Genomic DNA, 133,171 nt, shown 5'->3' on the forward strand with positions numbered 1-133,171 from the left:
TCAGTGCACAGTAGCTGTACTTAAGCCCAGCATGCAAGATCTTTCTTCTCATCCACTGTAAGGTACAGGAAATCCATAGCTCCAGTGCCCACCCCCACCCCATGTGCAGGATAGCAGTGAAAACTGGCACCACTTTGAGAGGCAGAGAAGTTTTCTCTTGAGGCTTTTGGGGTCTTTCAGGGACCCAGGACACTGAGGTAAGGACAGCCTGAAAGAGAACAGGCCCATTCCCTGTTATATGCTGCAGTGAGCAGCAGTGGTGGTTATCAGTCAAGCTGAGGACTACTCCAGTGATTCTTGTGCCTACTGGAGTCCCATTTTATGAAGTAAAATCACCACCAAATGTAAGGTACATCTCCCTTGTACCTGAGTACATCTCAAGTATTCCTGGCCATGTCCATAGTTTGTGACCCATTATCCATTTTCCATTCAAGGATGACACAAAGGTAAGGGACCCAAGCCAGCTTTGCAGAGGTAGAAGCTTTTCAGTCTCTAGAGGAAGGGGTACCAAGTCTTAACCTCTGCAACTGCTGGGCACAAAGATCTTGTGATGACCTTGAGGTTGTTCTGTCATCACAATACTGGGTGTGTCCAAAACCACCTTGATGGGCAGGGGAAGAAGGGTCCAAACAGGACTTGGCTGCAAGTTTGTAGCAAAGTGAATTTAGAACTTTCTGGATGGCCTTGCTGGACCTGCAGTGTCATAGCACCTGGGAGCTCACTGGAAATGTGCAGTCTCAGGCTCCACAGCAGAGCTCTTTAATCAGAATCTGAATTTTAACAAGATCTCCAAGTAATCCCTACGCACATTGATTCCCACCACGTCCCACCGAGGCTAAGGATAATAAAGTAATTAATCATCTCTCAATCAGGAAACTCGTTAATCAATGTTTCTTCCACAAAACAATTTGAAGAGCCTTTCAAGTAAACAAAATCCATTTTCTGATCATTACTTTATCATCCCACTTAAAAATTTTAATCAATCCTGCCTGTCACTCCTTTTCAGAACTTTCCTTCAGCCCAAGATATCAAGTTTCTGCACTGAGTTGATATAATTTCTGCAAAAAAGGAAAGAGAGATGCTGCTTGATTAGTCTCTGAATCAGCCCTCAATGCACTACTTCCATTTAGGCCTTTTGAAATATCAAATTGGAACCAGATGGAGAACCATTTGATCACTGGGTCAGGTCAGGCTCTGGTAAGACACTCTTTGTTACAGAAGAAAGTGCCCTGCAAGGGTTAAATCCCTTTCTGAACAGGAACAGGCAAGGATTTGGTGTGAAAATCAGGGCAGGCTTTTCTTTGGATGGCTTGCTTGGCTGTCTGCTGGCCTTAGGGATCTCTTGTGGGCCCAAGCAAGTACAGAAGGCACCAAACCCATCCATGCAAAAGGCCCTGACTGGGACAGGAGGGACTCGGCATGAGGGCAGTCATCCACTAATCACTGATTCAAGCCACACTTTGGGAACATCTAAATACTTTGGATATACAGATAGAGTCAGTCCTTGGAGAATGCAAACAACCACACAAAACATAAGCTAAGAGTAGCATTGTGTTTAGATATTCTGCCCCAGTTTTATCAGTACACCTAATATTAAACTCTCTTTGAAGTGTTTTATGTATCTAATCAGCATCTAATAACAAGTATGCAAAAATAAACAAGGTTATATACACTATGACAGCCATATAGTAAATATAATGAAAAGATTATTAAATTCACAATAGCATACAGAATTTATAATAAACATAATAAATGTAATCGTGATTCAGGATCCATAAAATTATAAAAATTTGGGGAATGTATAAGCTATTAATGAATAGAGAAGAATCCTTGATGAGAAGACTCAGTAATATAAATATGTTAATTTTCTCCTATTAAATCTTTAACACAATTTTCAATAATATTGTAATGGTAAATGGTTGCCAGGGACACCAGGGAATTTAGGGAGGTAGTGAACTTGACCTATGTCTTGATTGTAGGAACTATATAACTGCACACATATGATAGAATTCATTCAACTATATTCTTTGGAGGTGAACATTATTTTATACCTCAACAAACCTTACTTTAAAAAGAACTGCAGTGGCATTTTGGAAGAGCTCAACAAAAAGATTCTGAAATTAATCTGGAAAAACAAATGCATTAAAAAAAGTTATGGAAAAGATATGGGAAGAAAAAAAAGTGAAACTTAAGGGCAAGAAGAAAGAACTTGCCTTATCAATATTGTTGTATGTTACTAAGCCTTACTATTGTTTTTAAACTATAGTACTTAGCATTTAGCAGGAGGAACAAATTAGACATAACAGTATGAAAACAGATCCATGTTATAAAAAATTTCAGTTTATTTGTCTTTGGCATTGGGGGTTGAACCCAGGGGTGCTCTATCACTGAGCTACATCCTCGGCCCTTTTAATTTTTTGAGACAGGATCTTGCTAAGTTGCTGAGGCTGGCCTCAAACTTTCAATTCTCCTGCTTCAGCCTCCTGAGTTGCTGGGATGATAGAAGTATGCTACCATGCCCAGCTCCTGTGCATCCAGTTTTAGATCAGATCTATATTATTACAATACTCTTCTTCCCCATTCTTTCTCTGGAAGTTCTGAATGAGCCTCTGTTTCTTTCAACCATAAAATTCAGACTGAAATAGTGGGGAAAACTTTTGTAAAACCGGACATTAAAAGCAGAGTAAGTCTTTGCTAGGCTTGATCAAAATCATATATAACAAGGAATTCCTGGCCCCAAGATAGGATTATTTACAGACCTATACGTAAATAAAAGATGAATCCCCTAATAAAAAGCCAAGCAAAGGACATAAATAGGCAGCTAACAAAAGAAAAATATCAGGTAGATAATAGCCATATGGAAAAATAATTAGCAAATTCAAACAGTGCAATTTTTGTCTCGGGTTCCCTAAAAAGAATGATTCACCCTTTAAGGATGAAGGTGAGTAGAAACAGGCCTTCACACAGAATTGGTAGATAAAGTGTGGCTGCCACTCTAGATGGAATTGATCAATATAGAGCAAGCCTACTATACCATTTTTATGCATTTATCCAGGGGGATAAGACATAAAAATGCACAGAGACTTGTTTGCCGCAACATTTCTGTAATATAGAAAATGGGCATAGCATATAATGCAGAACAACTAGATGCCCAGCAACAGCAGATAAGCAGGTACATTCACAAATGGAGTACCATGAGACTACTGAAAAGGAGATGCTGGTTTAATATTTAATTATTTGGAAAGCTATTCAGTATACTCTTTCAGTGAATAAGTAAACTGCAGAAGTTTGATCCCACTTTTTTGTATAAACCCACATTAACAGTGGTTAACAATGGCAACATGCTCATGAATGTTATTTTCTTATTTTTGAGTATTTTCTAAACCTGCCTAAATAAACATACACTCTTTCATAATAAAGAGCCACTAGAGGGAAAATTAGTTTATCCCTGTGTTGACTTAAATCAAGTGTTAGTTGCTTTCTACAAAACAGTGCGAAGCAGGATTATGAAGCTGCAGCCAGGCTTGAGTCATGTGTGCTATGATCCACTGTGTCTGCAGGGTTAAGAGGAGCACCTGTGGCTACCTCGATCTAGTCCTCTCCAGCCATGAAACCGAGATGCTGGAGTTTCTTGTTGCCCTGGGTCCTTGGTTGCTTTTGATTGCACAGAAGCAGCATGTGGAAATCAAGCTCCTCACTCACAGTCTGAGGGAGGATAGGAAGGAAATGTCTTTGGTGACATGCTCCTGTGGACATCTATCCTGGAGAATGTCAGACATGGGGACAGGTAAGTCAGTTGCCTTCCCCACCCACCTTCAACACAGGCGTAGGCCTTGAGGATAAGGACAATGCTTCTGCCCAACTGTCTCGCTCTTGTGCCTCAGATTATAGAATCAGAAGATAGTAGAGCTGAAGAGGACTTAAGAGGTCTTTCAGTTAATGATTCCCCTCCTAGTCCTAAAAGACGCCATCCAGGCTCCATGTCCCGGTTAGAGCCGTGGGACAACGCAGACTCCATGCTCAGAGCAAGGAAACCAAGGTCTTCCCAGAGCCACTGACCTGGGCCAACTGTCTCCACTGAGTCATAGATTCCCCATCAATTAAATGAGGATAATTCCACCTGCTCTGCCTATCCCCTAGGATTGTTGCAAGGCTCAGAAGAGATCAGGAACAAATGGGGAAAATATTGGCAATATACCGGAGAGATTACTAAAATCTTTGACATATTAAAGTTCTTAAAATAGAAAAATATTAAAATCTTAAGAGAAAAAAAACAAAGGATATGAAGACTATTCATGGAAGAACCACAGTTGAACAGCAAATAGGAGCTTCAACCTCCTTACTCTTAATAGAAAAAAAAAAAACAAATGAAAATATCAGTAAATTATACTTTTACCTATAAAACTGGCAAAAATTAGAGTGGAGATACCCAGAATTAGAAAGAAGTAGGGAAATAAACTTTTTCACAGCTTGAGGGAGGAGGGTAGAAGGGGAGGCAGGGATATTAGAAATGGATACAATCTTTCAGGAGATGAATATGGCTATACATATGCACCCAAAGCATTAGGTCCACTGATCCTGCTCCACTCTGAGAGGAAAAAGACAATAATACAAAATAAAAAAGGTAAGAAAAACCCTGTAAATTGGAACTATTAGGAAAAGAAAAACCCAGAAAGTCATTTTGAGGACAAGTGGAGGAAATCTGAACATTGATTAAATATTAGAGAGTACTCATAAAGTTTTTGTTAATTTTCTCAAGTGTGAAATGACATTGTAGTTATGTAGGTGACTGTCCTTGCTTATAGAAATTTCATATTGAAATATTTAGAGAGAGAGAGAATAACTTCTACAGCAATCTAAAATGATTAGGAGGAGGAGGAGGAAGAGGATGGAGGAGATAAGTAGAAAGGGAGTGAGCGAGGGAGAGAGGGACAGAAGGTATATATACAGACAAAGGAAACAGGCCAATGAGGGAAGGGTCAATATAGGTTCTATAGGTTTGAAAATGTTTAAATAAAAAGTTGAGGGGAAATATGGTCACTTTAAGGAAACTGAATTGCTTCCAGATTTTTCTCAGTAGTTTGATAAACAGTCAACACTGCTTTGTCCCTTCTCTTCCCTGTCTCCCAAGCCTGTTCTAAATTCAGGATGTGGGGGAACACCTCATGCTTCATCTTAGGGGATGGGAGGAGATTCGGGTCTTCAATCATCTTCTGTGTACCTGTCGTCTGGTCTCTCATTTCTGCTGAGCAGTAGCCTTGTCTCCACATGTGCTCACCCTGTGCTGATGTCCATTCTCCAGGCTCTGTAGCCTCCAGATTCAGGTAGGTCAGCCCTCACCTGAAAAATAGGTCCCTGCAATGTGCTCAGGCTTACGCCCGGACAATGGGAGCCAAGTGGTAAATGTAACAGACATCCATTGTAAATTGTGCAATTAATGGATAAATTCTTTAACTTTGTTCTTTGTACTACACAGGGAAAATACAGTTCAGAGTAACGCCATGGGGCATGCAGCCTCCCTCCCCCTGGCACAAAAGTGCCACTTTTGTTTACACACATATCTGCATAAAAGCAAAATTGAAGTTTTTCACTGCTTTCCACAAGAAATCCAACTGCACTGAGCGATCTGTGGTTTGTGTGTGTATTTTATTAAAGATGGGAGGTGAAGGGAAGAGCAGACCTCAACCCTCTCCATCTTACCCACCCACTTCTTCCAAATTCTGATACCGCCGTTTACCAGTGACGAGTTCTGCTCCTTCTAATGTTGAAGATTGAACACTAGAGAAGCACGCCAAGGCAAGCATATTAAGCAGGTTTTATTTAAAGGTAATAATACAGACTTCTCCCGGCAGGAAGAAGGGGGCCATGGCTGATGTTCTAAAAGTCCCCAGAAGTGAGCGCACCCTACATCTTTTATAGGTTAAAGTCTCTTTTGTTCTCCGGTTTTCTCCCCCCCATCTCTCTCTCTTTCCTGCCTACGTGACTAGGCCTGGTTTTGCATTAAGCGAGAAGCCATGGGCAGGGGGAGGGCCAAGGTGATTCAGGCAGGCAAGGGCCCAGGGGGCATTAATTAGCAGCTCCTTGCTTACAGTCCTTGATAAAGGCAGGTAAATTTGGTAATCAATGGGCTCTGGAGCTCCTTGACATTCCATTCTTCCAGGGGCAGTCTCCAACTTCCAAAGGCAGATAGATGGCTTCATGGCTTCATTTCCTCGAATTGACCCGATTTCCTATTTCTACACTAACTACCTGTCCTTAATTCTGGCTTCAATTCCAGTCATGACCTCTGTTCAGGTGTTGAAAACGAAATTGCCTCCCCTTGGTTATGAAGAGTAGCTTTCTCAGCAGCCAGGCCTGGTGGTACTTGTCTGTAATCCCAGCATCTGGGGAGTCTGAGGCAAGAGGATCACAAGTTCAAAGCCAGCCTCAGCAACTTATTGAGGCCCTAAGTAACTCAGTGAGACTCTGTCTCTAAATGAAATACAAAAAAAGGCCAGGGATATGGCTCAGCAGTTAAGCACCTATGGATTCATTTCCTACTACCAAAAAAAAAAAAAAAAAAAAAAAACCCAAAAAACAAAAAAACGGAGTACCTTTCTCAGTATCTGAAGTCCGGATATAAGTGCATCCTGGGCTAGATTCTGGCCCAGGTAGGGTTCTGTGGCATTCCCCCATAAGCCAACGCTGAGACAGACTCACATCAAATCCACAACCTGTCCCATAACACCGTCTTCATTCCATGGCACTCTGATCCCACACCCAACCTGTCTATCACACACACTTGAGGTAGAGCTGTAAGTGCCACTGTCATGCCCTCCAAGCAGCAAATGCCAACAGGCGCTTTAGGTTGTTACCTCTCCACTGCTGTGACCCTCCTGTGCCACATCATTTATCAATTTGTCCATAACCTCGAAGTTCACTATGGGCCTGACTTCACATTCTCCCTAACATCAAATACCAAGAGTTATCACTTCCTGTGGCCTACTGCTATGATTAGGGTAGGCTTTGAGCGTGTCTCCCAAAGGCTTATGTGCTGGAAGCTTGGTCCCTGCGGTAGTGGTATTTGGAGGTGGTGGAACCTTTAAGAGGCAGGGCCTAGTGAAAACGGATGAGGTCACTGGGGCATTATCCCTAGGAAGAGATTAATGTAGTTCCCACAAAAGCAAGTTATAAAAGAACTTGTGTGGAATAGTTTCTAATTACATATGGAATAATCCAGCATTACGGCTAATAAGTCTGTTGAGAAAAATTCCCAATTTCTTAGTAGTTCTTTTTTGTGCTTTAAATGCACCTTACTGAGGATGTATAGGCACAGGGCTTTTCAAAAATGACAAAAATTAAGTCTGAGTGTGGTTATGTTATTAATTTGGTATATATTGGGTTTGTTAAGATTCTGTTTTATTAAATTTCAGAATTTGCTTTTTTCTTTTTTATTTATTTTCAAATCTATAAGCCATTTTTGTAGTTCAAACATCAAAATGTATAAGAAGGCGTATAGCCCTGAGTTTCAATTCACCCCTTCTAGGTAAGTATTTTCATTCATTTCTAGTTTTTCCTTCCTATGTTTCTTTTTGCAAAAAGTAGCAAATAAATATAAATATTCTTATGTCTCCTTTGTTATACAAAAGGTCATGCTCCAGGCTAGTGATGTAGCTCAGTGGCTAACATGAGCAAGGCCATGGATCTGATCCCCAGAACAGAAAAAACAAGCCAACGTAGGTGCCCTTCAATAGATGAATGGATAATGTGGTATGCATACACAACGGAATATTACTCAGTTTTAAAGAAGAATGAAATCATGGCAGTTGCTGGTAAATGGATGGAGTTGTAGAATATCATGCTAAGCAAGAAATGAGTCAAACTCCAAAACCAAAGGCCAAATGTTTTCTCTGATATGCGCATGCTAATTCACAATGGGTGGGGTGAGGGGATAGGGAAGAATATAGTTACTTTAAATTAGGTAGAGGGGAGTGAAGGGAGAGAAAGGGGCATAGGGGTAGGAAGGATAGTAGAGTGAAACAGACATTATTACCTCATGTCCATATATGACTGCATGACCAATGTGATCCTACAATATGTACAATCAGAAAAATGAGAAATTACCCTCCATTTATGTATGATTAATCAAGATGTATAAATACATTCTACTGTCATGTATGACTAATTAGAACAAATAAATTCCATAAGCATTGTTCTGGAGCTTTATTTTTTTCACTTACAGTATATTCTGGAAGTTACTCCATATCAGTTCATAGAGATCCTTCTAATTCTGCTTTATGGCTGCATAGCATTCCATCATGTGGATACAGACTACTCAGTCAACCTCCTATTGATAAACACCTGGGCTATTTCTTTATAGTATTAGAAATAGTGCCACAATAAATAACCTGTGATTGCAACGTTTTAGTATTTGTGGAAGTATATCTTAGGAGTAGATTTCCATAAGTGGTTTTGCTGAGTCAAAGGGAACTTGCAAATATAATTTTGCTAGTATTTTCTAAATTCTCCTCCATTCCAATTGTACAATTTTTCTACTCACCAGAAAAGTATTAGTACTTTTACCAACATAATATGTTGTCTAGCATTTGAATTTTCTTCAATCTAATTAGTAAAGAATATATTTTAATATGCATTTCTCTTTTTAAAAGGTGAGCATTTTTGATGTTTAAAGGTTATCTGTATCTATATCTTTTTCTACAAATTGTTCTGTCATTTGTTTCCAAGTTTTTTTGTTTTTTGATTATTGGGAGTTTTTGGTTCTTTTGCAATGTGCATTTTAAATATTTTCTTCCATCTTGGCATTTTTCCCTTTGACTCTGCTAATTTTTTGCTATAAATATTTCTTAATTGTTATGATGCTGAATTTATTAATTTTTTTTCAGCCCTCACCCACCCTGCAAGGGAAGACCCTGGGCCCTCTCTTCTGGCCAAACCTCTGGCTCTAGGGGAGCGCTAAACTCAACTCTCCCCACCTCTCAGGGAAAACTGGGATGGTGGGACAGATCCCTAAAGCTCTACCCTCCACCCACCCCTTGCAAGAACTTGACCTCTGGGAAAGCGTCTGCCCCCACTCTACTCCTACCCCAGACTGCACTAGGGAAGGGTGGTCAAGCCCCAAATCTCCCGTCTCTGAAGGTACAATGTGCACTTATTTTTATTCTTTTGCTCATCCTACTCTTGTTAACTGCTAGAGACTGACAGGCAGGAGATGGCTGGGATAGACAGAGGAGCAGAGGACGTTAGGTCTTCAGGAGGAGGTCGTCTGTGATGTTTGGGGATCCACATCTAAGAAAGGGTGGCTCTCAACCTGAGTTTGCCTATTAAATGATAACAATTTGGGACCCTGATGACCCCAAGAAAGATAGAGGGTAGAGAGAAGAAAGAGGGGCAGTAGTGTGGGTTTATCCCAGGGAACAGAAGGACGGGTCTCAAGGAGAATGTGGCAGGGTGGAGATGCGAAGAGTCCCCTTTTCTCTCCCTGACAAATAGGGGACAGACAAGTGGAGTCCCCACCATCCACTCCACCAGAGACACCTACAGCAGCCCTCCCAGAATTTATCTGTTTTTTATTTTGCTGTTCTGACTGTTGAGTCATGGGAATGTGCCCCAGTTTTCCATAGTACTTGCTTCATTTCTTTACATTAGAATTTGAAATCAACTTTCTAGCTCCAGGGAGAAAAATGTTGCTATTTTTCCTGGGAATGCTTGAATTTCTATATTAACTTGGGGATAATTAGCATTGTTAAGCTGTTGAAATCACCCTATCCAAGAGCAAGGAACATTCATTCTTGTGTCTCAGCAATACTTTCAGGTTTTGCACATAACTTGTTGAGTTTATTCTGAAGTATTTTATCCTGTGACTTTGATTGGAACAATTGATCTTCCAATTGATTATGCAAATCTTTTTCTTTTTAAACAGCTCCCCAGGTGATTCTAATATGTATCTGGGTTTGAAAAACACCGCTTTGAATGAAAAGTCCGTATCAGCCTTCAAATTAAAGGTTATGGTTTAAGTGATAATTGACCCCTGGCCCTTCAAACCTGCCACCTTTTTTCCAGGTTCACTATGGTCATAGTGCCATTTGTTCTCCATTCCATCCCTTTGGTAATTGTGGTCTTGATCTCTGATCTTTCTCTTCCATGCCCCGCATTTAGCCAATGAACTAAGTTATCTTCTTCCTTCTCCATGACATTGTTCAGACTCATCGTTACTTTTAATTCCTACTTCCAAATCCCCTGGCAAGGCCCCGGGCCATGCCTGTCTCTTTGCTACCTCCTTTCCCTTGGAATCCCTGTCTTCTCCTGTGCCACTCAAAGCATTCTTCCCTGCTTCCGTCATGTTGCTTCATACTTCCAACCACATGAGCCCATCAATCATCTGAGTCTAATGAGGACTTGCGACCATAGCTGCCAATAATTAGGCATGGGAGTGACCCTCTCTTTGCCAGTTGAATGTCTCAAACCTGATTGGCACTCTGCTCCTTAGTCCTCTACTTACATTTCCCAAGGTGTGCAAAATTGAGTCCTTACCTGGTCACTCTTCAGCCTCACTTTCCAGTTTGAGGGTTAATGTTTTCAAGAAGTTTGCTCTGATTCACCTTGCAAACTTCCCAGCTAATATCATAATTCCCAAACCATCCATCCCATGATCTCTTCTCATATAGTTAATGAAATGGTTCATACCATGGCTTTGACATCAAACAGAACTGCATTATACTACTAGCTGCATGTCCTAAGCAAGTGTCTTTTCCTGCCTTTGGCCTTGGTTCCCTCTTCTGTAACACAGTTCATCACAGTACCTCCCTCCCCTCCCTCACAGAGTTTATATAAGCGTCTGATGAACTAATGTTCACAAAATCCTTAGAGCAGTGCCTGGCAGAGATTTTTAAATGCTAGCAATTTTTTTCCTGCATTACTAGGGAGTTCTTACAACAGGCTACATAACTCTCTTGAAGGCAGACATGATAACTTGTTTTAATTTTATTGACATTTTCCATGCTCTATCTTTTGAAACTGTTAGTTAACAAATTCTTAGAATAGGTACTTCATAGACCAGGTACTTCATAGACCAGGTACATATTTCAAATGTTTCAAAAAGAGTAAACGGTAAAAAGCCAAAAGGAAATCTCCCTCTCCTCTATGCTCTCTCAGCCACCTGGTTCCCTTCCTAGGGAAAGGAAACTTTTGAGAGATCAATAAATGCTTGTTTCCTGTGGACTTGGCTTTTTCTGGACTTCAGCTTACTGAGTCCCTTTGTTTCCTCACTCCCTGAAAGTAGCCACCCTCTGTCTTTGCCCTGCTGCTCCTCTTACCAAAAGCCTTCTTTTGACCGCATTTTCTCATATCACCGTAGTCCTCTCTCATCCATGTGGGACACATTCCAAGACCCCAGTGGATGCCTGAAGTCACGGAGAGGCCCAGACCCCAGCTACACTGTTTCCCTGCACATACATACCTGTGATAAAGTTTAATTTATACATGAGGCACAGGAAGAGACTCACAGCAATAACAAATAAGATAGAACGACTATAACAATATACTACAATAAAAATTAAAACACTTCTTCAAGGTCTGGTTCTAATGCGTCTTCACCAAGGTTCCTGAAGCCTTCATCTGTCTTGTCCAGCTAGAAATCACTTCTCCCTTATTCAAATGCTAGAGCATATGCACCTTTTGGTGCCACTCATCATTTTTGACCTTGTACTACACACTTAATTTGGGTAAATGTCTTATTCTCCTCTCATCCCTGGAGACAGAGACCTGCTCGAAGGCAGGAATCAGCTGTCTACACCTGTAACTCCTTGAGGTGTTCTTCACCTGGCACATAAGAAGTACTTAGTTTAATGCTTATGTTATTAAAAAATAAAATAAACAGTATGGAAGGAATGTTCTAGACCAAAAACTAGAGAGTCATGACAAACCAAGTATAATACCTAAAACCAAATTCAATTATAATGGGGAGGAAGGAACTCAGCTGTGCATTTGTTGGAAGAACTTGAGAAATTTGAGTATGGGCTATGTAAGAAGTGATACAGAACTATTTTCAATTTGATTAAGTAAGAATATGACATTGTAGAGACTATCCTTATTCCTAGGAGATACACAACGAAGTATTTAAGGGTGAAGTTTCACAATGTCTGCTCCTTACTCACAATTGCTATAGCCAGAGAAGACAAACAAGAGAGTAAGAGCAAGAGGAGAGTGAGATGGAGGGGCAGAAGGAGAAAAGGGAGAGAGGTAGAAGGCAAATTGGCCAAGTGGTAACAGTTGTTCCATTTAGATTTGAGTGTATGTTTATCATGCTTTGTATTTATCTGTGTATTTGAGTTTTCATAGTAGAAATTTAGGGAGAAACGCCTATTGTTGAATTGAATAAAAAGAGTACTAATGGCCTCTCCCTCTTGGAACTTCTTTATGGGGCTCTGAATATTGGTTCAGGACCCCTACCTATCACCTCAGTGCCAGGGAAGAATCTTGGCTCAGAATAAGTGAGTTCCTCATTTCCAGTGACACCTAATCCCTCTCACAGTGGGACCCGGAGAAGCATTTGATCCAGAAGGTATGTGCTCACTGATGCTGACTTCATGCCCTGGCAGAGAGCGGTCCTGGGAATGCTGCTGCGTGGCTGGGAGCCCCAGTGTCCATGCTGTGGAACCGGACATCAAATAGGGAGGAAGCTGCCGGGCATGGCAAAGGGGGAGCCATTCGGTGCTCCCCGAGCAGGCCTGCATTCTTGAAACACAAGACATTTTTTGCAGCTCATGGGGATAAATGCAGCCCTCTGCTCTGACTGGGGGATTAGCTCCGGCTATGTGATGGCTCAAAGAACAAGGGCTCCTTCTGTTCCTAAAAGCCAGCTAATAATATACCAATAGGTCATCTGTCCCCTTTTATCAAAGGGAGAATTCCACACCAGGAGAGTGTCCAGTTTACTCCTGAAGTTTCTTCTTGAAATAGCAGGAAGTTCTCTTCTTCAAGATTTTCTCTTTGGATAGACATCTTTAAAAAAGTTAGAATAAAAAAGTATGTCTATCTCTTAACCTCACCACATGGCAATAGAAACATATTCAGTATAATCTATTCTGGGTTATCACAAATAGAGTCACTCATATTGGGATGTAATACCTTCAGGAAGAAAAGGGAACTTAGATTTTTCAAATATCAATGTGCCAAATCTCAGGTGGGTCCTTGATTTTAATATCCTACTAAACACACATAACTAGATATATCCTCCCCATTTCACAGATGAGGAAACTGAGGGGGGCAGTGCCCATCTCATGGTTTGGCAGTCACGGAGGGGGAGTCACAACCGGGCCAGCAGACTCTAAGTCCTCCATTTTTTCTACCACAACCTACAGCCACTGCCACCGTGGTTGTTCTCCCGTTCCTACAGATGATTTCCCAAATGAACAGATCTTTGATTCTTGACTTCAAGTTTTCATATTGTTTTTTTTATACTGCAGTTGTCTTCCCTCCTGTCTTCCTCAGGATTTCTTCCATACAGCTGAGTCCCATTCCTGATGCTTCTCTTTGTGTCCTCCAGAAGCTTCCTCCCACTCCCCACCCTCCATTTTCTCACACACAAAAGCGTTTCACAAATGAGCCCCTAAGATCTTTCAGCTGAACATTCTGTTCTATGTCTCTGCCATGTTTTCTCCTAGTTTCACTTACATCTGCTTGCCGAGGATAGAGAAGTTTGATAAGGAGAAGGAAGAAAGGATGGGTAATTTTGGAAAAGCTGGGGTGGAGTCACCAGCCTTTAGAGTTTGGACTTGGTTCAGTAACAAGACATGTGTGCTCTCTTACAAGAAACTCAGAAGTACAGTATATTTCTTAGACTCCTTGAGTTTGGATGTAGTGAAATAGATAGAGAGGTACACTGGTGAACACAAAGGAAAAAGCAAAATTAGCCTATATTTCATGTCCATAAAGTCCTGCCCAACAAATCTGGGTGTTAAAGAAGGAACTGCAGGCCCCCAACCCCCGAGGGCCCCCTGACCTGCCTTGAGTCAGTCACTGCCCAAGATATAGACAGGGGCCCTTGCACTGGCCGCATGGGACTTGTTAAGACTGCTGCTCTCCTAGGTGACATCTACTTGTCTCACAGCTGTCCTGACCAGGGTTCCCATGAAGGCAGCCAATCAATAGCATGATGACTAGGGTGGATGTGTCCCTGGAAAGGCAGGACAGAGCTCAGGAGACAGCTTCCTTTCAGGACATGGATGAACACTTCAGAAGTGACAGTGCTACAAGAGGCACGGGTATTAGAGATAAAATTGGAGGAAGAGTGGTGGGTGAGATGAGGCCCGCCCTTATCACTCCCTTGGTGACCACTCACCTTGCCTGGCATTTGCTGAACAGACATTTGGTAACCATGCACTTCTTTGATCTGAAATTGCCTAAATCTTGAAAAGGAGTCCATATGACTCATCATTTACAATATGCTCTTCTCAGAAGAAAGCTGGAATCTTCCATTTCCTTTGTGTCTTCTTGAAGTGCTCTGGATAGGGCCCCAGAACACAGAGGGTGTTTAATAAATGTCCTGCTTACCCTTCCCCACACTCATTTCTTTGAGAACCCTGTACATCTGAACTGGGTAGGGAAGTCTTTTTTCTCAAGTGGGACATTTCTCTTTAGAACAGACAACCATGGGATGTTCACCTAGCACCCTCCAAAAGATTCAATAAATAAAAAGTAGAGTGGGGATGGAGACAAGCTTCAAATATATCCTTGTTCTTCTCTTAAGGCTTGATTTTTCCAATCCTGATTTAGAAATGACCACATTGTTAGACAACCTCCCAGCTCCCCCTTCTCTGCAGGCCACCAACTTCCCCCACTACCCCCCATCTAGGCTGGCAGCTGGTCTTTGCTACTTGGTAATATATCTTAGTAACAACGGGCCCTTAAGCAGCTGTCGCTGTGAATATTGGCTGGTGGCATAGTTCCCTGTCATTAATTTACTTGTTGGTCCTACTAGTGCTTAAGAAAGGATTTAGTTAATAATGATACTAATGAGACAGGCAGTTACACAGAGAAAATGAAGAGGAGAGAGAAGAGGGAGAGGAGGAGGGATTATTATTATTATCTATTATTTATTATTATTATTATTATTATTATTATTATTATTATTATTCCTGGCCTAAGTTTTACAATCACACACCCTCCACACCCTGTGTAGTGACAAAAGTCTCCATGAAAACTCCAAGAGGATTTCAACTTTTTCATCCTCCATTATATTTGTTTTTACATATGATGAGATTCCTAAGTAAACTGCCTGGCTGCATGTCCCCTGTTCCCATGAGATGGGGGCTCCCACTGACTTCACAGGGAGGTGCCACCTGAGAAATGGAGCTAGGGGGCCCTCCCCAAAGAGGCTGCTCCATTGCATCCAGCGGGGAAGCATCAACCCCAAGTTTAGAGAAAGGCATCTCAAACTCCCAACTTTCTACAGTTGGAAAATGGTCACAGATCCTGCTCATTTCTATATATACCTTTCCCTTGGCAAGACCAAAAATACGTGTGGAAGGAGCTGGTTCTCAGCTTGTGGCGTCGGTCATTCTCTTTCCAAATATAGAGAAAGAATGAGCCGAGGGGGTTAGCGGTGGCCTATAAAAGCCCAGGGGAGCAGCCGCCCCTCTGTGGCTCCTCTCTCGTGGGCGTGGGTGGAGGTAAGTCCCAACACTCCTCTTTTACTCCTCCTCTCTGTCCCTGCTCCTTGGAGGACACTAACCTGGTCCGTTGCTCTGTGCTGTGGCCCAGCCTGGCTTTCGTAAGGTGGCCTCTCACTTCTCCTCCTCAGGTGTTTTCACAGAATTATTTAGATGTGGAGTGAGGTCTCCCTGGGCCCGAGTGCCCAGTCATGCTCTGCCTCCAACACCCCACTGAAGTCGGGGCTCTGTTCTCCTCCCACTCTTCCCTGTCCTCCTCAGGAGCCTTCTTGGGCAGGATCCCATTGGACACCTGAGAGCCTGTCCACGGGCTGACGTTCTCCTCTTGCCTCTCTGATAGATGGACTGGACAAGTGGGGCTCCCCTACCTGGGTTGTACACAAGGGTGTCGCTTCCCTGAGGACCACACTGGCTACCATCACCAGGTGTAAATTAGCCAATTGCAGAGATTTCTCCCATTTGCAGATAATAAGAAAGCCTGGTACTACAAACATTTTGTCAGGGGCTCTGTCCTGTTTCCTGATTTTAAATGGAAGACACTGCAGACTGAAGAAGGTGCCAGAGTGAACTGAGAGGAGCCAGATTGCTGGAGAGTTGGGGGCTTTCCTTCATTGATGGTCTCCCTGTGGGTCATCCCCATCCACTCCTCCAGCTTGCCTCTGGTTTAAGCCTTTTTAAAAAAAAAAATTCCTTGCCCTTTATGATTAGTAGTAAACTCTCATCAAGAGCAGATTCAAAATAGAACCATACCAGACAGTCCCAGCTGTCCCTAAGCTCCTCTGTGTGTGCCGTTGCAGGTCGATAGTTCCACGGCTGCTGCTGCCTTCCGCTGTTCTCCCGCAGGTGTGACTCTCAGGTGAGAATCAGCCATGTCCTTTGGCTACTGAAAGTTTCCGGGTAGTTCCAGGTTACCCATCACTCTCTCCTCCCACTGGCCCTCTGGAGCTAGTCAGGGAAGGTGAGGAGTGGAGTTGGGAAAGGTGGCAGCGCTGAGGCCTTCCACACAGGGGCCGTAAGCAGAGGCTCACTTCTATTCTTAGCCACTGAAGGAGGCGCACACTGTCTTTGAAGAATGCCTTTGTTTCTTCATGGTGTTTATTTTTAAATGTTCCCTCGGCCACACCTGGGTGTTGCAGAAGAAGAAAATGAGGTCTAGAGAGTAGTGCTCATCTCTATGGCCTGTTCAGCAAATTGAGAGAACCAAGTAGTTTGGATTAAATAGGCTCTGTGCCCTTTATGCCCAGTAACTACTCAATAAATATGTGCCAATTTGATTTTCCTAAAATCCTTTGAGTAGAGTTCCACTAGACACGAAGACAGCCTTGTTCCTGGGGCCTCACATTTGAGGGCTCCTATGGTCAAAGGGTGGCAGGACGGATGCTGGGTCAGGTGGGGAGCTGCTTGGTGCCTGGTCCCGGAGGCAGCTGAGCCATGGGTGGGTTTGCCTTGCAGCTGACACCATGAGTAGTGACACTGAGATGGAAGTGTTCGGCATAGCCGCTCCTTTTCTTCGGAAGTCAGAAAAGGAGAGGATTGAGGCTCAGAACCAGCCCTTTGATGCCAAAACCTACTGCTTTGTGGTCGATTCAAAGCTAGAATATGCCAAAGGGAAAATTAAGAGTACCCAAGATGGGAAAGTCACTGTGGAAACTGATGACAACCGGGTAAGACTCTCCACTCCCTCTGTGGGCACCTGACCCTTGTTTCTTGTGGTTGCCTTGTATATATATGCCTTCATCCTACCTCCAGTCACTTCCAGATGAGGCTTTGGCCCTGATATGCCTCACAGGAAATGGATTTAGACTTTGTAGGTGTCCTCAGAGAAAGCAGAGAGAGTGCTGGCCTTGCAGGGTGGGAGAAGAATCTGGTTGTGCTTGATTAAAGAAATTAACTTTCAGGTGCTTTTATCAATGTTCACAGCACTCTGGTCCAGGGGGGATCAGCTCCATGTGTCTTTAGGGCGTGGAGTTGGGAGTCCAACACTAGGAGGAGTGTTTTTAGAATATTCTCCTTTGGTAGTCTAGGTTTCTCTCTAATTTTGCAATGGCCATCTAACAGAGGAAGTAAGGAAAATGCATAAGGAACCCTAGTGGATCATAAGTTCAATGCAAAACAGCAGCCTCCTGTATCAGAAATGATGAGCATTGTGGTTCACTATATTCTGTTCCAAGCCATTGTGGGAATGCTGGGAGAAATTCTGGATTTGGACTTTCTCTTTTCTGGATTCTTAAACAGAAGAATCTGCAAATGTTCCAAGAAAAGCCAAAGAGTAAGAAACAGAGCTAGAAGAAGGCGGGAGGGAGGGAAGGAGAGAGAGAGAGACATGGAGGGAGAAAAAAAGATTAAGAGAGGAAAATAAAACCTGAGAGACAAGTAAAGGCAATGATGTCATTGAGTTGGGATGAAGGAAAAGGGCATTAAAATTTGACTTCTAGTGCTACCAACCATTGAAGTCCCCAGAAGGTGGCTCTCTACATAATTCAGATAAAGGAGCTAAGAATGGGCTTATAAAATGGAGGATCAGAGCTAGATTTCATGAATGATAATCTAGGACCATGTAAAAAGCCCTGTGCAAGGAGGATGATGGTCCTGAGTGGCGTGGATGAATTCCTGCTCGGAGGCAGGGAACAGGCAGGTTTCCACTTGCACTATCTGGAGACACAACCAGGAAAAGTGGCCATTTTCAGAGGAGGTTACACAAAGAAGGGAGGTGGGGGCAGGATGGGGAGAGAAAGACAGCTCCCACCAAGAGTGCCTGAGGCTCTGCACCCCTGAAGCCTGAGGGCCTTGGGGAAGAGAAGAGTGCAGAGGCCCCGCACTGCCCGGAACCACCGCATCTACCTTGTGGTACACTTTACCTGGCTTGTAATCCTGTGTCTGCAGAAAGGGCCAGGAGAGGTGAGGTGGGGGGTCTTCCATGAGCATGTGCAGGGAGGGTGGTAAAGGGGGTGAGCTGTGGGGTTTGGGGGCTGGACAGCTGCCTTCAGAGCGCTCCGAATCTTGGCTAACTCAGAAGCCACCGACTTGGGGATCAGATGCGACCTCTTTCTTTCTCTTCTGTCCCTGCCTCAGGACTGCCCGTGGACTGCCATTTTCTGAGTGGGTAGGCAAAACCCTATCAGTTGCTGGAGCTAGATTTCTGAGTAGTCAGCACTTCAAAGCTGAAAAGGTTCCTGATGGCTCCCACTCCTGCTCCCATTCCCCACACCTGCACACAGATCCTCTTTTCTCATTTCTGTCATTGTTCCCTCCCTCTGGGCTCACCAAAGAGGAAAAGGACAAAGTCCCCAAGTAACAGAAACAAAGCATATTCTACCATCACCATCATAAGCCGCCCGGTAACCTGGTCCTCCCTTGCTGTCAGCCAGGTGTTCTCCAATGTCCACCCTGCTTTCATAAATAAAATGGGTGATAGACACCTACAGCGGCAACCCACAGAGAACGAGAGTTAAGCCTCGGGACTCTTCCCCTTTCAGACCCTGGTGGTGAAACCAGAGGACGTGTATGCCATGAACCCCCCCAAGTTTGACAAGATCGAGGACATGGCCATGCTCACGCACCTGAATGAGCCTGCAGTGCTGTACAACCTCAAGGACCGCTACACATCCTGGATGATCTATGTCGGTGGTGATGGGTGCCGTGGCTTTCCTGGGACATCTGACATGGGGGGAGGCGGGGAGGTGAAGACGTTTGTGTGGGTGATGAGGTTTTGAACGATTTGTGTTTGACCTGCTGTTGAGGGGAAATTAAAAAAAAAAAAAAAAGGAGGAAGAGAAAAAATGAGAAAGCAAGAGATGAAGGGTGTAGGAAGAAGAGGGGTTGTTGAAGGAAAGTGGGAGGAGGACAGAAGAGCTGGGAGAGCAGGAAAGATGAGGCCAAGGTGGGGTTGTCATTGTCACTTAATGCATGTGGGAGGTCCAGCCACCCTCCTCCCTGAGACTCAGTTGCCTCATCTGTAAGTAGAAACCATACCTTCCCTCCTTAACGAGTTTGTCAGAAAGAAACACAAATAATAAAGGCAAAAGTTTTTTATATATACATACACACATGAGTACATACAGTATATGGTTTTCCCCCACAGACCTACTCAGGCCTCTTCTGTGTCACTGTCAACCCCTACAAACGGCTGCCGGTGTACAACCCAGAGGTGGTGAATGGCTACCGAGGCAAAAAGCGCCAGGAGGCCCCGCCCCACATCTTCTCCATCTCTGACAACGCCTATCAGTTCATGCTGACTGGTGAGCACCTGGGAAGGAGCACAAGTGGTGACCAGACTCAGGGCAGCAGTCCCTGCGTGCTGGACCTGCCCCCGCCTGGTGTCCAGCATAGGGAAGGGAGGGGAGGATCCCGAAGAAACCAGACTATTTAGAGCCTTGTGGACCAGGACAAGTTTGCCTTTAATGCAAGAACTGGTTAATGTAAGGAAAGAAACAAACAAAGGAAATAAAGAGAGAGATAAGAGAAGCCACTTAATAGTGATACAGGTTTATTCCAGACAAACCTGCGGAGGGGAGTCCTGGCAGAGGCTGGAACCACGTACAGCCTAGCGAAGTTATAGGGGAGTGAAGGGGTGGGGGAATTTTTGCAGTTTGGTCACCACTAGGGAGTTATCATGGAAGGGTTCTCGTGGTCATCGTCATCATCATTCTTTGTGCTAGTCACTCTTCCATGTCAAACAGGATGTTTCTCTAGATTTCTGCTCCAGGCAACAATTCTCATTACAGGATATTGTCTGGGGTTTAGGTTAGGCTGATGTTTGTTCTGGGTCAGAGTGACCATGGGGTGACAATTGTTCTAAGGTGATGGATGGCATTGCCTAAATCAAGCTCTCCCTAACTTAAACCACATGAAACTGACATTTTTGTGGGCTAAGACCAAAGATCGACAATTTCCTATGGTTTAACCTGCTGAGAAGCCAATGGTTTTAAGCAGTCTCTTTCTCAAGAAGGATGCTCTTCAAATTCTCCCCTAGGATTAGAAAGAAAGAAAAAGAGAAGGAAAGAAAGAAAGAGAGAGGAAGGAAGGAAGGAAGGAAGGAAGCAAGGAAGGAAGGAAGGAAGGAAGGAAGGAAGGGAGGGAGGGAGGGAGGGAGGGAAAGAGAAAGGACTAAAGGAGAAGAAATTATACGATTTAACTGCTTGATAGAATGGAATTAGGGAGCTCTTTTTTATATTGCCATCAACTCTAATTTATTTTTCCTTTGGCAGATCGTGAAAACCAGTCCATTCTGATCACGTAAGTATCCAAGGAACAGAGTGGTTTCATAGTTGTGGCCAAAGGTGTTATTTGCTTCATTCAGTTCATTAAAAAGTGTTTGGAGCAAAGTCTATGGTGAACAAATAGGTTTGGGATGGGCAAGAAAGCATGCATAAGACCTCAGAAAATGGGAATTATCTATCTTTGAGTCAACTAAGCGAGTGACAATGAAGTCTCCTGCCTGGAGCTGTCTCTCCAAGTGGTCGCACACGTTTGTTTGATGGGTGTGATGTGGTTCAGGCTGTCCAGATGGGTGACATCTATTTATACTAACAGGACTTATTTCTTCTTCTTTTTTTCTTTCTCTGTCTTTTGGTCGCTCTGAATAGCGGAGAATCCGGGGCAGGGAAGACTGTGAACACCAAGCGTGTCATCCAGTACTTTGCAACAATTGCAGCTACTGGAGACCTTGCCAAGAAGAAGGACTCCACAATGAAAGTATGAAGGGGAGACAGGCTTGTTCAGTTTCTACTTCTGACCTCTGTCTTAACTTCAGAATTAGGAGGTCAAGCGTCATCACATTTCCTTCTGCAAGCAAAGGAGGGCAGGCTAAAGTGTAAAATCTTGAAGGACAGCTGGTCATCTTAGACAACACAGTGTGTTAGATCTCACAGGACCAGATCCTGTGATTTCTTGGGAAACAAGGCTCTAAGGCTTAATGAAGAAGGATGAAATTGGGGGTAGCTCAGGATGCCTGTCCTTTTGTGGTAGAATCAGGCAGTAACTGGAAAGAGCAGTAGACCATACTTGCCTTTGAACCCAAATGTGTAGCCATAGTATGAAATGAATACAGATGACCTAACTGAATTGGAGAATCAAGTGTTAGTAATGTCCAAGCAAAAGACCCAGCTCATGCCAAATATGATGGAAAGACAAAAGTGTTTTGAGAAGGGCATGCTGCTGATTTGGTTGGTCCTCAAATTGGTAAGTCAGAGAGGGAGGGACAGGCCTCACCAGAGCTGCCAGGCAGGAGAGACAGAGCTGGTGAACAGTTTTTACTGTCATTTTGTGGCTTAAAAAGAAAATCTTCTTTCTTCCCTTGGTTTCTTGCATCAGGGGACTCTGGAAGATCAAATCATCAGTGCCAACCCGCTGCTGGAGGCCTTTGGGAATGCCAAGACTGTGAGGAATGACAACTCCTCCCGCTTTGTAAGACAGTTGGTTGCAATTGAATCTTATTTGCAGACTACAAGACAGGAAAGATGCGTGTCCTGGGAAGTTTAGAGACCAGTGGAGAGCAAAAATGAGAGAATTAAACAAATAAGATACTTTCATATGAAGTTCAATAAACAGGGCATGTGACAGAATAACTAGGGGTCAGGTGTGCTTTAGATGGGGTTGGTAGGTAAAGTCTCATTGAGGGGCAGTTCTTGGGCACATGAACCAAGATCTGCAGGGATGAAAAGGAGCCAGGCTTGAAAGTCACCAGGAAGAGTAAGGACAAAGGGAAGAGCAAGCACACATCCCTAAGGTGGTGAAGGGCTTGGTACTAAAGGGACCTAAAGAGGATCTGTGAGGTAAGTGGGCAGGTTGTCTAAGACAGGAAAGAGGGAGGAAGAGACCTGGTCATGGAGGAGGATACAAGCCACAAGAAGTCATCTGGATTTTATTCCCAGTACAATAGAAAGCTCCTGAAGGATCCTGTAAAGCAGAATAGTGATGTGGTTTGATGCACATGCTGAAAAACTTAGTCTAGTTGCTTTGCTGTCTAGACACATCCAATGGGTGGGGAAGCACAGACAATGAGGAACAGGAGCAAAGGAGGCACACCACACTGGAAAAAGAAGAAGGGAGAAGTGGGAGGATATATTTAAGTTCAAACGACAGAGGGAAGGGCTCCCATTCACACTGCCCCAGAAACCAGGAGGAGTCCTTAGAGCTGTAGTAAGAGCAGGTCTCTCTTTCCCCCCTGTGCAGGGAAAGTTCATCCGAATCCATTTTGGTACCACTGGGAAGCTGGCCTCAGCAGATATTGAAACTTGTAAGTAGATCCCCTGGGATCAGATAAGGTCTCAGCAATTGGGGAGCAATTTGGAAGCCAGGGCTTTGTTTGTGTTCCAGATCTGCTGGAAAAATCAAGAGTCACCTTCCAGCTGAAGGCTGAGAGAAGCTACCATATCTTCTACCAGATTCTTTCCAACAAGAAGCCTGAGCTCATAGGTGAGGAAGTCACTGGCCAGGTTGGTCTTTCATGCACCAGGGGTTGTGAATCTCTACATCCAATGGAGGACATTTATTTTAGGCCCAGGATGTGGCTGTTTGGGCAATGACGTGTCAATTTGAAATATATAATCAGGTGGTCAGTAACAAGATTAAATCAGTATTGAATTCAGCCCTGGCTTATAAAAACCTTCTGAATAACAAAGCATTTAATTGCCCTTGAGCGCCCCCTTGTGTTCTGGCACAGAAACCAACCTCTCATCAAATGCTGTGAGGCCCATGCATCACATGAACAAGCCAGCCTGTGGAGAGTCACCCTGTTTTTGGTTCAGTACCTAACAGAGGCATCTGTGCACACTGTCTTCTCTGCTCTCTGGCTGTTTGCTCATCCTTCTGGTCAGCAGCTTTTCAACAGATTTTTAAAAGCCTATGATTATACCAAACAACCTGTGCTTCCGGCAGGCAGGATGGGCTCCTGTCTTGATCTACATTCAGCCAGTTTTCCCTATTAGCTTTCCCTAACCTACACTGACATGCACCGATCATATTTGAAGCAAGAAAATTTAAATATTCTCTCTAGGGGTTGTTTGTTTGTTTTTGTCATGCTGGGAATGGAAACCCAAAGCCTCAGGCATGCTAGGTAAGTGCTCTACCACTGAGCTGCATCCTAGGGTTCTTAATCTACATTGCATGGGAGACTGCAAAGTCTCCCCTGGACTATGTTTTTAGTCATAGCTTCTGTATTGTGAAGCTTTCTTGAGGGTACTAACTCTAGATTTAATTTGGCTCCAGCAGTTAAAGTTCCAGGCCAGGATGCAAGAGCTCAAATCCACAAGGGGATGTTTTCCTTGAATCTCCTCAAACTAATTGTCATTTCAGAGCTGCTGCTCATTACCACCAACCCTTATGACTACCCATTCATCAGCCAAGGGGAAATCCTGGTGGCCAGTATCGATGATGCCGAGGAGCTGTTGGCTACAGATGTAAGTGGGATGGATGAAAAGATGTGGGGTATTCCTCCTCCATCTCTGGGGCAATGGATTGACAGGCTCTTCTTTCCATGTCAGAGTGCCATTGACATCCTGGGCTTCACCCCAGAAGAGAAATCTGGACTCTACAAGCTGACAGGGGCTGTGATGCACTATGGGAATATGAAGTTCAAGCAGAAGCAGCGAGAGGAGCAGGCAGAGCCAGACGGCACAGAAGGTACAAAACCCCACAGCAGGCCATAGGTCAGAGCTGGGAGGTTGTTTACCATTTGATGTTTCTCTTGAAAGCAGTTTATACTTCTGCTATCTAGAGGGGTACAAGACCCTTTTCTGGGCCTCAGATGCCTATAAGCACAATCACCTTCCACCTTGCCGAATCACTAGAATGGTCCTGTTTCAGATGCAATGAGAAGTAACCAGGGCTTTCTGAAACCTAAGTCTGCCTTTTCAGAAAATTCCCATCATATTCTCTAAGTGACTTCCCCACATAAGCAGCTGAATGATATGGAATGTAAGGTACACTAAGATGAACTAAGTCAAGATTTGAACCACTGAATGATTTTCAGAGTCTTTCCTACCTTGATGAACAGCATCTTTCTTTTCTTACCAGTGGCTGACAAAACAGCCTACTTGATGGGCCTGAACTCCTCAGATCTCCTGAAAGCCTTGTGCTTCCCCAGAGTGAAAGTTGGGAATGAGTATGTCACCAAAGGTCAAACTGTGGATCAGGTAAGGTTCTGGCTCAAGGCCAGGAAGGGATCGAAGTCCCTGATGGTCACTCTCTTCCTACTCATCAGCTGATGTTTCCCCCATAGGTTCACCATGCTGTGAACGCCCTTTCCAAATCGGTTTATGAGAAGTTGTTCTTGTGGATGGTCACTCGCATTAACCAGCAACTGGACACCAAACTCCCAAGACAACACTTCATTGGTGTTTTGGACATTGCAGGCTTTGAAATCTTTGAGGTATGTATGATTTATACTCATCCTTTGTATGGGGAACTTATTTTTCATAATCCTAAAGGGACGCTATCAAATGATCATTTTGTAGAAAAGTTAGATAAAGTGGATCAGGTAAAAGGACCATGTTGGGAAAGTCTGTATTATTCTGAGAAGTGAAGACTTCTGTAAAGTGGAATTTTAAAGGACATTGCCAAATGGCTAAAAGAAAAAAATGCTATTAGTGACTTAAGGAGAACCAGAAAGAGAAAGAGACAATTCGATAGTAGTAAGTCAATCATGTAATATTTTGTATAATTGTTCTACTGACTCTATGCATAAAAGCCAGAGATAGTCATCACTGTGTGTATGCTGAACTTGTGGCATAGCTGAGGAAAAAAACAAGTCAATTAGGTGCACAGAAGAGTGACCACAAAACAAAGTGCACAAGAGATGCCCAGACTATGGGAACTCAGGAGAAGGAGAAACATCTTCTGGTTTTAAGTTTGGAGAAGTCAGACTCGATGGAGCAGATATGGTCAGAGCCTGGAAGAATGTGACTGCTCAGAAAGTGAATGAATTGGGGAAGGTCCGAGGCAGTGAGCAGGGATGCCAATGGGTCTTTGATTTTGAAAGTGTCTGACTGTTCACGTGAATGTTATATTTTGGTGTCAGTATAACAGCCTGGAGCAGCTGTGCATCAACTTCACCAACGAGAAACTGCAACAGTTTTTCAACCACCACATGTTCGTGCTGGAGCAGGAGGAGTACAAGAAGGAAGGCATCGAGTGGACCTTCATTGACTTTGGGATGGACCTGGCCGCCTGCATTGAGCTCATTGAGAAGGTATCCTCCTCTGTCCACTTGGTCCCTTCTGCCTGTGTACTCTGCTTTTCACATTCACCCAGATGACCTTTTACCTCATCTTCAATCCAGCCTATGGGCATCTTCTCCATCCTGGAAGAGGAGTGCATGTTCCCCAAGGCAACAGACACCTCCTTCAAGAACAAGCTGTATGACCAGCACCTGGGCAAGTCCAGCAACTTCCAGAAGCCCAAGGTAGTCAAAGGCAAGACTGAGGCCCACTTCTCATTGATCCACTATGCAGGCACTGTGGACTACAGTGTCTCAGGCTGGCTGGAGAAGAACAAAGACCCCCTGAATGAGACCGTGGTTGGGCTGTACCAGAAGTCCTCCAACAGGCTCCTGGCACACCTCTATGCCACTTTCGCTACTGCAGATGGTAAGAGACTCCAGATACAAGGACAGTTTTGTCCTCACATGATCTTCCCTTTGTCCCAGAGAACCCAATAGACTTTGTAGGTCCAACAGCACCTGCCCTCTTGTTTCTTTCAGCTGATAGTGGGAAGAAGAAAGTTGCAAAGAAAAAAGGTTCTTCCTTCCAAACTGTCTCTGCACTTTTCAGGGTATGAAAAATACAAATTTATTTGCTTGTAGTTCATTTAAGTTATATAAAAATGAGAAATGGAGAGATTCTAACCTGATTTATTTGAGAATAGTAATGTTGTCTGAAACTGATCACTGAGGTTGAGTGACAATATGATAACATATAAATAAAGGCCAATAAATGTGGGACCAGAATTCCTCTCTCTCTCTCTTTCTCTCGTTTTTTTTTTTGAAGGACAAGTTTTATTATGTTTTTGTGGGACCAGAATTTCATTGTCAATTGTATTGCATTAGGCTGGATTGGCTGGTTAGGGAGGAGAGTTCCCAGCATCAACTCTGGCAACTCACCTTCAGGACACCAGCAACAGCAGCTCATGCTATGGGAGAAGCATGACACAGCTCTAAAGTTGATTTCAGAAACTGTTTTATACTTTGACTCACTGGGAGGTAAAAGACTGACAAATTGAGTTTCTCTTATCTGAATACTTGGGATCAGAAGTGTTTCAGATTTCAGACAGGTAGGTTTCTTGGGGATGGGACCCAATTCTCAATATAGAATTCATTTATGTTCCATATATACTTTACGAACGTAGCCTAAAGATAACTTTATATAATGTTTGTAGTGCACCTGCATTTTGCCCGTGACCCATCACATGAGGTCAGGTGTCATGTCAGCACTCATAAAGTTTCAGATTTTGGAGCATTTTAAATTTCAGACTTTCAGATTAGGGATGTTCAACCTGTGAATCAGTTATTTGCCTATACTTCCAGCCATAGGACCAATAAAGGAAAGAGTTCATTTTACTATTTTTTGGAATTCATGATAAATTTAAAACACCTAACTTATTTTTCATTGCAACATATCTGTGTCTTTGTAAAAACCTTCAGTGGGTTGTTAAATTTATCTTTCTCTTTTAGGAAAACCTGAACAAGCTGATGTCAAATTTAAGAACTACTCACCCTCACTTTGTGCGCTGTATAATTCCCAATGAAACCAAGACCCCAGGTGAGGCACCCGATGGCTTTCTAGAGGGCGCTCAGTTTGTAGGAAATTCTGTGTGAAGCTGATGTGTTTTGCTTCTGCTCTCAGGCGCAATGGAACACAGCCTTGTCCTCCACCAGCTGCGATGTAACGGAGTGCTGGAAGGCATCCGCATCTGCAGGAAAGGATTCCCAAATAGGATTCTCTATGGGGATTTTAAACAAAGGTGTGCAATAAAAATGTTCTATGTGCTCCTTGATGAGATATACAAAGAATGGAATTTGAGGTCAATATTGGCATGAAAAAAACATTTCAAAACATTTGTAGGATTTCATATAAAATAATAACCTCCCACTCAGTCAAGGTAAACATACTTGTTTCTTCCATGTTTTTCTCTGGAACTGATCTGATACACAGCATGGCAGAAAAAGCTAAAGCCTAGGAGTCCCAGGGTCTAGATTCAGACTATCAGTTAGCAGTGTGACTATGATCCAGTTTTTTCAGCTCTTGGGAACTTGGTCTTCTTGCCCACAGGAAGAGAGACCTAAAGTGACTGGTCTCCAGGGTTTTTATCTTTGTCAACAGCCTATAATTAGTTCTGTGTCTACAATGGCAGATATCGAGTGCTGAATGCCAGTGCAATCCCAGAGGGCCAGTTCATTGACAGCAAGAAAGCTTGCGAAAAACTCTTGGCATCCATTGATATTGACCACACACAGTACAAATTTGGACATACCAAGGTAATGCTTCAATTCCAAAAGATGTTGACCTTTTTGTCTTGTTAACTTCTTCAGACAACTGACTCATGTCAGTCTTCTCCCCTATAAGGTGTTCTTCAAGGCTGGCTTACTGGGAACCCTGGAAGAGATGCGGGATGACCGCCTGGCCAAACTGATCACCAGGACACAAGCTGTGTGCAGAGGGTTTCTCATGCGTGTGGAATTCCAGAAGATGGTGCAAAGGAGGTAGAGCAGGGTCTTTGTACAAATGTGCACTCTTTGGGGAAAAGGGGAGTCTCCTTTAGGAATAAACAATGTTGTGTTTTTAGGGAGTCCATCTTCTGCATCCAATACAACATTCGCTCCTTCATGAACGTCAAGCACTGGCCTTGGATGAAACTCTTCTTCAAGATCAAGCCCCTCCTCAAGAGTGCGGAGACTGAGAAGGAGATGGCCACCATGAAGGAAGAGTTTCAGAAAACCAAAGATGAACTTGCCAAGTCAGAGGCAAAAAGGAAGGAGCTAGAAGAAAAGCTGGTGACTCTGGTACAAGAGAAGAATGACCTGCAGCTCCAAGTACAAGCTGTATGTGTTTTAGAAATCTTTTCTTTCTTTCATTTTTAAAAATCTCCTTCTAGATTTGTTTATGTATTTAGGAAAGCTGGATTCTTTGTGGGATTTTTAACAATTTTTGGTTGGGATAGTCTATAAAGAATTTCATATGGAACAAAACACTGGAACATCACACATCTTATCTCATTAAAGGGAACTGCGATTCTTTTTTTTTTTTTAAAGGAAAGTGAAAATTTGTTGGATGCTGAGGAAAGATGTGATCAGCTGATCAAAGCCAAATTCCAGCTTGAGGCTAAGATCAAGGAGGTGACTGAGAGAGCTGAGGATGAGGAGGAAATCAATGCTGAGCTGACCGCTAAGAAGAGGAAACTGGAGGATGAGTGCTCAGAACTGAAGAAAGACATTGATGACCTTGAGCTGACACTGGCCAAGGTTGAAAAGGAGAAGCATGCCACGGAGAACAAGGTACTCTTCTTGTGGGTCTTTCTTGTTTGATGCCGTCATTGCAATCTGCACTTTCTCTCTTCTTTTAATTATTTGTGGCTTCCTCTTAGGTTAAAAACCTTACTGAGGAACTGGCTGGGTTGGATGAAACAATTGCAAAATTAACCAGAGAGAAGAAGGCCCTCCAAGAGGCCCACCAGCAGACCCTGGATGACCTGCAGGCAGAGGAGGACAAAGTCAATTCTTTGAGCAAAATCAAGAGCAAGCTGGAACAGCAAGTGGATGATGTAAGTAAACAATGTTAATCAGGATTAGTAGACCTTTCAGGGTTGAAAGCACACAGGGGTCCTCTTGCGAAGCCTTTGTTCCTAAAAGGAAATGGTGCCTTTTTCAGCTGGAAAGTTCCCTAGAGCAAGAAAAGAAGCTTCGAGTAGACCTGGAGAGGAACAAAAGGAAGCTGGAGGGAGACTTGAAGCTTGCCCAAGAGTCTATATTAGATCTGGAGAATGATAAGCAACAGTTGGATGAAAGGCTCAAGAAGTAGGTCCTAAAAGCACTGGTTTCAATTTTGTAAGTTACTGGGGATTCTGTCTTCATGCCATGTACACTTCCTTCCCCAGGAAAGATTTTGAATATAGTCAACTACAAAGTAAAGTGGAAGATGAACAGACTCTGGGCCTCCAGTTCCAGAAGAAAATCAAAGAATTACAGGTGGGAGGCTTTGGATTTCTCTTTCATGTGTGGTGTCCCTCACTCAGTGTGCAGGGGCTGTCTACTCTAAGCCATTTAGAACAAATGGGCAGGACAATGGGGCTGCCTGTCTCACAGATTCTTTTCTTGTCAGGCTGACTCCACAGTGATTAACAGTGATTCCCATACTTTGCAATCAATTCAGTTAAAGTAATCGGACCAACATTCAGTTGAATAAAAAATATCCTGGGTTGGTCACTGCAGGGATAATGACCATGATAGTAAAGGAAAAAGTCATTTGAAAGGAAATTTAGCAATATTCCTATTTCTCTGGGGGAAAATTCATAAACGGGTTTGTCTGATAGAAATGGGAACTAACATGTTCTTTTATTGTTATTAACATGTATTAAAATGTACACATGAAACGGTTTCAATGTGGTATTTCAATACATGCATACAGCATGCACTGATCAAATTCAGCCTGCCTTTATACGACCCCCAATCCTTCCCAACTTCTAGTAATCACTATTCCACATTCAGGTAGTTTTTTTTTTTTTTTTTAACATGCACATATGAGGACATAAGATACTTGTTTTTCTGTGCCTGGCTTATTTCACTAAACATGATGTCCTCCAGTTCTATCTTTTTTTTACTGCAAATGATAGAATTTCATTCTTTTTATGGCTGAACAAAATTCCATTGTGTGTATGTACTACCTTCTCTTTATTCATTCATCCGTGGATGGGCACTCAGGTTAATTTCGTATCTTAGCTGCTGTGAATAGTGACATTGTGAGTCACCCTGAGGGAACTGCCTGCCCGTGGAGTGAATGGACTGCTCTTTACAGGCTCGCATAGAGGAGCTGGAAGAAGAAATTGAGGCGGAGAGAGCGACCCGCGCCAAGACGGAGAAACAGCGCAGCGACTACGCCCGGGAGCTGGAGGAGCTGAGCGAGCGGCTGGAGGAGGCGGGCGGCGTCACCTCCACCCAGATTGAGCTGAACAAGAAGCGGGAGGCGGAGTTTCTGAAGCTGCGCAGGGACCTGGAGGAGGCCACCCTCCAGCACGAAGCCATGGTGGCCACGTTGAGGAAGAAACACGCGGACAGCGCGGCCGAACTAGGGGAGCAGATAGACAACCTGCAGCGGGTCAAGCAGAAGCTGGAGAAGGAGAAGAGCGAGTTCAAGCTCGAGATCGACGACCTCTCCAGCAGCGTGGAGAGCGTGTCCAAGTCTAAGGTCTTGGATGGGGTGGGGCGGGGCGGAGCCCAGCTTTCCATAGGGAGACACCATTGCACCAGTGACCCTTCATACCCGACCACTGCCCGACTTCTCTCCCTTTCCCAATCCTTCAGGCCAATCTGGAAAAGATCTGTCGAACTCTGGAGGATCAGTTAAGCGAGGCCAGGGGCAAGAATGAGGAGATTCAGAGGAGCTTGAGCGAGCTGACCACACAGAAGTCTCGGCTTCAGACTGAGGCAGGTGAGCAATGTGAGGAAACCGAAAGGGCTAAAACGCACCAGCGCCTGGAAGGGGCAGTGCGTGTGTCTGAGGGAGAGTCTAGGAAAGCACACTTCCAAGAAAGAAATAACCAAAATAACCTACAAAAGGGACTGTCCACAGTATCCTGACGGAAGAGAATATTGAGTTTAGTAAAACCAGAGAGAATAAGAAGGGACTCAAAATATCCCCTCGTTTAAGCTCTGTCACATTTAATATATCATCTTGCTTCAGATGAAATCTCATTTGCAGAAATAGGACTAGAAACTGACTCATGGCCTTTCTACTTCTTGATGCACATCATGTACATTGGAATGTTTTAGAGAATAAAGAGTGAAGCAGGTCCAACTGTGCAGGGTCTTGGTGTGTAATAAAAATATAAAGGAACATTGTTTGGGGCTTTTACATAGAAAACGTGGCTCCACCCAGAACTGGTCTCTCATCAACGATGAATCCATCTTTCGCTGCATCCATAGCCAAGACAATGAAAACAAGAAGTGTAGCTAGTTGTCACTTCTGTAATAACCTTGGGGGTTCACCTCTGGAGTCATAAATTCCCACCCTTTTTTCTCTGACTTCTGTATAAGCACATAAACCTGAACTTACCATATTCACCCAAAAATTTAACTTCACATTACTAGAGATATAAATCCAAAGTATTTCTCTTAATAACCAGCAAACAGCTGGAAATACCAGCCAATGGGGAGGTTCGATGGGAGTTGTTAAGAACTGCTGGTAATGCTTCAATTTATAATTGTTCTTTTTAGGTTTTCTCACTAGAAACCACTCGTAGCTCCAGTAGTTTACAATGATATCTTGTCAGGTTGTGCTTTCCATTTCTTCTTCAAGAAGAGCCCACATCTTATCATTTATTCTTTCCCCAGATCTTAGTACAGTGCCTTATACACAGTAGAAACTTGGTGAATGAATGAATGAAATGAAAGTATTTCCTTCTGGACATAGGTGAGCTGAGTCGTCAATTGGAAGAAAAGGAAAGCATAGTGTCCCAACTTTCCAGAAGCAAGCAAGCATTTACTCAACAAATAGAAGAGCTCAAGAGGCAGTTGGAAGAAGAGAGCAAGGTACCTTCTCTGAAGGTTTAATTTTCATATACTACCTGCAAATAAAGCAAAACAAAACAAACAAAAATGCAACTTTATTCCATAGGTAATGTTAGCAGTAACATACCTAGATTGTATGACGCACATAGGATTAAGTCAGTCGACTGAGGGCTCTTTCTTAACTCCCACAGGCCAAGAATGCTCTGGCCCACGCCCTGCAGTCCTCCCGCCATGACTGTGACCTGCTGCGGGAACAGTATGAGGAGGAGCAGGAAGGCAAAGCCGAACTGCAGAGGGCGCTGTCCAAGGCCAACAGTGAGGTTGCCCAGTGGAGGACCAAGTATGAGACGGATGCCATCCAGCGCACAGAGGAGCTGGAGGAGGCCAAGTATGCCACCCTCTGCCTTTAGAAGAACTAGAAACCTTAAGTGATCATAGGACTTTAGAACTACTCAGGGATAAATTTGATGAATTTGTTTTTGTTACTAGATGTTTCCCTGTTGCACATACCTTTAAATATAGGGCTGTGCCATTAGAGGAACTTACTGTTAGCACATTTCATTAAGACAAACAACTTTGATCTTAGTTAGAGACAAGACAGATTATTGACCACAGATTTCGAGCAGACGGGGAATTCTCCTGGGCTTATGAAAGCACAAGGGTGTTTGAATCACTTAGATTAGTGATTCCAACTTGATGAACAGTGATGTTCAAGAAGATTGAAACTTAAATAGCATCTGCTTCTCTTTCATATTCTGTAAGGAAAAAACTTGCTCAGCGCCTTCAAGATTCTGAGGAACAGGTTGAGGCAGTGAATGCTAAGTGTGCTTCCTTGGAGAAGACCAAGCAGAGGCTGCAAGGAGAGGTGGAGGATCTGATGGTTGATGTGGAAAGAGCCAACTCCCTGGCCGCTGCTCTGGACAAGAAGCAGAGGAACTTTGACAAGGTGTGGGATCAGCTTCATCTTGGTTGAACACCATGATGTGGGGGAAATTCTAATGGCCATGGAAGGATGCGACTGGGTCCCATACCTGACTCTTCCCCTTCTCGGCAGGATGGCCTTAGAAAAATTCCTGAACTTCACTAGGATGTGTTTCCTCATCTGTGAAACAGAATGGAAATGGGGTGGGGGTGAAAATTCCTTTCCAACATTGTCAGTGGATATGAACCAATTCCTACCATGTTATTCAGTCCCAAGCCTTTTTCCTTTCACCGCACCCCCCACCCTGTACTGTTGTGTCAAGGTGGCTGATATGTGGTAATCTAACTTAGTCCCAACAAGTCTCAGTATGGCAGATAAGGATGATCTGAACCAATGTTTTTAACAAAGTGCTTAGAAGTTCAGGGCCATTTTCATGTTAGGAAAAGGGCAATTTAGCCGAGCTAATTCCTTCCTAAAAGATCCATTTGCTTTTTGGAGATAGCAATATGGATTATCTTGAGTAAATTTATGGAATAAAATCCTGGTTAGTGCAACAATCAAGAAGGATCCAGATACCACAAACTTAGCACTAACTCAGAGTATTTGCCTTATGGTAATAATTAGTTAGAAGTTTGGAGGAGAGCTCTTAAACAGAAATCCCTTCCATCTTGGTGTTTCAGGTGCTAGCCGAGTGGAAGACAAAGTGCGAGGAGAGCCAAGCAGAGCTGGAGGCGTCTCTGAAGGAGTCCCGGTCCTTGAGCACTGAGCTCTTCAAGTTGAAAAATGCCTATGAGGAAGCATTAGATCAACTTGAAACTGTGAAGCGTGAAAATAAGAACTTAGAGCGTAAGCTGTTCCAAACAGTATGAGATGGTCTGAAACCTCCTCCCTTCACACTCCATAGCCATAGCTAGTGTGCTGGATAGGCGTGACTCTGTTATTCAGATCCCTACACACGTCTACTGATGCACCCTCAGAAAGCGTTCACCATCCAAGCATTATTTTGAGTCTCTCTGTGCTACATCTTATCTCTAGGAAACAGGAGTCCTTAGAATTTCAATAAACTAGTGAAAAAGCATTGCGTTGGTGCTTTGCATGCCTGGCAACCCGTGCAGAGGCATCCAAGTACAATTGAAACTTATTTCATTGCAGAAGAGATAGCCGATCTCACAGAACAAATTGCCGAAAATGGTAAAACCATCCATGAGCTGGAAAAATCAAGGAAGCAGATGGAGCTGGAAAAGGCTGATATCCAGCTGGCTCTTGAGGAAGCAGAGGTAGGCATGAATGCTGGAGAGGCAGTAGCAGAGACAATGAGGCAGGGCCTGGGAGGCAAGCTGACTCCACTCTGTGTCTTGGCTTTTGCCTTTGCAAATTACAGTCCTAAAGCCTTTCCTTTTCCCATCAAAGAGCATAACTGAGGTTGAACGAAATAATACCTGCAAGTTATCTTGCACTTATTGGACAAAGTATTACATTTAAAGAATGAGCTTTTACAAAATCTCAAGTGAATTTCAAATATCTGTAAAGAGCTTCCTGATGATTTAAATGTTACGATGATTTAAATGTTACTGTTGGGCATGGTGGTGCATGGCTGTAATCCCAGCTACTCAGGAGGCTGAGACAGGATGATCACAAGTTCAAAGCCAACCTCAACAACTCAGAGAAACTCTGTCCCAAAATACAAATAAAAAGGGCTGGGGATGTAACTCAGTGGTAGAATCCCCCAATACCACAAAATTAAAATGAGTGTTATTATTGTGTGGTTGTGTAATTGAAACAAATAGCAGTGAAACATATTCTATTTTTGTACTGAAGATAAATTAGAGATTTTTTAAAAAGTAACTTTGAATAGTATAGAGTTAGATTTAGGAATATTCCATTGAAGTTTTGTTACCCCAAAGGTCTTGTAGCAGACTTTGTAGAGGCATGGATACCATTCATTTTGTTTTTGTTTTTTAAAGGCTGCTCTTGAGCATGAAGAAGCCAAGATCCTCCGAATCCAGCTTGAACTGACACAAGTGAAATCAGAAATTGATAGAAAGATTGCTGAGAAGGATGAAGAGATCGAGCAGCTGAAGAGGAACTACCAGAGGACAGTGGAGACGATGCAGAGTGCCCTGGATGCAGAAGTGCGGAGCAGAAATGAAGCCATCAGAATCAAGAAGAAGATGGAGGGAGACTTGAATGAGATTGAGATCCAGCTGAGCCATGCCAACCGCCAAGCTGCAGAGACTCTTAAGCACCTCAGGAGCGTCCAGGGGCAGCTAAAGGTTGAAAGAGCTCCCTTGTGGGATGGGGAGAGACCTTTCTTGTCCTCAAATACTCAAAGATGTAGAGAAGACTCCTGGTCCTAGTACTGCCACTTCAAATAGAATTTTCCTTTTACCACTGACTAGGACACCCAGCTGCACCTGGATGATGCTCTCCGGGGCCAGGAGGACCTGAAGGAGCAGCTGGCAATCGTGGAGCGCAGAGCCAACCTGCTGCAGGCAGAGGTGGAGGAGCTGCGGGCCACACTGGAGCAGACGGAGAGGGCCCGGAAACTGGCTGAACAGGAGCTCCTGGATTCCAATGAGAGAGTGCAGCTGCTGCATACCCAGGTAAGGGCAGGGAGGACAAGATGGGAAGGTTCAGCCTCAGACACAGCAGTGTAATGCCAGTCCTCTTGCTGCAGAACACCAGTCTCATCCACACCAAGAAGAAGCTGGAGACAGACCTCACCCAGCTCCAGAGCGAGGTGGAAGATGCCAGCAGGGATGCAAGAAATGCTGAAGAGAAGGCCAAGAAGGCCATCACAGATGTAAGCCTTTTTCTTCCTGCTCCCGCAGGGCTGTCAGAACCATGCTTCATTAAAGCCCTATGTTCCCTCCTAACCTCCAGATATTCCCATGAGACAGGCGGGGTCTTCCCCAGGACACATATGGTGTACATGTTGCTCCAAAACCACTCCTACCTCCCCTCAAACTCAGCTGTAACCTACTGCACATTTAAAAGTGGGACATAGAAAAAAAAAAAAAAAGATTACATCCTGCTTGTTCTGCCCACGGAAAAGCATGTTTTCCTTTCCTTCAATATCTGACTTCTTGCAGAGATGGGAATGAGACCCTCTGCTGTCACTGTCCTAACATTTCTCTCCCCTCCCTGACTATCTAAACTTCCTGGGAATCCTAGAAGCTCCAATAGTGCCACCTGCTGCCTGACAGGAGAATACTACCTCAAAACTTGCTTTCCTGTATGTTTGTTCATGCACCACCTTAATCCTCAAGACGCCTTCCCTTAATTTCCCAATCTGTAATACTGGTTATTAAATCAATCTCCTTCAAGTCTCAGGATTCTTTGAAAATATATGTTGGTGTTAACAAAAGAAAGAATTCTTGGAGGGGGAAAAGATCCCAAGAACTCCAGTTTCAAGAATACTGTTTCCCAACTAGGCCTTGGGGATTTCATTTATTAGGTTATCTTATAGCCTTATTTTTTAAAACAATATTTTTTTGGGGGGAGGTAGTGTAGGGGATTAAACCCAGGGCCTTGTGCTTGGGAGGCAAGCACTCTACCAACTGAGCCATAAACTAATTTTTTTAAAAATAGTTTTTTAGTTGTAAATAGACACAATGCCTTTATTTTATTTATTATTTTTATGTGGTACTGAGGATCGAACCCAGTGCCTATACCTGCCAGGCAAGTGCTCTATCACTGAGTCACAACCCCAGCCCCTTAAACAGTTTTTATTTATTCATTAACACACACAAATATGTGTGTGTGTGTGTGTGTGTGTGTGTGTATGTGTGTGTTTCTCCTGCCAATGTGGAAGACATGCTCACTAATTGTCCTACCTATTACCCTTTTACTTTAGCCTGGCCTCTGGTCCTCTGGGGCACCCAGGTTTCAACAGCTCCAAGGCCCCTGAGCTTTGTCTTCATCTTTGTGGGTACACTTTATTTTTCAGGCTGCCATGATGGCCGAGGAACTGAAGAAGGAGCAGGACACCAGCGCCCACCTGGAGCGGATGAAGAAAAACCTGGAACAGACGGTGAAGGACCTGCAGCACCGCCTGGATGAGGCTGAGCAGCTGGCACTGAAGGGTGGCAAGAAGCAGATCCAGAAACTGGAGACTCGGGTACTTGCAGAAGGAGTCCTGGCCAAACTGAGCCTAGCAGCCTCCTTATTCATGCTACAGCCCCGGACTAATTTCCTGACCATCTCCCTCAGATTCGAGAGCTGGAGTTTGAGCTGGAAGGGGAGCAGAAGAAGAACACAGAGTCTGTGAAGGGCCTAAGGAAGTATGAGCGGCGAGTCAAAGAGCTAACGTACCAGGTAGGTGGAAAGAAGACCTGACAGGCATTTCCTCAGTAAGGTGCAAATGCCACCTTGGATTCTCCACCTGCATATAGGAAGAAACACTTGAACCAGAAAACTATCCAGGCCTTCTGCAGCTCTGTTCCCTCTTCTCTAGTGACATTCCTGTTTTCTCATTTTTAGAGTGAAGAGGACAGAAAGAATGTGCTGAGATTGCAGGATCTGGTTGATAAACTTCAAGTGAAAGTCAAGTCTTACAAGAGGCAGGCTGAGGAGGCTGTAAGTCAGGGAAGGGTGTAGCTTTGGAATGGCAGCCTGGTCCAGTTCCTACAGGGAGCTCGGAGAGAGGATCTTACCTGCTGGGCTCTTTGGTTTCAGGATGAACAAGCCAATGTTCATCTCACCAAATTCCGGAAAGCTCAGCATGAGTTGGAGGAGGCTGAGGAACGTGCGGATATTGCAGAATCTCAAGTCAATAAGCTTCGGGCCAAGACCCGAGACTTCACTTCTAGCAGGGTAAGCTATTGATGATTGGGTCCCTGGGTGGGACCCATGATGATTGCAGAGACTTTCAAGGTGGAAAGAGCCATTGGAAACCCTTTCTATATGACTGGGGAATCTAAGACACTGGAAGAAAAGGAATTTGCTTCAAATATCTGAGCTGAGCAGAGCCCCACTAAAACCCCACTAAACTACTCAGGTCAGTAGTTGACAATACAAAAAACATAATCCAGAAAAGGAATGAGGGGTGCCTAGTGAGCAAGCGCCCCCTGTTGGCATAAGAGAGACTGCTGCAGGAATACCCTACAGAGCCAAATGAGCTTGTCTGTAGTCACTTCACAAGTAGGAGAATTATTACTCAGAGTATGGGGCTTGCTCTATTTGATGGCCAGTTTCTCAGGTGATAGGGAAACTTCATGTAGGCAATGGTACATCTGCCCAAGGTCCAAAAAGTACCCTGCGTCCTACCAAAATATACAAATAATCCCCTCATGCTTGCTGGGAGGAAGGATGGAGGAAATAGGTCTCTGCCACCTTACTTGACTAAAAGTGTCCACTTTCTTTCCAGATGGTAGTTCATGAGAGTGAAGAGTGAATGAGCCCTGCTGTAACAGGACAGAAGATATGCAAAATGTATATTTTCATGGTTCCTGACCAACGCTTAACTTCCATGTGACTCCTTTTCACATGCAATAAATTTTATCTTGTTTTCAATTTGGGGCATTTCATTGTATTTGTCTTCCTCTTCCCAACCTGTAAATAATTCCTCATTTGTTGATTTTTATGCCCAATGTTGAAATCTCAGTAAGCACATGACTTCATAAATGTAATGTATCTGGGCATATGGGAGGGAGAGACTGCTTTGGGTTTAAACTTGAGAGGTTATATAAAAAAGAAAAATGACAGTTAGGTTAGCCCATTGCTTTGGCAGGGGATAGAAGGGAGTTTTTCCAAAGAGTCATGTCTTATTTGATATAAGGGAAACATATATGTTTGGTTCAGAAAAACTCTGACTTAAGTTCAAAAGGTTATAAGACAAGGGATCAGATTGCCCTCCTCTATATTCTACAGGGGAAATATATCTGGAATCTAGTCAATATTTTTTGGGCAGTTACTCCATGCAAGCACTGTGCCAGTAGGAATACACAGATGAATAAAATAGTGTCAGGTCCCTTTAAGAGCTCAGTCTAGATCTCCCTAATGTCCTGTTATCTTGACTTGATCTGCAGTATTTCAGAGCTGCACAACCTAAAACCTCATCCCTCAATTCAGGGTGGGTCTGTCTTTATCTAGGAAAACACAGCAGGAGGTCAGGATAACTATCTTGCTGACCTGCTGCTGGACATAGTGTCTTCTAACGTGGGATCATTTGTCATAATTAAACTCATCAGAAAGAGCTGCCAAGTTCCCTTCTTTATCTGATTCTAGAAGATTGGGAAATGACCCAGTTTGACTCAGGTGGGAATTATAGTCCAAGGGGAGTTCTCTTCAGTGCTCAACACCAATTTTAGCAGCTCCTGAAATTTGCCATTAGGATAGGAATGGAGTTGCTATCAAGTCATATTTGACCTGTCAGTGATTTCAAATCTTTTTGTTTCTCAGACCATGTCACTTTGACTTGTTTTCAATACTTCACAGCAACACTGTGACACAAAAGTGACTTATTCTTCTGGTGATAGCTTTTCATGAGAGGAAATCACAGCAATGTGAACAAGTCTGATCCACACCCAGGCCTGAGACCAGGCCAAAGGTCATTCAGATTCTCTCAGAATTTACAAAGACTGCTATAGATTGCCTTCCATAGAAAGGTGGCGAGAAAGAAAGCAAAAAAGTTTCTCGTTGCAAAGATATTCCAATTATTAAGTAAATTAGAGACAAAAGAACTGGAATATCACCACTTTGATAAGAAGTAGGAACACTTAACGAATTATGACTACTAGTATCATAAGAAAATAGGCAGCTAGATATGATATGTCCCCTGACAGAAGTGCAAGCTGTTACCTACAAAGAATGCCTGCCCAACAGCTTACCTTGGATCTGATCAAGCCTTGGGATGTGACTACCACGAATTTAGAAGCAATAGAGGGGACAGAGATATAAATGCAATAAATAAAATCTAGGATATAGGGAAATAGATGAAACAAATCATTTAGTTCTTTCAATAAATTAATTGCAAATAAAAAATAATAGAAAAAATGAAAGAGGAACAATAGATTAAGAGATGTAATGGACCTATCCACCAATTGCACTGTAAAGACTTGGTTTGTATAAACAAGTGTAAAAACATAGATATACATGTGTACTCTATTTTGTTAAATCTGAATATGGACTGGATATCTGATGGTGATAAGGGATTCTTATTCATTTTTAAGGTATGTGGTACTGTGATCGTGGTACTGTGATCATATTTTCTGAAACAATTCTTATCTTTTAAAAGTACATGCTAAAATATTTACAGATAAGAAAGGAAAAGTGAGCAAACTTTCTTTCAAGTCAACTTGTTTTACAGAATTTAAGACTTAAAGGATTAATAAAAGAGACTTCTGATGTATTTTATACAAAATGGGGCCTGAAAATCGAAAATCTGGAGACTATGGGACCTGACAGTGTCTACTTATTGCAAAATGTGCCATGTCACACATAGGAGATAAAGTGAAGTTTGATTCTGGAAGTTATCTATGATCATCTCTATTAGGCTTTGATTTTGTGAAGGATATACATGAGAAAAATTCATTTTCTAAGAGTTACTACTAAGATGAACTTTACCAGTGTTCCATATAGTAAAAGATGCCCATGATTATGAAATCATAAACCCTGTTATTGAGGAGAGAAAAATGAAAGTAGGAAGCTCCTTCCAAATAAAGAACTGCTGTGCAACATAGGCCAGAGAGGAAAGGTCCTATCTGGCGATGGTGAGGAGAAAGATGAAATCAGTCACTATTTACTGACCCTTACCGTATGCACTCAGCAGCAACACTATCCCTTATCATCCGTATAAAGGCTCAATGATGATGAATTTGCCTTAATACACCTGCTTATTACAGATGAAGAAGAAACTGAAACACTGGGTAATATGTTCAAGGTCAAAATGGCAGAGCTGAGAGCTTTAGATTCCAAGACTGATTCACCCTACAAAGCACTGTCTATTTACCTGGGCAGCTGACCAAACAGATAGAAGAAACATCTTGAGGAGATAGATCATGGGACAAAGACGTGTCAAAACTGGGCTAACAAGACCCAAAGTGTACTTCTTTTCTCTCTGATTATGATTTCTGTTAACATCTTTTGGGAATTCCACTACAACCCTTTTCTTGTCTACCAAATTGGCCCACCTCATCCTCAGATAGTCTACCCTCAGACAGTCCATTCCACCATTCAATAGAAACATGGGTGACCTTTAGCTTCTTTGTGATGTCTTCTGGCTCTTTTGTTCATGAACCCTAAAACAGAATGGCAAAAGGGTGAAGGGACTTTTTCTTCTAGTATACTTCTTTGTATGGTGTAGGGTGTGCCAGGCTAGCTCAGGCGCAGGTAAGAGCCAACGGAGTCATAACCCAGACCCCAGGAGTTGGGTAAATGCAGGTTTGTGGTGAGCAACCTGCAAACTCGTTTATTGCAGGAGAAACCATACATTTTTAGCCCATCACAATGTGCCATGGGGGATCAGACCACCAGGCTCCTATACAGGTTCCCTTGGTAACACTAGGTAAATTTGGGGACAGTTGTTTACTTTCCTAAGTGACCAGAGCAGAATGCACCTCTCCATAGGTATTCCTGATGGGCATGAATGTGTGAAGGTTTTCCTTACACACTTGAGACATTCACAGCTGTTAGCCAAGACTTAGGATTTCTCCCAACAGTATGGGATCCCCCATTCCCAAATTTTAGGAATCATTTCCATTATTTTTCTCTTTCTTAAATAAATAGCCACATCCTTCTCTTTTATTATTTTTTTCTGGTATTGTTTATTTATTTTTTTCCTGTAATATTCATATGATCCAAAAACCTCTGACTTTCTGAATTCTTTTTTTTTAATGTCTTTTTTAAAATTTATTTTTATGTGGTGCTGAAGATAGAACCCAGTGCTTTATATGTGCGAGGCAAGCACCCCACCACTGAGCCACAACCCCAGCCCTCTGAATTCCTTATAATGAGTCTCCAGTCTCAAATCCCAGCAGTGGATTTCCCTTTGTATTACCTTTTATAATATTTTAATTATACAAGAAATACATACTCAAGAATAGGATTCAAGAAAGATCTGTCAACTATAGAAGGACTGCCAAGTAGGATGGTAGGCTACTTCTTTATTTGGAACAGATGAGATCTTAACTTATGACTGGCAGGTGTCCCCCTCTTAAGGACATGAGGGACACAGTTTCTAATAGGAGTAACATGTCCTTATGGGGGAAAATGGGCTGCAGCTTGCAGCCTGCCACCAGTTGGTGAGGGCAGCTTTTCATTTCTCCATGCCTGGGTCACCGCGACAGCTGAGAGTTTTAATAAAGCAAGTGTGCCTCAGAATGGGGTGAGCAAGCAACCCAGAATACAGAGGTCTATTTACACTACTCCCAATAATCCCACTGCTAAAATGAGCTGAGGCTGAGAGGTGCCTCAGGGATCTTGTTACCTTCAGCTATGCCGAGACATTCCAGAAGCTCTCAAGGCTCTCTTTCTGGAACCACGGACTGAAGAGAGCTCTGATTATTTTTATCTAAGATGCTGCATGCTTTCCATGACAGTGGGGAACAAGAAGCTTCAACTCTTGGGCACTTAAGGGCTTACTCCATGTTAAAGCGAATGAGACAAGACCTTCCTTCAGGAGTCCTGAGGAGATTAGGAGAGCAGGTGATAGAAGTTTGCCTGGATCATCCTCGTGGAAAACCCTGACACCACCTTATTGAGGGAAAGAGCAACTTAAATTAAAAAAAAAAAAAAAAAAAAATAGAGCATTGTCATCACATAGGCTTCCCCAGTGACCCAGGGACACAAAGACCAGGAAATTAGAACCTCAGATCTTAAGGACAGTAAAGGGAATATAATTACCCAAATAATAAGAAAAAATACAAGCCATGGAGTAGTAGGTAATTGAGACAGGTGACAGGGTGACAGAGTCTTATAGTCAAAACCAAAACCATAGTCCATGGTTTTAGCAATGACCACGGTGTTGTGTATACAGCATGCTCAATGTATGCTTGAATCAAATTCCTAGTAGGGAGAGTAAAAGGGGGGAGATCTGTTACCCTTGGGGAAAACAATTTCTCTCCAAATCAACTCTCTATCTCCACACATCAGTAACAAAGAGAGAATAGCAACCTAGAAATCCAGAAGTGGTTTTTTGTTATTGTTTGGTTTTACAAATTTGGGGACAGTTCTATCCATGAACTTGTTTTTTTGGTTTTCCGAAAGAACAGGAATAAGCATGGCTGTTTGCAATTCATAGGGCCTTATAAGCCTGAAGGGAGGATTGAGTCTCTGAGAGAGGCCCTGGGGGCTAAGGCGCTGCAGTGTGAAGGTAAGAGATACTCAACGCCTGAGCCCAGTGTCAGAGCCTCCACTCCTTCAAATTTTGCCACTGGAAGTTTCAGGCGCATGTCTCCTTACACAGGTTTTCATGAATCTGTTAGTTACCAACTGCCTTGTATGTGTGCCCAAAATCATGAGTAGGAGAAGCCTAAATCCCCAAGCTAGACCAGGAAAAGAGGGAGCCCATGTTTTAAAGCCCCAAGGCTCAGAGAAGAGGGGTGTGGGTGGAGGGATGCGCATTTCCAAATACCCAGTCTCAGCCCTGGGCGAGATGAGCATCCGCAGCAGCTGTGCCTATTTTGAGCCTGGGGTCTCTACCCCAAGGGCAACAGGTGTTAAGACCTGATGAACAGGTCATTAGTACATGAATGTTTTTATTGTGGGCATCCCAGCATCATTCCCAGGGGCAAAAGCCAACCTTTCAATTGTCTTCAGCTAGAAATATCAATTGCCTTGGTTTTCTGTTCCCTAGGGACTGATCATCTTTGGCTCTGCCTCATCTCAGAGGCGTATTCAGGGCGACTGGCAAGTTTTGGGGAAGAGGGTAGGTTTGGGACATGCGTTTTTTTTTCTGAACCCCTAAGGAGAGAAGTAAATATCAGACCCTGATGTGAAAAGCCCACAAAGGAGAAAAGTTAGAGGGGCAGACAGTTTGACTGCCTTTGCCACCACCCCAAGGTTTAGCGTCCCTGGCACCTAAAGGAGTGACAAGGATATCCAGTCACGGAGAATGGCTTGCAAGCTGCCAGGCAGTTTTAGACACTCTTCTAAACACTAGCATAATAACTACCAATATGCCACGGGCAGCAAACGTTGTAAGTCTTCCAATACCACGTTCCTTGTTGAAAAGTAGATTAAAAAGACATGAATTTTCACCTTTTTAAATGATTTGCTTTCACTCCCACAGTAAATCCTGATGATAACTGGGTCTTACATGTAATGAGCAGTCCATAAATACACAATGATTAGATCTGATGTGGCCACCACTGACCTGACATGGACAAGGGTACACAGCTTTGTGGGACTCATTCTAATCTTTTGAGAGTTTCCATAGATATCACAGAATAAGGTCACTCCCTTAGGGACAATCAGCATTTCAGTTGTGACCTCATTAGGTCCTATTACAAGCCGAGGGAGCTTTCAATAGCATGCTTCCTGGCCACCTGTTTCTTCCCCAGCTTCCTCTGTGCCCACCTTAGAGAGAGGGTCTTTAGGTGCCTACTAGGCTGTCCCTAAACCTAGCCTGGGTGCTCTCAGCAATGAGAGACTCCAACTTCTACAGGTCTCTTTCTGTTCTATTCCCAGAATAGCTCCCCAGACTGGGATTCAATTTCCTGACCTGGAGCTGGGAGACATTTCCCCTGTCTGATCAGCTGGGTGCTGAGCAGAGCTAATGCTCACTCAACCTGATTCCCTCCCTGCCTTCCTTCAAATTCTGTTTTGTTTTGTAATCCTGAGAAATCTATGGTCTTAGTTTCATTGTCTAAAATATGGGGTAAGAGATGAACATAGGCTTTTTAGTGGTTTTTGACATTTGTGTAAGAAAACATTAATAGTAGTTCTATGGTTTAAATCATCTTGAGCTCCTGAGATAAAAAGCTTGAATATTAATCATTATTCTAAAGAAAGGAAGAAGCAATTTTGACAGATCTCCTACTGCATTTCATGGCTTCATTGAAACCCCTTTTTGGATTTTAAAGACTGGTGATATGACTATCTGGTGATCTGAGGAGCACATGGTTCACAAGTTATTTGGTCCCGAAGAGTGCATCGGTGCTCCTCAATTTACAATGCAGTCCTGTCCCAAGAAAACCATCATAAGTTGAAAATATCAGTGTAAAACGCATTGAATTCACCTAACCTGCCAATCATCCTAATTTAGCCACACAGCACACTGTAGAGTGTTGGTTGTTTCTCCTCGTGATCACATGGCTGACTGGGAGCCCTGGATTGCGGCCACTGCCCAGCATCATCAGAGAATGTGTTGCAAATCACTAGTCTGGAAAAAGATACAAACTCAAACTTCAAAATACAATTTCTGCTGAACGCATATTGCTTTCTCACCACTATAAATGGAATCATCATAAGGCAGGTACCCTTTGTACAGTGTTCAAGGAGGATGATGTCACAGCTGAGTCCAAATTAGCTGACACAAATGAATTCTCCTTAGGCCTATTTGAAACTTGATTCTGACCCGTCACTCCTCTGACCAGACACTATCAGTAGCCCCTCAGCCTATCAGTTGAGGACACTCGCCTTACACTGACCCTCAATCTGAATCCCACACGTACCTGCAAACATGACTCTCCTTTGCTCCCCAACCCGCCACACCACAGGTCACTTCTACTTGTTGAAATCTTGACATACTTGAGGTTCTCTTGGTCCTCACCATCCACAAGTGGTCATGCCCCATCCATCATGTACTTTCTAAATTCCCTCTACTGTCCCTGAGTATCAGTTGTGACTTACTGTCTTACCTTTGTATCCTAGTTCCTACCGTGGACCTCTGTCTCTCTCTCTGTCTCTCTCTGTCTCTCTCTCTGTCTCTCTCTGTCTCTCTCTCTCTCTCTCTCTCTCTCTCTCTCACACACACACACATACACACACACACACACACACACACATTTTAAATAATGAAAAAACACTGGATTAGGAGTGAGGAAATCTGGGTTCCAGTCTTAACTTTGCCTCCACTTTCTTTCATAATCCTGAGCAGCGCACCCTCTAGGTTTGGAGTTCCTTACCTAAAAAAGGAGAGGTCTGCACTATCACAAGGATCCCTAGACTGAGTTGGGCATGGGTACTTTTTTCTTCCTTTGGTACTGGGGATTGAATTCAGGGGTACTTGATCACTGAGCCACATTCCTAGTCCTAGTTTGTATTTTATTTAGAGACAGGGTCTCACTGAATTGCTTAGCACCTTGCTTTTGCTGAGGCTGGCTTTGAACTCATCATCCTCTCCCTCAGCTTTCCGAGCCTCTGGGATTATAGGCATGCTCCACTATGCCCAGCAATGGATATTTTTAAAAATACAAAATTTAAGTTTCTACCCTGAGACTGACTCAGAAGCCTGGGTTAAACACTGGGAATCTGCACTTAAAGACTCCCTGGCAATTTTAAGCAATCTGGTTAAAGATAAACTCTTAGAGGAGTTGTTTTAAAAAGCAGATTCCTAGGTACCAAGCCAGATCTACCAAGTGGGAATTTCCAAGGCAGAGACATGTAACTTGTACAGTTAACAAAAACCCCAGGTGACTTTTAGCATAAAGTAGATCTGGGGAACACAGGGCCAGACCTGTGCTGCACAAAGAAGCCTAAAGACCGAAAGTATTGCATCCACCTGGGAATTTGTTAGATATGCCAAATCTCAGGCACCTTCCTGGGCTTCTGAATCAGAATCTAATTCTAGCAAGAGCTTCTGGTGTTTGGCAGCACATTAGAATTTGAGAAGCAGGGCCCTGTTGTCTGTGGTTCTCAAAAGTTAGCATGCCTCAGAGTCCTCTGGAGGGCTTGCTAATGGCAAACCACATTACTGATTCCCCACCCTCCAGTTTCTGATTCTTAGGTTCGTGACGGGGCTTGATGACGAGCTGTTGCTGGTTCAAGGACCACCCTTTAAGAACCATGCCTAGAGTGTTTCTCAAAATTCTGCTTCCAAGAATGAAACCTCTCTACTTTTTTTTTTTCCTTTCTCTTATTAATCTGCTTGGGCACTTGTAAAATTCTATTCACCCAACCTAAGTGTGTATGATTCTATGAACTAATTACCTGGTTAACTATTTAAATGCCAAGTTTTTGGCACAACAGAATTTGTTGTAAAAGTTTCAAGGAAGCCACAACTACTGGGTGTAGTGTGTGGTCGCCCACACTGAGAAATCCTTTCCTCCTTGCCCTGCCTTCGTTTGGATATACTGTGATGGGAGACGCTGCTTCTTGCACTGCTGCTTGGAAAGCTGCGTGGAACTCCCGATAGGAGTATGTTTTGTTACTCTCAGAAACTGATTTTCTCACACTTGTCCCCAGAACTGATACTCGAGCACTGGAAGTTGAAGGGTAGGGTTATTTAGAAGGTGACCACTTCAGGTCATCTGTCTGTCTGTGCTAAGACTACAACAGAGCTAGTGCTCGCCCTAGGATACCCAGTGTGCTCACTTTCCTACTTCCTGCCCCATCTGTTTACGCTGTCTCCCAGCTGTCCCCAGTGCAAGTTCCCAAGTGGTACCTCCCAGGACAGTCCTCTCTCCTCAATCACTCCTGGACGTCCCTGTTGCTCTGCCTGGCATCCTCTTTCATTCCCTGACATGGGAGTCCCCCACTAGGTGGCACTGCTGCTCTGTCAGCATCACAGTTCCCAGGGAATCTCCACAACCACAAGACTGGGATCCTAAATAGAATAAGATGTACTCCGTGTTTGAAATATAAGTCAAGTATACTCTATGTCACGTATAACTAAAAAGAATAAAAATAAAAAATTTTTAAAAAGATGCTCATGCAAGAGCTGACCACGGCTCTGGCGGTGTAGGTGAAAAGCAGAAGGCTCCTCTCAGTTCTCTGCCTACATCTGTTAGAGAAGTTCAGAATGGTGCTGTGCCATATTGGAGGCAAAGAAAAAGGAAAGTTGGTAATACAATTTTAATTTGAAATTTTGTTCATCATGGATTTTTTGGCATTAAGTTTGATTTTATTATTTTATTATATATGTTATGTATTAGATACATACATAGGTATAATAAAAATAAGTATGTCCTGTTAAAATAAACATAAATATATGTGTATATATAAATATATATGTACACACACACACACACACACATTTGGGGGGATACTGGGAATAGAACCCAGGATCTCATACATGCTAGACAAGCCACTGAGCTATATTCATAGTTGCTTAAATTTGTTTTTTTAAAATTGCAATACATTATGATTCATCTGAGATTTTGGATCCCCCTCTTAGTTTTTACACCAGTGGGGGGCTCACCCGCCTCCCCCTCATCTGGGTATGGACCACAGTAGTGTGATTTGTGCCCCCGCATCTTAAAGCATTACGTTGATGGCTGTTCTTGATTCTGTGAATGCTCCTTTTATTCTTTGAGGTGGAGACACTGAGTGAGCTGGGGCAACTTTCAGGGTAGTCACCATTTCTGGGGACAGAGGTTTTGGGCAGGATCTGTTCACTCTCACCAGCAGGTACCCGAGTCACCTCAGGAGGCCATTCCTGCTCCTTATGAATCCACTTCTCCAGGCCCATATCCCCAAAAGTCCTGGGTCCCAGAGTGCTACCACCTGGCCACATGATGAACAACCTGCTAGTGGGAGAGAAAGGTCTCCATCCCTTCAGCCCAGAATATCACTCTGCCTTCTAGGGCATTCCCCCACCCGCTGCCTAGTTGGATTTAATTCACCTCCCAAAGCGGATGGAATGGCTATGACTCCTTCACATGCTATGTTTGAGAGTCTGTTTCTTCTCTTCTTGTTTTGAGAGGGATCTTTTAACTTTCTCTCCTATAATAAACTAGTGCTCTCTGTAGCCTTCAAGTGACACCTTTTTTGACGGTCCTACTTTCTTTTCTTCTTTTGCAGTGCTGAAGATTGAACACAGGGCTTCATGCACACTAGGTAAGCACACAGCCACTGAACTACACCCCCAGCTCCTGGTCCTACTTTCTTTACATGAACCCAGGATCCCTCAGCAAAATAAAGTGAAAGAAAAAGAATCAAAACAAGCCGCCCACTGAATCCATAAGCACTCACTCATTCCCAACCTAGGCTGAGAAACACCTGAGGAACTTTTAAAATTTTCAGTGATGCCCATAGCCCAGCCTTGTGGCACATACCTCCCAGCTACTAGGAAGGCTGAGACAGGAGGATCACTTGAGTCCACGAGTTTGAGACCAGCCTGGGCAACAGACCAAGACACTACCCTACCCTGTCTCAACAAAGATAAAAGAAAAAAATAAATAAATGCCAATACCCAGGCCACACCCCAAATCAATTAAGTCAGAATCTCTAGTGTGCAGTTCCCAGGCCATCAAAAGTTTGTAACATCTCCAAACTTTCAGATTAAAACAATTCCCAACCGGTGGGAACCAGTGTACCCAAAACAGACTTGGGTTCTATTGAACCTATAGGCATGTGTGGGTGCTGCGGCCTGTGGTAGGATGGCAGACTGAGGGACAGCCAAACATCAGAGGCTTTTAGGCTTGAGAACTCATCTTTTACCCATTCCAGATTCTCCTTTATAAACTTCCCAGTGATCCTCCAGTTCAAGCCCTTCCCAAGATGTCCCACCTCCACTGGTCCACTCTATCTACCAGTGGTCAATAAGATGCTTTCCCATGCCACTGAAATCCACCTGGAGAATTTGGCTCCCCAGACTCTGACTCTGGGCACTGGAGATACATGCGAAATAAAATTACCCTCTTGGTTCTTCAAGATTCATCAGAAAGTCACCATATTACCAGAAACCATGTCTTCTCAAGGTGGAAGATTCCCCATTCCTGTGTCTTGCTCCCTCCTTCCTGGTTATCTTCTTCTGGATGTGTGAGACTAGCAATATCCTTTCATCAGGGAGACTTTTAAAAATTTTTAAAAATTATAGAAGTGATGTATGTTCATAATAAAAATATATTTATAAGCCATAAAATGGAAATGCCCCTGCCCAGTCCATTCTCTCAGGGCAGGGTGGGGAGGAGGTACCATCCTTGAGAGGTTGCTGGCACCCAGAACTGAATGTCATATTTTCAGTGAGACATCCTCTCTGAGCCTCAGTTTCCTCATATGTAACATGTGAGTAATTACTGTACCTACCTTAAAGGTTTAATTGTATGACATAAAGAGCCTAGTGTGGTACTGTCTGATAGTAATGGTAGTTCCCAAAGGCTAACTCAATTATCTCAGACAGTTGCTAAAGTCAGATGGAAGTATCAAGTACACTGGCTTTTCCTGCTTGTTATACTCACATCAAGCAGGATTGGGTTCATGTGGGTTAAGAAATTCAGCCTGAAGCCCTTTGCTAATGGTATCTGCTAATATGCACTGAGAAGCTTCCAATCCCATCTTTTTAAACCAAGCTGCATTTGATAGAAACTGCCACAGGAGGGCAGTGCTGGGTCACTTATGAGGGGAATGACATCATGGTTGGTCAAATGTAGTTCCATTCAGCAGAGATGCCACGGTTTTGTCAGTTGTAAACACCCCGGCTGTAACCTGGGGTTTCCTGCATGCTAGTCTACCCAGGTTTGAGTTCAACAGAATCCCCAGGTGTCAGGTTATGTAGAGGTGGATGCACCCGAATTCTTTCCCAGTGCCCATCTGCAATCTAAGTCCACTTCATCATCATTAAGCTCAGGTTCTGTTCTGATGTCCCACAACTGGTTCTCCACGTAACTAACCTAACTGTTCCTCTCCACTTGCTCATTTGCAGAAGTGGCACATTAGTCATAAACTACCACATTTCCCACCATGCCTGCCTGAGAGTCCTTCTCAGCATCTCTACCAACTGCTCAGACTTGACATCAGAGATTTTGTATTCAGCAGTTATTTATGAGCACCTATGTAACAGGCACTGTTCTACTTGCCATCCCTTCCCTAGCCCAAGACAGGCCCCACCAGGGTTGATATCCCTTACAGGCTGAACTTTCTTGATCTCTCCAGTCTCAGAATTACTCAGGGATGCAGCAAGGTGCCTATACTTTTGGGCTTCTCCTGACAACAAGCTTAAGATGAAAAGCCCCAAGATCTCGAATTCCCACAGCATACTCGAGGTTGGACCCTACCATGCTTCCTTAGCCAAATTTGGAATGGTGACAATACCCTCCCTGAAGTTCAAGCTCACTCGAACTTCAAACAACCCCCACAACTGCAACCAGAACTCAGAACTGTGACACTGCTCCAAATTAGACTCTACCCCCTTTACTCCACTCCTACCAAGAAGTAAAGAAAATACTTACAGAGATTTTACTTTCCAGAACAGGTTAGATGTCAAGTGATGTCAAATATCCTCTCTCCCTGTTAAACATTCAAATGCTCTTGGACTTGGCAGATACATGCACATTGACTAAGGGGCTGCTCACATACCACCCTACCTCGAGGTTTTCACTTAAGAATGTTTTGATTATGTGTTCTTGTATGATTATGCAATTATACAGAAAAGGAAGTTGATAGGGTCTTTCACATGAGGGCTACAGACTATTTTAAGAAAAGGGAGAGGAAGGATACAAGGAATCAAAGGTTTTAACACCGCTTAAACTACAGAGATCATCAAATCCTTGTGGGGGATTTATCACTAAGATGGAATTTAGCTGACTGAACGATACAAGATGTTCAAGACAGCAATAGAAGAAGGGAATATTTTGACCTATTTAACCACTACAGGGTAAAGAGAGACACCAAATGTCCATCAACCAATGAATGGATAAAAAAATGTGGTACATACACACAACGGAGTTTTATTCAGCCATAAATAAAAATAAAATTATGGCATTTGCAGAAAAATGAATGGAACCAGAGACCATCATGTTAAGAGAAATAAGTCAATCTCAGAAGGTTAAGGTTAAGGTGAAGGGTCATATGTTTTCTGTCATACACAGAAGCTAGAGAGGAAAAAGAAAACCAAAGGTGGGGAGTGGATCTCCTAAAAATCAAAGGAAGATTGGTGGAGGAAAAGGAACAAAGAGTAGGAGGTAGGGCGGGAGGGGGGAAATGCTGGGGAGTGACAATGTCCAAATTATATTGTTATATTGTGTGCCTGTATGAATATGTAAACAAGAAATCCCATCAATATGTACAGCTATAGTGCATCAACAAAAATGAGGAAATTAAAAAAAGAGAGAAACCAAAGAAGTTCACAATGGAGTTACATTATGAGCCTGGGTCAAGAAAAGGCATGAGACCTCAGGCCTAGTCTAATTTATGAACTGATGGACCAAGTATGCAAAATAGGGAGACCAGAAAGAAATGACTAAAATGAATTAAGTTTCACAAGAGAATGTATTCAAGAAGTCACCTGATGGCCCCAGCAATAAAGCCCTGACAAAATCATATACACTGGGCCATAGAGCCTAGAGACAAATGACACTGTGTCTAAATACTTCTTGAGATCATCATGAGCATGGTATACTATGCCTAAATCCTCAAGAAAAGTTAAATACTACAAATTGTATTGTTTAAGATAATAGAATAGAAACAACAACAAAAACAAACCCAGGTTATGTGACTCCATTTATGCAAAGTGCCCACAGTAGGCAAATCTATAGAAACAGTAAAAATGAGTGGGTACCAGAAGATGGGGGAAAGGGGTAATGGGGAGTAACTGCTTCATGAGTATGGAGTTTGTTTCGGGGGTGTCAAAGTGTTCCAAAATTAGATGGCAATGATGGTTGCACATTTCTGTGAATATACCAAAAACTACTGAATTTTTAATAGACGAATGTTATGGCATGTAAAATATAGCTCAATAAAGCTCTGAGAAAAGAGGATAGGAAGGTTTATAATACAATTTCCAAATATTCTATTAGAAATTACTCCAAATTTCAACATTATAAAGAGATTAGATTCATTTACCTAGAGAATTCAATGTGGAAAATTTCCTTCTCAGGCCACGCTGGAAAAATGAGGTGTTTCTATATAATCAACAAATTAAATTCAGTAAAGTAAAGAGATTGGAGAAAGACAGTATAAAGCATACTCCCAATTCAGTAGAATCACAGATTCTTAGAGAAGGAACTCAGAGGATCATGTGACCATTCTGATATGATCTCTTATTTCATGGATGAAGAAGCAAGTCTAACAGCACAAAAGGCTTGGAACTGAAAATAAAGTCTCTTTCATATCCCAGTTCATCAGCTTTACTCCCTATAGTAACCACTCTTTCCAGGTTCTTATATCTTCTTCAATAAATGTTCTATTCATGTGCATGCACATGTGGGTATGCACACACACACACACACACACACACACACACACACACTTCCCTACAGTCCAGTTAGATTAAAATTGTAGAACGAAAACTATAAATTAATTTTAAAGAATATAAGTATAAGAGCACATCCTAAGAGTTACTCTAGATTTTTAAATGGTAGAAACACTTCCTTGAATTTAAATATTCTAGGAAATACAGCCTTGACAAATTCATACCTGAAATCAGGGCTGACCACCTATGAACATGTGGGTGACTCTAAGTGACACTCATGCAACTCATAGTGTCCATGGCTAAAAAGACATAGAAGTACACACAGTCCCATTTGGACATGCCACTGCATGTCCCACACTTTCCTGTGCTCTAGACAATCACCAGCTCCTATATAGCGCAAATACATTTCTGTTTCTTTGATCCCAGGTTTTTATTTATTTTAATTTAATTTAATAAGTGTTACATAAAAACAAAAATCAGGGCTGGGGCTGTAGCTCAGTTGTAAAGTGCTTATGAGGCACTGGGTTCAATCCTCAGCACCACATATAATACATAAATACATTTAAAAAGATATTGTGTCCCTTTACAACTAAAAATACTTAAAAAAACAAAAACCATACATATTAGTGGTATACCATGTGATGTGATGTCTCAATATACGTGAACATTGTGTAATGGTTAAATCAAGTTAAGCACGTTTATCTTCTCAGTCATCTATCATTTTTGCATGGTAAAAACATTCAAAATCCTTTGTTTTAACTTTTTGAGACATAATTGTTATATATATAGTATATAGTAATTGTTATCTATTCAATACATAATTGTTATCTATAATCATCCTACTATGAAATAGCACACCAGAACTTTTTGCTCTGTAACTTAGACCCATGGAGCAACTTCCCATAACTCCCCACCCACTATTCTCCTCAGCCTCTGGTAAACACCGTTGTATTCTCAGTTTCTATGAGATCGACATTTTTGGATTCCACATGTAAGTGCAATCATGCAGTAATTGTCTTTCTGTGCCTGTCTTATTTCACTTAGCATAATAATCTCCCATGCTCTGATTCTAGGTTTGTGTGGACACTCTTAAATTATACTACTGGGGATGGGAGACAGAGATGCCATTTAGTAAGATCATACCTAGCACACAGGGATGGAGGCTTACATTTCCATGGGGAAAGCGCAGCCCTGGCATGATGCACAGGGAATGTGGCTAAGAGGTGACGATGCTATCAGAAAAATCACTATTGGGCACATTTTTGGAAAAAAGGAGACTTAATCACAAGGCTCGGCATAAAGAATGACTTCTGATCAAATGTGAAGTACAATATTGGTCTGGCAGAAACATCAATTCAACACAGAAAACAGGAGGAACACAGTCCAGGTCTCAAAGTCCCCTTGAAGACTCACTACCCTCCAAAGTATTTTTAGTCAAGGTAATTGTAGATGGTGAGCAGAGTGCAGCAGCCCTCAAAATAAGATGGCTCTCAAAAACATAAGGTCAGCAGATGCCATCTCCGTAAGTCAAGCCTGCAAGAAAGATGGGATTAGCTGTCTAGGGGACAGCTTTCCAGAAGTAACCCATCTTGCAGAGTGATTTGGAGTGACCTTACTGAGGAGATTAATGTGCTTCTCCCTGGTATGACATTAGCAAGCAGCAAAACAATCTGACACTTAGGAAACAGTGTGTTGTGGTAACCAGGAGAGTAAACCACGAGGTGGTGGTCGCATGAATATTTGGAAAGGGAATGTTGGAAGATGAAAATCTATCAATGTGTTGCCAGAAGGTCCAACAGGCACTCAGATTATGGATGAAAGATCCTTAACCTTTACATAAAAATGAGCTTAAAGGAGGCTAAGCTTTCAGAATTGGATGTAAATAGAACATAAGAGCATTCAACATTTGTTCTGTGCTCACCAAGTGCTATGGTTTGGATCTGGAAGCAACATTAAGGCCCAGTCTCTCCAGCCTGTGCTGCTCCTAAGAGGTGGTGGAACCTTTATTTGGTGGGGCCTAGGAGGACGTCTTCCAGTCATTGGGGGTATGTCCCTGAAGGGGACAGTGGGACCCCTATACCTTCTTCTTCTACTCTCTTTCCTGTCCTGGCCACAAGGTGACCAGTTTTGCTCTGCCATATACACCCATCATGACATCCCGCCCCTCCCTACTGCCAGAGACCTAAAAGCAATGGATCTGCCCTACCACAGACTAAATGTTTCAAAATTGTGAGGCAATATAAACCTTTTATTTTTATAAATAAGAGGTATTTATTATTATTATCAGGTATTTGTTACAGTAACAGAAAACTGAGTAATACACCAAATGATCTTCTGATCCTGTTTACCGGGGAGAGAATACTCTGAAACAGATTAGCTCTACTTCTTGGACCTAGAAGAGTTCTCCAGAATTCTTATGCTAAAAATCAGTTGTAGGTTGGGCTAGTATGGCCCAATTTCTGACCACTTGATTAATCCTAGATGCCCTGATCAAATCCAGGTTCCAGAACTTCACTCTGTCACCATTTCATCCAGCATTCATTGAGCATCTATTGTGTATCAAGCACTGTGGAATGAACTGGAAAAACACACAGCAGAGGGAGCTTCCAGGCCAGTATTGACTCAGGCCTGAAGAGTAGGCAAATATCACAGTTGTTACAGCTGCTCCTAAAGGGAGTAAGGAGCCTCTTCCATCATTGCAAGATCTGTATTTACTTTGCATTTATAGTCTATTCATGAAATCAGAAGATCAATTAATCTTATACCTACAGAATAAGTTCAGTGAATTAGTTGAGAGACGATCCCAGGTATCACTCACTAATTTTTACATCTGTCCAAGTGATTCAAAAATAAAAACAGGGCTGAAAATCCCTGATCTGGTTTAACCATTGTATTTTCTAGATAGGCAAACTGAGAGCAGAAAGAATGTGACCCAAATTACATTTCCTATGTGTAATACTTACATCAATTCAGTGATTTATAGCACTTTAAGGCAGACCACAATTTTAGGCAATTTCTCCTGAATCTAGTCATCACATTTGATTATCATATTTGCCATAGTCATGTGCATGTCTACATACTTAATAATTTTTAAAAGAATGATTTTTTTCAACTTAATAGTATTTAAACAGTGTCCTTGATAGTAAAACCTGCGAAACACACTCTAAAATTAATAACTATTTAAATGCAATGGACTTAGCACTAGGTCATCTTAATTTGGTTGCATCATGTGTCACATTTTGGGACACGGAAGACTGCATTACTGGGAGCACAGAGGCCTTGGAAGGTCTAGGCTGGTTGTAGACTTTTACCAGGAGCTACTCACAGAAGGGGTTGAAGAAACTGTAGTGACCACAGATACTGGGCAGCAACTGGATCCTCTTGGAATCTGTCAGTCCTTGATGGCATTCAAATGAATATTGGTTAATTATGGGGTTGGAGTGAGATAGGAGAAGGTAACAATGGAAACATTTATTTTACCTCTTTTGGAAAGACCACAGGTCACCACACAGCAACAGACTATTAAAATGAAGCTACCTATACATCACCTGAAATCTGCTGATGCGAACATGCTAAAATTGATTTAGAAGGAGGAAAAAATATTATGACAGAATGCTCATAAAGTAATATCACAGATTGCAGCTTAGATTGGATACCATCTTTTAGCCTTTGGGTTCATAAAGATTCAGGATTTTTAATTTATCATTCTACTTACCAAGACTTATTTTCTTTTTTGAATAAACTCATTAATCTTCCTATCTTGTTTAATATGTTCTAAATTGATGCACAATATTCTGAAAGGAGAGGGAAAAAAAAAAAAAGATTTATTCACCCGTCTCCCCTTCAATTCAGCTTCAGAATGAGTTAGTTTTGGTCAACAATTTCTTCATATTCAGGGTTTTGATGAAATGGTGTGCCCAATTTTTCAAATTTGGGATTAAAAAAAAGGGAGGTTGAAAGGAATTAGAGAATCCATCCTCCAGTAAAGTGAGATGACATGGAATTCTTATCCCAGAAATTAATTATCTGGGAGAAAAACCTAAGACTTTGTCCATTTCTTTCTCTTTCACTCTACATTTAAGAGGTTTTTCAATGGACTCAGTAATTCCACTCTCAGGAAAATCCCCTGGATGGATTCTCTTTCAAGTGCACAAAAAGACATGAATATGGATGTTCAAAAAGACATGAATATGCAGCAACTTTTACAATAGAGAAAAAGAAGATTTGTCTTAAATAATGGAATGTTATGCAGCAATGAAAACAAAGGAACTAGAGCTATGTGTATCTCAAAAAAAGAAGAGTTAAATAGCAAACTATAAAACACTGGATGGCCAACATGGCCGCCGCCGCTGCTGGGAGCTGAGGTGCCGCCGCCGCCGGGCAGCCGGGGGGAATCCGCCCGCATCGCCGCCCTCGCCAGCCGGGCGGCAGCGGGGCCCGGAGCACCGGAGGCCGGGGCTGGGGCGGCACCGCGTGGCGGCCACGGGGTCCCGTTAGAGCAGCCCCGGCGGCTATGCCGAGGGCCCGGAGCGGCCGGCGGAGCAGGGGGGCCGGCGGGAGGGAGGAAGTAGACCTTCCTGCGAGTGCGAGCCAACCGGCAGACCCGACTGAATGCTCGGATTGGGAAAATGAAACGAAGGAAGCAAGATGAAGGGCAGGTATGTCCCCTGTGCAACCGCCCCCTGGCAGGATCGGAACAGGAGATGAGTAGGCATGTGGAGCATTGCCTTTCTAAGAGGGAAGGCTCCTGCATGGCTGAGGATGATGCCGTGGACATCGAGCATGAAAACAGCAACCGCTTTGAGGAGTATGAGTGGTGTGGGCAGAAGCGGATACGGGCTACCACTCTCCTGGAAGGTGGCTTCCGAGGCTCTGGCTTCGTCATGTGCAGCGGCAAAGAGAACCCGGACAGTGATGCTGACTTGGATGTGGATGGGGATGACACTCTGGAGTATGGGAAGCCACAATACACGGAGGCTGATGTCATCCCCTGCACAGGCGAAGAGCCTGGTGAAGCCAAGGAGAGAGAGGCACTCCGGGGTGCAGTCCTAAATGGTGGCCCTCCCAGCACCCGCATCACACCTGAGTTCTCTAAGTGGGCCAGTGATGAGATGCCATCCACCAGCAATGGTGAAAGCAGCAAGCAGGAGGCCATGCAGAAGACATGCAAGAACAGCGACATCGAGAAAATCACTGAAGATTCAGCTGTGACCACGTTTGAGGCCCTGAAGGCTCGGGTCAGGGAGCTTGAACGGCAGCTATCTCGGGGGGACCGATACAAATGCCTCATCTGCATGGACTCATACTCAATGCCCCTAACGTCAATCCAGTGTTGGCATGTGCACTGTGAGGAATGCTGGCTGCGAACCCTGGGTGCCAAGAAGCTATGCCCTCAGTGCAACACTATCACAGCGCCTGGAGACCTTCGGAGGATCTACTTGTGAGCTAGCCACCCAGGCAGGCCTTGCCTCAAGCAGCCTCATCTGCCCCCAGCCTCTGTGACAGTGACCCTCTCCCCTTGTACATACTTGCACACAGATTCCCCATGTACATACATTCACATGCGCACACACAAGCATACACACACACACAGGACTCTGGAGCCAGAGTGGAGGCTGAGGCCCAGGCCCTGCCTGCTAGCTCCCACCAAGCCTGGGGACCATACTTATTCTGGCCTCTGTTCCCAGAGTGGGGCAGGGAGGTGGGGGTGGGAGTAGAGGGGCAAGGCTCCTGAGATACAGCTCCCAGATGGACAGACAGACATGCAAACACCAGACTGAAGCACATGTAATATAGACCGTGTATGTTTACAATGTTGTGTATAAATGGGACAACTCCTTTGCCCTCCATGCCCCCACCTTCGGTTGTATGATTTTCTTCTTTTTTTAAGAACCTCGGGAAGCAGTGCCTCCTTCAGGGCTGGCTGGGGGCTCGGCCCATCCACCTCTTAGGGTACCTGCCTCTCCCTCTCCCATGGCGTCCCTTCCCTCTCCCATGTGCTCGGTGTTCAGTGGTGTATATTTCTTCTCCCAGACATGGGGTACATGCCCTGAGGGACATGACCCTCTCCTTAGTCTTAGCTCATGGGGCTCTTCATAAGAGTTGAGGGTGAGGCAGGAAGAAGGTCCCGAGCTGAAACAGAAGCTGAGGTTGGAGCTGACTGAGATGCCCCCGGCTGTAGCCTTCTGCTGAGAACCTTCCTGGGAGTAGAGATGCTGTTCCCAGGGAAAAGTTGTCTCCCTGCCCCTCCTGTGGGCCCCATGGTGTGATGCTGTGTCTGTATATTCTATACAAAGGTACTTGTCCTTTCCCTTTGTAAACTACATTTGACATGGATTAAACCAATATAAACAGCTAAAAAAAAAAAAAAAAAAAAAAAAAAAAAAAAAAAAAAAAAACACTGAACAGGAAGATATTCACCAACTTCAGGATAACTCTTGCCACTAAGGATGAAGGTGATTATTTGCAATAATTTTTAAAGAGCTGAAGGAACTATGAAAAGAATATTTGTTAAACTTAGATGGTAATGGATATTTATTAAATTATTCTCTAGACTGGGTATGGTAGCACATGTCCATAATCCTAGTGACTTGGGCACTGAGGCGGGAGGATCACATAAGTTTAAGGCAATTTAATGAGACTATGTCTCAAAATTTAAAAAAAAAATTCCAAAACTTCTCTGTCAACTTAAGGATTCATAGTTTAAAAACAAATTGTTTAAGCTATTGAAGTTCTGAATAAGATGTTTATATACAAATATACTGGGTGGAAATAACCATTTGTGATGGAATGGTTTGTTGTTTTCAATTCTGGGGAACAAATCCAAAACTCACCTTCTGTCATGTTATGTGACACACATAAAATTGGCAGAGAAGACCTGCTAAAGAGTTAAAGAAATACGGTTCAACCTAAAAAATTTATACAGTAAAAAAATAGTGAGTTAAAAGTGCTTCATTAAAACAGCTTTGCTTTAGAAAAACAAAATGCAAAAGATTTTTCTTTTACTTTTTGTTCCTTTTTTGAATTTACTTTAAAAATGACAAAAATAATATACACTCATTTTAATAAGTCAAGCAATAAAGAGACAGTTAAAGAAATTAACAATCTCCCATCTCTCTTTCCAATTCCATCACCGACCCTTTTAGTTAACCAAGGTTTACAATTGGGTATCCAGTCTTCTGTCCTTTACTCTATAAACATTTAAAAAATCATTTTTGCAAATTTTTTTCAAGCTGATTCAATTTTTTGTGAAAAAATTAAAAAATTACATATATATTTTTTCTTTTTCTTTCCTTTTTTTTTTTTTTTCACAGTGCTGGGGATGGAACCCAGGACCTTGTGCTTGCAAGGCAAGCACTCTACCAACTGAGCTATCTCCCCAGTCCACTATTTTTTTTTTTTTTTTTTTTTTGCTATTGTCAAATCAATCCATAGTCATTTTAGAAAAATACACAAAGTTCAGATGAGCAAAATCGAGATAAAATAAAAACTATGGGCATGCATTTTTTTATTCACTAACTTAGTAATATTTAAATCCCAAATCAAACACCAGTTGAAGTACACAAGTGACTATCTTTATTCACAACAGTCACTTGTCAGGAAAAGTAGTCAAAATTTGGGGTGGGTAAATCACCCTGAGGTTCAAAGTAGGGAGGCAACCCTGGCTCCCCAGAGTACAGTAGGGATATGTTCAGGGATAGGTTCCACTCCCGTCCACCAGACTCCTGGCTCATTGCTCCTCAACCCTACTGTCATGTCCGTCCTTTCTCCTCTGTCCTTCCCTTCCCCACCTCTCTCACCCCACTCCTTCCCCTTCTCCAACTGGCAAAAGAAGTGTGGATGTCACTCACCTCTTGGGTAACCGGAGCCCTTCAGCTGCTTGGGTCCTTGTTTGGAAGGGCATTTCAGTGTTGCCTGGGCTCCCAGGACAGCCAGCTTCCAGAAGGCTTCATCTGTCAAAGTGGGAGGTTAGGATTCCTTACAAGAACTTTACAACAGCAATTAAAATCATGGATCTTAGTTGCTGGAGAGGGGAAAAAAAGTCTTTCCAGAATAGCCCCAGTCCTCCCCTGAGATTTCCATTTCAAAAAAACAAAAAATTTCCTCTATTGCAGTTTGGGTGAGGGGATCCCCAGAAGGCATTCAGGGGGAAAGCTACAAGGAAAAGATTCAAAGGCAGCATCCCATTTCTCCAGGAAGAGGAAGGCCTAGAGATGGGTACAGGGTGGTAGAAGCAGATTTAGAGAACAGAAGAGTCTGGACATTTTATGCAGTAACTCTCACTAACTTTCACCCTTAAAGACTTCAGAGACTAGGGGTGAGACTTGCCTGGGTGAGTGGATGGCCCTTTCTCTTCTCTCTCTTTTTTTTCCTCCCTCCATGACTCAACTTCTTTCTTTTATATGTCTACCGAATCTTAAACACACTTCTCCAAAAAACATATTTGTTTGGAAATAGATTAGCATTGCTAACTTTTCCCCAGATCATGTGGATGTGTTTCCTCAGGGGACATTTGCTGGTGTAAAAAGTCAACAACTCTCATGAAATGTATATAATCAAGTGTGAATTCTATGTGAAGCATGGACTTGGGGTGATAAGGATGTGCCAGTGTGGGTTGAGGATGACAAATATACCACTCTGATGCAGGAGGTTGATAGTGGGGGAGGCTATGAGTGGGTGAGGAGGGATATGGATAGCTCTGTACTTGCCACTCAGTTTTGCTGTGAACCTAAAATGGTTTTAATAAAAGCAAAGTGTATTAAAACAATTTTTTCAAGTCAATCACTCCCAGGAGGCAGAAATACACGCCATACTCACTTGTACAACACAGCTGTTAAGCAAAGACAATCACAAGAAAGATGCAAGGACTTTTAAGACAGTCCCCAGAGTCTAATATCAGCAGACACCTAGTAATCATGTGGGGACAAGGAGCCTTGGATAGGGGCTGTATTCCTTTGCCTGGTGCCAGGATCCTTTGGCATTATCATTTTACACAGGGAGATGCAAGAATGTCTTTATAATCCAAGGCTTGGGCTCCTCCTCCTTGATCCCCATGGGATAAGAAATCTGAGGACAGAATGAGCCTGCCAGGCTTGTCCTTCCGACATTGCAAATTTGGCTGAGAGATGGGACCAAAGCTGCAAATCTCACCAGGGCTGTTTTCAGAAACCAAGTGATAGGTCACCTAACCTCAACTGATCTACTTGACCCTGAGTTTCTCCACTGACCCTGACCAAGGAAACGTTATTATCAATCATGTTATCCATCAGATATTATTATTCAGCATGTATTATTACTGTGTGCCAGTCATAATACTGAGTCCTTTATATCTATTCGCCTGCCCTTTTATTCTTACATAAGAAATAGGTTCTAGCCAGGCATGGTGGTGCATGCCTGTAATCCCAGTGGCTGGGGGGAGGCTGAGGCAGGAAGATCATGAATTCAAAGCCAGTATCAGCAACTTATCAAGAACCTGAGCAATGTAGTGAGATTCTGTCTCAGAATAAAAAATAAAAAGATCAGAGATGTGGCTCAGTGGTTAAGCACCTGTGGGTTCAATCCCTGATACCAAAAAAAAAAAAAAGGTAGGTTCTATTCTTATCTCTGTTTTACAGATAATAAACCTGAGGTTTAGAAAGGGTAAATAATTTGCTACAACCACAATACATTAAGTTTTTGAGAACTCAGGAAAACACTCAAGTATGGCATACACCAAAGCCCTCATTTTTCCTTCTTCATTCTGCTCTTGTGTCTCAGTATATTATCTGCATTAGGATGAAGAATAGAGTGCTTTGGGTTTTAGAAGGGATTGTATTTGATTTACAGCATCCACAACTGGACTAATTGAAGACCCCTTTTTTCCACCTCCACCACTCTCTCCAGATTCTTCGGCATTTATTCTCCTGGCCTTACCCTATATGATGGCCATCCCGGACACTGGCTTTTTTCCAGTCTTCCTAAGCTTTTCCAGAGACCTCTGTACAAACCTCTGTACAGGTCATGTGCTTTCACCTGCTAGAAATGCGCCTCCTAAATTTTTGTTGGACAAATTCCTCTTTGAAAAATAAATTGCAATGCTGTCCCCTCCTCAGGGAAGGCTTTCGTAGCCTTGTAAGAATAACTTTTCCTATGATCCCACCACACTGTGGGAGACTCTCAAATCTAGCCCCTACCATATTGCTGTTTATTATTATTGTCCACAATTCTCTTTCCCACTGGACTCTGTGGAGGTAATCATTGTTCACCTTTGCCCTGTCTTACCTTCACAGTAAGTACTGGCACCATTGTACTAAACACTTATTGAGTGAAGAAAATATTTGTTGTCTGAATGAATGCACACAGTGAGGTTAAATCAAAATATACAATTAGGACTTGGAAGATGAATGGTAGAGAAGGATTTAGTTTACATTGTTGGCTGAGAGTCACACTACCCAAATCACAAAAGAAGAAAAGGCTATAGCTAAATCAGAACGAGTGTCAGTTTATTGGGCAAACCCTCAGCCTTAGATTGTAACCTCCTAATTGTGTATTTTTTAAAATTGAAAAATGGTCTAGGATGGAGGTATATCCTAAAAACTGGATTTGATGATACATAAGGGTCTAATGGGAAGATTCAGTAAAATTCAAGAGAACCCTCTTTTAATTAGTCATGCATCCTTTCCCGGGACCACTTGAAAGAGAGGGAAAACTGCTTCTGGAAATGAACAGAAACCAACTAGAAATAAGTTTTATTCTAATTGCTTGGTAAATAATAGTCCTTATGGATATGCCTTTATGGTGCCAAGACTGCCTTTCCATTTGTCCCAAACCAGATTCTATACTAACCAGAGAAGATGCAGAATGTGTTTATACTAAGGTTCATTGATTGCTTGGCTTATAAACCACCTGGTCTATGGGTTCTGAGAGGTTAGAGACCCTATGGTGTTAGTCAGGGCAACGCTTTGAAGGTATGATTTGTGAAACTAATATTCAGGGAATTCAGCCTCCAATCTTGTCAATTCCATGACAAAAAATTGCATCAAATGATTAGGTGCAGTGTAACATGTCTGTCTACGCTCAAACTCTATGCCAGGCATTGCTCTCTTATTAATTAATTGTGAAGTGGCAAGAAGGGGCTGAACCAGACAGTGTGGACACTCCAGTCATTATACCAGCTCATTGTCGAAACAAATATTTCAAGTTGATTGGTAAAAGCAACAAACTTTAGCTAATAAATTCAGCTTTGCAAAAACAAATAGCTATGAATTTCAGTTGGCTCATGAGTCACATGACAAGTGTTTAGCACAAGAATGTTCTCTGCACATGTATTTAGGTCTGCACTGTCAGAGAAGTGGCAATAGCAGCAGAGTGGGATTGGAAATAAATAAGCACTGACAGAATTTTTTAAAAATACAACTCTTCAAACATCTACTCCAAAAGTATCAGAGGTCAAACAACTGTACCTCTTAGTAGGGTGAATTGGTGTGTAGTTGCATTGGGAGAAATTGCTTCATTCCCTTCAATCATGGTTTTTCCCTTTGAACAAAGTGGTCCCCATCTCTACTATTTTGTAGTTCTATATACCAATCTCCCAACATAACATCAAAAGGAGAAATTATATGTAAACATTTCAAGACACATAAAAATAGTTTTATGCTTCTTACATTTCCACTGAAAATTAAAGTAAGCCTATATTTTCAACTATTATTGTTCTTGTGGTTTTGAGGGGGTGAGGTTTTATGGGGGTTCATTATTTTAAGAAACATTTTGATCATATTCTTTATTAAACTTTATATACTCAAAAAGCTATCTTGTGGCCAGGAATGTAGTTCAGGGGCAGAAAACTGACCTAGCATACATGAGGCCCTGGGGGTTTGATCCCCAGCACAAGAAAGAAAATTTACAACAGGATTATTTCTATGAATGAATAGTCTCTTCCATACACTAAAGACACCACCCCAGCAGGGATTACTTTGAATGATTTTAACATAGCCTTCTCCAAGAGAGAATGTAAGAGAAGAGCCAGAAGGAAGCCCTGGAATTAGTACAACAATAAACCCAGCAGCAGGGGAGGTAAAATAGTGCCCTGCTAACATGATGGAATGCTTTATCTACATTCCAAAAGCTTAAAAGAGGTACCAGCTTTGGAAATACTACAGTGGGGACAGCAGGGACTGGTCACACTGCATTCCCCCCCATAGTTACTTAGGTAAAATTTAAATATGGTGACTTCCAGTTGGCTTCCCACCTGCTGAGCCAAGCTATAGGAATTGCTCCAGTTTATTGAACAGCTTCTAAAAGTTCCAAACATTTCCTGTATGATATTGCTCTCTTCTGTACAATGTTCCTCTAGAAAGGAAGTACCCTGTTCTTACTCCCTTGAATGAATGGTGATAGTAAATCACAGATACCAGAGAGGAGCTAGCTCAGCTCAGACTCACATTCAGGAGATGGATTCCCTTGTTCATTCTGGCTGCAAAAGTGCTGTCAGTTCAGAGACATGGTAATCAGTTACTCAATGAAAACCCATTTACTCATTCATTAATATTAGTACCTAGTATGTACCATTCACTATGCCAGTCACAGAAAGGTAAGTATGCATGAAATCGCCTGTCATAGCACTCATAGTCTAGCAGTTGATTGACTTGCTATGTGCTAGATGCTGCAGGAGACATACAGACGTTTTTTCTTTTCTTTTTTTTTAATCTTTTGCCCTGGAAGAAACCTATAATCACCCACATGTCAAGCTCCTTCCTGCCTCAGGGCCTTTACACTTGCTGTTCCTTCTGCCTGGAATTCTCTTTCCCTCGATGCTTGCATGACTGGCACCTGCACCGTCTATCATACAGATTTCAACGCACTGCTTTTCCATCAAAGAGATCACTGAGCATCTTATCTAACATTACTTCTCTCTCCTCCTTAGCCATTTACCACATCACCTTGTTTGTTTTCTTCATCTTTGAAATTACTGTATTTGTTATTTGTTTTTCCCATCTCACACACTTGAATACACACTCATAGGAATAAAATGCTATGCATATTCTCAGAATCTAAAGAATGCCTGGAATGTAGTAAGTGCTCAACACATGTTTATGGAGGGCAGGTCCAATGCAACCTTCTACAGAGAAGACCTTATGAGTGGAAGAGATAAGGTTTTACAAACATTCAAAATGGCTAAGAGCCACTGATGGGGTTGATCAGTGAATGCTCTGAAAAGATATAGATTTGGATCTGGATCATAATGAATCAAAAAGATGAACATGGTTGGGGCCATATGAGAGCAGGCAGAAGAGCATGAACAAAGATTCAGAGGCAGGAAAGGATTTTCAAAGGGGCAAATACACCAGTGTGGCTGGGAGCAAGAGTTTAGGAGCACGCAGTGAGAGATGAGCCTGCAAGACAAGCTAGATCAGCCCATGGAGAAGTTCCAATGCCAGCAGCAGAAATTATTCTTCAAAAGATGAAAGGACTCAAGAATATCCAGTTGCATCCCTACTGAGTAAAATCTATCACATTTTTAAAAATTACTTTCAAAATTTCTTAGACAACACTATTTCATATTTAAGCCTCTATTTTCCTATTTTGAATGTAAGTGCATGCAAGGGAAGTTAAAGAAAGGAGAAATAAACCTAGTCATAGGTAACTTGCCCAGGGCTCTCTCAAACCTGCTAAGGGGTGAGGAGTAATGGGGACTGGGTGGGCACAGAGAGATGAGGCTGGCAATGCTTCCCTGTATGCAAGGCATTCATAGCAAAGGCAGGCATCACATTTAATCAGATTCAGTACATGAGGACCATAAATCTATTGGTAACTCTGGGACTTAATAAAAAGTAGGTTACCAAGCAGCTTCACTTTTATGAGGACTGGCTTTGCCATTTGAAACAGTTTAAAGTAGATTAAAGGAGGGCAAATAAAAACCTTGTTCTGCAGTCATTTTGGAATAGCGGAAGGAATATTGAATTAAATTTTAGCAGCTGAAAGAAACTTTTCTTGTTCATTTCATATATGTATATGAAAAAAAAAAAAAAAAACAAAACTCTGCCTAAATAGCCAAGTGGAAAACACTGCAAATGCTCTGTGTGCAAGTGAAGGGGGAATGACATTGCAGAACTTAAAAAAGAACCTGATGATGTTTAAAAGCAAATGTGTAACCCTTGAAGCTTCCTTTCCACAGATCAGCTTCTGTTTGCAGCTCAGCAAACCATATGCTGTATTCACTCACTCCTCAAGGGTCATCTGCTCCTTTCCAAGTATTAAGATGTCAGCGAAAATCTACCTTCTGGGGAAATTTAATCTGGGGGAGAAGAGTTGCTGACGCTCATAAAAATAGCTGTCAGACATTATGACTCCTCTGGGACACCATGATGAAGAAAGGCCATGGAGCCCAGGGGAGAGAAGTAAAATTGTTTACAATGCTCAAAGATCACACAGCTCAGAAACTCTCAAAACTGGGGTCAAGAAGCTGTAGCGGGTCTCTGAGTAGAGTCTAGGTTTCCAGAGATTCCCTGAAATTGAACAAAATTTTTCATGCCTTTGTAGATTTTTTCTCTTAATTTTATTTTGAGACAGGGTCTCTCTAAATTTCCTAGGCTGGCCTTGAACTTGTAGTCCTCCTGCCTTGGGCTCCTGAGTTGCTGAGATTACAGATGTGTACCACCATACTGGAGAAAACTTTCATTGGATTCTAGAGGTCCCCAACCAAAAAATTATTGAGTTGTTATTTTGGTATATTACTTCAACAGACATTTTTCATTCTCAAAAAATCATGTTTTATTGCTTAAGAAATACTTGAATGCATAACCTTAAGATAAATTTCAAAATTAGTGATAAGGCTAAAGTCTCTTTGCCCATACCCCTGTTCCAGATGTTTCCCTCACTCTTGCTTTCTACAGAGGTAATAATTCTTATATTTTTGTTTACATTTTCATAATTACACACATAGAAAATATATAGCATTTGAGTGTGTGCTATTATCCTAAATGATACCACATTTTCCATGCATGTCTGCAACTTGCCTTTGCATTACACAGTGTGTGGAGGATAGTTCCACATGTGTGCATATGAATCTCCTTCATCTTTTTCACCTGCTGCATAGTACTCCACAGTAAGACTGGGTCAGTGTTCTTAGCCATTTCTCTATTGATGAACAGTTAGGTTGTTTCTTCTCCCTTTACAAACACTGGAATGATTAATATCTTTATATGAGTCATTCAATGAACCAGTACAAGTGTCACTCTAACAGAGAAGCCAAAGGGGGAACTGTTTGTGATATGCATTTTAAATTTTTAATTCAACTGCTGATCTCCCTTCAAAAATTTGCTCTACTGGTTTACCCTCCACCTGTAGTCTCTAAGACCATTTGTTTCCTATCCCCTCTTGTCACAATTATTACTAATCTTTTGGAGTTTGTTGCCAATATGAAAGATCAAAAGTATACTTCTTTGTTATTTCCTTTGAGTTTCATTAGCTGTGAGGTTCAGAATCTTTTCATGTGTTTATTGACTATTTGTATTTCCTTTGCAGTGAATATATGTCCCAAGAGAGGCAGTTGTTCTCTCACCCTGCTGCACACCAGAATCATTCACGAGGCTTAAGACATGATTAATGGGTTCCCTCCCCAGATCTTCTGATTCAGTGAATCTAGATGGGGCCTGTGAATGTGCATTTCTAGAATGTCCAAGGTGATGATGATGCATCTGGCCCAGGAACCAGATTTTAAAACCACTGAGCTGGAGAAACTGCCTGGTCCATGTACCTCTCAATTGTCCTATCCCTATGGTTCCCAACCCCAGTTGAACAATAGACTCCTCTGTAGAGTTTTGTCCCCCTCACAGATTAATAACATTGGATGCCCTTTCTATCAGGATATTTTAAATTTCCCTGGTGAGTCTGATGTCCAGTCAGAATTGAGAATCATTGCTGGCTGATACTAGGTGATTTGGAGGGAGACAAAGTCCTTCATTCTATTTCCTTCTCTCTTGCGGCATATCTTAGCTGTACAATGCTTTGTTTCCTTGTGTTTTGTTCACAGGCACAATTCTGTGAGTTTATACCATACCCCCTGGAAAAGTTGTCATTTGTTCAAAATGTTTATTCTGTGTTCTATTTTGGGGCAGTGCAATGTTGTAGACCTTCAGACCTGGGTTCTTATCCCAATTCTGCAATTACCAGTTGCATAGGCTAGTGACTAAGCTTCCACTTGTTAATCTATGAAATGGACTTCATTATTACTGCCTAACAGGCTTATGTAAAATGCCAACATGTATTAGGTGCCATAGATGGTGCCCAGCCTGGTAGGAACTCAACAACTCTGTACTGAAATCCCTCCTCACTTTGTGATTTGAGATTATAGCTTCTGGATCGACACCTCCATCTCCAGTCCCCTACTGATGAAACAATTCTACTTTCACCTGTCCTACAGATTACTCAAGACTTCCCCATAACTCTAAACCACATTTTCATACTACTGCTAAAACTTAATTGCCCAGGTTACTTCACGTCTACATAACTGGAATTTGCCTAGAAAGAAAGACTGCAATAAAATATATTTTTTGGTACCAAATGATAAAAGATAAACACTCAAAATTATTGCATGTCTATTACATGCAAGTCACTAGAGGAGTTCAAAGAAAGACCCTGATCTCACCCTCAAGAACTTTCAATGGATAAGAAGAGATGTCAAACTTGAAGGCAACATATAAAATCAGGTGGTTAAAACTGGAGGTGATAGAGAACTCCAAGGAGGTCCATCAAGTAAAAGAAAAAAATCTCTTTGAATGGCTTAGTTAGGAAAATCTTTGAAGATTTTGAAAGAAAAGCAGAATGTTGTAGGTAGACAGAAGAGAGATGGTTCTGGAGATCAACATGAAGTAAGAAACAACAAAGTAACTGAAGTGCTGAGTACTCTGCAGGAGCAATTAGTAGACCTGATGGATAACCTGGCATGTTTCCCAAGGGCATAGTGAGAAGCAACACAGAAGACAAGCAAGAGGACAGCTCTGGCAGGGTAGTGTACATCAGCGAGAATATATAGGTATCCTTTGATAGTTTGGATTTTTGGTATGAGTTGGTTTGTTGTCTGAAGATTGGAGAGAAATGTGATTAATCGTTTTTCATTTTATTATTTGCATTTGTTTTGAAGTTTATATTTGATTTTTTGATGGATACAAAAATATACAGCACAAAAATGCAAAAGGCACTATAGTAAAAAGTGCCTTCCCATTTCTACTTGCAGAACACCTGGTTTTGCTCTTTGGAGCAACTGGTGTTACCAGCTTTGTATGTATCTTTTAAGGGACTCTCCTACATAAATACTATTATTTCTTATTGTTTGCTATAGTTATGTTCTATAAAGTCATTGTGAATAATGAATTTGCAAATAGTCATTGATCCTACTGGAAATGCAGAATTTCATTCCTGTAATCCTCTGGTCACAACATTTTCACCAACTGACCAACACATAACTTTGTTTTATGTATTTTTCTATTTATAGACACTTTATTTAATATGTATTATAGATTCGTTTCAAGCATCACCTTGTTTGACCTCAGCTTAGAATGTGTGAGTTTGCCAACTCAAAGTTTTCTCTACCCTACACATGTCCTTGGATAACCACAGAAGTGTGTCAGTTTTGATTTGAGGTTTACAGATAAATTTTGGCAAGTAGGTGAATTTGCAAATATGGAATCCACAAATAAAGAGGATATAAACACCAAACATTAGAAGTTATAATTTTCCCACTTTCATGAAAATGATTAAGGCCATGATTAAGAAAGATGGATGAAGAATAAATGCAATGAGGATGAAGAGCTGTGGATAGAAGAAGACCCTACCCTAGAGGCGCAGAGTTCTGGAAAGGGGGACAGTGACATCGGTGTTCACAGTTGGATCACCAGAAAGCTTGGCTATACTATCAGAAAGGGAGGGAAGGGCATTGATGGAGATGGTGTGCCCTTCCACTTAAGTAACTTGGAAAACAGTGGATGTCAAGGCACGAGCAGTTGGACAAATTAAAACCAAACAGATCTTGAGCAGACAGCAGGTCGAGAGCAGAAATGGCAGGCAAATAAAATAACTGAACTCAAAAGATTGAAGGGGTCTGTGGTGGAACAAAGGGACAAGAAGTGATCCAATTAATGTCTAAGAAGAAATTTTGAAAGTTTAAATGTATCTGTATCTCACAAAAGGAATGAAGCGTGGACCACTGGGAAGATGGCAGAAGAAACTCTGAATTGGTGCATAAATGGATTCCAGGGGTCAGCCAGTTCAAGGCCAGCCTGGGTAATTTATCAGAGACCTTGTTTCAAAATGAAATAAAACAACTATTTCAAAAGTCAAAAGGTGACATTATTAGTAACCCTGCTTTATGAAGGGCAAACTCCTCAGAGGTCATTTCAGGGACTGTCATACAGCTTTCTGCAAGAGAGAACATTTGGATTTGAAGTAGAATCTTAAGAGTTGGGGAGGATATTAAGATAATGATCAAATTTTAATCTATCACTGTTTCTTCCTATAGTTAACCCCTCCAACTGAGGGACTTGCTAAAACTTAGCTGGGGATAAGGAATTTGCTGTCTGATACTATCTCCCTACAAGGACCAGAAGAAGCCTAGGGATATGGTCAGGGAGGATTTGATCAAGGGTCATTGTGCTTGTAAAGCACTAGAGTTACCATTTTACTCTATTTCACTCTTGAGGACTGGTTGCTCCATGTATGCCAGTGATTCTGTCTCCTAGGAGCTCCAAGTTTTGAAGGCAACAGCAGTTTCCACCATCTTCTCCAAGAAATTGCTGTATGAATTGCAAGTGCATGTCAGAGACAGCATCAAGCATCCATGAACGCTGATGTATCAGAAATCAAATTCATGTACTAAGTGATGTTATCTTCAAACTTCAACATTCCTGATTATTCTCAGCTTCTGTGTAGAAGCCCCATGCATAGTACATGTGATCATGGTCTCAGCAGAGGTACCAAAGAACAGATATTTTCTTTTTTGTGATTAATTACCTTGGCATAGGGCAGTGATTCTCAAGCAGGGACAATTCCCCTCCTCATGGGACATTTGACAACATCTGGAGATATTTGTGATTGCAGTATTGTGGGGGGGGGGGTTGCCACTAGGGACAAAGGCCAGGGACATTATTAAACATCCTACAAGACACAGGTTTACTGTTATAAGGGTTAATGGGAATAGGAAAGACAGTGGAATGAGTCAGACATAACTTTCCTATGTTCATATGTGAATACACAACCAAGGTAATTCCACATCATGTACAACCACAAGAAAGGGAAGTTCTACTTGATGTATGTATAATTTGTCAAAATATACTCTATTGTCATGTATATCTAAAACGAACAACAAAAATATTAGCCTGCCAGGGGTGCCCAGGATGTGCCCGGAATAGGGAGATCAAAGTAACTTTGTTTCCTTTGCTATAGAATCTTGTTCAGAGTGTATTTAAAATGTATTGAAATGTGTCATTACCTGTAGTCACTCTGTTGACAGGTCATTATCCTTGGAACTCATGATTTACAGTTTAGATGTTGACATATGAGTGACAACCCAAAATCCATACATAGGAATTAATTTTAGAGATTCATACTTTTTGTTACACTAAATAGCATTTCATTTTTCAGGCTTGCTCTGCTGACTCAATATACTTTCCTATTTTATAACTGTTTTCAAAGCTGTCATTAATGAAGACACTGAATGAAGGCGGCATGAGCTCATTTGATGTAATCCCCATCTTTCATAGGTTATTGATCCCCTCTCTAAGCCTGAAAAAGGAAAGAGGTAAGACTGGTCTGTACACCCAGGTGTTTGCCTCAGGACAGTTTTAAGTTTCAAGTAGAGTGATGGTGGGGTGGGGTGGGGTGGGGAGATAAGGATAAAGAGACTGGCTGCCCACTTTAGGGGATGCATTAATTATATGTCTATGAAGTGGTATGTCAGGCAATAAAACCATTTTCTGCTATTCTTATTTTCTTATGAGAGTCTCAAATTTTTCAAATAATCTTCTTTGCACTAAATATGAACTTAGGACCTCAGAGTAAAGGAAAAAGTTAGGAAAAAATGCTTTATTGTGCATAGGAAACACTGGGGGATCTTGTTAAATGCAGATTTTGATTCAGCATTTCAAGTTCTAGGCCAGCTTGGGCAGTTTACAGAGGCCCTTGTTTCAAAATGAATCAAACAATTATTTCTGTCAAAATGTAACATTATTAGAATGATCCAGTTGCAATTTCCTATATAACAAGGATAATGACATTTGCCAAACACTTACCTCATTGCATAAATTTACAAAGGGAATTTTGAATACTGTGTGTGTATTTAAAAAGAAAGTGATTTAGCAAATTACATGCTTATAGATGTAGAATACAAATCATACTCTGATATAGATTTGGAATGGAGGCTTTCAAAGTAGAATTGCAAGATCTTCAGCCTTTCATTAATGGATGTGGCTTCTTTGGGTATCTCAAGTTAGCAGATGATTATGATGAGTCTGATATAAAAAATTTGGGGGAGCTTTTCTTACAATATGACATCTGCTGACATCCTGGGACTAGCAATGAGCATTTCAGGTACACGCTGAAGGAGGGAACTTTGACAGAGGTTCATATAAGTAAAAACCTACTTCATTAGTACACAATTGAATCCCAATTATCTCCTCCCCTACCACCATAATGATCATGACCTATAACAAACAGCAGTCAGGACTACTAGAAAAAAAAAGAGGAAATGAGTTTACAAAAGCAATTGATACTCCCCAGTGCTTATTCTTGGATTCCTACATGGTGACTCTCTCGTCTTGAATTCTTGGCATTTTGTTGCAAGTGGCTCTTTCCTCTGAGCATTGAAAAGGTCCTCAGATAGACCTGGTGGCCCTCAGTCTCACCTCTCCAATAGACAGCATTAGGCAAATATCACAATTCAACTAATGTTAAGGATTTCTATTCTCTTGCCTCAATCATACCTAATGTCTGTTTTTAGAGGAAGATTCACTGTTGACATGATGAAAGCACTCTCTGGGGACAAGGAAAACACTGAAAAAATTGGGCTAAAAATGTAGGCAGCACTTAGACCTTCACCCTTTAAACAGGAAATCTAGAATAGGTTGAAATTTCACTGGGGAATTTCTCATTTGATGCTCCTTGCAGCAGGTAGGTTTTCTCAGGTAGCTAGAAAAAGACCACTTTGTGGATTATTTTGGCAGTCATGCTTGAGGTACTCATACTCAAAGAGATATCATTGAAAATTTCCTATTCCTAGCCATATGCTGAATGCTTTAGTATAGCTGCTTGGTGTTAAAACAACAAATAGAATAAATGTAGATAATATGACCATTTGAAGAAGTTGGGTAAAAGCTAAAAGAGCTGTAAACCACTGGAAAATGATTTCTCCTCCCCCATTACCACTAGATTAAAAACATTCACATAGTCTGAGAGTTTCACATCAAAAAGGAATTGATTTAACTAAAGGATCTGAAAACTTATGTCTACACAGAAACCTACACATGGATGTTTAGTTTTATGAAATTACCAAAAGCAGAAAAAGCTAAGATGTCCCTCAATAATTGAATGTGTAAACAAACTGGTACATCCATAAGATGGATATTATTGAGCAATAAAAATAAATAATATATTAAGCCATGAAAATTAAATGCATATTGTGAGAAAAAAGTTTGAAAAGGCTACATACTGAATAATTCCAATTATATGATGTTATGTAAAAGACAAAATTACAGACAGTGAAAAAAGTCTGTGGTTGCTAGGGACTTTTAAGAAAAGGTAGGGTGAGCTGGTGAAACAAGGGTTATTTTTAACCCAGTAAAACTATTTTGTATGATATTCTTTTTTTTTTTTTTTTTGTGGTGCTGGGGATTTGAACCCAGGGCCTTATGCTTATAAGGCAAGCACTCTACCAACTGAGCTATATCCCCAGCCCCTTTGTATGATATTCTAATGGTAAATAAATGTCATTATGCATTTGTCAAAATCCACAGAGCTTGTAGCACAAAAAGTGAACCTTAATGTATGAAACTTCACAAAAAAATCACATGAGTCTGCACACATATATTTCTTTGCTCAGTCAGCTAAAAAGAAGTGACAACCCAGTAGCAATGAGCACATCTAGTGCCCAGACATTAGTTTCTAAAATCATTATTCAATAAAGAAAACTAGGGTTCCTTAGAGAAATAGCTGAATTAAGAACTGAGAAAGGAACTATACAAGATGAGCCTGCAACATCTTGTAATGCCAGAAAGTAAAGAAAGACTAAATCAAAGAAATAAACAATCCTAATATATAATAATGGGAGAATGTAAAAGAGGCAGTGTAGTCAACTGGAAGAGCTCCTGGTGTTGGAAAATTTTGAGAAAAAAGCTCAAATGCTTATTTTGACTGACAAAAAAGCAAAGTAGTATTGGATTACAACTCAATGAATAAAAAATAAATCCATGACTTTGTACTTATATAAATAAATAATTGAATAAATGAATAAACAGTGGAGAAGAGGCCAATTTCCCATGTAGAAGAATTACAAATAAGATGTAGGAATTCTGCCCTCAAGGAATGGGAGTATAAATTCCCACTCCTTTAAGAGGCGTTGCCCATGTGACATCCCTCTAAAAATTCAATATGGAAAGGGTGAAAGAAGAGTAACATTATATTGGACAACTTGACAAATCCCACCTCAGCCAGGTGGTCCCAGTCAACATGAATGATCATAAGTCAGATGGATGGTATTTGATGTAATGACAATGGCACTTCACCTCTGAGATCTTTGTACCCAAAGTCTGTAACATTAGGCATGAGAAAAATATCAGAAAATGAGAGTTTATCTTATAAAACACAAAAACAATGCTCCTCAAAACGGTGAAGTCATCAAAAGCAAGAGAAGCCTAAAATCATGTGACAACGAATATGATATCATATCCTAGATTGGCCCTCAGAACAGAAAATGAATATCAGGCAAAAACTAAGGAAATCTGAATAAAAAATGAACCTTTTATTAATAATAATGGGCCAAAATAGTTTTTTTAATTATAAGAAATAGACTATACTAATATGTTAATAATTGGAAAAATTAGGTGCAGGATATAGGAACTCACTGTATTACTAGTTTCTCTGTAAATCTAAAACTTTGAAAGAATAGTCTATTAAAAATAAAATATGTTAGATCTGAAAACCTTAGAAAGCAGAAAGCAAAAAAAAAAGAAAGAAAGAAAGAAAGAAAAATTGCTATAGAATGACCTAAATGACAGGAGAAGTTTGGGGCTTCATTCACATGAGAAAGTCCAAATCTCCAATAGGTTTCTTAACATTCTCCCTTCAGTCTGTTTAGAACACATAGCAGTCCAACCCCTATCTAGTCCCCTCTTGCTCTGTGGGAGCTCTGTCTCTATTCTTCTCACTTGAACAAATCCTATTCCTTTCACTCATAAGCAAGCAAACAAACAAAAATCACAAGAGATTGTTTACTAATGGTAAACAATGACATGGATAATCTCCTTCAAACCTGTTCCCCCAAATAAGAAGTCTGTAGGGGCTTCAGTAGCATGATTTCCACAGCCTTATATCTATCAATCAGAAGCTATACTCATATAAGTTTTTAAGTCGGAGAATACTTGAGTCATACCTATTTCACTGGTAAGAGGAACTGCCAAGACTTGGCTTATCTAGGGTGCTGAGGGAGTGTTCTTGGAAATCCAGCACCCAGCATCTCAGCAAATTTTATGATGATGTCAAGTTTCCATATTTTCAGCAGTTCTTTTGAAACAAATCCTTAAATGCTCTTGCGAACATGCAAAGGAAAATGAGCAACAGTTTTATTTTCTGCATGTGTATCTTTAACCAACAGGTGTGGTTATATTTATTAGGCCTTATACTTTCTTCTATAAAGGACTTGTGTGAGGCTGTAAATTTCATAATCCTGTAAGAGGATAACCCTTTCCCCCAGGTGCTTTATTTAAATGTACAGAATGGAAAATAAAAATATATGTAAAGGCAAAGAAATAAACTAGCAAAGAGAAATGAAACTGTGCTTTCCAACCTATCAAAATACAGGTTAACAATTAATTAATGTGAGAATTTGAAATCTTTTACTTTATTAATTTGGGAAAAGAACATTTTTTAATTGCTCTTTTCACTAAGTATTTTCAAACTCCCTGATAAGAAAAAGTATAATTCCACCATGATCACTGCAAACATATATTCTTTGGAATGATTTCATCTTCTTTAAGGAGTGAACTTTGCTGAGCTAAAGAGTTTATGTTAAAACTAACAAGAAATCAAGTAAAATGTTTTTAAATGAAACAGCTGGTAATTTCCCACATATTCACTTTTCAAGCAGAGTCAAAGCTGCCTGTAGCCTTGAGCATGGTTTGTGGAATGCTTTAACTGTGAATCATGTTTGCAGGTGTCTATGCAGTGGCTCTTTCCCTGCCTCCACCTCTGTGTCCCCAGGGGGTGACAGCAGGATTTGGGATTAAGCCTTATTGCCACTAACCAAAACCATCTACTCTTCAAGGTCAGGGTAGTATAAAATATTCATACGTCCTTCAATTGCAACTGGAAAAGACCAAAGATCCAATTATGAAAAGGGCCTTGGGAAATACAGTGTGTCTTTTGGAGAATTTATAATAGGTATCGTCAAACTCATTTGAGAGACACTCATTTGTTATTCTTTTATTCATTTAAAAAAGTTATTAGCACCTATATGTGCCAAAGTACTTTTTTTTTATTTTAAGAATATTTTATTTATGGGAAGAAAAGGTATTACAAAGTGAATTGAAAATGATTTAATAAGAACAAAGTACTTTTTTAAATGCAGAATGCATTTTTAAATGCAGGGTAAGAAAAATATATGCCCTCATGCAGATAAGAACAGCTGCAGATCTATCTCATATTTTAAACTATTGATTAATATTTCTTTGAATTGATATTCATAATGATGAGTATATAGGGTTTTGTTTTTTCTTTTATTTTTTTTTACAAACACTGCTGCAATAAATCTTGACTGTATATGTTGGTGCACTTGTGTAACTAAGTGTCCAAGTTAAATTTTTAGAAATAGAACTGTTTGCCCAATGATTTGTGCATTTTAAGTGATGTTGTGCATTTTAGATACTCCTAAATTGCCGTCTTAAAAATGTGGCCTGTCTGAGATTCCCTTTCCAAAGGCACTTTTAAAAGGCAGAGGCAGAGGCATGGGCCACAGAGGGCTAGAGCCATACTAGACCAGAAAGATCTTCTAATCCAACCCCATCGGCAAATGAAAATCCTAGTTCTGGTGGGTGCGGGGAGCTACTCTGTTTACTTCAAGGTCGCTATGTGACAAATGTGTCCTCAGCTCAGATTTACAAGACCCAAATGAAGGTGGTTTGTCTTTCAACACAAGTCATCTTTCACCAGGCTGATTTTGAGCCTCCCAAGGGCAACACTCTACTTAGCACTCTGTGCTCAGGACATACCTCAGTAAAGAGAAGGGACACAGTAAAGCCCCAGTAGAAATAAGGGTATTTTTCTTTCATTAAAGCATAGCTTTCATTTCTTAAAATCAAGTATTTCTCCTTCATATGAACCTATTTCATTCTTTCAGGAAGGTAACATTGCACAGCAGGGATATCTTTTGAGTCTTTGGCTAAGAGCCTTATATTTTGATGAACTAATTAATAAAGAAGAAATTTCTGCACAAGACATGTTTATTTATATTAAAATAGTTGTCTAATATAATTATTACTAGTTGATAGCAAAATATACAATACTAATATTCTCATGTATTATTTTGGGGATGCTTGAAAAATGAAAATATTTCAAGCCAATTAAACAAATGGACTCACTTTGGTTTGATGCAGGGCCATCCCTTCAATTCTCTGACTTAGACTCAAGTGGATGAGACAAAATGCCTTAATTTTTCTTAGCTGAGTAATTGCTTATTCACAAGTCAGGAAATCAAGCTCTTCCCTTTTCCGAGGCTCAGTAAACTGACAGATGATGCTCTGTATTCAGTTATCTTTCTAGACATGCTAGTTTCCCATGGGAGCTATCTGATGGCCAAAATTCTACAGGCAGGTAGAATGCTGTTGGGTTTACTGGAAATTAATTTCACTGTTCCCGTCTCCCTTCTATATCTTCCCTGCTGTCCTTGGTCTCAGCTCTCCTTTCATCCCTACACAGTGTCCTAAGGTCTCTTCTCTCTTCTCTCATATTCCAGACACCATCTCTCATCTGCTTCACTCTCTCCACTTCCTTCCTGTTTGCCTCCTTTTCCCTCTCCACACTCTTCAGGTCTTACAGGACTACCACTAGTGTTCTTCCTAAAATCTGCACTGTCCTCTCTGCCCACTGGTCTCCACCCTCTAATTTCTCTAGCCTGCTGCCTTAACTCCTCCCTCCATAATTTACTTGGTCTCCAATCACCAGTCACCCTCACACTTTTCCACTAACAGAAGCACATTGTAATGTTTCTTGACTTTCACATGTCAGTAACCTACAATTTGGAGCTTCCAAATCTTTGTGTTTCTCTTTCACAAACTGCTGGAACAATCCCACTATTGCTGTGGACACAGACATTTTCCCCTTGAGATGCTGTATTTCCAATAGTCCTTTTTGACAGAGTGGCAAGGGGTCAAAGGCCATCTGTTACATTTCAATTACTCTGAATGAAAATTTAAATTAAGGCAAAAGATAATTAATCTGGGCTGGGGTGTATCTCAGTGTTAGAGTGCTTGCCTAGCATGTACAAGGCTTTGGGTTCAATCCCGAGCATGCAAGAAAAAGAAAAGTAATAAACTTAAAATTAAATCACATTTGGAAGGGGGAAAATGTTAAACTTAAACCATCTTTAATAGAATTATAAAAGCAAGATCCTGCTATATTCAAACTTCTTTCTTACATTCAAATCATTTTCCTATCAAAAGTTGAAATAGGTATTTCTTGGGAAATGGAAATTGTATCCATGATGACCCATACTGCAATGAGATAGTTACTTATTTACAAATGGTGTAGCTACCTGGAAAACAGTATGGAGTTTCCTCAAAAAAATTAAAAACAGAACTACCATCTGATCTAGCGACCCCCTTTCTGAGTATTTGTCCAAAAGAATTGAAATCAGGACTATGAAGAGATATTTGTACTCCTGGGTTAACTGCAGCATTATTCACAAATTTACAAGTTGAAAATGAATAGATAAAGAAAATGTGGTATGCACATACAATGGAATGTTATTCAATCTTACAAAAAGGTAATTCTATCATATGTGACAAGATGAATGAACCTTGAGAACATTATGCTAAATGAAATAAACCAGTCACAAAAGGACAAATACTGTATGATCTCACTTCTGTGTAGAATCCAAATTAGTCAAATTCATAGGACTAGAGAGTAGAAATGTGGATGCAGAGACTGAATGGATGGAGAAATGGGGAGTTGCTATTAAATGGATAGAAAGATCCAGTTATGTAAAATGAGTAAGTTCCAGAGATCTATTCTATAACATCATGCCAAGAGTACAATACTATATTGTACATTTGAAGGGTAGATCTCATGTTAGATTGTTGTTTAGTTAACTTTTTCACTGCTGTAACCAAAAAGCTAACAAGAACAATTAGAGGAAAAAAAGTTTATTTTGGGGCTCACAGTTTCAGAGGTCTTAATCCATAGTTCAGTCAACTCCAGAGGCAGGACACAATGGCAGAAGTGTGGCAGATGAAAGTAGCTGGGGACGTGGCACTAGGAAGTAGTGAGAGAGCTCTCTTCTCTACAACAAAACATAAACCCCAAAAGCATACCCCCAGAGACCCACCTCCTCCAGAGCCACAACCCACCTGCCTACAGTTATCACTCGGATATTCCATATTAGGGATTCATTCATTGATTGGATTAAAGTTCTCATAACCCCATAATTTCATCTCTAAAATTTCTTGCATTGTTTTCACACATGAGTTTTTAGGGGATACCTCACATCTAAACCATAACGGATGTCTTTTCAATAATTAACATTTTTTTTTAAAGTTGACCCTTTACCAGATTTCTTTGGTTACTCAAACAAATGTCAGTGTTTGCTATACGTCTGACAAATCCATACGTGTTGAGTTGAGGTTATACACTTATGAATACACATGACCCAACCCCAGGATCAAAGTATAGTTGGAGGAAAGGGAACAGGAAAATGCTTAGTTGCCACTGCCCTAGAAGTAGGCAAGCCTATGGTAAGCGCTCTCCTAGTCTTCAGTCTAGCAGAGGTCAGGCACAGGCAAAAGAACCAGGGACACCGGAGGCAGGCCCTCCTACTTCAACCTTGCCATCTGGTCGCCTGGTTTGACAGACAACTCCAGCAGAACCAACTCCCATGACCTTTTAATTTTCAATCCTTCCTCTACAGTATCCCCTTTCCTATTCTATGCCTGCCTATTCCAATCTTTTACCTTACCCCAGGAGTGGGGGAACTATAAAACCACAGTTACACTGGTGTTTTAAAAAACTTATACCAGCTCCATACTTACATGTCCCACCCTCAACTCAAAGTCCATTTATATAAGCATATATATGTATATATACATATCTTTTTATTTGCTTATCTATGCAGGTTCAATATCTATATCGGATTCTATATCTACCTGTATGTAAATCCAATATATATGTATATAGAGATATAACTCTGTAGAGATATACAAATAAGAGGAAAAAATTAGAATAGCACAACAAATATATCAATGTACTATAAAAATTTGAAAGCACTGACAATATTACCAGTATAAAATGAGGCAAAAGAAGACAAGTCCCTTCCATGATAATTATCTTTACAAAGTAAAACACCTTGAAAATCTATTAACACATAAACATCATTCTGAGTATGAATTTAGTTTCCTGAATTATATTACTAAGATTCAGACCCTGCTTTTTTGCTACCTAATATTTTGCTTTTCTGCTCACCCATTTGCTGCTTAATAAAGATCCATGTCCTCTACTTCTCACCAATTTACCAGCTCATTTAACAGATTCTGCTGATATACCAAAGATGAAAACTATTGTGATGGGCAATTCAGATTTTTTGCTTAAAGATGTGGTTTTTAGGAGCAAAGTATTTCTGAAATCAAAGACTGCCACTAGTGAAATGCATAACCAAGTTAACAGTTTACTCTAAAATTACCATCATATTATTTCAAAGGAAGACTATATTTCATTGATAGCATCATCTGTAAATCGTATTAATCTTAAACATACCGAAGGGGGCTGCTGGAGTGCCACCGATGATATTCCAATTTTTAACCTTGATGCTGATTACCTGGGTGTGTATTCAGTTGGTGAAAATTCATCAGGTTACCATCTTGTGATGTTGGCTTTTTTGTATTCATATCATATTTCATTAAAGAGTTTTTTTTTAAAAATTGATACCCTATACTCATGAAAAAGATACAGCAGATGCAGGCATCTCTAGGTATATTTTAATAATAGTGTATCTGATTAAACTATAACGCTTGCTGCTTGAAACCAAGAAAGGGTAAGTTCATTTTGTACCCTGGAAGTACATTTTTAGTTGTTGATACATATCTGAGCCCAGTCAACAACAAAATCGTTTTAGTAATCATAACAGATGGGTTTAGCTTTCAAGTAGCTTGGCAGGTAGGAACGTGGCTAGACCTTGCAGAAAAAACTTGCTCCATGGCCATAGCAATCCCCAAGAGACTCTGCCCTGAGGTAATCACCTGTGCCCGTCCATCTGTCAGGCAGTTCAAATTTGAGATGGCAGAGCCAGTTGCCACAGCCTACTTGCAGAGTCACACACCCACTGTTTGTCTATCTGTCTAAATCTTTTCCCTTCTCCTTCTCCCCCAGGATGTCTCAACTGGACTTTTAGACTGCAATTCCACTCAGCTCCCTCCCCACTGCCCTTTAATACAAGCACTCTATTTAAAACAAACATCTTCTTCCATTGTTTCCCCCTTTACATTTGTGGATTGCTTGAAATGTTTCCTTGTACTGATGTATCTGAGTGTCATAGTACCCTAGTAAACATATAATAAGTACTTAAAGAAGGTTAGCTATTATTAGCTTTTCATCTGATAACATTATAATTTTATTTTCTAACTGTTCAATAAAACAGTTTTCAGAGATCATATTCAGTGTGTTGGTTTTGAGGAGGTTGGAGGAAGTGGGTGGCTAAGGATTGATGAAGGAGGAACTATTTCTATTCCATCTTCTCCAGAGCTTCAAGAGAGGAGATGTTGGCCTGATTAGGGGTTCCTAGTTCCAAGTTTTAGATGGGGATGGCTGCCCATGGTGAAGTTGGCAGAAAGATTCATGATGCTGTAGGGACATTTTGGAGAGGACAAACGCAAAAAGAGGCAATATAGTAAATCTGATAGTTCAGAGAATTCAGTTTTTCTAACAGGATGGCGAGAGAACCCAGTGGACACTTAGATACATCGGTACAAGAAATCATTTCAAAATGCGTTTGTTAAATTAAGGAGGATGGTATCAGGTAACAAGTTGGACTAAATAAACTCAAAGACAGCATCTAGCCTATCATGCTCCTCTTCATGAGCCCTTACTCTTTCAGGCTATTTCAGATTCTTTTTATCTCTTCAGCTCTGCCCTCGCACTGAATTGGGAGTCTCACTTGTCTCTAATCTCCAACTTGTCCTCTTCCATTTCAGTCTACTAGATCTGCATATTCACTTCAATATTCTACATTCTTCACATTCTTCTGACCTTGTGGACTTCAGTGATGTCTGTGGCTTATGAAGTCAAGACCGAAGAGTTTTCCTGGGCACTTAAGATCTAATTGAATTCAACAGGTTCCCATTTACCTGGGCAACGTTTTAGATCATTCTCTATTAAAGGAAAATCCTTTGTATTTGTAAAAGAGATCCCAGCTCCCCTTTCTCCCATACCCTCTCCATCGTTCACCATTGACACATTGAAATGTGTCTTTTGAAGTTCTTTTGGCCATTAGTATAAGCCACTCAATTCTCATGCATTAATCCGTCCTTAGATCCTCTCAAATTGTTCTACCCTTTCAAAAACTTCTTTCTGGGCTGGGGATTTAGCTCAGTTGGTAGAGTGCTTGCCTTGCAAACACGAGGAGGCCCTGGGTTCGATCCTCAGTACCACAAAAAAAAAAAAAAAAAAAAAGCTTCTTTCTTCTAATCTAGCATTTCTCCCATGATCTTTATACTTACCTAATTAGAACTGCCTAAGCTTTTAAATATCATTTTCCAAATGGGATCATTGATGAATTACATTCCCTTTGAATATCTGATCTTTATCAGAAGTTCTAAATTTGGGGTCTGTACATGTAAGACTTTATATTATCAGATTAATCAGTAGTAAGAATTAATTGTCCCACTGTTTTTAAAAATAGAAGATCAGGGAAAGAAAGGACTATTTTCTTGACAGATTAAAGGACCATTTAATTATGAACAATTTAGCTATAAGAAAAGAATTAACTTGGATTTGAAATATGTCATTTCTCTCATTCCTGGAACATAGAGAAAGGGCTTGTTGCTTGAGATCAAAAGTCAGAATGCCATTTTTCTTGATATTGATCTATTTTATCTTATATCTTTATCACCATGTTATTTGTTGATTTTTTTCTGCCAAAGAATATGCTCATAAACTGATATAAAACTTCGGATTCCCCCATTGTGTCTATCTAAATATAAACCCAAGATTTCAAAGGAAAATGATGTGAGCCAATGCCTCCCTAGTCCTTGGTTCTATTTATTTTGATTTCCAAAGATAAACTAGAGGAAAATTACTGTGAAATTTCCTTTATAGGAAAACCCATTTTTTTGAGTGACATGCTACAAAAAAAGACATGAGAAATATTCAAATATAATAGACTTCAGAGGAAAAAAACTTTTCTATTAAAAAAAATATAGCCTGGTCTGTCAGCAACTATCCACAAATTCTCCAAGTAAATAAACTCAACAAATCAATAATTTTGATAATATTAAAGGAATAGTTCCCAATGGTATGAATCAACATAGCTAGAAATAAAAAGTGTCTTCTGAGAGTTCCTAGGTGGGATGGTTAATATTACATGTCCACTTTGATGGACCACGGTACCCAGCTTTTGGTCAAATACTAGTCTCAACACTGATGTATCAGTATTTTTTAGATTAGTTTTTAGATGAAATCAGTAGACTGTGAGAAAGCAGAAAGCTTTCCATAATAGGTGGGCCTCATCAAATGATTTGAGATCTCAAGAGAAGGATGGAGGTCCCCAAAGAAGTGCCTTAGGATCCAAGACTGCAGCATCAATAATGCTTCTCTGAGTCTCCAGATTGCTGGCACTGTTCTGCTGTTTTGGGATTTGCTTGCCCCACAATAGTGTGAGTCAGTCCTTAAAAAAAAAAAAAAAAAAAAAAAACCAAATTACTCCCTGGCTTGTGTATGTATTTGTGTGTGTGTATGCCCCATTTCATTTTGCTACTATGACAATATATTGTTTCATAGAAATAATAACTAAAGTACATATGTATGTATGATATATAGAGATATGTATATATGTACATATATTTTTCCCCTCCCCCTGGAGAATCTTTTTTTCTTTTTTTTTGTTTTCTCTTTTGTATCTTTTAATTTGTTCTAATTAGTTATACATGGCAGTAAAATGCATTTTGACACACTGTACACGAATGGAGTCTCTGGGGAATCTTAATATAGCAGATATGCATCCTTAGAGCTGAGATCCACAAGTGAGAAAAAGGCTGTAAACAGTAATCTTGGGGCTGAGGATGAAGTTCAGTGGAAAAGCACTTGCCTCACATGCCTAGGCTCCTGGGTTTCATCTCTAGCACTGCCAAATACATACATACATACATAAATGAATAAATAAATAAATAAAATAAAAGTATGATAAAATAAAAGTATGATAAAAGTATGATAAATAAAATAAAAAGTATGATCTAAATTCCTATTTAGATAAATAGGAATTCTTGAATTCAGGTTTTCCTCCCCAGGTAAGGGTCACTTGCCACTGTGACAGGATTTTTTTTCACAAAACAATTTTTAAAAATTATCGTAAAAGTTTGAATGAAGCTGGGTGTGGTGGCACATGCCTATAAACCCAATGGCTCAGGAGGCTGAAGCAGGAGGATCATAGGTTCCAAGCCAGCCTCAGCAATTTAGCAAGACTGTAAGCAACTTAGTGAGATACAAGGAAACTTTCTGAGATGGTAAAATGCTTTATATCTTAATCTGGGTGGTAGTTACCTAGGTGTATACATAGGTGGAATTTAATTGATCTGAATATAATTCAACAAAAATAATTTTTTAAAAAGATTGTGAAATGAAATCCAAAACTTATATAATTGAGATACCATATTTCATCAATATTAAGACACATTTTCCCTGCATTTTAACATTTCTGACATTAAGATATGCCTTAAGATCAGTGTAGTAGTTTAATTAGCAGAATTATTTTTCTGTGAAGTATGTGCAATAACAGAACATTAGATTCATTGAAAATTGGTAGCTTCTTTCTAAACATTTTTTTTTTTTTATCTTGCAAAATACTTGCTAAAGGGCCTAGGGCTGTAACTCAGTGATAGAACATTTGCCTAGCATGTGTGAGCCACTGGGTTTAATTCTCAGCACTGCATATAAATAAAAAAAATAAAGGTTCATCAACAACTAAGTATATATATATATATATTTAGTTTTTGATGAACATATATATGTATATATGCCATACATATACATATATATACATATATGTACATATATATATATATAAATCCTTGCTAAAGTTATCAAAACTAAATATTTTTTATAGAGTTCCTGCTTTATGCTTGCAGCACATACTTGGCCTATTGGGCAATCTAGATTTGCTTTAGTTTGTTTTTTGTACAGGGGGTTGGATCCAGGGGCACTTAACCACTGAGCCACATTTGCAGTCCTTTTGTATATTTATTTAGAGACAGGGTCTCACTGAGTTGCTTAGGGCCACCCTAAGTTGTTGAGGCTGGCTTTGAATTCGCTATCCTCCTCCTGTCTCAGCCTCCTGAGCTGCTGGAATTACAGGCATGCACCACCACACCCAGCTACTCTAGTTTTATGTGCTATAAAATGACATTATTTAACAACTATACTTTTGAGTCATTGAAAAAAATTAACATAGTTGTCTGGCTCCAGCCCAATGTTTGTACAGCCCTCACAGCTGGGACTTGAGAGTCCACTAAAAGGATTAGCCAGGTTCCAACCATAAGGCCTCACTAAACCAAAGGCAGGAGAAACGTGAGATTAGTCATGACTCTGCAGTTCAATTATTCTTGCTGCCAATCTCACTCTGTTCTCATAGTCCTAATAATGAGTTTCAAAGAATGGATAGAAGTGTCAAGTGAAGTCTTTCTCTTCCCCCAAATTAGTGTGAAAGGGATTCTATATTGACTCACTTCGTTTCTTTTCCCAGTCTCATTATTCCACTTTATCCTCAATTTGGGAGGCTGGGAAGTCGAATGTTAGCTTTTCCAGCTTCCCCTGATACTGTAGTAGCAACAGGACACAGTCCTGGTCAATGAAACGTATTAGAAGGCTGCTGGTACAGGTGAGCTGTTGAACAGCAAGTATAAAAAACCATACTACAAAGGAGGGCAGAACAGGAAAATATAAATAGACTTGAAACTGTGGTCAAATTTTTAATGAGTGTTAATGACATGTGGCTATTTTTCTAGGAATCCTCATCTTCTAGTGATTCATGCGGAAATAGTCATTGATTAAATGTGATGTCTCCAATTTGCTTCAAAGTGGCCCAGTAGGGGTTGGAAAGTAGATGGAAGTATTAATGAAATAAGACCACTCGTTGTTGATCCTAGATACAGATAAGGGTAAGCTATACTATTCGGTCTACTTTTGTGCATGTTTCAAATTCTCCATAATAAAAAGACTAAAAGATATGTTAGATACTGCTTCAGTGATCAAGTTTAACATTATCTGTTGACTATCACAAGGTTACCATCACTAGTGACAAGCCATGTTGAAATAATGTACCCCTCGATATGATGCAGTGAGGACACTCCACCTCCACATTATCCCTGCTTCGGAAAAACACATAAGATCAATTTAATTAGGAGGCTTCATCACACCAATTCCACATGAGGGCCTTCCCACAAAATACCTGACTAGTACTCTTCAAAAAATGCCACAGTCATGAAAAACAAAAACCAGAAAAACTGTCAAAACCAAGAAGTGCCCAAGGGGACATGAGGACTGAAGGTAATGTGGTATCCTGGACTGGATTCTGGAATGAATGAGAGCATTAGTGGAAAAACTGATGAAATTCCCATGAAAAATTGTAGTTTAGCTAATAACAATGTACCAGTACAAATTTCTTACTTTTGACAAATGTACCAAAGTGAGAGGAAACTGGGTGAAGAGTTTGCAAACATTTTTGTCTGATTTTTACAACTTTTCTGTGAATCGAAAATAAAAGGGTTTGTTTTGAAAAATAGTCTGAAAGAAAAGAAGAGTGGATTCCTGATTTCTGATGACATTTTTAAACACTGGACCAGCAAATGGCTCACCTCCAAATGTTCTTGTTATGTAAGAAAAATAAAGCATTCCAGAAAGCAAATGTCAGTTAAGTAGTCTCAAACTTGTGGCTGAATAAATGTGAACTGATAAAATGTGTTTATTGTTTGATGCAATTAGCTCTTAAAACCCACAGCTGAAACAATAGCAGTAAGTACCTTACAGCAACTGGAGCCAGTTCCTGACCCTCAGTGCTGCCCACAGGTATCATTTCAGCATAACTCACAAGCCCAACCCCCAACCCACTCCCAAACCCTAGTTCACTTAAGGGAATGACACTTAGGTGAGGAAGAAGTCTTCTCTTTGGGAACCCACTCAAAGCAATTGATGCTCTCCGTATGTAGTTGTGATACAAGATCAAGACTTACAAAAACAGGATTTTTCTTTTCAATTTCAATTCTTCATCTTCAATTCTTCCTTTCCAACATTAATTTTGCAACTAGAATGAATTAGTAACTGTAGTGGGAAACAAACCTCATTCAGTAGCAATAAAAACTATGAAATACCCACAAATAAAGTAATAAAAGTGTGAGATATATATGAATAAAACTATGAAACTTTATAGGACATGAAAGAAGATTCAAATAAATGAAAAAAAGCATCATCATGTTTCCAGATATAAAAATACTGCATTGTAAAGATGTCAGTTCTTCTTAAATTAATCTATAAGTTAAATATATTGCAAATCAAATTCCTATGTAAAAACCTAAATTTCATAAACTATATAAAAATTAGCTCAAATTGGACATATATCTTAATGTGAAATAAAAGTACCACACTTTTACAAGATAACAAAAGAGAAACTCTTCACAAAGAGTTCCTGGATATGAAACCAAAAGTACAATCCACCAAAGAGAAAATTGATAAATTAGACTTCATTAAAATTTAAAACTTTGCTCTGAGAAAGGCACTGTTAAGAGAATGAAAAGAAGCTATGATTAGGAAAAAAAATTGGCAAATCATATAGCCAACAGGACTAGCTACCAATTTATGGAGCCCCATACAAAGTGAAAATACAGGACCCCTTGTTGAAAAATTAAGAATTTTGAGACAGCAACAGCTGAAATTAAAAGAAGCATAGGGTCATTCTGAGGGTAGGACCCATGTGACTGCACAGATCACACTTTGAAGATATCCAACAAGGGACTTGTGTCCAGAATCTATATAGAACTCTCAAAACTCAATGGTAGGAAAACAAGTAATGCCTTTTAAAAACAGGAAAACTATTTCAATAGATACTTCACCAAAGAGAATATAAGGACAGAAAATAAGCTCATGAAAAGATGTTAAATATCATTAGCCATTAGAGAGATACTCAGCAAGATACTACTTCACACTGATTGGAATAATTTCAGTTAAAAAATACTGACAAGTGCTGGCATGGAGATGGAGGAGCTGAAATTTCCATATGCCGTTGGTAGGAATTCAAAATGGTATAGCCTCTCTGGAAATGTCTGGCAGTTTCTTACAAAGCTGAACCTACACTTATCCTTCAACCCAGAAATTTCCACTCCTTGGTATTTACTGAAGAAAAATTAAAACTTATGTTCACACAAAGAGCTGTATATGAATGTTTATGACAGCTCTGGCCCCAAACTGCAAACAATCCAAATGCCCTTTAACAAGGGAGAAGAGATGAACTGTGGTAGGTCTACACAATGGAATACTACTCAGCAATAAAAAGGAACACAGTACTGATAAAATCAAAAACTTGGATTAATCTCAAGGGCATTATGTTGAGTGGAAAAAGTCTCAAATGATCATATATGGTATGAATCCATTTCATATCATTCTCAAGAAGAAAAAACTAAAGTGACAGAATAGATAAGTTAGGGTTGAGAAAGGTGTGACAATAAAGAGGTGGTAGTACAAGAGGAGCATTTGTTTGTTTGATGAGGGATGATGAAACCATTCTGTGTCCTAATTTGTGGTGGTACCTACACAAATATATACATGTGCTCAAACTCAGAACTGTGCATTCCCATCCAAAAAAGATTAAATTTACTACATGTTAATTGTTTAAAGTTTTCACCATAATTTTTAAATGTAACTTAATGAGGTAATACTAGTATTCAGTCAGAAGAAAAAATGTGCAAGAAAAACAAAAACATTTAAACAATAAAATTTTAAAAAGACTCTGTGTGTGAAGACCTGTTATACCAATTAAAAACATTCTCTAAGACGATACTAACTGGAGCATGGCTTTAGTACAAACAAATAACTCTGTAGACAGACAAACAAATCACTGGAAGAATTGGAAGTATGTATACATGCAAGGTTTGTTTATGATAAAGTTAACATTTTAGACCAAATGGGAAAAGATGGATTATAGTCAGCCCTCCCTATCCGTGGTTCTGCATCTGTGGATTCAATTAATCACAAATGGAAAATATTTTTTTGTTAAGGAACTGTATCTGTAACAAACAGATGCAGACATTTTTCTCATCATTATTCTGGATACAATACAGAACAACAGCTATTTACATAGCATTTACATTAGGCATTATAAATAATCTGGAGATGATTTAAGGTATATAGTGGAATGTTCAAAGGTTTCATGCAAATACTACAACATTTTATATAAGAAACTTAAGAATCCACCAATTTTGATATCCATTGAGGGTCCTGAATCCAAACCCCCTTAGATACAAAGTCATAATCGCATTCAATAAAATAACTGGGAACTAACTTATCTGTGTTTTTAAAGTTGGATTTGTTTATCACATATGTAAAAATAAACTGCATTAAAAATTACATAAAACAAGGTTACAAAAGTATGTTTCAGAAAGGTGTGTGTACATGAGTACATACAAGAATGTTTGCAGAAGCACTGTTTGTAATAGTAAAGAGAGAGTCAGGTGCCATGGAGCATGCCAGTAATTCCAGCAACTCAGGAGGCTGAGGCAGGAGAATTGCAAGTTCGAGTCCAACCTCAGCAACTTCGCAAGATCTTCATCAACTCCACAAGACTCTGTCTCAAAAATAAGAAGGACTGGTTATGTAGCTCAGTGATAACCCCACCCCCCTAGTTTCAATACCCAGTGTCAACAAAGACAATGAGAGAGAGAGAGAGAGAGAGAGAGAGAGAGAGAGAGAGAAGAAAGAAAGGAATGACCAGCAGAAGTTAAATAATACATCTTCATAGTATAAACATAGTATGAACAGGTACATTAATATATATTGTGACATGAAAATATTTTTAAATGTAGAACAAAATGTACAGAATAATTTTTTATTACTGCAGACTGAATTAGAGTAAATTATATTCCACCCTTATATAATTATGTCAAAATGAACTCTAATATTATGTATAACTAAAATGAGCTAATAAAAACATGTGTATAAAATTTTTTATGTGCCTATTAAAATTACTTACAATTAGATCTGAAAGTCTATGCTTTAAACTGCTGACAGTGGAATGAAGGGAAGAGAAAGGAAACACATTCACTTTATAACTCCATTGACTTGTATACTTAAGTTTATCAGTGTATAGAGCAATATATTATTTTTTATGAAGAGACTAACTAACAAACTTCACTACCATATAAACAACACTAGGAAAGAAAACTAAAAAAGAAGCCTTGGGCAATGGGGGAAGGGCTCTACCAAGTCTGTGAGTCTCCTAAGGGAAGGGTCATTAGAGCTAGGATGTGCCAGATCCTTCTTGGCCAGCAGGGGTTTTTTTCGGGCCAGAGCTGTCTCTTTGCCATCCAAGGCCTGAGTTCCCCAGTAAGAAATAGTTGTCCAGGAACAAGGGAACTCTTGTAACTAAGATCCAGGGTTAGTGTGTGTTTACTGATTTGCATTTTGATAAAGAAAAAGAAGAGTTAAAAAAAAAAAATGGAAAGCAAGGTTCTGATAAAGTGTGAAAAGAATGCTCCATGTGATTTTATATATGATGATTTGTGAAGTCAGAATCAATGTTACTGAGGTTTAGAGAATGAATAGGTAATGACTAGGTCACTGAGATCACTCAGTAACAAGCCAATAAAGAAAATCAGCAATAACGCAGAAAATAGATGAATAATAGACAGACAGATGATAGGTAAACAAGAGAGAAAATATGTTTGTATTTACAAAATCCCGTATATACAACTTTGCATTTGATTTTTAAATCAGGACAAGTATTATTATCCTGACCTTACATATAGAACACTAGAAGCTTAGAATTTCAAGATTTGACTACAGTTCTCTTACCTGGTCTCAGGATTATCTAGGCATTTCACCTGAAGAAAGAACTCCTCACAGAACACAAGAGATAACTTTGCAGCTTCTTTAGAAATATACATAGGAAGGATCATCTCATCTAAGCAATGGAAAGAAAGGCATGATTATAAAAATATTCATTTAGTGGAATATATGAATACTACATATATTTATACCTACACATAAATTTCTCTTGTTGAAATTTCTGATGCTTAAATAAAAAGAATTAAAAATTACTTCAACAGAATAAACAATAAGCTGGGTTCGGTGGCATACACCTGTAATCCCAGCAACCTGGGAGGCTGAGGCAAGAGGATCATGAGTTCAAAACCAGCCTCAGCAGATTAGCGAGGCACTTAGACCCTGTCTCTAAATAAAATATTAAAAAGGGCTGGGGATGTGGCTCAGTGGTTAAGTGCCCCTGGGTTCAATCCTCCGTTCCAAAAAGAAAAAAAAAAAAAGAAAAGAAAAAATAAACGACAGAACTCAGTACTGTCAAGGTAAATCAAATCAAATTCCGCCAGGGTCTTCAAGTTTTCTCAATGTTTTAAATTTTAATAGTAAATCCCTTTAGCTGTACTCCTTTAACTTTAAAAGTTCTTTAATATTGCTTGAGCACATTGGACTTATATTTGGAAGTCACGGTGAGTTAATTATCACAAGGTTGCTGGGTAAAATTATCTTCTTATGACAAACATAGTTTACCACTTTAGGTCAGCTAACAGAGTTTTTAAAAAATTGGTTCTTTTTAGTTATACATGACAGTAGGATGTATTTTGGCAAATTATACATACATAGAATATAACTTTTTCTATTTAGGATCCCCTTCTTGTGGTTGTACATGATGTGGAGTTACCCTGGTCACGTATTCAAATACAAGGCTAAGAAAGTTATGCCGATTAATACTGTTGTCCTTTCTATTCCCTCCCCCTTTCCTTGCCTTCATTCCCCTTTGTCTACTCCAATAGATTTCTATTCTTCCCCTCCCTGCCCTCCCTTGTTTGGGGTTAGCATCCACATATCAGAGAGAACATTTGGCCTTTGGTTTTTGGGATGGTTTATTTCACTTAGCATGATATTCTCCAGTTCCATCAATTTATTGGCAAATGTCATTATTTCATTCTTCTTTATGACTGAGTAATAGTCCATTGTGTATACATACCACATTTTCTTTATCCAGTCATCCGTTGAAGGACACCTAGGTTGTTTCCATAGCTTGGCTATTGTGAGTTGAGCTGCTGTAAACATTGATGTGGCTGTGTCACTGTAGTATGCTGTTTTTAAATCCTTTGCATATAGATGAGGAATGGGATAACTGGGTCAAATCATAGTTCCATTCCACATTTTCTAACAAATCTCCACATTGCTTTCCACAGAGGCTGCAGCAATTTGTAGTTCCACCAATAATGTGAGTACCTTTCTCCCCATATTCTCGCCAACATTTATGTTACATGTATTCTTTATAATTGCCAATCTGACTGGAGGCTAACACAGCTTTTTTGCAAACAATAAGAACAACAATATTTAAAAATGCTCACATTTAGCATACATACTTTTTCATAAAATCATTTATAGCTTCAAGGTTATAAGTCAACTGTTTTTGGAACTATTAAAACATAATACTGCAGGAAGTTTCTTTGCTCATCTTGACAAAGCAACATAGAGATATTAAACATCAGGTGAGAATGCAGAGCAATTGTTGGTATCCCTTAAATTTTATGTAAAATGTGCTAATCTGTTTCTTCTCTTCCAGCAAGATGTGAGAGCTAGCTGAGGCCATCTTATCTCCTCAAAAGTGCCTGAGGACATCTTTGATATCTTTTCAAAGCACCTTAGTAAACAACCCCTTTTTCCTTCAAGATTTCTTTTGAACTGCCAATAGATGCCTCTATTTCCATCGTCAATGATCATTTCTTGCTAGGGATCAGTTAGAGATTTTGAGGCTTAAAACGTTCTGATTCCATAACAGCTAACCCTTAGTGCACCGTGCCAAGTGTTTTATCTCCATTATGTCCTTCAGTGGTCACACTATTACAGTGGAGGAGGTGACAGAGGCTGTCAAAAGTTAAGCAGTGTGGTAGAAGCCACATGATGATAAATTTCAACAGAATAACTAGAATCCTTAAGGTCCATGTGAATCCAGAGCATGGATCTTCCTCAGAAAACATGAAAATGAACATTGAAGTATGAAATCTAATTTTTGAAAAGTAGTAATTCACATGTTTAACTTTGTGCTTTCTTCATCAGTATTCCAAGAAATATTTATTATGTCCCCCATGCACCAGGAAATACCCTCAATGCTGGTCAAATATGGCAGCAAACCAGATCCCTTGGGCTTTGGTTCTAGGAAGAAGGAAAGACAATAAATTTACATGCAAGAATGCAGATAAATAATAAAAGATATATTGGACAAGGGCTCTGTAGAGCACTCAGGAGGGCAAGGAGGGATTATAGTTATTAGTCTTGCCTATTTTCATTTCTCTTCTGGGTTGTAAGTTCTTTGAAAGTAGGAATACCTTTTGAGTCCCTGATTTTTCTTAAATGATTTGCTTCTCGTAGGATCAACGCATCAGTGACCCACTATGTAAAGAGCAAAGTACCCTCCTCATTTGAATATAAATCATGGTATTTTGGAAATTACAGCCATTTGTAGTTTTAGTTTAGTCTACCTCTATTTAAAGGTGAAATGCAGATTTTCCTATTTTATCCTGTAGGGTGAAAGAGTACAGATCATTCTCATTGTAGTCAGAATGTTTGGAAAATCCTGATGAGCTCAACATGGCAAACTGTCCTAACAGAGGAAAAACATTTTTTTAAAAAAATATAATTTGGTGAAGACATTAGTGTTTTTAAATTCTGACCTTTTGGCTTGTTTTTCAAAATTCTCTCGCCAGACAAATTTCTAGCTAGAGTTATTGTTCAATGAGGCACAAGTGCATCATTTGTTAAATAATTGATGTCTGGAATAAATGGCATCTTTGAAGGGAATATTCGTCTTCCAAAGGACTTGTTGCAGTTCATTCCTTGAAAAGTCACCAGACACTTAAAAATATAATTGCACATACTCAATATGTGGGCCTCAAAAGTCACATTTCTTTCTTTTATTGTACACATTTTGGGGGGGGGTCCAGACCATGGGTCAGGACTGAGGCAGGACTGGAGATATAACGGTGAGCTAAATTGGACCTACTTTGACCTCATGGAGTTTACCAAATAACAGTACTTTTCTCAGTTCTCTGAATTCTATCCTGTATTATGTGAATCATAGTTCTAAGGGCAGTGATTCCCAAACTTTAATGCATATCAAAATCACAGATTTCTGGGTCTTATTCCTGGAGTTTCCGATTCAGTATGTTGGAGGTGAAGCTGGATAATTTGCACTCTTTTTTCCTTTCTTTTCTTTTCTTTTCTTTTCCCTCCCTCCCGCTCCCTCCCTCCCTCTCCCTCCCTCTCCCTCCCTCTCTCCTCGGCTCTCTTTCTTTCTTTTTTGGCAGTACTGAGTTGAAGAAGGACCTCATGCGTATAAGGCAAGAGTTGTACCTCTGACTATATCCCCAGCAATGATTTGCATTTCTAACAAATTCACAGGTGATGCTGATGTTGGTGGTCAGGGAACCACACTTTGAAAACTACTGGACTAGGATAAAGAACTCAAGCACTTGCAGGTGATTCTGATGTGTGTCCAGGGCTTAGAGACACTGAAGCACCATGTGCCCATTACTGTGCTGGTTGCAGGTGATGCAGAAAATTTCAAAATAAGCACAAGTCCAGAGCCTGCTTCCAAGGAAGCTACATTGACATAGTGGTAGTGAAACACAAAGTTGAAATTATCATGAGCAACTGCAGTGCCTTGCTGAGTGTTATATGGACACAAAGTCTTCAGAAACATGGGGGTCTCAGTGGAGACCAGAAGTCCGCTGAGTCTTAGAAAGTGAGCAGTCTTTGGACACATTGTGGGAAAACAGGAAGTTATTCAGGAAAAATTAGCCTGGAGTTTATTTCTTTGTAATACGGCGTGGGCAACAAACCCAAGTACTAGTAGTATCTGTGATCTTGTCACTGTATTAGTTAGCGTTCTCCAGAGAAAAAGAACCAGTAAGACCTCAGACAGAGAGTTGGCTGGATTTCATAATCTTTATGCATGGACAGAATCTTTTAGATTGTGAACCTTTGCCCACAGGTCCTGAATAACTCAACCAACATCACAAGATTCAACTGAAGACAGTTCCCAGAAATCTAATACTTTTATTTCATCTAACTTATTTTTCTAAATGCCAACTTAGAATCACTGGCGTACAACCTTAGTGGAGAGGGCTATCTAAACACGCAGCTACTCCATAATGGATCTGAATCATACAAGAAAGACAGGTAGCTCTGCCATTCCTGTCCTTCTAACTGCACAGCGCACTTTCTGTTAAGCACATGAATGAGTCCTTGGGCATCTGTGTTATTCAGCTTTTTGTTACTGTAACATACACCTGAGATAATTAACTTATGAGAAAAGGTTCACTTTGGCTCAGTTTTGCACATTTCAATCCCATGATTGATTGTCCCTATCTTTCGGGGCCCGTGGTGAGGCAGCACATGAGCACATGCAATTCATGACAGAGTAGTGAACGAGGGAAAGAGGGAGGGGCAAAGCCTCAGTATTCCTCTACAGGGCAAGGCCCAGTGACTGAAAGACCTCCCTCTAACCTCAACTCTTAAAGTTTCCACCACCTCCCAATAGCACCATGTTGAGGATCAAGTGTTTAACACATGGATCTTTGGGGAACATTTCAGATTCAAAATACGGTAGCATAAACACACACGGCATCCACACGTACACATCCAGGCATTTGATCTTCAGTCCATCAGTGTTTCACTTAATTTCTGCTTTGAAAAATTTTCAAGGGCCGGGGAGATAGCTCAGTTGGTAGAGTGCTTGCCTTGCAAGCACAAGGCCCTGAGTTTGATCCCCAGCATCACAACAAAAAACAAACAAACAAACAAAAAAAAACAAATTTCAAGATTGACCAACTAATATTTTCCCTCAAGAATATGCTATACCTTTGGGGGTTTCAGCGATTGTTTATTTTCTTTTTGCTCAAAGAACATGGGGCTTGAGCCTACCACAGAGAAATCAAAACAAAGCAAAATTGCCTATGTTCACTGACGGTTTATAAAAGGGACAAGGAATTAGAAAAATCCGTGAAAACTTCTATTGTCAAGGTTTTAAGACGGTTGGTTCAGAAGAACGACTAGGTCTCTAGATTTTGACTTTCGGAAGCTTGACCTTTGGCAGTATTCCAGTACATGTCCAGTCTCAGGTTTTGCAGAGGAATAGTACTTTGGATGACATTGCTGTTCTTTTCTTCAGGGGGAAAAAAAAAAACTCCCATAAGACCTAAAAATACTCCTCTGTCTTGGAGCGCAGCCTTGTTTTCATCAACTCCTCTCCACTAAACCAGTTGCTTAGCCTGGGACAAGCCAAAACCACAAAGAAAAAGTAGTTAGGAGAAAGTGGATCCATATGTGGGTCTCCTTGAAATGTCCAGATCACAGAAAGAACAAAATTTTTCCTCCTTCAGCAGTGATAATTTCATCCCCAGCCCAACTCACACTCCTTTGTTCTTTTCTTTTCTTTTTTTTTTGGGTGGGGGTTTAGATTTGTTTTATTCCTTGTTTGGGGGGTTATGATCTTGGCAGGACAAGATAAATATTATTTTAATTGAGTTTTATTCCTACAACTGAGATTAAAAATTGGATTAATTAAAGACTTTTTCCAGTCCTAAAAATTGACTTAAAAATCTCATCATAACCATGATGCAGTCACATCAATTTTATAGCAGCACAATTCACAGTAGCTAAGCTAAGTATCCAAGTTAGGTGCACTCCAACAGATGAATGGATAAAGAAAATATCATATATATGCACCATAGATCATTATTCAGCCATAAAGAATGATTTTATGACATTTGCCTGTAAATGGATGGATATGGAGACTATGATGCTAAGTAAAATAAGCCAAGCCCTGCAAAACCATGTTTGCTATGTGGAAACTAACCCACAATAAGGGTGGGAGGACAATAGAAGTTCAGTGGAGCAGGCGAAGAGCAATGAAGGAAAGGGAGAGGGTTTAGGAAAATGGAAGACAGTGGAAGGAATCTGACATAACTTTCTTATGTGCATATATGAATATGCCAGAGTGAATCTCAACATCGTGTACATCCACAAAAATTAATTAAGAATAATAACTATGGGTAAATGGCAGAAGGATCAACTGAGTGAGGGGAATGGAGTTGCAGGGAAGGAAGGGGAAGGAGAGATAATGGAGACTGAATTAGAACAAGATAAATTCCATGCTTTTATAATTATGTTAAAATGGATTTTGTTGTCATGTATAACTAAAAAAACTAATTAAAAATCTCATTATAGTCAATAAAAATTTTCTCAAATATCAGTTTGATTTTATTTTAAACCATTAAATTATTTCAGTGCTCAATGGTATACCATTCTTAATTAATGGCAGTGCTGCTTGGGGACTAAATATGCTGTTCAAGTCCAACTCTTGTGTCTAGCATTCAAGGCCCTTTGTTGTCACAGGCTGTGAGTGGGACTGGCAGAGCCATATGGAAAATGGGTGGAAGTTATAGTTATTTCTGTTTCAAGAAGCATCAGTGGAAGGAAGAATGTTGGTCAAGGAAGAGGGTGAAGGATTAGTTGCCCTGACAGAAAGATCAAATGTGATTGAGGGAGGAAGTGATTAAGGGCAAAAGAAAAGCCCAGTAAGGGTAGGCCTTTGTGGCTAGTGTACATCTAGAGGATGGAAAACCAATCTGAGAGAGCAAAACCAAGTGAAAAAAAAAGGAAACTGGTGGAGGCATGGTAGTCTGTGGTCTGAGGACAAAGGCAAAGAGCAGGTGCTCTGGTCAGCCTTGTGACCTTCTGGGACAGGACATTTGTTCTTAATGAGTTAGTTATAGCAATAGCTTCTGACACATCTCATCCTAATCTGTCTCCCTGGACTTCTCCCTTATGCTTACGTTAGACTCTGAGTCAGACAGGACTGCTTCTTTTTCCTCAAACAGATGCAAACTTTTCTTTGTTTCACTTTTGTTTTTCCTGCTTCCATTCTTGTACCTAGAACTTCTTTTTTCCTGGACCTCCATCTGTCAAATCCTACTCATTCCTTCGTGGACCACATTAGATGATACTTCTATGAAATATTCTCAGATCCTTCCACAGATGCTACCTCTTCATTAAGGAAATCTGTATATACTGTCACAGTGTACTGATTTTAAAGAGACTAAGCAAATAGGGTAGAAAAGAGCTGGAGTGGTTATTCTATCCCATATCCTTTAAAGCTTGATGTTTAAATTTTTCTGCATTCCAGAATGACTATTGGCATATTTATTATCTTACCTTCCCCACAATATTGTAAGATTGCTAATTTATAATGTAATAGTCAACCTAAAAGAGAGCAATTCTGAAATGAATAGTAGTTCCAGTTATATCTATTAGGTGTTAAAAGCAATGGGGTGTAAAGCAGGAAATCTTGAGTTCCACTCTGATTAGGTGTGCCATTCGATACTCTTTTGGATCATGGTTTTGTCAAGGAAAAAAATGAGAATTCATCTGTCCTATACATATCTCAGGGTTGTTGAAAGAAAAAGTTATTTCCAGAAGATATTTACAGTCTATAAAGTGCCATGTAAATAGTGGCATTATCAAAATAATTTTCATTTATGTTTTGGCCATTCAACCATTGTGTATTGATGCCTACTCTTTGATAGGCATGAGGACAACAGGGACAATGCACATACTGATTCTATCTCTTAATTGCATAATCAAATTAACCTAATATAAGTTAGTAAGTGAAGGCTGAGATCTGCAGAAGGGAGTGCATTTTTTCCTCTATTTACCATTAAGAAATAACTTCTCAGAATGGAATGTAGCTTAATACTAAAGTATTTGCCTAGTATGCATGAAGCTCTGGGTTAGATTCCCAGCACTCGAAAAGCAACAACACATACACACACACAAATAAACCAACTTCTTACCCTCACTTTCACTCTGGTTGTTTTTCCCCCAAAATTTCTAGAATATCCAAATACCTGTGTTACTTTTAGCTTAAGAAAAAACAAATAAACAAACATTGATTTAGTCTTAAGGGAATTAGTTTTTCTTTTCCCACAACGAGTCACCAACTTCCCTTATCTACATCCAGATTATATGTTTTGTGCTTGTGAAACTGCTGAGTGTGGTGTCCCAAGTTTGGTCCATTTTCCTCTCTCCTAAGCATTTCGCAGGATGATTTACATACAAGTCTTTGGACCTTTGTAGGATTTTAATACAGCATATTTCTAGCAATTTCCTGTACAATTTATCCATGAGGGCTTATGGATACAAACTTTCCCTCTTCCAGACATATTTCAAATTAGGACTAAATAAAGTATTCTTTGAAAACTAAACTACAAAGTCATGTCATATATAATAAAATCAAATTATAAATGGTTTTTGAAGGATCCTCATAATCTATCTCTAAATTTTGAGTATTTCCATAAGACCTCTTGCTAGTCTTTTTTTTTTTTTCTTTATATAGCAAATTCTTAAGAAATTCTATGACTGGACAATTGGAAGCAAAGGTTTCTATTGGTGATATTTTATACATATGGATTGCTAATGCAAAGAGAGCCAATTTGAATCAGAAAATCAGCACATTTTCCTACAAAACAGTATCAACCACATGTGGACTGACAATGGAACTGGGGTCTAGTTAATGAAAGAGAGAAAAATGGCCACTGGAAAACTCTCATCTTGGGTCCTAATTCCTCTAGGGCTTAATCTCCCATCTCTTTAATTCTATGGTCACATTTCTTTCAGTTCCATTTGTTCTTTTCTTTCAATATGTAGACACATGTCCTGTTTTGATGACTCACCACTTTTTATTTTTTAAAGTAATAATATATGCATCCAGCACAAGAAAATACAAAAAGGTACTGTATGAAATGTCAGCCTCCCTTTCACCTTGCAATCAAGCATTCAGAGATCACCAGTTAACCCATTTTCCACCACCCTTTCTTTTCCATTCCTACCACCAACCCTTTAAATCAAGCACTCATTTCTTCATACCTATATTTGAATAACAGGTCATACAAGTTTGTGTGTCTTTCTAGGTGAAACCATTTTTCTTCTATCAGGCAGAATAACTCCAAATTAAAAAAATGTCTGGGAGAGAGGAGGAAAGTGCTGGAGAGTGACACTGGCCAAATTATATTGTTATATTGTGCTCAGACATGAATATGTAACAACAAATCCACCATTATGTACATCTATAATGCACCAAAATGCAGAAAAAATGTCTAGGTAAGATCTGAGCTAGACTTTGATACATAAGACTAAAATCTATGCTTCCAATTGTCAAGTCATAGAATTTCTTAAGAATTTGCTATATAAAGAAAAAAAAAAAAGACTAGCAAGAGGCTTTATAGAAAGACAAAAGAGCATTACATAATGACAGTGGGGAGCTTATCTGAAGCCTACTATATAGCATAATATTCTGTAAATTTTTATTAAGTTATTGAAATGGTCAATTAACAAACATGTCACATTGTAGGGATCAGAAAGGGAAATGGTTTCATTGCAAAGGAGAGTTCAGAATAAGAACTAACAAAATATGAGGGCCATAGTAATCCCACAATTATTAATATCAAGTGAATAAGAAATGTTTGCCAGGTATTGTCCTAAACTTCTAAGCATTTTATTATTTATTTCTCAATAATTCATAACAGGTAGCATTTTCTTATTCTTTTATACAGCAGGAAACTGATCTTGGGAAGGGTTATTAAATTTCCAAGGATATCCAGCTGATCTGTAGTTAAAAGTTAAATCCAGTTCAATTGTTAGGAACAAGGATAAAGAAATCTGGAGAATCCTGGAATTTGTAAACTAGAATTTGAGGGTGCTTACAATATGCTAGCACCATACAAGGTGTTAATGAATATCAAAGAAATGCATTAAATATGGTTCCTTCCCTGTAAAGAATTTATTTGCACACAATATTTTTTTAAACTTGCTATCAAGTTGTTTTGAAGGTGACTTGAGCCTTTTTATTAGTGCTTTCTTGATTTCTCAAATTATAACCCTCCTGAAGTAAAGGTCAGTTGCTGCTATTTCCTTTGAATCCCCTTACAAAGCATAGACCAATATTCACTCTTGCATTTTCTCTTTTCCTGAATTATCATCAGTCTAAAATGTGACAGATATCCCAGGAGTGAGCAATGGAACACGGAAGTCCCTGACTCATTAGAGTGGTGGTGAAAATTGGTGAAATCAAGAAAAAGTGAAAGTGTATCTTTAACCTGTTTGTAGAGTGGGGAAGTACATTATTCTGACTGACATAGTCCTTAATCCCCAGTTCTTGGAGAACATTTACTAGTCACAAGTCATGAGCCCACTGGCATAGGGAACTATTGAGATGTATCTCTCAATCACTAGGAATGAGGCTTTGCGTTTTCTTTTTTACATTCAAAAACAATACACTGGACCACTTCATCCTCTAGACTACAGTATTCCCTAAAGGAGTTTATAAACTGAGGAAACAGAATATATAACCAAGAGAGGATTTAAAAATGAATATCAATTCATAAACAACATAAAAATAAGAATGTTTAATAAAGCATAAGGAAAATTCTTTCAGGGAGCAGGAATGAATCAAGAGAATATCAAAATATTAGACTGGGCTCTGAAAAGGACTATTTTATGGGGAAATAGCACCATAATTCACATCAAAAAAATTATAGTTGTGCCATGAAATGCTGATCCCTTCAATCTCAGAATGGCTGGATGGGCCAGGATTGGGGGCAGAGCCTTGGGAAGTGGCCTCCAGGTGTGAAAAGGCTGAACAGGGGGTTCCTCTGAGGGTAGTGTGGCCTATGTATCAAACTAACCTTGACAGCATATCTTCTAATCACCAAAGGAGACGAGCACAATGGTGGCATTTGGCATGTGCTAAGTGGAACCAAGAAGGACTTCAGCAGCCAGCTGAGAGTGTGATGCTGCCTGCTGTAGTCAAGAGACCCCTGGAGTTGTTAGGAAGCTGATGTTCCAGGATGCCTGGGGCTGGGCATGAAGCCCAGAGTGCAGCCAGCCAGAGGAAAGGTGCTGGACAGCTAAACAAGATGTCCTGGTAAAGGCAGCTCTGAGTGATAGCTCCAAATCTTGGACTTTGAATATTTCAAGCACTCCCGTGTATCTGTGACTGATGTGCCCTTTGACCAACTTAGGAACCAGAGGACTCTTTAAGCACATGGATTTCTTGAAGATTAGGCCTTCATCCTCTTTTGAAATATTTGATATGAAAGAGTTCAAATAAAATGGGTTAAAATTCTATTCTTATTATCCTAAAAAAAATCAACATTATATTTCATCAATGAAGGAAAAAGAAGAGCCAGAGAATTTTGGGAATGTAATTTCAACAGTTAAAAAAATTTGCTTTTACATCTTTAGCACCTTCTTAGGCAAAGATTGCCACGATAATTATCAGTAATCATCAAGAATGCAGATACTGTATTATTAATAACATTTTGATCTGAAAATATGTGTCACATTTCAAGAATAAAATTAGACACAAACAAGTTTAATTTGTGGAATCTAGCTCAAGTTTCTTCCTAAAAGTTTCAAAAAGACATTATTTGGAAGTTCAAGACACCTTCTGTATTTAACATTTTCCTTAATGCCGTATATATTATATTTGCTATTTTATGTTACATAAAGAAAAGTAAGGAAATGTAAAGAAATAATCTCACCAAACCAACTATATATACAGCCAAATCTCTTCCATGTTTCTCTAGCACGCTATATAAAATACTTGCATTATTTTCTTGGTGTACTATGACATAAAAACACTGGAAAATACACTAAAAAAATCACCTTTTTCTCCTAGAAAATATTCAACCTTTCCTATTGCAGGTACATCAAATGAGAAGGGGATAGGAAATGATGTGCTGCATGGAGGCAACAGATTGGGCAAAAGAAATTGTAAGAAAAAAACTGCTATTTCACGAGAGTCAGGAAATTCTCAGAACTATAATACTACTGGGGGAAAAAAAGGGAGGACTTTCTCTTTTTAAATTGTAGAAAACACAGCTTAATTTTGCAGGGTTAAAAAGATAGGATTAACAGGTGAAAAATTAAGTCTCGTAAAATTAAAATAAATATGTGTATTTTATTTGTATCATTTAATATGTGAGATATGCAAAAGTGATGTAAGGCAATTCTGAATTGTATGCCTAACAAGGCCAAAAAGAAGTTATGAGAGAAGCCAGGTAACCTGGCTGCCCAGTCAATGCCTTTATCCACGAGTCTGAATCTTCCTTTCACATCATCTTCTCAAATTATCCATAGGAGATTTATCCACATACTCAATAAGAAAAATATTTCTAATTATATCCAACCATTCTTAATATGAATGAGAATTATGCAGGGACACCAGACTGCCAAGAGGTTTTTTGCCAAACAATTCCTTTTGACTTAAGAAAGAAGAGGCAGCTGCATTGTTTCCATAACTATCCATATAAAAGAGCCTTCGGAATGAGGCTGACTCGTCCTGCTTTAAAAAGCTCCAAGGTAAGTGGGAGCAGGACCGGTCTTTCAAGAGGGACACTGGCCATATCGCCTGAGCCCTGCTGGTTCTGGTACTGCTGTCTTGCTACTTGGCCTTTTACACCTATGAATTCTGTTGCTTTTTGCTTATAATAGCAAGTAATTCGCAAATAGAATCCCTCCCCTTTGGTTAACCAAGTGCTTTTCCCTTTTCTTTTACAGAACTGCCTTACTTCCAGGCTACATCTTCTCACTTGCTAACAAGGTAAGATTTGGACTAACCAGTCCTTGGAGGTGAATGCAAAAGTCTCTGGGATGGGTTTGTGTCACTTAGCAACCTTTAAGAAAATGCTTACCTCAGTAAATAACCTCCAACAACAGTAAGGAGGTGGAGAGGGACAGAGAAGGGGAGGGCTTTCACTGTCTTGTTTATGACTCAGGTACTAGTGAGGTGACATTTAAGCAAGAGAATTATTTCTATTAGAATATTATTTTGCCTCTGAAGAAAAAAAAAAAAAAAAAACAAAAACAAAAGACACCACTCAGATTTCCTTGCTAAAGTGCTCAGATTTTGATAAAAATGTATCCTGCTATTAGCATTCATTCAGTGATCAGGATGCCCAAGAAATAAGATAGGAAGTATCCACGAAGATGCTCCCTTTAAACTTCTTTAAAGCTCTTGTAAAAAGTCACTTTGTGCAATGCTGAGTGCTATCTAAAATGAAAACACTGTAGAATTTTAGTTTTCTATAATAAAGGCATTAATCAGTCCTACTACTACACACTGCACTTCTAAAGAGGGAGACTGGGATAGGGATTAAAATGATTTCAAGTAATTTGATCATGCAATGACTGCTGTGGCATTCTTTGCCAAACCAAGCATTCTACTGATGCCACTGGCAACCTGCAGACAGCACAGTCTGAAGCAACCGAGGCCTGCATTCTTTAGAAGGAAATTCAGAATAGCAAAGGGGGCACTGCTTTGGATTTTATCATTAACTAGTCTAACTAGGTTAAACTGATTGACTGGATTTACTATGCAAAGAAATTTTGTTAGAGTGACTCTACTAAGCACTCCACTAAAAGGGGAAACAAAGGTAAACAAAACTATAATCCCCCAAAATTCACTTTGAGCAAATTTGTCTATACAGCTAAAGGAGAAAATAAAGTTCTCTGACTTTACATGGCAAGACATGGCATTTTGTGACATTATAGTAAATGACATTTTATATGGAAATGGTAGCTTAAACTATTTCAAATTACTACTTGTTCAGTAGTAACTATTTTTTTTTTCAAAGTATCTTCATCCTATCTCATGGACCGTGAATTAAGAAAAGCAGATATTATAATCCCTAAAGATTAATATAATCTCTACAGTGAGATCAAGTGACTTACCCAAGGATACAAGCAACTTAGCAGCAGTTCTGAGACCCATTTTCTTGATTGGAATGTGAGCCTTGGAGGATGAAAGAAGAAAATGTATGCAAAACTGTAATATAGTATTAGGTGCATAGAGACCTTGGATGCATTTCAGTTTTTGTGATTATGTTTGTATCAATAACTAACTGGTGTACAGTAGAGCTGCCTAGCGGAATTTCCAACTGGGCCCATGGAATACAGATAATATAAAGATCTACTGTTAAAACAGCCCTTCAGTCTCTACAGTGTGAAATGTTTTATCCTCTTTAGGACCTCTGAGATCAGCAGCCATGAGTTCAGACTCAGAAATGGCTGTTTTTGGGGAGGCTGCTCCTTACCTCCGAAAATCTGAAAAGGAGCGCATTGAGGCCCAGAACAGGCCCTTTGATGCCAAGACATCAGTCTTCGTGGCAGAGCCCAAGGAATCCTTTGTCAAAGGAACTATTCAAAGCAGAGAAGCTGGGAAAGTGACAGTAAAAACTGAGGCGGGAGCGGTGAGTATAGACCCAGGAGCCTGCTGTATTTCATGGAATTGGGACAGGTAAGGTTTGGTCACTCAATTGACATTAATGGTTATCCTTCTTGTTTACTAGACTCTGACAGTGAAGGAAGATCAGATTTACCCCATGAACCCTCCCAAATATGACAAGATAGAGGACATGGCCATGATGACCCACCTGCATGAACCTGCTGTGCTGTATAACCTCAAAGAGCGCTATGCAGCCTGGATGATCTATGTGAGTGTCACCTACCAGGGGTCTTTATCATCATCACTGCATACCCTACCAGTCCACTGGCTCCACTGAAGCATAAATGGATCCCAAGTAGTGACCTGTTTCATTTTCACTAGTAGCCTAACTAGTTAAATATTCATTACTATTGTAATGAACTGTGTAATAAATATTACACTATAGTAAGGCATAGTACAAACACCAGCACATCTTTTTCATTCAGAGCCAAGGAAGGTCATTATCCTTGTTGGCTGATTGACCACAGGTCTCTTGATCAAATATTTGAGCAGTAACTGATTATATCTCAACTATCTGCTCACATCTTCCCCATTCCAATTGTAGAATCATTCCAAGGAGGGAAAAGATAAACATTTTATCACCCAAAAATTATTTTTAGGGACAAATTTCACTCATTTTCACTTTGCCCAAATAATGGTACTTTGCATCTATGTGTTCTGGTTGCTTCTATTTGGAATGCCACCTCTTCTGTGAAACCTTTCCGACTTCCCCAGGCAGAATCAGGGGTTGTGTCCCATTGTTTCTGTCCTTGCAATCACATTAGCCATGTTTTTCCTGCATCATTCATTACATCGCTGTCTTCTGCATTGACTGGGAATTCCTCAAGGGACACAATCTCATTTATTTTTTATTCCGACTGCCTTTCAGGGACCTGGCACATAATTCACTTTCATTAAATATTTTAAACTCAATATGTTATGCTACACTCATATTTTTGCATAATTTAACCAGTGCTGTTATTTAACTGGGCAACACCTATACAGGTGTACCTAATGTTTACGATCAATATCTATTTTAACTGGTTGTTCTGTTCTGGACTAGTCATCAAATGTTTTAAAATTCCTTTGTTGTAATCATAATGTATTTACATCATTTTTTCCTGTATCTTTATAACTTAAAATAGTTTGCAAATATATTTCCAGTGTTGTCATCTGTCACATTTACCTTCTTAAAGGTAAAAAAAAATATATGGTTTATGTTGTCTTAAGATTTACTACAGTTCACCTAATCACTCCCTTATTGTTGGACACTTAGCTAATATCTAAATTTATGTTCTTATAAATTTGAATTATCTTAATTCTGCAAAGGAAGTATATGCCTCTTTCTTTAAAAGAGTACAAATGTCTCATAGTACACATTTAAAAACAAACAAACAAACATGTTTTTAGAGTTCCTACTATGTGATAAAGCACTGTGACGAGTTCTGAGGGGAGCGATAAGAATTCTGAATTATGGTCCCTTTCCTCAGGGATGTTGTTACCACATTGCTGAATACACCAACTTGTTTTCATGCTGATCGCTTAAAGAAATGTAGACCATTCACTTTTAGCCCTCCTTTTTTGTTAAAACCCAATTAATTAAGAAACTGAGCAAATAACAGAAAAGGCCTTTGGGTAGTAATTCTTTCTTTCTTTGCAAAGACCTATTCGGGACTCTTCTGTGTCACTGTCAACCCCTACAAGTGGCTGCCAGTGTATAACCCAGAGGTGGTGACGGCCTACAGAGGCAAAAAGCGCCAGGAGGCCCCGCCCCACATCTTCTCCATCTCTGACAATGCCTATCAGTTCATGCTGACTGGTGAGTGGGTCAGATGTTTTGTGTGTGCATTACATTTCTAGAGAAGAACCATGGGGGTGGGGGGGAGAAAGAGAGAGAGAGAGAGAGAGAGAGAGTCTCTGACCAATTTCAACATACTTCAAAACAATTCCGTTGAGTTGAGGTGGGTGTATTTGTGAGATATTACATAAGGGTTGTCCCTGCTTAGATAATTTACTTTTGAATGACTCAGAAACTCAAATGTTTGAACAAAAATGTAAACAAATTTATGTGTACATGTACACACATGCACACACTCAGCCATACAATCACACATACAAACTGGATCTCCACCTACCATGAGTCAAAAAACAGAAGAGTAAACCTTGCTCTGGGGTTTTATTCTTAATATCATAAATTGTGACCAATGAACATAAATTAAACATGGCACAAATGCTATTTCTCTTTCCCAGAGCCAATTTGAACAGGTCTAAGATTTTAAAGTATATAAGATATTATGACAGTTACATTATGAATTTGTTTCCTGCACTATTGCTTCAGCTAGACTTATCTTAAGTACTCAGCACCCCTCTGGAAAGAGCTTAGAGAATTCCTTGTTAGAATAAAACATCAAAACAAACTTTTACCTTCCCCTAAAAAATACGACTAAACCCATGAGTACTTTCACAGCTATCTCCTTGTACTATATTTCTTACTTTTCACACACTAAAAATATCTCCAATGTCCATTTTTCATTACTTCTTTCACCCACAATAAATATGTCATTAACATAAACTGTCATCAAAACCCAACTGAAGAGTCAAGTCCACTTTTGTTATTTATTTAATGTTAAAGAATTGAAAAGGAAGTCTGGTACTTCAGGAAAATAGAGCCATGTGATTATACTCTGGCTTTCAAACACTTTCTTTCATCACAGAATCCCCTCCCCAAATGAAATATTTCTTGAAAGACTTGAACATAAAACAGATAAAAGTGGCAGTGTTCATTTTAAATGGGTGTATGTATGCAAAAGTAGGGGAGGGAGTAGGAAAGAGGGGTACTGGAAAGATGGTAGACCTAGGACTCATCAAGCTCAAAGGACAGCAAAACTCAGGCTGAAAAATATTAAGTTCATTTCATTTTACTTTACTGTCACTTATAAATGTACGAAAAATATATATATATATTAAATGTTCACAATTTCTCTTTTGTAGACCGGGAGAATCAGTCAATCCTGATCACGTAAGTAGATTTTATGCTTTCCTTTCATGGCTGTGATAGTTGTTAACTTTGGGACCTCATTTGATTTTGTTTTGATTTGACAGTGGAGAATCTGGTGCAGGGAAGACTGTGAACACCAAGCGTGTCATCCAGTACTTTGCAACAATTGCAGTTACTGGGGAGAAGAAGAAGGAGGAGGCAACCTCTGGCAAAATGCAGGTGTGTGTCTTGTCACAGTCAGAATCCAGGCTCTGTTAGGACTCTCAGGGAAGAAATTCCTGAGCCCCAGATGCAAGGACTGCTCTTTCCTTTGCAGGGGACCCTGGAAGATCAAATCATCAGTGCCAACCCCCTACTGGAGGCCTTTGGCAATGCCAAGACTGTGAGGAATGACAACTCCTCTCGCTTTGTAAGTCTCCTGGACACTATGATTGGCTCTGTCCACTGGTCAAAATTGATGGGATGCTTGTGAATACGTTCTCTGAATCTTTTATTCATATTATATTACACTGACTTTTTTCTTCTGAACATGGATCAAAAACCCTGTCTTGAAGGATATGTGGCTTTTTCTGAGTTTTTCTTAACCTGTCATTATGTTATTATTCACAATTTTAAAATTCTCATTTATTTTCAATTGATGATAATTGCATGCCTTTATGGGGCACAAAATGATCTTTTAATCTATTTATACATTATGAAATCCAACTAACATGTCACCTAACATATGTATCAAATTCACGAATTTTTAAATAAAAGATAAAATTCACTTACAAAATAGGAGAATATTTTTTAGTTCTTGACATAGTCTCTAATTGATTTAATATTAAAAGCATTACCATCTCAAGTGTTTTAGAGTTTGAAAAGATTTGATATTATTGAAAAATATTTTTATATTTGATATTATTGAATAATGTTAGTTTTCCTTTCAAGGGTAAATTCATCAGAATCCACTTTGGCACTACAGGAAAACTGGCTTCTGCTGATATTGAAACATGTAAGTGCTCAAATATCCTTAAAAATATTTTCTGTTCCTTATGAGCTATAAAATTTGTACATCACAGGAATTTTTATACTTTTCCCATGTATGGTTTGTTTTCTTTCAGATCTGTTAGAGAAGTCTAGAGTTACCTTCCAGCTTAAGGCTGAAAGAAGTTATCATATTTTTTATCAGATCACATCAAACAAGAAACCAGAACTAATTGGTAAGAAATATTATAATTCCTTTTCAAAATTTCTGTATCATTACCTATGAATATATGTCTGAATTTTGTTGAATTTATATGTACTTTATTTTATTTATTTATTTATTTATTTTTGTGGTACTAGAGATTGAATGCAGAGCATTCTACCATTGAACTACATCCCCAGACCTTTTGATTTTTTATTTGAGACAGGATCTCACCAAGTTGCCCAGGATGGCTCAGATTTGTGATTCTTTTGCCTCCACATCCTAAGTAGCTGGAAATACAAGCATGTGCCACCCACCCAGCTTGTTTATTTAATTTTTAAAATAACTTTGTAGGCTAGGGGTGTAACTCCATGGTAGGATGCTTGCCTACTGTACACAAGGCCCTGGGTTGGATCCCTAACATGGCAAAAACAGCTTGTAAGTTTGGTAAAATGTATATGTGCTCACTCAAAGAACTTATAAGAAAGCAAAAGGAAAATTAAAATAACACCTTCAATTTCTATAAGTAGTTAAATTTTATCCTGGTCATTTTCCATATATATATATATCATTACATATAGCTAAATACATACAATTTACATAACTGAAATAATAGTTACATGCCCTTTTGTAATTTTCACTGAGCCTATCATGGTTTTCTCCATGTCAATAAATATAGATCTATGTTACTACTTTTAATAGTTGCATAGTGTTCCATTTCTAGAAATAAGCATGATTTACTTAATCATATCCCTATCTTTTAATGATGTTTAGGTTGTTTTCAACACTGAATTTTAAATAGTCAACACTGTAATTACTACTTATAGATATAACTTTTTTCATATGCAGTTATTTTTGGATTATAATGGTGTTTAAAAATAGGGAATGATAAGAGACGCTATGATAACAACTTCAAGGGGTTTGAGATGGTGCTGCATATCCTTTAAGTGCCCCTTCACTGACCATCAAGCATCTTTCAACCAAGCATCATAAAGTGATCTCAAAATTTGTCTAGAAATCTCTTGCTTTGATGATGAGGATGATTATGCTTATCTTTGCTCTTTTTTACGTATTCAGAAATGCTTCTGATTACCACAAACCCATATGATTACCCATTTGTCAGTCAAGGGGAAATCAGTGTGGCCAGCATTGATGATCAGGAAGAGCTGATGGCCACAGATGTAAGTAGAATACACAAAAGCTGGAATTTCTGCATTGGGTCAGAGCAATGGTCCATTAGATAAATACTTAGTCTCCAATAGAAATAGCAAAGAAAGATTGAAGTATGAGGAGCATACACATGCCTCCTGGAGTCAATTAAAATATTAAGATGTGCCCCTAGGACATTTTATCTTACCTTGATAGTCTAAAGGTTTATTACTTTGGAACCAAACCATTTTTTATATCTATTTGCAATAGACCAAACTACCTCTCAAAATAACTTACTATCCTTGTTCCCTAAGTTTTCTTTTTGAATCTTAAGATGATATACACATAAAATTAGACTGCTCTTCCCTGGTTTTTGGTCGAACAGACCTTTCTACACCCAATCTAAGGAATCTCTTGCCCCCCCATTAATACTGGTAGTTTCTTCAGATTGACCAATAAGTCAGGAAGGGGAATGTGAACTATAAAGTGTGCAAGTGTGTGGACTGTAACCTAACAGATATATTATTGGTTATTTGACAGAGTGCTATTGATATTTTGGGCTTTACTAATGAAGAAAAGGTGTCTATTTATAAGCTCACGGGGGCTGTGATGCATTATGGGAACATGAAATTCAAGCAAAAGCAGCGTGAGGAGCAAGCTGAACCAGATGGCACTGAAGGTATCAACTGAGTTGATGTCATATTTGTTTGAATCACATTCTTGTTTCCTGTGAGTTTTCCTAAGAAGACAAATTTACTTTTAAGAATTGAGTGTTAAAGTATACCTAAACTATCTATTATGTAAAACATGAGCATTAGATAATTTCCATCATTTCTAAAGTTCTTTAGGTCAAACTACCCATAACCAAGGTCTTTAACTTACTGAAAAAATGGGCAAGGATGTTCAAAAAGTTATACATAAAACACTCTACACAACATATATACTTTAAAAAATTTAAGGAAGTGGGTATCGTTAGGCTATAATAAAATTGTTCTACCCTTTCTTCCTTTTAGTTGCTGACAAGGCAGCCTATCTCCAGGGCCTGAACTCTGCTGACCTGCTCAAAGCCCTCTGCTACCCCAGGGTCAAGGTCGGCAATGAGTATGTTACTAAAGGCCAGACTGTAGAGCAGGTAGGTGCATAATTTGAATTCATCACCAGGATAAAAAACATTTTTATAGTCCTCATGTAACTTTAAGAACTCTATCTTTGTCTTTCAAGGTGCTCAATGCAGTGGGTGCTTTGGCCAAAGCCATGTATGAGAAAATGTTCCTGTGGATGGTCACCCGCATCAACCAGCAACTGGACACCAAGCAGCCCAGACAATACTTCATTGGGGTCTTGGACATTGCTGGCTTTGAGATTTTTGATGTGAGTTGGTAGTTGGCTGGTGAAGAGATTTTATAGTAGGACAATAAAGAATTTATGAATATTATGGCTTTTTTCTTACAACTGTCAGTTATATTAAGACTTAAAAGAGATTGATTTGGCAGCTACTAATCATTTATTGTAGTGGTAATTCCACTTCTATGAGAAACAATATACTTAATGATGACCCAACTTGCTATGTGGTCCAGAGGGAATTATGAATTAATTTGGTGTTATGGAGGGAGAGGGTTATAAAAATCCCACAAAACAAAATGAAGTTAACATGAAAATATCAATGTAAACCTTACTGATAAACAGTATGCTCTGAAAATATGGTGGAGAAATCATTTGGAAATACTTACAGAGATAATAAAAGCTTAGAAAACTTTATAGAGTCAGCATTAATAAATGAAATTAGCTTTTAATCTCATAAATGTGATATCATGAAATAAAAATTCATATTTGATTATGAAATACATTTTTCCTGCTTATAGTTTTTAAGAAGTTTATATTCTTCCCAATTATTAAGGTAAAATTTGGGCATTACATAAAATATAAAAAAGCAAGGGAAAAGATTCCACATAATTGTGCTTTATATCTAGTTAATGTTAATTTTAACATTTTGGTGGAACTTTTACAATAGAAGTGTGTGTTCTCATATTGCATTTAATTTTTGGTATCATGATTATTTTTTCTTTTCACATTAAAGAATAGATGTAGTAATTATTGCTCCCTTGAAATGCTGACCATAATTTCTCACAATGTAGACTCCTAGACAATTTCTCATGGGTTGCAAGTTGGCTCGTAAGTCCACTGAAAGCTATGAGCCCTCTAATAGATGTAAAAGGTAATGGGAATAAATATGGAATGATTAAGTAGAAACTCAGGAAAACACCTGAGTAAACTTAAGCAAATGCAGGGGGAAAATGTTAATACTGACAGGATTTTCTATAAAATGGCAGAAGAGAATGGTAGATAGATTCCACACATCCTGAAACCTCCTATACTTTTTACTTTTTATTTCAAAGGAATCTCTTTGGTCCAATGATTCTCACATCTATCATCTAAAGTCTATTGGACTCAAAGTTTTAAATTTAAAAGTAAAGTATTTTTTTAAATGCTCAATTCTCTTAAGAGAGAAGTAAACACATCTATTTATTTAGTTCAACAGCCTGGAGCAGCTGTGCATCAACTTCACCAACGAGAAACTGCAACAGTTTTTCAACCACCACATGTTCGTGCTGGAGCAGGAGGAGTACAAGAAGGAAGGCATCGAGTGGACCTTCATTGACTTTGGGATGGACCTGGCTGCCTGCATTGAGCTCATCGAGAAGGTATCCTCCTCTGTCCACTCGGTCCCTTCTGCCTGTGTACTCTGCTTTTCACATTCACCCAGATGACCTTTTACCTCATCTTCAATCCAGCCTATGGGCATCTTTTCCATCCTGGAAGAGGAGTGCATGTTCCCCAAGGCAACAGACACCTCCTTCAAGAACAAACTGTATGAGCAGCATCTTGGAAAGTCTGCCAACTTCCAGAAGCCCAAGGTGGTCAAAGGGAAGGCTGAGGCCCACTTCTCCCTGATTCACTATGCCGGCACTGTGGACTACAACATCACCGGCTGGCTGGACAAGAACAAGGACCCCCTGAATGAGACTGTGGTTGGACTGTACCAGAAGTCTTCATTGAAAACTCTAGCTTTCCTCTTTTCTGGGGCTCAAACTGCTGAAGCAGGTATTGCTCAAAAGTCTAACATTTTCTGTAGATATTACAAAATGTGATGTTAGTTTGAGCCTGGAGAACTCATAGTCCTTGGCAGAATGTTTGCTGGTGAAACCCATTATTCTCCTAAGCATTGAATAGGTAGGCTGGTCTATAATTATACATGTGTGGCTCATGTCACTACAGATAGGGGCCCTACTTGCAAAGGGTGAGAGAGGAGGAACTATCATGCACTCAATCAATAAAAGGCCTCAGCTTCTGTGATTCTCTCCTGCTTCTTCCACTACACTGAATATTTGGGGATATTTATTATAATGTAGTGACTGACTTCTGCCTCTCCATACTTGCTTTATTGATGATTTCTAAAGTTAGTGTATTCCTTAATGTCCAAATATTGGGGTGTCCATTTCTATATGGTGAGGGGAATGCCCTTCACATTATTTCCCAAAGGAGAAAGAATCACAGAAAAGTGATGAAAACTTAGTTAAAAATACAATTCAAATAGAGGCACCAATAGAGTTGGAAAATGCTCCATTTGATGAGTGTGTAAAAGCACAGACATCTGCTAATAGGCAAGTGTAGCCCTGTTGATTCTGAACTACATTAAATGATACTTCTTTTCTTCTCCAGAGGCAAGTGGCGGTGGAGGTGCCAAGAAAGGTGGCAAGAAGAAGGGCTCTTCTTTCCAGACTGTGTCTGCCCTTTTCAGGGTAAGGAAGGAATTGTTCTTGCATTCCCCAGTTACTTTGGGAATTTTTTTTTCCAGTACTAGGGAACGAACCCAGAGCCTCGAATATCCTAGAAACTGAGTTAAACTCCCAGTCCAAAAATTTGTTTTCAGAAACAGGAGATCTTCTTTTCAAGAGATATTAGGAAAGAACTGACATTATCTAATGACTTCTATTGATTTAACTTAGAGAGAAATGATTTTAATTACTTAGAAATTGTTATCTCACCTTTCATGCTAAGTCAAATAGTGAAGACTATGTGATAGGAAATTTCATAAAACTTAATGCTCTACCTTCATAATCTAGTGAGTCGTGACAAGGAACAATGACATGTACACAGAGAGACTAACAGACATCAGCAAGACTGATGAAATCTAGCAGATAACCTACAACAAAGCTCATATAGTCTCCTTGATCTTAAATTAATTCTCAACTATAACTGGTAGTTTTTTTCACTTATAAACTTTATGTCCTAAAATTTTACAGAGCTGGAAAGAGGGAGCTATATTTATGAGAAAAAGTTCAAATGTGGTGCAGGCTTGCTTTTACTTTTTGGAGAACTGTAGAGTTTAGTAGAAGAGAGAGTGATTATCTAGAATGGGTAGCAGTGACCTTGTAAGTATCTGTGGGTGGCCAACAATGTGGGTAGAAAGAAGGACGGTGCTGATGTATGTGAGTAACTTCTGCCAACTTAAATTCAGAAAAATGTACTGAGGAAGAAACTAATCTCAGGAGAAGCATTTGAGGTGTTCTTTCATGTGAAAACAGTCCATACAGGTCATTCAACCCAACTATAAAAATTGATTTTAGAAACAATGCCAACTGCTCATTACCATGTCAATAGTCTGAGATGACTGGTTTTACAGGAGAATCTGAACAAACTGATGACCAACCTCAGGAGCACCCATCCTCATTTTGTGAGGTGTATCATTCCCAATGAAACTAAAACTCCAGGTAAGAAACTCTAGAATGAAAGTAGAGGACATGATTGTCATACTCCCTTTTCATAACTCTGCAGTAAAATCTATACATATTTTTTAGGTGCCATGGAGCACGAACTTGTCCTGCACCAGCTGAGGTGTAATGGTGTGCTGGAAGGCATCCGCATCTGTAGGAAGGGATTCCCAAGCAGAATCCTTTATGCAGATTTCAAGCAGAGGTCAGACTCTCCTAATTATGGCATATCTTGAAGTTTTGTATGAACAAATTTAATACAAGCAGAACAATTTAGTGAAAATTTTTAATTAGCCATAAAAGTAAAAAGTGTACATCTCGAAATTCCTTTAAAATATAGGTGTATTATATTTTAAGCACTGTGAAGAATTTTCATTGGACTTACCATGCTCCTGACTAGTTCACAGATATGTGTGCATTAACTTCAATTTAGTTATGAGAACTATCTTTTTGAATATTTAGTATGTTTGGATTATCTCATTTAATCATTATAAAAGCCTAGTAAAGATAAGTACTATCATGACCTCATTTTATAGATGAATAACCTGAGGTTCATAAAGGTTATTTGCCCAAAGTCACACATTTAAGTGGCTAAGTTGGTAACTCTGCTATGCATGTATAACTTCAAATAAGTCATGTTCTGTTGCTTCCTTTGGTTGTATCTATCATCATTTTTCTCTCATTCATAAGCTTCCAAGTGTTTCACAGAAACAGAGGGGACATATCAATGTGACAACTCTTTAGATCCTTTTTCTCCTTCCTAGACAAGCATATCTTGTATATCCCAGAATAGGGCCTGGGTGGCAACTGCAGGGAGTGGGTCTCTCCTAAGTCTAGGTCTGGTGGAGCTGGCAGAGAACTGCAGTGCTCTCAAGATTTGACATACCCCTAAGTTTGATTTTAAGTGTTTAGGACAATTCTCCACACCTGAAGTAACTTCTACCAGATTCTTCAATAAAAAGTAGCTTTCTTGTCTCAGGATTCTAAACAGCAAGTTTTCAAGCAGGGATAATATTATATTCTGTAGGCCATCTATAGCTTAATGTGAAAAAGATTATGAAGTTCTTTCCTGAGAACAGGGTCTGATGAGGCAGAAAGGAAAATTGCAACTGTAAGAGATGATAAAATGGAGTAAAAATTGATAGCCAATAGGTTGACCATTCATGTAAACAGTGTCATCCTTCTTTGAACAAAGAATAATAACTTTTTTAAAAACTTTGATTTTTAAATAAATCACTTAATATTTAGCTATTACTTGTTTCATCAGTAAACCAAATGCTTTTTTTTTTTTTTTTTAACTGCATTTGCTTTAACAGATACAAGGTACTGAATGCAAGTGCTATCCCTGAGGGACAGTATATTGACAGCAAGAAGGCTTCTGAGAAACTTCTTGGGTCCATTGACATTGACCACACCCAGTATAAATTTGGTCACACCAAGGTAATATTCTCTAAATCCGATCTGATGCTATTTCTATCCCTTTGAATTTTATGTAAAAATTTTGATCTATAACACTTCCCACACACAGGTCTTTTTCAAAGCTGGTCTTCTGGGGCTCCTAGAGGAGATGAGAGATGACAAGCTGGCCCAACTGATTACTCGCACCCAGGCCATGTGCAGAGGGTTCTTGGCAAGAGTGGAGTACCAGAAGATGGTGGAGAGAAGGTACAAAAACATATTGTTTATTCATGTTTTCTAAAAACATGAATAAACAAAACACACTTGAGGTAGCTTATAGTTAAGACTCAACTATGGTAAGGACACTGAAGTAAGAAGGAATGAATGAGTCCCATAGAGAAGTGAGGGAAAACTTAGAGGATCATCACCATAAAATATATTCTGAGTGTTTGGCTAAAAAATCGAGAAGCATGAAGTGTTCATAGTTCTCATCTAACAAGATAAAATACATCAGTGAGAAAGCAGAGACAAATTTTTGCCATAGCACTTGGTTCTAATGTGAATTTATTAGGCAGATGATTAAACAGAGGACATGTATAACATTTTCAAGAATGGTTTTATACACAATAGAATCCTACATAATCCTTCTTCCATGTTATCATTTCTATTATTGAACCATTCATGATTTAAAATATTAAGGGCATTTGTGAAAGACTTTGTAGGAAGTTAATACAATGTCATCTAATTTGTTGCAGGGACAGAATTCAAAGACTATAGAGTTAGGCATCACTCAGGTTGCAGGATATACATGACCAGGACTTATAGTGAGATATGCATTTTACATTGCCACTCTGTACATCTGCACATATGTGGATATATATGTGTAAACATAAAACAATCTGCATGAAACAAATTTTATTTTTACCACTTGAAATCATGCTAAAAATTTCCGTGGCATTCTATCTCATTAACAATAGTAAATTTGGGTCCTAATCATTATGTATGTATTTGAATAAATAACTGTCTATATATGAGGGTAAATAATTCCTTCAAACTGAAATTAATTCCTTCAAATCTAAATTAAAGCAACTGTGGTCACATGGAATATAGTGCAAAATTCACACAACATTGAAATATAAAGCTAGAGATTGTCAAAGAAATTCTAGCATTTTTAATCTCATACCCCACATTCTTTAAAGGTTGTATTTCCCTCCTGCTTCTCATATGGTATTTTATAAGAATGTCTGAAAGGCACTGAGGCACAGCAATGCTTCTCAAAGGGTGGTCCTTGATTCACATTATCACCATCCCTTGTGAACCTGTTAAAAGTGCACAATTTCAGCTCCCACCCCAAATCCTCTAAATCTGACTCTTTGAAGGTAGAGTTCAGGAATCAGTATTTTATCAAGCCCATTAGGTAATTTTTATGCATGCCAAAGCTTGAGAAGCAGCAAGGTAGAGGAATGAGTGATTGGCAAGTCCTTGACTATCACACCAAATATCACTTATAACCTGAACATTTGTAAGCAGGTGAGGATTAGAGTGGGGACAGAACCTCCAACTCTCATTGCCTACATTTCATCTCATTTCATCATTCACACAATACCTAATTTGCAGTCATTGAATTTTAGGGAGTCCATCTTCTGTATCCAATACAACATACGAGCCTTCATGAATGTCAAGCACTGGCCCTGGATGAAACTGTTCTTTAAGATCAAACCTCTCCTAAAGAGTGCAGAAACTGAGAAGGAGATGGCTACCATGAAGGAAGAGTTCCAGAAAACCAAAGATGAACTTGCGAAGTCAGAGGCAAAAAGGAAGGAATTAGAAGAAAAGATGGTGTCACTGTTAAAAGAAAAAAATGACTTGCAGCTCCAAGTTCAGGCTGTAAGTTGGGGGTACCATCTTAGGTATCACTAATCAGAATGCAAATGCTAAAACTCAGACCATTATAGGCAGTGGGCTGGATAGTCAGCAGGGCAGACAAGTATTCAAGAGAGAAAGTTAAAGCCCTCCAGGTATCTCTTCATTGCCCCCTCAAACAGCACCACAACAATGAGGTAGAAATGCCCATCATCTTTCATTCTACACAATTTAATCAAACTACAGGATTTATGTCTTTTCCTTTGGAAGAAAGTCCTTGAAAGTGATTTTAACATGGAACAATCCCAAATAAAATATTAAGGGGAGGAAATCACAGAGGGAGATTTTTTTTCCTGAAACTTCCTTGAATACTTTCTTGATGTCCATAAGTCATAAATTTCAATATTTTCAGCTGACAAATGGCAGTATTCAACACCAAATTTTCTTAAATTATTGTTAATTATTGATACAAAAATTCTTATTCACTCTTTCCAAAATTCTTATTCACTCTTTCTATGATCACCATAGTCAGTACCCTATCACACCCACACCCAGATTGCTTCATCAGAGCCTAAATTTCTCTGCCTACTTCCAGTTCTCTACTATTCTGTCCAAACTACTCACTGCTCACTTTGGGGCCAATCATTTTAGAACTGCTTCCATCAACTTGGAAATGTAATTTATAAGACTATTTTTCATTTGGAGAGAATTGAATTGGTCTGGTATAATTTACTCATCACAAAATCATATTTTTTTTCTGATGAGATTAGTCTCTGCTGTCAAGTTTGGGCAGTGTAATAACTCCTTCAAGATTACAGAAGGAGTCTCCCCTCCTTTTTTTCTTTATTGCCTCTACCTCCTTTAAATCTATTCCAAACTTTTTTCTATTCTCTCCAGAGACTTTCTCAGAATCTGTTCTATACCACTACATTCACTACATAGCTATATGGAGCACATTATATTCTTTTGTGTACTCAAAAGCTGACATGGAGGATCACTGATGAATATATATTCCATGGCTCTCTCATTTTCTGCCTGCTCTGTTCCCCTTAATTGGAAACGGGGTTGCCAGGAATTTTTTGATTATTTTACGCCTCATCTTAAATTTAAAGCATCATAACCAGGACCATCTTTCAGTACTACAAAGAAATGTATTTCAGTAGCAGCTGCAGGTTGAAGTTTTCTGGAAGGAATGCTTCCCCATCCCATTGTGATTTTCTTCCTAATAAGTTGACTTCTGCAGACCCAAATACTACCAATCTCTCAAGGTCTAACTCAAATATCACTTTTTTCATGAAACCAACCCTGCACTCAACTTCTCTGTTCTCTGATGTCATGAATTACTTTCCACATTAATGATAGCTTTTGAGAGAGAGATTTTCTAATCTACTATGGAATACACTCTTCTAAAGGAACAGGTCAACAACCAGTATTTTTGTTTTTTTTTTTCATATGGAAATGTACTACACATTAGTAATTGGTTCATGAAACAAAATCTGTGAAAACATAAATAAGTGAAACCCAAAGGAACAACTGCAGAAATTTATACTCTTATCAGCCTAAAGAATTTCATTCTTTATTCTCAATTGTAATTTCAAGGAAGCTGAAGGTTTGGCTGATGCAGAGGAAAGATGTGACCAGCTGATCAAAACCAAAATTCAGCTTGAGGCCAAAATCAAAGAGGTGACTGAGAGAGCTGAGGATGAGGAGGAGATCAATGCTGAGCTGACCGCCAAGAAGAGGAAACTGGAAGATGAGTGCTCAGAACTGAAGAAAGACATTGACGACCTAGAGCTGACACTGGCCAAGGTTGAAAAGGAGAAGCATGCCACGGAGAACAAGGTATGAAGCGTACTCTGTTGTACTATATACAGGTTCTTAGTGAGGTGGCAGAGCTCATCTCTTTCTTAACCTCTGTAGGTGAAAAACCTCACAGAAGAGATGGCAGGCCTGGATGAAACCATCGCTAAGCTGACCAAGGAGAAGAAGGCCCTCCAAGAGGCCCACCAGCAGACCCTGGATGACCTGCAGGCAGAGGAGGACAAAGTCAACACCCTGACCAAAGCTAAAATCAAGCTTGAACAGCAAGTGGATGATGTAAGTCCAGCATTATCAAGGAAATTATTTCTTCTAAAGGAAACTGGGCTTTCCTACTCAACATAATTTATATTTAGCTTGAAGGGTCCTTGGAGCAAGAAAAGAAACTTCGTATGGACTTAGAAAGGGCTAAGAGGAAACTGGAGGGTGACTTGAAGTTGGCCCAAGAGTCCATAATGGACATTGAAAATGAAAAACAGCAACTTGATGAAAAGCTCAAAAAGTAAGTATGAAAGAATAGCTCAGAGATTTGCTTCTACTGCTGTGGATGAACTAAATTGTTGCCCTTTGCTGCTTTTCTAAAAGAAAAGAGTTTGAAATGAGCAATCTGCAAAGCAAGATTGAAGATGAACAGGCACTTGGCATTCAATTGCAGAAGAAGATCAAGGAGTTACAAGTAAGTACATGATCTCCATCAATCTAATTCAACAAGAAGAAAATGACTGACACTAGAAACTCAGTTTGTATTTACCATCATTTTCAGGCTCGCATTGAGGAGCTGGAGGAGGAAATTGAGGCAGAGCGGGCTTCCAGGGCCAAAGCAGAGAAGCAGCGCTCTGACCTCTCTCGGGAACTGGAGGAGATCAGCGAGCGACTGGAAGAAGCTGGTGGGGCCACTTCAGCCCAGATAGAACTAAATAAGAAGCGAGAGGCTGAGTTCCAGAAAATGCGCAGGGACCTGGAGGAAGCAACCCTGCAGCATGAAGCCACTGCGGCCACCCTGAGGAAGAAGCATGCGGACAGTGTGGCTGAACTTGGTGAGCAGATTGACAACCTGCAGCGGGTCAAGCAGAAGCTGGAGAAGGAGAAGAGTGAGATGAAGATGGAGATTGATGACCTTGCTAGTAATGTAGAGACGATCTCTAAAGCCAAGGTACAACAGATATGGGAAAACTGATATTAATTCACTAGCTCATATGGACACATCATAGTTTATTCATGACACATTATATACAATAAGTCATTTGTTATTTGCAGTAGTCCAGAATGGTAAGTACGAAAAATAATAAACTATTTCTATTATTTCCATTTAACATATGAGTAAACAGAAATCCAGAGGCTAAGCACAGCAGCATATCGCCCCACTTATAATTACAGTACTAGCTTTAGAAAATAGGTCATTTGTTGTCCTCAGTCCTCCAACTGGAGAATACAACTCTTCCATGGTTTTAATTATCCAACAGCAAGGTTTCAGTGTATAGAAAGGCAATGTAATAGTTTGTAACATGCTTTTAGAATACATACCATATAACTCTTATGTAATCTTAAAATTAGAACTTACTATAATTTTTATATTACTATTGCATAGAGCTTCATGACTAGCTTTTATAAATAAAAAGAACTAAATTCTTCTATATCACAATGCATATTAGATAATTTGACTCATGTATCAAAACAAGTATTACATATTTCATTTGGGGAGAAATTATAGCTACTGCAAAGATCACTATACTGAAAGGTCTTCACTTCCTTCTTTCACTTTTTATCCTGTAGGGAAACCTAGAGAAGATGTGCCGTACTCTAGAGGACCAAGTAAGTGAACTGAAATCAAAAGAAGAAGAGCAGCAGCGGCTGATCAATGACCTGACAACCCAGAGGGGACGCTTGCAGACTGAGTCTGGTAAATCTCCCCTCTTCTTTGGTGCTTAAGTGTGGTGGTGATGATGATGTGGTTAAGAACAAATGATTTGGTTGCAGTCTAATAAAAGCGACTGAGATCATGTGTGATTCATTGAAAGGCTCAGACTCTCAATCTACGTGCAAGGTCATTTTGGGACAACACTGGAAATAAATATTTCCATATAACTAGACCAAGCTCTGCTACAGAAAGGTCTTGAATACTTATTTTTCACAAAGGGGATGTTGGGAATAGGGGTCATTCCAGCATTGGCCCAAGGCTTCTGCTTCAGGAAACATTTTGTGTTTTTTTTAAGTTGCATCAACATGAACTAAATTGCTGACTGGGGTAATGGACAGTCCAGTCTCTCAAAAGTCTATGGAAGTGGAACTATGTTGAATTAGACATTTTAGCTCCTTTTTTGACAACTATCACCAGGTTTTACATATTACATAGGCTAAAATAATCAGTTATGAAGAGGGCAAAAAAACTTTTAGCTGTATTTATTCATTTGGATTGATGTGGAATTTCCACCATAATTACCCAAATTTAGCATTGAACATGAAGATGTCAATATAGAATTCAATCATCTGAGTATTCATTTCAGGGGATAAGGATTAAATTTGTTTTTAACATGGGTTTGCAGAATATTTTCTTCACTTAGAAAACAATGTGTCTTTTCTTTGGTCTAGGTGAATTTTCACGCCAGCTTGATGAAAAAGAAGCTCTGGTATCTCAGTTATCAAGGGGAAAGCAAGCATTTACTCAACAGATTGAAGAATTAAAGAGGCAACTTGAAGAAGAAGTAAAGGTAACAATTATTCTAAGACTGATTTGACCCCTGAGTTGACCATAAACAAATTCAGTTACACCAACTTTTAGAGGGTTTTGAAACTTAAAAATTAAATACTTAGACATCCAGTAAAATGAAGGCATAACTACCTCCACAGGCCAAGAACGCGCTGGCCCATGCACTCCAGTCCTCCCGCCACGACTGTGACCTGCTGCGGGAGCAGTATGAGGAGGAGCAAGAATCCAAGGCTGAGCTGCAGAGGGCGCTGTCCAAGGCCAACAGTGAGGTTGCCCAGTGGAGGACCAAATATGAGACGGATGCCATCCAGCGCACAGAGGAGCTGGAGGAGGCCAAGTATGTGCACAGCAGTGAGAGAATGTACAGAAAACTTGGCAGAGTCAGTGATGCTTATTAACTAGCTTCTATTTGCCAATCACTACCAATCCTGTGTGTTATTCATGAATAAAGCAAACACAGTCCCTATTGTACTAGACTAAAATTTAGTTAAGGAATAAAAAAAATGGCAAATGAATACTAATTACAGAACTTACATGTGTCAAGCGCACCAAGTTCTTTGCTGCTTTAGGGTTTTGTACTGTTCCATCTGTTAGGAATACTATCCATTCAGGTCTTCTTCTAGCTCACTCTGACTCTCCTGGGGGAGGACTTTCCTGAGTACCTAAAGTAGTTGTCTGTCATTTACCCAACTTTACTTCTCTTTGTCATACTTATATCTGAAAGTATTGTCATAGATTTTCTGACTTGCTTATTGTTTATTTCTCCCACTAGTTTGTAAGCTTCATAAGGCAGGGAACTTTTTTTCTTATTGTTGCCTCAATATCTGGTTCATAAAAGGAGCTTGCTGATGTTTGTGAGTGAACTAATAGATCACATTAGTATGAAGTTCCCAATATGCTTCAGGTGCTAATAATTCATAATTGCTGTTATGTTTACTTCCCCCTAAATTTTTATATAATTTTTCAGGAAGAAGCTTGCCCAGAGGCTACAGGCTGCTGAGGAACATGTAGAAGCTGTGAATGCCAAATGTGCATCCTTGGAGAAGACAAAACAGAGGTTGCAGAACGAGGTGGAGGACCTCATGCTTGATGTGGAGAGGACCAATGCTGCCTGTGCAGCCCTGGACAAAAAGCAAAGGAACTTTGATAAGGTGATTCTTGCAGCATCCTCTGCTCTCTGTGATTTTTTCTGTCTTATACAACAGGTAACCGCTCTGGATTTTTCAGATCCTAGCAGAATGGAAGCAGAAATATGAGGAAACACATGCTGAACTGGAAGCATCCCAGAAGGAGGCCCGGTCCCTTGGCACTGAGCTGTTCAAGATGAAGAATGCCTATGAGGAATCCTTGGATCAGCTAGAAACCCTGAAGCGAGAGAACAAAAATTTGCAGCGTGAGTCCCTTTCACTTTCAATAATATTCATGACTTAAAGGTATTTCTCTCTCTTGTCATGTGTTTGGCCAAATCCTTACCTGTCTTTTACCCAAACAACAGAGGAGATTTCTGACCTCACGGAGCAGATCGCAGAGGGAGGAAAACGTATCCATGAACTGGAGAAAATAAAGAAACAAGTAGAACAAGAGAAGTGTGAACTTCAGGCTGCTTTAGAAGAAGCTGAGGTACAGATTGAATTGTATTACACCAACAAATTCAGAAAAAAATTAAGCACATCTGTGTAGGTTGTAAAAAAATACATAGCATAAAATTAATGCCTTGCAGAAAAACTTCTGACTATTTCTTGCTAATGTCACTTTTTGCGGTCATTAAGGCATCTCTTGAACATGAAGAGGGAAAGATCCTGCGCATCCAGCTTGAACTGAACCAAGTCAAGTCTGAAATCGACAGGAAAATTGCTGAGAAGGATGAGGAAATTGACCAGCTGAAGAGAAACCACATTAGAGTCGTGGAGTCGATGCAGAGCACACTGGATGCTGAGATCAGGAGCAGGAACGATGCCATCAGGATCAAGAAGAAGATGGAGGGAGACCTCAATGAAATGGAAATCCAGCTGAACCATGCCAACCGCATGGCTGCCGAGGCCCTGAGGAACTATAGGAACACCCAAGGCATACTCAAGGTACATGGCTTCCAAAGATGGACCCAGGATGATTTCTGTGACTGCAGCCTGAGAATGTGGTATCTCAATGATCTCTTATTCCACAGGATACCCAGCTGCACCTGGATGATGCTCTCCGGGGTCAGGAGGACCTGAAGGAACAGCTGGCCATGGTTGAGCGCAGAGCCAACCTGCTGCAGGCTGAGATTGAGGAGCTGCGTGCCACACTGGAGCAGACGGAGAGGAGCAGGAAAATTGCAGAACAAGAGCTCCTGGATGCCAGTGAACGTGTCCAACTCCTGCATACTCAGGTGGGATTTAGCACAAGGAACTCCCCTGTGGATTGCTGTTTATGTGCCTGAAATACGGAGGCCTGAATTTTTTATATGACAGCCAGGTTTTCTGCTTTTACCATTTTTTTCATTGTATAATTGAGAAAACTCTCCTTATTTTATGTTAAACAAATATTATTGACTGGCTATAATATACTAAGACTGATTCATAGTCTGTTATTATTAGTTTCATTGACTTATTAATATTGACATTTTTATTGTGCAGAGATTGAATGTTGTGAACATTATAATTTTATCCCTGTGAATATTTCATTGGTAAATGACAACTATAATATTACAGAGCTATTTAGTCTACTTATGAACTATGCACTTGAAGGTGCTCAATATTCTATAAGATTTCTATTTTATTTATTTGTACTACTTAAAAAATTCTTTAATATTGAAAGCATTTCTTACTTGTAGTTTTTAAACTAATTTTTTTCAAAAAATGGTACTTTGATAACATGATAAAAAGATGTATAATTTATTTTAAAATAGAACACTAGCCTGATTAACACCAAGAAGAAGCTGGAGACAGACATTTCCCAAATGCAAGGAGAGATGGAGGACATTATCCAAGAAGCCCGAAATGCAGAAGAGAAGGCCAAGAAAGCCATCACTGATGTGAGTAGCAGGCACACTTCTCCATCAATTTAGCAGTGATACTGCCTACAGCAATAGTTTTCTTGATTTTTTAAATTTACTTTTTAATCAGGCCGCCATGATGGCCGAGGAGCTGAAGAAGGAGCAGGACACCAGCGCCCACCTAGAACGGATGAAGAAGAACATGGAGCAGACAGTCAAGGACCTGCAGCTCCGTCTGGATGAGGCTGAGCAGCTGGCATTGAAGGGCGGCAAGAAGCAGATTCAGAAGTTGGAGGCCAGGGTGGGTCTCCCAATATCTATTTCCTTCTGCTTCCAATGTCTGATTTGATGAAAGTTCTAAGAACCTGTCTGTTTGCAGGTGCGTGAGCTGGAAGGGGAAGTTGAGAGTGAGCAAAAGCGTAATGTTGAGGCTGTCAAAGGTCTGCGCAAACATGAGAGGCGAGTGAAGGAACTCACTTACCAGGTACAGGATTAGTTTTTATCACCTAAGTACTCTTCTAAATATATGTGAAGTGCTCATATACAATGATGTAATAGTACTTTAGAATTAAGGCCCTCTGATTTTTATGATCTTTCAGACGGAAGAAGATCGGAAAAATATTCTCAGGCTTCAGGATTTGGTAGATAAACTTCAGGCAAAAGTGAAATCTTACAAGAGACAAGCAGAGGAGGCTGTAAGTATCCTTAAGTTCTACATTACGGGAAGAGTGAAGTCCTTTGGTTAAGAAAAGCAGATGGATAATTAGATTCATTACCCTGTTCAGTAAATAAACCGTTTTATGTAAGACTTGAATTTAAAACTTTTGTACATTTTTGTAGTTATTTCTTATCATTTGTAATATCAAAAGTTTGATTTTAAAAGTAAACTTTCAGTTCACAAAGAAAGAAAAATTTAAAAGCAGAAATAAGCCTGGCCATAATCTCTGTTCATTATCTGATAAAATTGTCAAGAAATGAGAAAATATAAACAAAAATTCTTACATACTTAAATGCTAAAAAACAAACTGTCCTTTATAATTCTATAATAAATTTGATATAAATTTGAGATAAATTTGAAATAAAAGTATAATTACTAAATAATTAATTATAAATAAAATTACGAAGAAGATGCTACTTTTACAAACCTACATATTGAAGTCAAAGCTGTTGTTTGGAAGTTACTCATTGCAGTATGTGCTTTCATTATGAATCAAAAATAAAAATAAGTTAATAAACTGACAGTGTTATCCAGAAATTATAAATAACAAAATAATGGAAATAAGAAGCACCATTAAAAATAAGGTAGAAATCAATTAACTAGAGTATACTAGTTTCTAATTTGATTATGTTAGTAATATCTAACAACCAAGGAATTAATAAATATACTTTTGACTAGTTTAATCAACGGGAAAGTGAGAGAAAATATAAACTCACAACATTAGAAATGAGAAAAGGAATAAACCATGGACATAGAAAAAAATTAGTATAATTACTATGTAAACCTACCAAAAAATTGAAAACCTGAAGAAATTCATGATTTTTCTAGGAGAATATAAATTGCTAATTTAGCTGGATAAGTTATTTCAGAATTACTTCTGAAAATGAACCCAGGTCCAGATTGGTCTTTCAAAATTTCAAGGAACAGATAATCCCCCAGCTATGTAAGCTGTTCAAGATCATGGGAAAAGACGGAGAGCTTTCCAAATCATGTTAAGAAGCCTGCATAACCCTCATACCAGAACCTGTCCAAGAGAGAACAGGGGGAAGAAAATACAGGCTGTTTTAATCATGAGTGCAGTTGCAACATGGATGAATTACTTAGTATAAAGACCCTTACTTCATTAAAGGAATTTTCCACTGATATTTGAATAGGCTTAGTTTCTACAATGTAAGGATTACTTTATATTAGAGAATCTGTCAGTACAATTTTTACATCCAAAGCAGGAGGGAAAAAGTAATATTTTGTGCCAAAACATAGTAAAATAGATCATAGTAAAATAGATCATTTATTTCAATTTTAAAAAACTATTAAATTCATCCTCAATATGATAAAGAATACTTTAGTGAACAGTTATCACCTAAAATCAAGTATTAACAATCTTGACTTTAATATTCTTGCCTTCTCCTCTGATCTTAACATTTTTTATTGCTCTACTTTTGGTACATATCTTTTAATATGCTTCGTTTTCAAAAATAAGGATGTACTTATTTATGAGGTGACAAGCCCCAGTTAAATCACAATATTAATTTCAATGATAACAAAATCTAGGAGAGGTATGATTTTGCTTATCTATATATGCCAAGAGTCTAGAAAGATGTGTACTATGGGCTTCTTATGATTCCATTTCTATTCTCAGGAGGAACAATCCAACACGAATCTATCTAAATTCCGCAAGATACAGCATGAATTGGAGGAAGCAGAGGAAAGGGCTGACATTGCAGAGTCTCAGGTCAATAAACTACGGGTAAAGAGTCGGGAAGTTCACACAAAAATTATAAGTGAAGAATGATCAAGTCCGGATACAATGGAATGACTGAAGAGAGGCACAAAATGTGAAGTCTTTGGTCATTTTCCTCTGTAATTTTGTCTGTTCTACCCTATTGTGAAGGAAATAAACAGTAAAGGGTACTTTGCAAACAATATCCTTAGGCTGGTGTTGTTTTTTTCCTCTCTCCTAAAGTGATGTCAAGGTTTGAATAATCTCAAGTCTGTTGAACAAACACATTTAACCTGCCACGAAGAACTATTTATATATACATATTTTATTTTAGGTCTATGGCAATACTTGAAAATTATAAAGCTGTCACTTAACAGGGAAGTCAGTTTTGATGAACAGAAATCTGGATATCATTTTTCTTTCTAACCTTTCCTGGTATTGGGGTATAGTTATAGAATCCTAGAAAGTTCCTGCTTCCTCTAGTTTTCCAAGACTATGCAAAGGATGGCACTAGCTATAGTTTCACATAGGCAGTTCAGACTGAACCATACCATTAATTCTCTTTGCTTAATAACTGTAATCAAGAACATAAATGCAAAGTATTCTTAATTGGCACATGAAGATTTCCAACATTAATGCTAATATTCTGTGAACATAGTGTGGGTATGAATTTTATATGAATGAGATGTGACCCTTCTCCCTATGAAAGCTACAGGGTGTCGATTAACACTGGGGCCATAGAGATTATTACTTTATATATTATAATGTTTCCAGATTGTATGGCCTCCTAGATAATCATGTAGAGTCAAAATCAATGATCGATAATATCAATAAAATGTATGCACACATAATGATAAACATGAGTTTGGTACAAAAAGTAGATATGGTAGCTATCTAGATTATTGAGAGAAAATTTCCTGGAGGATTAAGATTTTTAAACTAGATACAGCTGAGATACATAGCCAAAAACATAAACTTCCTGGATAGCATGAAAGAAAAGATGAATGCTAACTTCCTGTATAAATAGAAAGCAAGAATATCTTGGCTTCAATGGCACCATGTGAGAATGATTTAAATTAGACATGTAGAGGAAATTTAACAGGTAAGTTGGATCCATGCTATAACTCCCATTTTAGGAGGGGTGCGGAATTGCTCTTCTCACTGTATTGGCCCCTCTTTCACGTTGTTCCTATATCACCTGTGAATTCTGAAGTGCCTCATAACTTGGCAATAATCACCAAAAAATAAAGTCTTGCTTTCTATTTGCTGAAGCATTTTTCTAAAATAGAACAAAAGTCTGTCTTAAAATTCCCATTAAATCCTATTGAGACCATTATTAAAATGTTCTCTCTTCCTGAGAATAATTACCCACATTTTATAGACACCTAATAAAGAAACAGACATTTAAGAAAACAAAATGATGTACCTGTAGTAACAAAGTTAGCTAACAGTTGACTAGAAAAGCCCTTCTTGGAACACACATCTTTTGCGAGACTCTTCCTGATGGTTTTAATTGACTCCAGGTAGAAGAATGTCATCAGAAAGCATCTTGGACTACAAGTAAGGTGACTGGGGTTTGAACTGCTGTGTGATTTGTGGAACATTTCTTCTATTCTTTGAATCTCAGTTGCTTTATTAGTAAAATCAGAAAAATGGTCTAGATGGTCCCTTACAATAATAAAATCAAATGGTGATTATAACCACTATCTCCAGTTATCTTTTTCACAAGGTAACCAATTTCCTTCCATTACATCAATTGAAATATAAGAATAATAGTACAGATATGGGTGCAAACAGGGTACAATGGGTCCCAGTACCAGTCAGACAATGCTAACAGAGAGAGATGCAAGGTCATCGAGACAATAAAACAAACATGTTTTAAAATAAAAAAGTGAAAATAGAAAACAATGTTCAAGATATTATTTTTCAAGCGAAATGTTAAATATAAATTTTAGGTATCTGATGGAAAAAAGAATTTATACCCACTTATATTTCCAGGAAGACATGATTCATTTTAAATATTTTCCTATGTTTGATTTGATAGAGGAGAAAGGATTTCACAAACAATTTGCATTTTAAAAAATGAGAAAAACAGGACATCTCTGCTCAGTAAG

The 133,171-nt window shown here is 39.8% G+C and overlaps 3 protein-coding genes and 1 long non-coding RNA gene across 9 annotated transcripts; 3 read left to right on the forward strand and 1 right to left on the reverse strand.

The window, feature by feature from the left end:
• Positions 1 to 6,146: 6,146 nt before the first annotated feature.
• On the reverse strand, positions 6,147 to 82,825 carry LOC124979954 (uncharacterized). 6 transcript variants are annotated; one of them, XR_007107708.1, is made up of 8 exons: positions 82,743 to 82,825; positions 61,391 to 61,492; positions 60,374 to 60,420; positions 57,256 to 57,334; positions 42,735 to 42,931; positions 19,229 to 19,400; positions 8,033 to 8,068; positions 6,147 to 6,392 (listed from the first exon to the last, which is right to left on the reverse strand). It is a non-coding gene; the product is annotated as an uncharacterized LOC124979954 (long non-coding RNA). The 6 variants fall into 6 exon arrangements; XR_007107711.1 differs by lacking the exon at positions 82,743 to 82,825 and adding an exon at positions 81,156 to 81,270; XR_007107709.1 differs by lacking the exon at positions 82,743 to 82,825 and adding an exon at positions 62,358 to 62,491.
• On the forward strand, positions 17,129 to 38,821 carry Myh3 (myosin heavy chain 3). Its single transcript, XM_047544909.1, has 39 exons — positions 17,129 to 17,332; positions 19,145 to 19,288; positions 19,750 to 19,906; positions 20,876 to 20,903; positions 21,254 to 21,362; positions 21,981 to 22,073; positions 22,842 to 22,905; positions 22,986 to 23,084; positions 23,964 to 24,067; positions 24,152 to 24,290; positions 24,684 to 24,802; positions 24,889 to 25,038; positions 25,687 to 25,857; positions 25,948 to 26,254; positions 26,368 to 26,438; positions 27,337 to 27,424; positions 27,509 to 27,626; positions 28,017 to 28,140; positions 28,229 to 28,365; positions 28,449 to 28,704; positions 28,915 to 29,157; positions 29,247 to 29,423; positions 29,531 to 29,676; positions 29,757 to 29,847; positions 30,674 to 31,063; positions 31,180 to 31,306; positions 32,288 to 32,406; positions 32,577 to 32,773; positions 33,148 to 33,331; positions 33,988 to 34,153; positions 34,460 to 34,584; positions 35,272 to 35,580; positions 35,707 to 35,910; positions 35,985 to 36,110; positions 37,257 to 37,427; positions 37,520 to 37,624; positions 37,790 to 37,885; positions 37,985 to 38,122; positions 38,676 to 38,821. Exons 1-39 carry the CDS (start codon positions 17,129 to 17,131, stop codon positions 38,700 to 38,702), a joined length of 5,823 nt encoding a protein of 1,940 aa, XP_047400865.1. The 3' UTR covers positions 38,703 to 38,821.
• On the forward strand, positions 58,039 to 59,893 carry LOC124979953 (E3 ubiquitin-protein ligase RNF220-like). Its single transcript, XM_047544910.1, is given in 2 exon segments — positions 58,039 to 58,107; positions 58,109 to 59,893. Coding segments are annotated over 2 exon segments (930 nt in total). The 5' UTR covers positions 58,039 to 58,053; the 3' UTR covers positions 58,985 to 59,893.
• Positions 82,826 to 105,850: 23,025 nt separating the features above from the next.
• Positions 105,851 to 131,262, forward strand: LOC124980980 (myosin-2). Its single transcript, XM_047547111.1, has 40 exons — positions 105,851 to 105,869; positions 106,068 to 106,110; positions 107,535 to 107,758; positions 107,858 to 108,001; positions 109,435 to 109,591; positions 110,764 to 110,791; positions 110,875 to 110,989; positions 111,087 to 111,179; positions 111,701 to 111,764; positions 111,874 to 111,972; positions 113,016 to 113,119; positions 113,628 to 113,766; positions 114,101 to 114,219; positions 114,309 to 114,458; positions 115,619 to 115,789; positions 115,880 to 116,189; positions 116,808 to 116,887; positions 117,772 to 117,859; positions 117,947 to 118,064; positions 119,176 to 119,299; positions 119,388 to 119,524; positions 120,889 to 121,144; positions 122,720 to 122,962; positions 123,041 to 123,217; positions 123,295 to 123,440; positions 123,524 to 123,614; positions 123,702 to 124,091; positions 124,712 to 124,838; positions 125,528 to 125,646; positions 125,786 to 125,982; positions 126,613 to 126,796; positions 126,873 to 127,038; positions 127,141 to 127,265; positions 127,415 to 127,723; positions 127,810 to 128,013; positions 128,533 to 128,658; positions 128,750 to 128,920; positions 128,999 to 129,103; positions 129,219 to 129,314; positions 130,977 to 131,262. Exons 3-40 carry the CDS (start codon positions 107,555 to 107,557, stop codon positions 131,127 to 131,129), a joined length of 5,829 nt encoding a protein of 1,942 aa, XP_047403067.1. The 5' UTR covers positions 105,851 to 105,869; positions 106,068 to 106,110; positions 107,535 to 107,554; the 3' UTR covers positions 131,130 to 131,262.
• Positions 131,263 to 133,171: the final 1,909 nt, after the last annotated feature.

The sequence above is a fragment of the Sciurus carolinensis genome, chromosome 3 (assembly GCF_902686445.1).
Source record: "Sciurus carolinensis chromosome 3, mSciCar1.2, whole genome shotgun sequence".
NCBI classification, from domain to species: Eukaryota; Metazoa; Chordata; class Mammalia; order Rodentia; family Sciuridae; genus Sciurus; species Sciurus carolinensis.

What these genes read in the sequence shown, in the direction of transcription:
- LOC124980980 (XM_047547111.1), top strand. Translation starts at nt 107,555, where the DNA reads ATGAGTTCAGACTCAGAAATGGCTGTTTTTGGGGAGGCTGCTCCTTAC. An exon ending in CTGGCTTTGAGATTTTTGAT is followed by an intron (nt 114,459 to 115,618) that starts GTGAGTTGGTAG and finishes CTATTTATTTAG; the next exon opens with TTCAACAGCCTGGAGCAGCT. An exon ending in AGAGACAAGCAGAGGAGGCT is followed by an intron (nt 129,315 to 130,976) that starts GTAAGTATCCTT and finishes TTCTATTCTCAG; the next exon opens with GAGGAACAATCCAACACGAA.
- Myh3 (XM_047544909.1), top strand. Translation starts at nt 17,129, where the DNA reads ATGAGTAGTGACACTGAGATGGAAGTGTTCGGCATAGCCGCTCCTTTT. An exon ending in AGTTGGAAGAAGAGAGCAAG is followed by an intron (nt 32,407 to 32,576) that starts GTACCTTCTCTG and finishes TAACTCCCACAG; the next exon opens with GCCAAGAATGCTCTGGCCCA. An exon ending in GCGTCCAGGGGCAGCTAAAG is followed by an intron (nt 35,581 to 35,706) that starts GTTGAAAGAGCT and finishes ACCACTGACTAG; the next exon opens with GACACCCAGCTGCACCTGGA.